Source organism: Crocodylus siamensis, chromosome 10, assembly GCF_052110815.1.
Source record: "Crocodylus siamensis isolate JL-2025a chromosome 10, ASM5211081v1, whole genome shotgun sequence".
Taxonomy (NCBI): Eukaryota; Metazoa; Chordata; order Crocodylia; family Crocodylidae; genus Crocodylus; species Crocodylus siamensis.
This window is the reverse complement of record NC_143404.1, coordinates 38077113-38190800: the sequence shown is the minus strand read 5'-3', so window position 1 is coordinate 38190800 and position 113688 is coordinate 38077113. Positions and strand designations below refer to the sequence as shown.

The window sequence follows — 113688 nt, the reverse complement described above, 5'->3', positions numbered from 1 at the left end:
TCTTCCTCATGGGCAGATCTAGGATTTTCAAAAGCGGGGTGAAGATGGTGTAGCATATCATCACATACAACATAATACATTTTTCTCTAGTTAAAAATAAACTACAAGGTTTACTAGCAAGGGACCCAGAACTACATTATTTAGCTTAAGATCAAAGCAAAAACAAATATATCTTTATTAGAATGTGTAGTGATTTTCTATATTTTATATTAAGTTTAAAAACACAACCAACTATGCAAAAAGCAGTCAAAATATGTTGTTTTATTGGTCCTGTAGTCATTATCATTAAATGTATGGCTATTATTCAGATTCATAAAACAAAATCTAGATTTCTTGAGTGTCTGACAGTGCCTCCCATATTTCACTGTCACTCATTTTTACACCTGACTTAATATTGCCACACCTGAGTTCAGGTTTTTAGGTAGAGCTAAAAGGAGTCTTCAGGGCTGTGAAATAGAAGAAAGCCAGGGCCAAGAGAGCTCTGCCTGTTGCAGAGGGCAGCTGTCTCCCAGAAATAACTAAAAGAAAATTAAATTGCAGAAGAAAGGATAGCTTGATTAATGGAACATCAGGATGATTAAAAAGGAGGGAGGTAGTTAACACCTTTGGAGAAAGATTAGCAGGAATGAGGTGAACTCCCTGACTGCTGCCTGAATAGAAATGCCACTGTTCCTTCCAGGCAGTTGGTTTTAAAGTTTGGGTAGAGCAAGAATCAAAGGGCAGGATGGTACAACTGCACTGCTGTAACCCTCCTGCATCTCCCTCTGGCCTTCCTACAAGTTTTTATACCTTTTTTACTGAATCCAGTAGTAAGCACTTGATTTCAATAGTAACTTGAAACAGGTTTATTATTTCCTTTTTTATATCTTAGTGGTTGCTTTTTAAAATGTAACTGAATATTCCCCACTGTTACTTCTATTATAAGTAGAGCACTTGATTACCTTCTGGATTCTAGAGATGACAATATGTTTCCTTTGCTCAGAGGTTGCACTTTTTCAGTTAAATGGCTCTTGCAGTGACAGCATTTGCTTATCTGCTGGCTCTTGGGACTGGATCAAAGAAGGAAAGGGAGGCTTAGGCACCACTAACTTTCAAAAAACCCTGCCTCACTTTGTCCATGACCAAGTTTCTGCTGCTGAACATGTACACAGCCACTGTGTTTTGACAGCACAGAACAACTGATCACATAGTTCCACCTAAGACCTGCAGGGAATCACCAACAAGGAACACAATCTTATTTCACATTATGCTCCCATATGGCAGTTTCTTAGCTATGTAACGGCTTGTTTAGTCACTTTCTCACAGTTTACAATCCTGCTGCACAAGCAGTGTGAACATGCAAGTGCCCACATAGCTACTGAGCATGTGTGGTAGGCTACACTCTGGCCCAGCAGGTATGCAGCTCCATCTGCATGTACCTGACCAAGCATAAAGCCTGAGAATACAACTAAGCAAAAAACCATGACTGGTAACCCTTTCTGGCAAACAGAAGCAAAATTATTAATATGCATTAGGAGGAAGGCTTAAGCTAATTTTATGTATTAAGATATGCAAGCTATATGCTATATTAAAAAAGTGAAAACATGTATCCTTTGGAAACTATTCTTGAAAGATCCAGTCACTGATCCAAGATTCAGAACTCAGATGAAGGAGTCGGAAACCCCAAACAAAACTTCATGGTGTAATGAACCAGTGACATCATGTTCATTATATCTTGGGGTACTGAGCATATTGTATTGCTTTTAACTAACAACAGTAAACAAATTGTAACTGGTAAGAGCTTAATACATTTGTTATTAGTTCAGGAGTAACCATGTCTTAGTCTTGGAAGGAATACCCTGTACAGGGCCCAAATTAACATTACTAAATGTAACATAACTGTGTAAATGTCAAAAAATGACACTTACTTACCATGTCAAGTAAAGTTGGCTTCTGCCCTAGATATTTCCTCACCTGCAGTGCACATGCTGGTAGATAAGCTCTGAATGTGTCTAACCTCTCATAGTCATGGCTGAAGAAGATACTTCCCCTTTTAGTGGATAGTTCAGTGGTTAGACGAGGATGTGTGAGGTCAAGGTTCAAGTTCATTCTTTGTCTGAAGTGTTTAGCCCACACCTTTCAGATGAATGATTTAATCATTAACGGCCTTGAAGTATGGGACAATTAGCATGTGTTTTATTTAGATGCTAGCTAGCATGACCAAAAGATAGAGCAGCCACATGACAACCCTTAAGATCAAGGCCCGCCGCACCAAGGCCCCTGTCCCGCCGGAGCTTAGCAACGGGTTCGCACCTCTTGCAGCCCCAGCAGAGCCCACGCAGTTGCCAGCTCCCGCAGGCAACCCAGGCTCGACCGCAGCTACTGGCCCCGCTCTCCCCAAGACAAAGCGTAAGGTGTTTGTTGTGGGAGACTCCATCCTGCAGGGCACTGAGGGGGCAATCTGCCGCCCCGACCCCTTAGCCTGGGAAGTCTGCTGCTTCCCGGCGGCCCGCATCCGAGACATTGCGGAGAGGATCCCGCAGCTCCTCCGGCCCACAGACCACTACCCCATGCTCCTTATTCATGTGGGCACCAATGACACGGCTCGGAGCACCCCCAGCCGGGTCATGAGGCGCTACAGGGAGTTGGGAGTGGGGCTTAGGGGTCTGGGAGCTCAGGTGGTGTTTTCCTCAATCCTCCCAGTCTCGGGCTATGGGCTGAGGAGGGAGAGGAGGATCCATGTGGTGAACCAAAGACTGCGGCGCTGGTGTTATCGGGAAGGCTTTGGCTTCCATGAGCACAGCCCGCTCTTTGGAGAGAGAGGCAGCGAGCTGCTGGGAAGAGATGGCCTCCACCTCTCTCCCCTGGGGAGGAGGCTCTTCTCAGCCAGGCTGGCTGATGCTCCACCGGGCTTTAAACTAAGCCCGCTGGGGGATGGGGGGACTACTGCCCCTGCTGGCCCGCTGAACGGCCCTTGCAAAGCCAGCGGACCAAGGCACTTAAGGGGGCACTTAAGGGAGCCCACCCCTGCCCCAGCCCTGGCACAATCTGTGGGCAAGGCAAGAGCCCCCAAGGGCACACTTGCCTGCCTGTACACTAATGCCAGGAGCCTGGGCAACAAGCAGGACGAGCTCGTCCTCCTGCTCAGTGCAAAGAAATATGATGTCATTGGGATAACGGAGACCTGGTGGGACTCCACCCATGACTGGACCACGGGTATAGAGGGCTATACCCTGTACAGGAGGGATCGTGTTGACAAAAGGGGCGGGGGTGTAGCTCTTTATGTGAAGGAAAGCTACATGTCCCTGCAAGCTGATGTTGGCGACCGGCATGGCCAGCTAGAGACCCTCTGGGTAAAAATTCGTGGGGAATTCGGCACAGGGGACACAATGGTGGGAGTCTACTACAGACCTCCCACTCAAAGTCCCGAGCTTGACCAGGAGTTCGCCCGGGAACTGACTGAGGCCGCTTGCTCCAGGACCTTGGTTGTCATGGGTGACTTCAATTACCCGGACATCTCATGGGAAGATCACTCAGCTAAATCTGAGCGGGCGCAAAGCTTTCTCTCGTGTGTGCATGACCTCTACCTGACTCAAGAAGTCTGTGGGCCAATGAAAGGCAAAGCGCTGCTTGACCTGGTACTGGCTACGGGGGACGACCTAATCGGCGACCTAGTGATTGATGGGAAGTTGGGTGACAGCGACCACGAGCTGATCACCTTCACCATCCGCCGTAAAGCTGGCAAGTCAGTCAGCAACACAGAAGTCCTTGACTTCCGAAAAGCCGACTTTGATAAGCTCAAGAGGCTAGTCGGTCAGGCCCTCAGGGACCATGACCCCAGGGAGATGGGAGTTCAAGAAGAGTGGTTGCTTCTCAAGGAAGCGATCCTCAGTGCACAAGCTAAATCTATTGCAACACGGAGGAAAGGCAGCAAGAAGGCACAGCAGCCCCCCTGGCTCTCCAGAGACCTAGCGGACCTACTGTGGCTAAAAAGGAAAGCCTACAAAGGATGGAGGATGGGATTCACCTCCAAGGAGGATTACTCCGTGCTGGTCCGGTCCTCCAGGGACCAAACCAGGAAAGCCAAGGCTGCAACTGAACTCCAACTAGCTTCAGGCATCAAGGACAACAAAAAGTCCTTTTTCAGATATGTGGGGAGCTGGAGGAAAAGCAAGGGCAACGTTGGACGCCTGCTAAACCAGATGGGGCAACTGACAACTGACGCCCAGGAAAAAGCCAACCTATTAAATAGGTACTTTGCGTCAGTCTTTCATCAGTCCCATGGGACGCCCATGCCTGCTATGGGACAGGGAAATCTGGGTGAGGGGGATCCCCTACCCTCCATCAATGCTGACCTCGTGAAGGAACACCTTGAGAAGCTGGATACCTTCAAGTCAGCCAGCCCTGACAATCTGCACCCCAGGGTACTCGAGCTGGCGAGCATCATAGCCCAGCCCCTGGCACGGATCTTTGAAAACTCCTGGCGCTCTGGTGTAGTGCCCGAAGACTGGAAGAAGGCCAATGTGGTGCCGATCTTCAAGAAAGGGAGGAGAGTGGATCTGGCTAACTACAGGCCCATTAGCCTAACTTCTATCCTGGGGAAGATCTTAGAAAAGTTTATTAAGGAGGCCATCCTTGAGGGACTGGCCCAGGCTAACATTCTAAGGGACAGCCAGCAAGGGTTTGTTGCGGGTAGGTCTTGTTTGACCAATCTCATTTCCTTCTATGACCAGGTGACCTATCACCTGGACAAGGGAGAAGAGATTGATGTCATATATCTTGACTTCAAAAAAGCTTTTGATCTGGTATCCCATGATCACCTCTTGGCAAAACTGGCCAGTTGTGGCCTTGGCTCCACCACGATCCGCTGGCTGGGAAATTGGCGTCGTGGTCGGACCCAGAGGGTTGTGATTGATGGCAGTCACTCATCATGGTGCCCTGTGACCAGTGGGGTCCCTCAAGGCTCTGTCCTGGGACCCATCCTGTTCAACATCTTCATTAATGATGTGGACATTGGAGTCAGGAGTGGACTGGCCAAGTTCGCTGATGACACCAAACTTTGGGGCAAAGCATCCACGCCAGAAGATAGGCGGGTGATCCAGGCTGACCTAGACAAGCTCAGCAAATGGGCAGATGAGAACCTGATGGTGTTTAACACCGATAAATGCAAGGTTCTCCACCTTGGGAGGAAAAACCTGCAGCACCCTTATAGGCTCGGCAGTGCTACGTTGGTTAGCACTACAGAAGAAAGAGACTTGGGGGTCATCATTGACCACAAGATGAACAGGAGCCTGCAATGTGATGCTGCAGCTAGTAAAGCGACCAAAATGCTGGCGTGCATCCATAGATGCTTCTCGAGCAAATCCCGGGATGTCATTCTCCCCTTGTACTCGGCCTTGGTGAGGCTACAGCTGGAGTACTGCGTCCAGTTTTGGGCTCCACAATTCAAAAAGGATATGGAGAAGCTTGAGAGAGTCCAGAGGAGAGCCACGCGCATGATCAGAGGTCAGGAAAACAGATCTTACGATGACAGGCTGAGAGCCATGGGACTCTTTAGCCTGGAAAAGCGCAGGCTCAGGGGTGATCTGATGGCCATGTATAAGTTTATCAGGGGTGACCACCAGGATCTGGGGGAACGTCTGTTCACCAGAGCGCCCCAAGGGATGACGAGGTCGAACGGTCACAAACTCCTGCAAGACCGTTTCAGGCTGGACATAAGGAAGAATGTCTTTACTGTCCGAGCCCCCAAGGTCTGGAACAGTCTGCCAGCGGAGGTGGTTCAAGCACCTACATTGAACACCTTCAAGAGTAAATTGGATGCTTATCTTGCTGGGATCCTATGACCCCAGCTGACTTCCTGCCCTTTGGGCGGGGGGCTGGACTCGATGATCTCCCGAGGTCCCTTCCAGCCCTAATGTCTATGAAATCTATGAAATCTATGAAATCATTTCTCAAGATGGGTCTCTGCAGTGACAGCAGGTGGAAGCACAGGGAATCAAGCCACAAGAGGATAATTCCTTCCCCTGCTGCGCAGGACTGAAGCTAGTTGGAGCTTCAGGTGAGGCCCCAGGGCTGGGGTCAACAATCAACTGACAGGCAGTCCCAACCCCTCACCTAAGGAACTAGAACTGGTTCCAGTCTAGTGAGGAGGCTGGGACTGACCATCAGCTAATGGCACTGAAATCTCAAATGGGGTCCAGTGAGATCCCAACAATCAGCTGATCTCAGCCCTGGGACCAGAGCCGACCCCAGGGGGATGCGTTGCCTGGAGCAAATCAGCCTGTACAGCCCCCTGCCACTTAACACTGCATGGGGCTGTGGTACCCCTGCACAGGGGGTGGTGGTGGTCTCTGTGCTTTCTGTGGCATGGGGCTGAGTTGCCAGCTCCAGGCGGGCTCTGTGGGAGGAGCCACAGCTGCTTTGCCTGGCTCTGCGCAGCCTCCCTAAAGTGCGGGGCCCACGGTGGTTGCCCCAATTCACTGTACCCTAGGCACAGCTCTGCCTGGGACCCATAAAAGCCAGTTCCAGACTCCCTTGCAGTCCTGGGCCTGGGACCAACAATCAATGAATTGTGGACCTTAGGGCTGGGGCTGTAGTTCAACATTAGCTTAACATGGTCCATTACAGAACTATTGAAATGTTGACTCATAGTTAGCGTCCCATTGGCCAGCTGCCAGCAGGAAGATCTCAGGTACACACTGACTTTATAGAAACGGGAGACTCCTCCCTAGCTTGCTCCTGTGGCCATACGGCTGAGGGCAAGCAAAACTCAGGGGCATCTGAACCCAAGGCCCGGGCTTGGGCCTGTATGTAGGATGCCCACCAAAGGATTTGGAAACATTTGAAAGCCCCAGATCAGGGTAGAAGGTGTTTGCCTGTGGTAGGGCCACTTATGGTTCTGGACTGACTCATGGATTTGGAATTGATTTGGCTTGGAATATGGAAAATTTATATTAAAAAAATTCTGTTGAAACTAACACTTTCATGATTTAGGCTAGTGAGAGTGTGAGCGGGGCTCTATAATTGTGCTATGGGCACTGCCTCATTTCCAGTCACTGCTCAAGCCCTAACCCTGCTGTTGGCATTCCTATTGGCTTTCTGAGTAGCTTTGTGGTTATTGTGGATCCCACTCCTAGATACCTATCTCTGCTCACTCAGCATGGATGATAAATTCTGCTAAAGAGGTAACACCCAGAAGTTGTAATTGGGATACTGAGTCCTGTGCTGCCCAGCTTCCCCAGATAATCTGTCCCTTGGTGATGAGCTAGTGAAACACAGCGATGGCAGATGCTGGTGGGCCAGAGGGCAGAGGCAGTGCTCATACATCAGGAGTTGCCCCTGGGCCATCAAGTTCCCTTCCCCCTGCAGGTGACACCCTTTCCCATAACCTGAACATCCCTTCTTCCTACTAAAAACACACAGTAGCTGTAGTGCCCTGTCCCCCTGGCACAGGCCTGAGCTTCAGGCTACCAGTTTGCAGCTAGCTCTGCCACTGGCTGGAGAAGCTGCAAGTGGCCGGCGACACTTTCACTTGCCTGAGGGTGGGTGGGGAAGTGGGAGAGGTGCAGGGCTATTAGCTGGTGGGCCCCTTCCCGGCAGGGTGGAAGCGGCACGGGGTCGTCGCGACACAGAGGGCTAGGAGGGAGGGGGCGAGGGTCCACCCCAGCCCCCCTCGGGCTCGCTGCCAGCAGGCGGCAGGCAGGCCTCCCGAGGGGCGGCCGCGGCCAGGAGCCGGCTCCGTGCTCGCCGCTACCGGCGCTCTCGCGGTTTGCTGAAGCCTGACCCGCCCCTGCGGCAGGAGCCGGCGGCTTCCTAGCGCTGCCCCGCCGGACAGGCTCCTCCCCCCTTCCCGCAGCCCACGGCCCGCCGGACACCAACACGCACCTTCCCCCCGGCCCGGCCGCCTCCCCGCGCTGCGGCAGCCCGCGAGAGGCGGCAGCGGGGCAGTGCCGCTCCGGCCTCTCCCGGCGCCACTTCCACGTGTGCCGCCGGCAGCGGGAAGCCCGCGGGGCCGGCTGTAGCCGAACCGCTCCCGCGCCGCCCGCAAGACCCAGCCCAACGCGGACCAGCTCCTAGGCGCGGGCGGGGAGGAACCAACGGGAGGCAGGAAGCCCTGTGCCCAGGCCAGGAACGCGGAGGGGGGCGAGAAGGGGGGGTGTATTGCTGCCGGTCCCTGGAAGCTGTGGGGAGCCTGGATCCCGACACACAGCCCGTCCTCCTGGCAGCCGCCTCCACCTTCCCGGCCCCAACAGCAGGGATCCTTGAAGACGCCACGCTGCGTGACTATGGCGGGCACCGGCCCCCGCTCCCTCCCCGCCGGCCCCAGGGGCCCTAAGGGAGAAGAGGGGGGCAGGGAGCGGGACCTCCCGTGGCCAAAGCGGGGCAGGCAGGCCTGTCGGCAGCCCCGAGCCCCGGGGAAGGGTCACAGTCGCTGACCGCCGCCCCTGGCGAGGAGCGGGGACCCGGACGAGCTGCAGCCGCAGAGCCCACGCACTTCCCGGGGGCTCCCGCAGGGCCCACCGCCCGGCCCAGGCAAGGAGCCCTCCGGGCGCTTTGGTCTGCTTGAGTCTGCGCTTCTCGTTAGCAGCGGAGCAGTTTAATTGTTCTGTTGCCACGTGCGCAGCAGCGGTCGCCTGGAGTCCTTGCCAAGCGGAGCCAGACGGTTCTGTCCCTGCCAAGGGCCGAGAGGCCGGGGCGGGACCGGGCGGCCAAAGCAAACATGTGGGGCCCTTTGTCCGCAGGGACTGGCTGCGAAAGACGCTTCGTATCCCGGGCCCTTGAGGCACCGGCCCCCGCGCTCCCTGGGCCAGCGTGGAGCGATGAGCCTCGAGCCCTCGCAGCAAGTAACCTGAGTCCGGGCCCGGCCCCGGCCCCGCAGCTATCGGGCTGCTCCGCGCCTGCCCCTTCCTAGGCAGACAGCGGCCAGGCTGCTCCCGGGCTCCCCGCGCCGGGGGTTAACACAGCGCCGGAGGGGCGAGGCCGCGGGCGGGGAGGCTGGCGGCAAAGCCGGCGCGGGGCCGGACTCCTGGCGCTCGCCCCGCTGCTGCTGCTGCGTCCCGCTCATCTCCAGCCCAAGCCGGGCCTGCGGCTGCCTCCACGAGCTGCGACCCGGCCGGCCCCACGGGGCTGGTGCAAGGGGCAAAGGCCGCTCTGCCCCCTCCTCCTCTTCGGGTCCTGGAGGCCTAGTCCAACGCAGCTCGCGCCTCTCCCCCATTTCCCCGGTGGGAGGTGGGGACTGGCCGGGCCGTGAGAAGCCGGGAGCCCGACCCGGGCACCACATCAGGGGTAGCACCTACAGGCTGGCGAGCAGTCACTATCCCGGGGCACTGATTTGCCCTCCCTGCTTTTTCTCTCTTCGTGCCAGCAGGGAGGCCAGAGAGTCCTGCCTGAAACCCACCCTAGCCCAGCGGCTTTCCCTGGCCTTGTGCGTGAGGGATGGGGCTGGACAGTTCTTCAGGAGTCCCTGAGCGCAGTGTGAGGGCAGACAGTAGGGCTGTGCAAAATTTCACCAGCTATTTCATTTCAACACTGTTTCAACTTGTTTTGAGCTCGAAAAAGCCTTCCAACGAAAAGAGGCCAGTCAAAACAGCCAGGTGAGGGGAGAGCCACAGCTGTGCTCCCAGTGGTTGTGCAAGCCCATGTGGCTTAGCCCAGGGGGAAGTGCAGCCCTGGCTCTCCTGGCCTCCTCCCTGGGCTGTGCTCCCTGGCGCTGGCGAAGCCAGTCTGCCTGTCTCCCGACATCATGCTGAGCTCCAGCCGGCTCCACCAGCCCCATCCAGCTCAGCCGGGTAGCTGGAGGCAGGCAGAGCAGGGGCTGCACTTGGCCTCCTGCCACCAGGCTGAGGTTCGCTGGGCTGGGAGCCACTGGGTGCTGAGCCCAGTGGAGGGAGGCGGAGCGCTGCACCCAGCCTCCCTCCATCAGGCTGCAAGCCACTGGGACCCCAGCCTGGTGGAGGCGGGCTCAGTGCACCCCCAGGACAGCACCCTGCCTCCACCAGGCTGCAAGCCAGTGGGAACCCAGCCTGGTGCAGGTGGGCCCTTGCCCGCCTCCACCAGGCGGGTTCCCAGTGGCTTAAAGCCAGGTGCAGGCAGACAGGGCACATCCTGGGCTGCGCCGTGCCTGCCTGCACCGGGTTGGGTTCCCACTGGCTTGCAGCCTGCTGGAGGCGGGCAGGGCACAGCACCTTCCTCCACCTGGCTTGGTTCCCAGATGCTTGCAGCTCCATGGAACTAAGCCTGGTGGGGGGGAGCAGAGCGAAACACAACACTGGGGCTGCACTTGCCTCCCTTCACTGACTCAGGTCCCAGGGAGGCAGCAGCCTCCCGCCTGTACCCCTGGGAAGGCTGCGGGGCTCTGCCACACTCCTGCTCAGGGTGCCGGCCCTGATCTGTCTGTGAACAGAGGAGGCTACTCCTCCTCCAGTTTCATGCTTATTATTGCCTGGATGAAATGTCGAAACGTGCCCTTACCATAGCCCCTCAGGACTGGCCCTGCCTGTACTGACCACCTGCAGTCTTTGTCTGTAGAAATCCCCACTCCTGCCTCCATCATGCAGTGATTTCTTTAGGCCAGTGTTTCTCAAGCTGTGGGTCACAACCCAAAAGTGAGTCAAAAGAATATATGAAAGGGTCTTAAAAATGGATCAACAAACTTTAATAATTGATTTTCCTTTAAAGGAGAAAAACGTGGGATGCCATGGCTTTTCCCTTGCAGGCTGGTGGAGTTCCAACCTGCAAGGGGCTGCTTGGAGCTTCTTGCCCCCCCCCCCGCCTTTGCCCCACACACTGGGGGGCTGGGGCCTGGGGACAGCAGGTCCAGGGTGGGGGGCACTGGATTGGGACTAGCCATCCATGTTTACAAATGGGCCCTGGTACAAAACAGTGGAGAACCACTGCAGTTTAGGCAGAGTTGAGACAAGAAAGAAGGCTCAGATCCAGGTAGTTATTTCACTTAAGACTGGCTGGATTCTGCTAGGAATGAGGTCCCTTTGTGGACTGGACCCCAAGTGGTAGGACCCCAGTAGGACTGTGCAGAACAGCACTGTTCCGCTTTGACTTCCAGTTTGATGTTTCGATGGAAGAGTGTTTCATTTCGAGTTTTGTTTAGTTTTGAAAGCACTGTTGCATTTCATTTTCTCAAAACTGTTTTGCTGTTTCAGTGCTGTTTTGATATTTCGCCCACTCAGTGCCAGGAAGATCGGTGCTGCTGGCCCCTGCCAGCAACACCAGCTTCCTGTCATCCAGCAGGCAGATCAGGGAGCCCACACCCCCAGGAGGAGTCCAGCACAGCCCCCACAGCCTTCCTGGGGGTGCTGGCGAGCCCCTGATCTGCCTGATGGATGACAGAAGGCTGGTGCTACCAGCTGAGGCCAGCGGCAGCACTGATCTTCCTGGCATCTGGCAGGCAGACTGGGGATGCCTGCACCCCCGGAAGGGCTGCAGGGGCTGTGTCAGACTGCTCCCGGGGATGCAGGCCCCACATCTGCCTCCTGGATCACAAAAGGCTGGTGCTGCTCCCTGGGGCCAGTGGCAGGCAGGCCTGGGGCAAATCAGTTTGTGCGGGTGCAAGGGTGGGTCCCTGCATGAGCTGATTTGCCCCGGGCCCGCACCCTCCTTGGGCTGGCTCCAGTACAGGCTCAGAGCATATCAGCTCATGCTGGGACCCGCTGCCCCAGTCCCACAGCATGAGCCTCCTGTGATCTGGAAGGCAGATCAGGGGCCCACTACCCCCAGAAGGAGTCCAGCACAGCCCCCGCAGCACTCCTGGAGGTGCAGGCGAGCCCCCAATCTGCCTGCCAAATGGCAGGGGGCTGGTGCGGCCAGCTGGGGCCAGTGGCAGCATCGATCTTCCTGACATTGGGTGCGGGCTGTGCCCAGTGCTGTCCTGGGCAGCAGAAGCATCCTCCTGTGATCCGGCAGGCTGACTGGGGGCCCCCACACCCCCAGGAGGGCTGCAGGTCTCTTCCAACTCCTGCCAGGGGTGCAGGGGGCCCCAATTTGCCTACCAGATGACAGGAGGCTGGTGCTGTGGCCTGGGTGCAGCCCGTGCCTGGACGATTGGTGCTGCTGCTGGCCCTAGCTGGCGGCAGCAGCCTCCTGTCATCCAGCAGGCAGATCGGGGGGCTGCACCCCGGAGGAGTCTGGCACAGACCTGCAGCCTTCCTGGGGGCGCGGGCCCTTAGATCTGCCTGCTGTATGACAGGAGGCTGCTGCTGCTGGCTGGGACTGGCACTGAAGACAGGAAGCCTGGCTTCGAAACTGGAAATGTTTGTTTCAAGTGCCCTTGTTTTGTTTCAAAGCTGTGTTGAAGGCTTTTGTTTTATTTCGATTTCGCTGTTTCAAGCTCAAAATGTATCAAAACAGCTTCGAAACCAAACACTGGGTGAAATTTCACACAACACTAGTGCCCAGTGCTGTAGTCTCTGGTTCAGTCTCCACTCCTCACACAAGGCAGGGAAGGCTTTTTCCTGTCACCCGGTTCTGTTAGGAAGAGTTGGGGAGAACAGAGTCAGCCTCACAAACCGGGACTCTTGTCGTCCTTGGGGAAAAGCTGGAGCAGGAGGTGATGGAGCAAAAGGAGGGGGCAGCCTGGATCCTTCCACAAGTAGAGTCCAGGCCCCTCCTGCTGCAGCTGGGACAGACCCCTTGCCCCCTCCCAGGAGGGCTGCAGGTGGTGAGCCCGCATCCCAATCTTTCCTGGGCGGGAAAGGGTGACTGACGCAACCAAGGGCTATCTCCCTCTGCCTTCCTCTGTGACAGCTGGATGTTGGGGGAGCTGGAAAACAACTGCAGCTTTGATCCCAAATGACACTGGCCGGCCGGAGACGGCCCGTGTAGAGCGGGTGTCTGCTGGCGGACTGGGTCGAGTGCAGCCGTCACGAGGCTGCTGCCCCCTCTCCCCCCCGCGGGATGATCCCATCAGGAAACTATGGGCTGGCGGCGCTGCCGGCCACACGAGCGCACGCCCCGGCGCGCGAGCTGCTCTGCGGCAGCCCCTCCCCCTCCCCCTCCCGCGCCGCAGCCTCCTCCGCCAGGCTGGAGGAGAGCCGGGCAGGCTGGAGGAGCTGCTTCTGCCCATCCCCCTTCTGGCATGCACACGGGCTGCTGCTGCCTGCGGGGATTTCTACAGCTCCGAGGTTAATGCCTGGCAGCCGCGCTCGCAGCCCCCACGTGAGCGGCCCCGCGGCTCTGGATCTGGAGCCTGCTCTGTCTCAAAGACAACAGGCAGAACTGGAGCAACCCTGACGTTTCCTTCCCCCACCCCTCTTATTTTTTTCTGGGCAGCCGAAACCTGTTGTTTGCATCTTGCTTTTCTGCAGCACGCCCACGGAGCCGGGCTCCTGGGGTATTTCTGTAACCAGCTGCTGACATTCCGTCTCTTAGCAGGATAAATCCAGAAATCCCCAAATGAAGCTCACCTCCTGGAGCAAGTGCCCACATGTCCTGATTACCAAATCGGGTTCTGCTCCCTGAAACCTGCTCCCCTGCATACACCCACATTGTAATACGCCCCCGCACAGCAGATACAGATGCTTGATTTCATTAGGCTGGTAGCGAGGTCCGGTACGTTGCACTGCAGAGCTGCCCCCTGCTTTGCTTTAGGAGTGTGGGTTTTTAATTCCCACCATTGTCCATTTTTACCCAGCAAGGTTGGGGTCTGTCTGTCACTGGAAGTTTCCATCTTCGCCTATGGATGAGCTGGGGTGACGCTGCCTGAGATGGGGGCTGGATTAGCTGACCCCCGAGGTCCCTTACAGACCGGTTTTCCTATGATCCTGCGGGGGGGGGAGGGGATTCAGCTATGCCCACATTTTTTGCAGGCAGTTATTGTCCCGAGGGAACGGAAGGTTCTGTTGCTATGACAACGAGGGTTTAAATACAAGAGAGAAGTGAAAAAGATTTTCACCATAAATAGCCTCTCTTCAAGGAGATAGTGCGGGCTCTTAACAAAGACTCCAGAAATACCCACTGGAGGGTTTCCGTCTCCCCTCCCAGTCACAAATAGCCTGTCTTCCAGGGCACACGCCCTGGTGGCAGCCTCATGGCAGCAGCAGGCCATGAGGCTGAAATAAGAGCCCTTTGAAGGGGCTGCGGGTTCTCCTCCCTGGTGGGAACACCCCAAGGCAAGCTCCAGAGTGCCAGTGCCTGGCTGAGCTCTACCTCCAAGGGCAGTTGTGGCACTGCGGGGTGTGTGCAGCTGCCTTCCCCACAGGCCTGGCTCAGTGCACGCTTGGGACAGCCCTGTGGGGAGCAGCACTGCCAGTCCTCAGGTCGCCCTTGTGAGCTCAGTGCTTAGGCAAGGGGACAGATATGCCAGGGGTTCACTGCACTCCCTTTGCTGCTTCTGCAGAGCCTGATTAGACCAGAAGCAAGAAGGAGTGATCTGCTTTCTTATAGCAGCCAGGTCCCCCAGGCACAGAACATACCCTTCCCAGTCCCTGAAGGAAGCAGAGCAGGGGACTGGGGAGTGGAGTCCATCAGGCTCCTGAGGGAGGAGCATAGTGTGGACTAGAGCAAGAAAACACAAATCAGGCCTTAGAATGGGGGCAGGCAACCCCCAGCACAGGTGCCAGAGACTGGCACAAGAAGGCATTTTGCTTGACACCTGGGGTTGCTGGCAGGGAGGGGATGGGGCTGTGCTGACAAAAAAAGAATCAGGCTGCTGGCAGCTTCCCTGCTGGCAGCCCCGGCTCCCCAACGTCTCATAACTTGAGGTTGCAGTTGTCTTTGGCACTCTGCCCAAAAACCTTGCTGACTCCTGCCTTAGAAAGTCATTGAGATGGCTGCTTTGCAGCAGCAGTAGGCAGGAGGGGGAAGGGCTTAGAGAACTCTGCTCCTCGGACTACAGATCCCCTTGGCTACTCCCCAGCCAGCATACATACATACACGCTTGTGGTTCTGGGCAGGTGCCTGGGTCTCTCTCACAGGTCGGCTGGGTCACATGAGGTCTGTGGGTTTTCTTGGGCCTTGGGCACCAGCTGCCCTCCAGGGATGTTGCAGCATGCACGGGGGGGAGGGGAGACGCTGGAAGGATGAAGGTCTGATGGTTATTTCTGTAATAGGAGGCATCTACCCTGCGGACAGCCCACCCCTTCGCGGAGATGTGACAGGCTTTCTGCCTGGGTCTGCTTGGAGGCTGATCTCCTGCACTAAAAGAAGATGTCACTAGTCAGCATAGCGCTATGGTAATCAATAGGAAACCATTCAGATTAAATGGTAGGAGGTTTTAAACGGCACTTGAAGGGAATCGAGCAGAGCACCGCATTCAAGCTGGGTCAGAGGAGTGAATACCTATTGACATTCCATTTAATGCCCAGGCCCTGAGGAGCCGGGCTGGCTTCAGCAGGCAGACCAAACATGCTTCAGAAAGCTGCATGCTAGCCTGCAAGGGGAAGGGGCATTAAGCTCTGGGGCTGCGCTCCAGGGAGAGCAGCTGGACACCACAGGACCTGCTAGAACACAGCCACTAGCTGGGAGACCAAAACTTCTGCTTCAGGCTGCCAGAAGCCAGAGACTGCTCCCTACCCCTGCCCCATGGCCCCCTGCTACATGGCAGAAGGCTCTGGGAAGTCTAATAAAGGGGCATCAGCAAGTCTCTGATTGCACTCAAGGAGATGTGGGAGTGAGTGGAGGGTGGGGGTGATGACACTGAGGGCCCCTGTCATGCCTGGTAGGGTAGGGACCAAGAGAATTGCTCCCAGCTTATGCACTTGCTTCTCCTGCCCTTGAGGAACAGAAAGGCTCCCAGCTTTTAGCTGAAGAGGAAGCCCTCTTGCTCCAGTGTGAAGTTGCCACAGGTCTGCTGTCAGAATTGGGCGCAAGTGCAGGGCCGGGGAGAAACAGAGGAGTGGTGCAGGGAACTCATACAGCCAGTGAGGCTGTGGGGGAAGGGCTTCACAGGGAGTGAAGGGAAGCAGCTGGAGAGATCAACAGAGACTGAAAGGAGCCTGCTGCCTTTGCCAGCCCTGGCACTCAGCATTTCTCACAACTAAGGGATGACTACATAGAGAAGCATCCACCTCAGGACTGGTGGGCCCTCCGCAGGCTACTGGTTGTGATCCTTGGCATTTCAGGAGCCTCCCTGCCCCCCCAGCCCTGGAAACCATGCAGGCAAAATGCTCCAAGTCTGCATGCCCACACCAGCCACCCAACCCAAGCTGTCCCTCAGGAGCTGTCTCCAGAACTTAGTAAGAGCAGGAGGCTGTGGAGAGGAGAGCAGAGAATCAAGCTAGAATGAAAGGGCTCACCATGTACTGCCAAATGGAGGGTGCCCTGCACTGGGCATTGGGATTGGCAGGTTTGTCCCTAGTGTGACTGCGGATCATCCCAGGGGCTCAGTATCCCTGGCAGTAGGCCGGGGTGGGCTGCTCCTGTTTAAAGTGGAGGGCACCTCCTCATGGCAGGGCTGCCTGGCCAGAGACAGTGACACTGAGGATTCTGCAGCAATCTGGGGGCAGGTGCCAAAGGCAGCTCTGAGATTCCACAAAGGAAAAACATGACTCCTAGCAAGACCTTTCCAGTCTTCTCCTGGCTTGCAGGGCTTCGACCCCTGGCCTCTATCACTGACTGTGGTGTGGGGCTCCCTGAGTCAAGTAAGTCTGATGCTCTGTGGGTTTGCAGACATACCCAGAGGTCCTGGGCAGGGCTGTCCCGGGGCTTAGGAAATGCCCATGGCCAGAGCTGGTTTTTCGCAGTGTCAGTCCCCTGGGGTACAGGCTGTGGGGCGCAGAGCCCATGCACTTTGAGGATGGTTCCAGGCCCATGTGCAGCCCCACCCTGTGGGCACCCTGTGCAGCCGTGGTCCCTGCTGCTGCCAACCTCAGGGGATGGAGATGGGAGGGTCCTGATCATTGGGGTCAGTAGGTACGGGGGTCACCCACAACCCCTCCCCAAAGCTGCCAGTGCCAGCCCAGCTCAGGACAATTCATCCCACAGCAAATTGAATCTAGGCATCGTGAGGTTCCTTCTGAGTGGCAGGGCACCACAGCTGCCAGCGGAGGGAAAGGCTGGATGGAGCCTGTACTGACAGGCAGGGGTATCAGGACCTGGGTGCAAGGAGTCCTGGCAGTGTTGGTGGAGGGGAGCATGGGCCCTTGGCAGTGAAAACTGCTCATGGACTGGCAAGTCATGGAGCAGGGCAAGGACTCTCAGTTCACAGGGTGTGCTTTCCCACCTGTGGGCTGTTTGCCCTTCACCACTGTTCTATAGTATGTGCCTTCTTCCCTATGGTCTGCAGAAGAATCTGCATGTGCTGGGCTAAGCAACTCCAACCTTCAGGTCAAACAGGAGCAAACTTGTGTAGACAGACTCTGTGGTGACCAGGGTGATGGAACCCCTGTGCACAGGAGATCCCCCTTGGCATTCCCAGGACTGAGGGAGTACCAGAGAGCTCCCTCAGACTGGAGCCACCAGGCTGCATGGGTAATTTTTAGTTTCCATATTCCTTGTTATTGCTTTCCATGGGGTGAATGCACTCACTGAATACCAGACAATTCTGTTCTCTCTGCAGCTACTGGATGCACACAGCAGGTACAAGGAAATAGCGGCACACAAACTCTCTCTCTCAAGAACAAAATATGATCAGTTCAGAAGAAACCATTTTATTATTTTTTCCCAAAGAAAAAAAGCAATATAAATATTAGAGTATAAAACTTGCATGTAACACATTGACATTGGTCTATATGGGTATAAGAAGGATATAAGCATATATATAATATATAAGTATAATTCAATATTAGACACATTGAAAGGACAAGTGTGTTTCATTTCACATACACTTAGAGCACAGACCACAAGGAAAGAAGATACAGAGAAATTGAAAATACTGATGCCCACAAGTTAGTTACTGAGTTAAAAATAACACACCACTAATTACAACACTCTCTATACTACCTTGGATTGCTGATTAAAAGAAATATAAACACTACAATTCATCTACAGTACTTCTAGAAGGGTCACATAATAACTACATTAGTTTGTATAAGCCTTTCTATCTATGTAAACTCTTTCTAGTGCAGCCACCACAGGGGGTGCCTGGGATCAGTACAAAAAATCGTATGTAGACAAGGTCTTCCCATAGATGCGGCTTGCTTCTCTAGACATAGGGAGACAGAAATTGGCTAGTGAGGCATTAGTTAGTGCACAATGCTCTGCTGAATACTGCCAGGGCTGGGTTACTGACAAGCCAGGTAAGCATGCCAGCTGTCTACAGTTAACCTGAGGTGATCATAGAAGGCTAGATCTGCTCAGGTGAGTTCTGCATTAGAAGTTACAAAAAATTCATCGTGCTTATCTCTACATGTTTCTTCTTCATGCTACAGACACACCACGCCATTCTGCCTTCCTGGGTCAGTCACAGTTACTTCGATACGAAAAGATGGCCCAGTGCAAAGGGCACACACAACCTTTCTGGATTAAGTAGGGCCTAAGGGCATAATATAGCCTTCCTGGATGACTAAGTGTTTACAAGGACTTAATACCAAGCTGGCTATGTAGCAAGGGCACAATGCACTCTCTCTTCACTTTGTTTGGATCAGCAGTGAAAAGGGAGCACAGCTACAGGGGCACACAGTGAAGAGGCCCTGATAATTCTAGTCCATTAAATGTGGTTTAAAATCCCAATGCCAGGGGTATCAACAACAAAAGAAAGTTTGTTTGTTTCTTATTAAATCTAGCATATTTTGAGTCTCGGATGATCTCCTGGGTACAGTCAGAATCTGGGCTAGAGTGAATGAATGGTCCTGTAACAGCCTGAAAAGTATCAGAATCCTTCCTCATAGTCTCCTGACTGACAGCTTGTGAGCATCCCCAGGCTCACTGGCTTTGTAATCAGTGGCAAGGGCTAAGCTCCAGTTCTTGGATCCTTTATCTATGAGTCTGGTCCCCTGGCTCCAGCAAACCAACTGTCACTTACTTGGTATCCAGTTCTGAAGGCCAGTGAACTAAGCCTGTTCTTTGGCAACTCTGCACAGACATGAAATGTGTGGATTTCATCACTGCTGTAGGAGAAAGCAGTGACTCTTATTATTCAACCCTACTCCTAGATAGACATTGCTCAGTTTGCACTGAGTCTTGTTTATCTGATTGTGCATTTATATCATGCTGTATACACATGCAATGGCTTCTTTGGGTGTGGTGGAGTTAGTTACCTTACTGTAGACATGAAGTGAGTATTTTGCATGCAATGCAATGTACAGAAATGTGAAGCATTCTGTCTCTGTTCCCTATGAGTAGATCAGAGATTGCTCTCCAAATGCATCCATCTTTGATAAAGACATAGACTATTTCATTGCTTTGAGCCATAGCTCTCTGTGCTTACAGCAGGGGACTTTCTTAACTTTTAATTCCAAGAAAACATTTCCTGTACATATAAATATTTACTGCAATGAATTGTTGAGATGTATTTGTAGAGGCCTGTATAATCAATAGGACAGTATGTAGTGTGTACATCTCATAATTCGAATGGTGTGTTCTGCACTGTGGCCATTTCCACTGCAGTTCAATTGCATTTCCTGTCTCTCACATACCACGATTTTTGTTCCATATTTTAGGCCATCATTGGTCACATTTTTTAAAAAAATGAATGTTTAAAATGCACTTTAAGCTTGTTACTTTAAACTAGTGCAGTGTAAACACCTATTTTTTGAGAATAACAGGTAAACAGGAATTGAAGCACTCCCTACCAATTTCTTAACTAGGAACTTCAGGGGTAATCAAGGTGAAGTTTGCTAGAAGAAAGTTAAATATCAAAATATGGAGCATGAGCTATAATCTGGGAATGTTTTTTCCTCAGAAAAATGATCAGTGGTTTGTAAATAAAAAAAACTCCATGTTAAACTTATTTACACTGGACAATGCCAAGTACAAGCCTTGTAGTTTTCTCAGACCATTCTGGAGTGAACCAAATCCAAAGACATCTTTTAAAGACTTTACAGCCTTGCATATTAAATAACCCGAGTGATAGTACAAAATATGAGTTTGTATTAACAGGGCACTTGCTTTTTTGTTTCCAGATTGATTTATATCATGAGGGCTAACAGTAAGATCCCTACTCCTAGCTCTGACAATGACATGCATTCATAATAGTCCCTACTTTTCCAATGCAAAATTCACATTCACCCTCCATCCTAGGTTGTGATTTGGGGGAGTGCCGGAGGGGTCTGCCCTGTAGGTCTAACCTGCTGATCGTCTCCTGTCAATTTTACTTTTTTTCCTTCTTCCCTGACTTCTTCTTGTTTCCTCCTGAAGATCCCGAGCTCTTTGCATCTCGTTTACCTGAGGAGTTGGAGAGAGTGGCAGTGCTGCCAGGGATGTACACATTCTGTCTGTAGTCTGGGACATGCTGCAGTGTGAACTGGGGGCCATACCTTGCACTGAGGCCCATAGTGCCAGTTCCCCCACCAAGAGTGGAGTTCCCATCAGCAGCTTCTACATGGGACACAGAAGAGAAGAAGACAACAGGAAAATAATTATAACATTAATATCATCAACAGTAGAATTTTAACTAAGTAAGTATTCTTGAGGACCCAGTACAAATCTAAGGTCTTATACAACAGGTGCTGTGCAAATAGCATTTGTCCCAAAGAGTTTGCAGTCTATGTAGATAAGAAAGACAATGTCACCAAGGGTATTAGAACCAGAGTAAGGCATTTAACCCAGAGCTCCTGAGTGCCAGTCCTATCAAAGGTTTAATCACAAGATTATCTATAAATTATGGAAAATTGAAATATGTTATAAGACAATGAAGGGGAGTTTAATACATAAAGGGCACATCTACACAAGATTCTTTACTGTGGTAATCTAATGCACAGTAAAGCATCAGCATCTACACATGCACAGGATTTACTGCACAGTAAATTAGGCAAATGTACCATTTGCTAGTACCAACAAATACAGGTATTAGATTAACGGCACATTAGCTACTGCTCATTAGCACGCATGTAGACAGAGTGAGAGCAATTTGCTCCCAGTCAGTCTAGGCAGCAGGGGGACACAGAAAAGGCAGTGGGAAAGGGAGTGAGGAGGGGGAACTGTTCCTGCTCCATTGTGGAGCTTGGGATTGCAGCCTGGCCTGGCGACACTGCCTTGGGGCAATGCTCCATAGCCAAGTGGCAGCAGCATCCTGAGTTCTCCCTTCGTTTTTCTTGCTGAGGGGATGGGGGGAGCTCTCTGTTCCTGCAGTGTTGGGCTGGGGACACAGAGCTTCCCCATTCTCTTAGCCCTACCAATGCCTGCACAAGCACACACTCCAGTCAGTTCCTGCTCTCTGCCCATGCCTGGGGGGAGCTGGGAGCTGAGCAGCACTAGGATGGGGTAGAGGGAGTTGCAGAGGGGCAGGGGGAGGAGGAGGGCAGGAGAGTAAGCAGCACCGGAATTGGGGAGAGATGCATCTCCCCCTGGTCCCAGCACTGCTTATCTCCCATGTCTCACCCCACCCCAGTCCCCGTGCTGCTCAGCTTCCACCTGCCCCAAGGCATGGGTTTGGGAGCAGAAGCCAACTGGAGCATGTGCTGTGCAGGCAGTGGCAGGGCTGAGGTGATGAGGAAGCTCTCTGTCCCCAACCCAGTACTGAAGAGATAGAGAGCTCCTCTTCCTGTCCCCTCAGCAAGCAAAGTGAGGGGAGAGCTCAGGGCACTGCTGCTGCTCAGCCATGGGGCATTGCCCCAAGCCAGTGCCATCAAACCAAGCTGTCCCCTTCTCCAGGACAGCTCCCCACAACTTCCAAAAGCTCAGGCCTGACCCCTGTACCCGCTGCCAGCCAGAGGCTGGCATCAGGGGAGCCTGGAGGTTCCCCTAGCTGCTGCAGGGGGGCAGAGTAGGGCAGGGGCACAGGAGCAGCTCTGGACTCAACTTCACCCATTGGGCACATCCACACATGCAAGCAGATGCACTTGCAGCAGCTCAAATAGAAGCACTGCAAATTTGAGCAGGGGCTTTTTGCCCAGACATACACTTTGGTATGGGACAAACTGTGTCACTTGGGGCAAAATAACCCTGCCTGGCTCCTCTCAGATCTGCAGCCAGGGGGAGCTACATGCTGTCCCCAGCAGTATATAAAGCTGTCCTGTCCTGGCCCCATCAGTACAAAAACCTGCCCTGTCAAGTAGGTCAGGGCTACTCACTCTCAGGAGCTTCTGGGGCCCAGCTAATTGGTACCTGGGGACACTACCCCTTGTGCCAGCTGGATTGATGAAGCATCCCTGAGAGGTCCCTGCACCTTTTATCCACTGCAGCAGTCTGCCAGTGGGGGCTGCTGCCTGGCTGTGACCTGCTGTGTGCCTGCCAGACCAGATGGGGACTACACAGCCAGTAGAAGCATCTGCCCCTCTGGGCCAACTGCCAGTGGGCTGTGACTGCAAAATTGGCCTTTGTGTGGCACTGCTGCCATGTGTGCCCCCTGCCTGGCCATCTGGGTAGCTATTGCCCAGAAGATGGTCCCAGTGTGGTGACCTGCTTTGAACTGTCAAAGCATGTCAGCCACCTCCAGCTGGGTCCAAGGTGCCAGATCTGAGCAGGCTCCTCTGCCTGGGTCCTGCAACTTGCCTCCCTAGCAGGAATTCTGGTGTTCCCTATTTGGAAACCGAAAAATCCCTGATAAAAACATCCCAAAGTCACTGTGTAAAATACCCTGAAACACATGTTCCTCCAGAATTAAAACAAAGAGAGTGAGAGACAGCAATCAGTTGGGCAATGTTTTATTGATATATCTACAATGTTAAAGCAATTTGGAAGCCTACTAGTGTCTCTATCATCATAATAAGATTAATTCTAAATACCTATATATTTTGCTGTTTGCCTTGGGTTTTCTAACCATAGAGCAGTTACAGCTCCCTGTGACCCTTTCACTAACCAGGATGTAGGGACAGCTGCCCCTGTAGCCACAGCTCCTGGCAGCAGGTCTTATCCTGTCTGGCAGCTGCGCATGCAGGGTGTGTCCTGAGGGCATGTGGGGTTTGCAGGAGGAGGGTGGGAAGGGGGGTGGGGGGACATTGGTGGTTGTGGGGGGCTGTGGGGTGTGTGGGTAAGCATGGGTAGATTGTGGGGGGGACTGTGTGGAGGGGCTGCTCAGGAGGGGTGGGTCCCCTGCCCCCTGCAGGGCACAGCCCCTCCTGCACAGCTCACAGACTGCTCCTTGTAGGGCTACAGCCCCCCCACAGGGACTACAGTGCCTGAACAGGGGTTACAGCCCCCCCCAAGAGGGGCCACATGGCCCCCACAGTGGCTACCACCCCCCGTTGCTGCCCTGCCTGGCCCACATCACCCACTGGCTCGTGAAGCCTCTCCCTGATGGCTGCCCCATCCAGCCCCACCCCCTGCTTGTACCCACAGCCCCCCTGATGGCTTCCCCACCCTCTGCCCACTCCCTTAGACACCCCAATGGCTGCCCTGCACAGCCCCATCTCCTGCTTGCACCCTCAGCCCCTGATGGCTGCCCCCGCCAGTCCCAGCCTCCTGGCACTTAAAAAAAAAAAAAGTCTCACCCTCATCGGCAATAGCAGGGGCTGTGGAGCCACATGGCAGAGCCGTCCCATGCCCAGCATGGGGCAGCAGGACAGCAGCAGGGCCAGGTCCTGGCCACCTGGCACCTGCACTGCCACTGCCCCATCGCTGGAGTCGGCAAGGTGCCATGCTGTGCAGGGTGGGGCGCTCTGCCATGAGGCCCCAGTGACCCAAATGACAGCTGCTACTGCTGGTGAGTGTGGGGCTTTTTTTTTTTTAATTGCTGGGATGCTGGGGCCAGGCAGGGCAGTGACTGGGGCGGGGGAAATCGGGGGAGCAGGTCGCAAATGGGGCCAGGCAGGGCAGGGATCAGGGGTGGGGCTCAGGGGACAGGCAGGGGATGGGGCCAGGTGAGGCAGTGACTGGCAGTGAGGCAGTGACTTGGAGGGTTTGGGGGGCAGGCAGAGGATGGGGCTAGGCAGGGCAGCCATTGCTGCAAGACACAAGTGAGTGCTCATGTGGATGTGCCCATTGAGGGCAAATTTGCTCCTGATATGGGCACATGTGTAGCTGTTTTCCCAGGCACAGTTTACTGTGCCTCATTTTAATGCACAGTAACATTAAGGTACATTAATTGCACATGTAGACATACCCAAAGAGGACCGGATCTGTCCCAAGACTCTTGGTAGAAAAGAGGTTATTCTAATTAGAGAACTTAATGGAAATATTTTGAGCCTCTACCCTGGGAGTAAAATTAATTTCTCTGGAAATAAAGTGACAACTTTCTAACTCAAATTATCAACGTTTTAAGTTACAGAGAGATAATGGAATCAGTCAGTTTAGTACAGGCCTGTTCTTATGTGAGTTAGAGGAACAGAGCTTAAAAGGTATGTAGGACAATAGTTTCAGCCTCTAACAGTTCAGATCCTTATTTCCTCTTCTTCCCCTCTAAATATTCCAGAAGAGAGAAGCAGCAGCAGTTAGTTGCTGGCATTAGATCAGTAATTTAGTGCACCTTGTCTTGTTTTCTTTAAAGAAACAAACAAAAAAAGAGCAAAATGTGCATATGACTAAGTAGGATAATGGGTTTGTTCTTCTGCTATAGAGATGTTGTTGGTGAGAGGACCTTATCAAACCAGTTCTCACTCAAGGAGGCTGGAACAAGTTCACCCATGGCAACTGGGCATGTTCAATCTGAGCCAAATGGGGACAAGTGTGTTGCACCCTAAACACTAGCTTTCCTAGCTGAGATTCAACAGCCAAATGAAACACATTGGCTGAAGCTGAGAGAAACACATACAAGAACTCAAGGATGGGTCAGAGGTTTCCTTTCACATATAAAAACTTGCATACAAGAACTCAAATAAGCAAGAATGGGTCAGTGGTTTCCTTTCTTTTTTTTTTCATATTGCCCTGATCTTTTATCTGTAGGGGATAGGATTCACCTATATAGTAAGATCTTTGTTAACCAGGTGAAGTACAGGCAGTCCTCGACTTACAGTATTTCGAGTTACAACATTTTACACTTACAACGTTTATAAATTGACACCCTGTTTCAACTTATGATGTCAGTTTCAACTTTACAATGCTTGATCGGATGCAACACCATGCCAGTGAACAAGTTCGTTGCATCACTCATCTCCCTGGAGAACATCTATCCAAACTTCCTTGGACACTTTCTTTAAGAAAGCAGACAAGACTCCAGAAAAACCTGCAGCCAAGTCTCCTCAGAAGACTCCAGTCAAGAACCCTTCACAAAGTCTAACCAAGAGCCTTTCAAAAAGCCCAGCAAAGTCACCTCAAAGAAATCTTTCCATATCAATATGATTGCTATTTACAATATAGCTACATTAACGTAGCTATATTACTCATCTATAATTGATGGAGTACAAAATTCTGGGGTATTTTTGGTGAAAAAATAGGGTATTGGGCCTTGGTTCAGGAACCAATTCCACATTTATAACATTGTTTCTTATGAGAAAATTGGTTCTGACTTAAGACACAGTTTTCAGGAACCAATTGTATCGTAAGTCCAAGGACTGCCTGTACTTCGATTTACATTCTTTTTAAAGGGTACCAAACCCTTCTGTAATTTAAAAAGCTGGCTTTTAGCATTCCAATTAAATTTACAGATCTTAAAGGGCCAACATTGGAATACCCAACTTAACTCTTAAAGCAGAGACTAAAGTCAATGCATTCAGTCATCTAGGTCTCAGAAAGACAATGAGAGTTGCATGACATACATACACAAAGGGTGCATCTACATGCGATGCTTTACTGTTTAGTAGAGATAATTACTGAGCAGTAAGCATCTGTGTCCATTTACTGTGCAGATGCTTACTGCACAGTAAATGGCTCTAATCATGAGTAAATTTGCTACCTGCAAATGCAAGTAGCAAATTTACTTGAGATTAGTAACTGCACAGTAGTGCATGTGTAGACCTCTGATTGGGAGAAACTGTGCTCCCAGAAAGCCTGATAGTAGGTAGCAGGGGGCAGGAAATTGCTCCCTGCCCCGGGGAGCTGCCGGCTGCCAGGGTGCAAGGACAATGTCCCCCTGCCTCGGTAGCAGGGAGCTCCAACACCTGCTCTGTAGTCATGGGGTCAGTGCTGGGAGGTCCTTATCTCCCAGCACGAGCCCCATAGTTGGGGGATCCAGGCTGGGAGATCCTTCTCTCTCAATGCCAGCTCTGTGGTCATGGAGCTGGTTCTGCGAGATAAGGATCTACTAGCCTGGGTCCTGTGACTGTGAGGCTTGAGCTGGGAGACAAGGATCACCCATCCCAGGCACCACAATATGCTCCTGGATCCCAGAGTGGGGGCTGGAAGGTCCCTGCTGGCAGGGGCTAGGGAGCCTGTTTCCTGCCCAGGTCCATGATCGCAGAGCAGGACGGTGAACAGGCTCTCCAGTATGTTCCCCATTTAGCTCCATGATTACAGAGCTGAGCTGGGAACAGGTTCTCCAGCACCCATCCCATGATCATGGAGGTGGGGCTAGGAATTATTCCAGTCAGGGACAGGTCTTAGCCCTGTGCCCTGACCTGGCAATCAAAATCCTGGGCTTGGAAAGAGCTGCAGGGGTGGGGCAGGTTCCAGGTCCCAGCCCTATCTGCCACTGGGGCAGCTAGCAGCAAGCCCCCTGCTGGGCAGGGAATCCCTGTCCAGTCAGGGCCTCTTGCTAGCTGCCCCACCAATAGATCAGGGCACGGGGCTGGGACCTGCCCTTCCCACACTGGCAATGTGTAGGGGGTGCTTGTGGGTGCACATGTATCCCCTGAATGTGGTGGTGCACCCCCTGCAAAAAGGCACCACCAACACTGTCCGTGGCGCCTGTGGGCAGTTGCCACTCAGCACCCCCCGTTGCTGCCGACACCACCAGTGGCATCTGCGGGCAGTCCGTGATTGCCGCTGGCCATTGCCAACACTGTCAGTGGCATCTGTGGATGGTTGCCGACTGCCGGTTGGTGCTCGCCACCTCCTCTCCCCTGCTGCTGACAGCACCACGGCCGCCTGTGAGAGCTCCCTGCTTGCTGCCGCCAAGCTCCCGGCACCAACAGCACTGCTGCCCCGTGCGGGACCTTGCTGTGACCCCACCATGACCCCCCGCCTCTGGGGGCACATGGGGTTCATGCCCTCCCCTGCAGCTATTTTCAACTCCTCTGCCCCTGACTGGGGACCTGGGACAGGAGCTCCCAGTTGCTGGAGCAGGGGGACATTGTCCCTGCCCCAGCAGCAGGCAGGGAGCAATGTCCCAGCCTCCACCAGGAGACAGCTGTCTCCTTGCCAGGTGCTCCCTGCCAGCCCCTGGGCTAGCACCCAGGGGGAACCTATAGCTGCTGGCTGGTGCAGGGGCCTGGTGCAGGGCCAGTGGGGGCAGAAGTAGATCACTGCCAGGAGCAGCAAATCTGCTCCCAAGACCTTCCATGTAATAGACACCTGCCCAGGAGTGTTTACTCACAAGCTGTTTATTTGCAAGTAAACTACTTCCAAATCAAATGAATGTGTAGACACCCCCAAAGTATACTACAGAGACTCTCTTGTGGTTTATGATTATTTTTGAATCCCAGAGGGAATTTATGACTAAACTCTCTTTCATTTTGTATGCTTAAGTGGTACATATGCAGCTACATAATTGCAATTGTTGGTATTTATGCACCATTTGGGATTCTATTTCATTCTGGGGTGAAATAAATTGTTCTGCATGTGTACCTGCCAGAAGTAAAATGGAGAAAGATGGCTCTCTTACCTCAATAGCCTAGTGGGTAGGACACTTGCCCAGGTGGTAAAAGATCCAGATTCTAGGCTTCCCCCAACCCAGAACAGGCTTGAACCTTTCATTTTTACCAAAAAACTAGTCACCAGGCCATCAGCTAGGTATTGCCCCAAGCCCTCTCTAGCTCTCTTGAAGCTTTGCCTACATGCATCCTGCATTTAAAAGTCTTCAGGTAAATGGATAAGGAGCAATGGGAAAGTTTCTGCCCCATTGGGAGCAGGAGTACCGGTCAGAACCTTTTTTTCGCTACCCTAAATCTGGGTTGTGACCCCCGGCCCCACCGTTGACTCACTCACTCATGCTCAGCAACACCAGCAGAGCCCAGGCCAGGCTGGGATCGCAGTTGGGGGCCAGCGGTGGCGAGAGCTGCACAGACTGTGTGCTGGGAGAGCCCCATAGGTGGGAGAGGCAGAGCAAGAGGTGGACCACCCGCAACCCTGATTTGGGTCACGACTTGAGGTTGGGAGCCACTGGTCTAAAACCTGGCTCTCCTGTGCCCTGGCTAAAAGGTGGAAAGCCTCTCTCTTCTTCCCTGCCATCATGGGTTTTGCCCAACTAATATTTTGGGAGTTGCCTGGTGTTATATGCACACCTGAGTGATTTGATTTCTTTGGGCAGCTGCCCAGGTGCTCAGCAGATGCTGAGTAGGCTCACATGGACAGTGTGGAATTGCAAATTGTGCATAAGTGCTGAAAGCTGCAGTTCCACAGTCACATACATGGCATTTAGGCACATAAAGTATGATAGGATTTATCCCTTAGCATTTTGGGATATTTGGTTACTGATTTATTCTATTATGGACTTTTGGCTACTGATCTATTCTCTTATGGACTTGTGTCTAGATAGATTAGATGATTAGCATTGCTTTTAGGAATTTACATAGGGGGCACATGCATTTTAATTTTATTTATTGCTAATTCTCCAAGCTTAGTTTTATTGTTCACTCCTTGGAGAGTGTTTAAACATCTTCCACCTTCTTATTTGAAATGTACTCAGAGTTCAGTTAATTGTTATTCTCAACAACAGTTAATGCACCAATTCATTTATACACCCTCAGGGTAAACTGAACACTTTACACATATTTATGTCCATACTTTACTGCAAACAAAAGAAGAGCCTGTAACTTTGGTTTTTATTTTGTCCAGCAGTGGGGGTGGAGATGCTATAATGTTGCTGAGAGAAAGTATTCCAGTGACTCACTGAAAATGTGAAGTGTAACAAGAAGAAGGAATAGCCTGTAATCAGCATGCAGAACAGCTCTGGTAAGGAAGGAGCCTGTGAAATTCACAGGTTGCCAGAGAAGCTAGTTTCCCCAAAGTAAGAATTATCAGAGAACTGAATGGACTGCCTCTAGTATCACCAGATTATGACTGAAGAGAAGGGAGACCAAGAAAACACAGGGGCATAATTCAGCATTGAGCTGCTGTTCTTCAGGCAAAGAATTTCAAATGCTGGTAATACATTTTAATTAAGATTCATGTTCAGAGAGGCATTACTTGCCAGGACTGCACCAAAAGCAGTTGTTTCTTTTCCTTCCCTTTATACTTTATGGCTCTGAGGCTTTGGCAGTAGCCGGCACACAGGAGCAGCAGCTAAAACTTACCGCTGTTGAGGGGAAATGTAACCTATTTTTTTGCTGTGGACATGTATCTGAGTGGGCAAAAAACCCTCCTGTTTTTGGTGTAAAAAATAGAGTGACATCTCCCCCCCAACGGCAGCAAATCTTGCTTCCACTCCATAGGACTACATTTCCCAGAATGCCATTCACTCACTAAGCAGACAAGGTTCTTTAGGTGAATCTGATCTCTTTCATTAGACCAAATTAAATAGTTGGAAAAAAAATATGTTTTCTCTTTTTTTAGCAAGCTATTGTGTTTTAAAATCCATTGTCAGGCTGAGGAAGAGAGGCTTCCTGATGAAGGGTTTTTAAACCCAAAAGCTTGCTAAAATTTTTTTTTTTAAATTCCCAACTATGTAAGTTGGTCTAATAAAAGATACCAGATTCACCTAAAGAACCTTGTCTGCCTATGTCCTTAGACCAACATGGCTACAACCTACACCCTTTCACTCACTAACACACTCCTGCTTGCTGCCAGGGCTGAAGGGAAAGTGCAAGGAAAAGTGGGAATAGGGTAATGGGAGGATGAAGCACCCCCATTCCACTCCTCCTCTACTCCATTCTTCCCACCCCTGCTTCCCCACTCCCTGATTATGCAGTGCTCAGGGTTGGTTCCCCACTCACCATAGCCACTGACTCCATGGGTGTTCTAAGGCTCAAGTATCCACTGAAAAAAATTAGCAGGTGCTCAGCACCCATGAGCCATGTTGGGTGAGCCAGGCTGAAGTAACGCACCGCCTCTTCCGGGCACGCGTGGGGATCGGTGCAGGAACACACGCACAAAAAAACACCCACTAGCAAAAAACAAAGTCGGCACTTATGCCACCCACCCATCCTTATGGTACTGTTCACATTCAGACTTTATCAATAACAACCTAAGTCAGCTGCAGGTTGTGATATCATTATAGGAAGGTACATGTCTAGCTTCACACTTCATGACACTCCTTCAAGGTAACCTTCCCGTACACAGTCAATTAATCTAAATGGTCTTAGGGTTCTTTTGGCAAAGTGAGATGAAGAAAACTATGCTATTTTAAATGAGACAACCAACTCCTGTCTCCGTTTTTCCTATAATCTGAGCTCAAACTGGCTAATACAACAAGCTTCAGCAGTTTATCCCCTGAACACTTCACACTGTGGCTCTAGGAGGGCTGTCAGCAAAACCAAATGTAGAGATTATTATTTAACCGGTTTCAATACATCTTAGAAAGCCAAGATGCTGCCTGCAGACAGTAGTGTCTGCCCCACTACTCTGGCCCCCCATGCATGGCGGTCTCTGACTTGGTTTCTACCATTAGAATTGAAGCACTTTTTCTTCCACTGCACATCTACCTGCATCAATTCAAATAGTTTAAAAGTCCAAATTATTTTTAAATGAGCATCCCTACCATTAGATACCATCAGACATCCAGCCTTTAGTGATGCTTTAAGACTCATCTTGTGTATTCCTCTGCCTCCGAAGATGGGTGTTTCTCTTCAGACTTTTCAATTATTTAAGACTTGTAAAAGCAATGTGTAAATGAAAGCATTTCAGTTGGCTAGCAAGCTTACTCCATATGGATGTCACAGCACCATGGGTGAGGGACTGGTTTCTGGAGCTGCCTGCCTCCCTTCCCCCCACACAAACTGGAGGTGCCATATGCTCAGGGAAGAGAAAATACCAAAAGAAAGCAGGACATTTCTGAAATGCTGTTACAGTCAGAAAAGAGGCTCTCTAAAAATGGCATTTGCTTATGCTGTACTGGTTTAGATTTGTTGCCTTCTCTGGAAGAGATTACTTTTTTATTGCTGCTCCCTCATGTTAGCCTTGCAAAGCCCACCCAGCTAGTGAGAAGGAGCAGGAGGCTATCCTACTTCACCGTCATCGATATATTTGATCAGTTTTAGTTGCTGAAACCTTAGACTGGATAACTGCCTGAACCATGAAGAAGCCTCCAAAGAGGAGCAAAAGAGCAGAACTCCAGGGCTGGACCCAGACATGTAGGCACATGCTAATTTGCAGCACTGGAGCAAAATTTGCTACTGGGATTTCCTGGTAACAAACAAACAAAAACTTGGAAGAAAAGTGGCACAATGCATTCCGAAGTGCCAGGTAGGGCTGCCTTGAGATGGGGGAAAACGCAGCCCTGGGCCCCCCTGTCTCTGCATGCCTCAGTACAGGGGCTCCACTGTGGAGCCCCCATGCTAAGGCATGTGGAGCCTCTATCTCAAGGCACACTGTACCCCAGCCAGCCGCTCAGGTGGCTGGGGCACAGCATGCCTTGAGAGGAGGGAGCAGCAATCCCTTATAGCTGGCTGTAGAGGCTGCTTGCCAGCTCTCTACACTAGGACACCATGTGACCCAGCCAGCACGCCCCCTGCAGCACATGGAACACCCTGACAGTGTGTCCCATTGAAAGTGCACGAGCAGGAATGTGCACTCCAGCACAAAGTAGCAGCACAAATTTGTGCCAGTACTGTTTGTGCTGCTCTAAATGTGTGCCCCTGCTCATGTATATGCAGCCCAGGAGGCTGACCCTGCAACTGTGGGGCAGCTTCCAGTCAACAGTAGAGACATTTTGGGAGCAGGGGAAGGGGCCTCAAAGCCAGACTACAGAGCTACAGACTACTTTTGCTAAATTCCACTAGATTAATTTAACTCTTGGCAGCAGTTAAGCTTCTTTTTTAGGCTGCCTATAGACATGTTCGTTTGCATTCTAATTAGAGTGCATCAGAGAAGATGTGATTAATCAAGTCTGCTCCATTTCCTGCTTAGAATGCTCCAGTGTCACCTCACTATCATGTATATGAAACCCCTCACATTTCAAAATGGTGGCATGGGTGCTTTAAATAAACTTCATCAAATGAGCTTTAGATAAGGTGCCCCTGCATCCATTTTGAAATACCTGGGGGGCTTAATACATGTGACGATGAGACATTTTAATTAGAGCAGCTGTCTGGGAACTGCTGTAATTAAAATGCCTCCCCCCGCACCTCCAAGCATGTGTATAGGCAGCTTTGGAGGGGCCGCATGAACAACAACAGTGCTGCTCCCAGCCCAGCTGCCACCACTGCCACTGCTGCTGTCCAGGGCTCAAGCCTTGGTGTAATGCCTCTGCCTGTGAGCATGAAATTCCTAGTGTACTGATACTTTTGTTTGTGTTGTCCTGCAGCTACTGACCGGCAGCCTTGAACAGGGCCCAGAGGGAGTCAGTGCAAATAAACTGTACAGACTCCCAAGCAGATTGAATCTACACAGCATGGCCAATTTACTGCTCTGTCACCTCCTGCATGGAAGAGGGGATTCTGTAGAAGCCTAAGCAAGAGGAGGGGCATACCCCTGTAGAGGTATCACCCTTCCCCTTCTGACCTAGAAGATGGCAGATTATGCACAGTACAAGAAGCCCTCTTTCCACACTGGCTTTCATCCAGCATAGCATCTACACATATGCTTAATGCTAAGCATGTGGATAGTGCTGCTAAAGTAAATGGGACTCTAGCATGTTTAAATGGCACACACCAGATGCATCTACACATTCATTAATGCACTTTTGCTACTGCACATTAAATTTAGTACCTCTAATGTGAGGTATTAACTAAAGGAGCATTAGGCTCCCCTAATGTGCAGTAGCAAAAACTATGTTTTGGAAGGTTAAGGAAAGATGGAAAGTTATTTTTGTTTCAAAATTTCTGTTAAATTTTATTTTAAAATACTTAAAAATAATCAAAATGTTCAAATGTGAACTAATATTTCTGACTTTTTGAATCCAAAGTGAATTAGAATAAACTGAAAATTAAAAAAACTCAAAACTGTGCTGGCCCCGAGCAATTCTCCCCAGTGCCAGAATTGCCAGTGAATTGAAAAATCCATTAATCGTGGACTTTACTCTGAATTCCACGTACTTTGGTGAGAACAGGAACTCCTACTCCTAGTCTCCAGCCAAATGCCAAATAAAGAGAGATGGAGGTAGGCGGTCCTGGCCCTTACCTGTTAACAAAGTAATACTCAGAGACAGCATTTTGCTTTGCACCAAAGGATGGAACAGATCTCAGAAGCTTGTGCTTGTTCAAGGGGTCTAAGCCATCACTGCAGGACATTATGACCAAGTCCAATGGCAAAAAAGACACAATCCAGTTTATCATGTGCAGCAGAGGAGATTTGCCAAAACAAGGTTGTTTGCTCTTAGGGGGCACATCTACACATTAATGTGTCTGAATAAATTCCAGTGCAGTTCACAAAGGACTTTATTGCTCCCATGTGCAGTGTTTACATGGACTGCTGGACACTAAGCCAGAGCAGTGCAACTGCAGCTAGCAAGGGGCCCTAGGGATCAGCCTGCCAGCCTGGGGCTACTCCAACCCAGCCCAATGTGCTACAGAGGGGTTTGCTGGGGCACAAGGGAAGCACCCTTGTGTTCATCCAGCCTGTCAGCAGAATATGCAATATGCATTGCAGCAGAGTAAATAACTCCACTGTAGGATAGTACTTGTGGCTGGCCCTACTATCCTACAGCAGAGTTAATTAGTTTACTCTATCCTAATAGCACTGCACGTGTAGACAGTGATGTTTTACTGCTGAGCTAATTACTCAACTCTGCAGTAAACATCTTGTGTAGATGTGTCCAGTTACATGTAAACTGATGCACAGTTTGGAAATACTTCACTTGGCTTTAAAATTGTAGGGACTGCATGGATGGCATTTAGGAAAATAATCATTTTATTTTTAAAGCAAGGAAATTTGATCCGGAGTCAGTGAGCTATGGTAACCATATGGTCCCCCTGCGGCAATCTTTACAGGGTCTTTTTTCAGAACAGAACCACATTTTTACATGGTTTCATTTCTTAAAAATATACAAAAGCAAACAAATCTAATGCCCAGAACCCTCATTTCTTTAACTGACTGCAGCAGCTGTTTGCTTGGGCTGCACTGTGTCTGCACAGAGGCTTTCAGAGTGACAAAGTTCAGACTAAGGCAGCTCTCCAAAGAAGCAAGGCCAATTTTAAACCACAGTCTCAGAATTGTTCTCTTAAGAATGTAAAAAAAATATACTAAGCATTTTAGTCTGCACATTATGGTTATGCTGAGTTTTTTTTCTCCCTATTTTAAAATGAATGGCAGTGTTTTATGGCTCTTCTTTTATTTCTAGTTTTACAATTTAGAGGGAGAAGACTTGATGATGTTTGTAAAAAAAGACATTATGTAAAATAGGTAGCCTCTATCTTCAATTGTATGTTTTAATGCCTTTTGTTTCCTCAATAAAAATGAAACCAGATTATACAGCAACAAAAGTACATCTGTAGTTTCTATCGCTCTCACAAAAAATAGCCACTAATGTAAAACAAAACAAAAAATAAAACCAAAACCAGAACCAAACAATCCTCCACAACAGAAATACTTGAAAGATGTTGTACACCCCTGAAACATGGAATACGCCAAATTTTGGCCAATTTTGGATTTTAAACTTTATTGGAGAACAAGGAAGTTTTTTTACATCTCTGCCTGCCATCTGACACCTCCAGGGAAGGAATTCTACCTGATCAACACATCAAAGAGCTACTCAACACAGCTGACAAAGACACTCTCATGGACGCAGAGGGACAGCCTTGCATTTTCAGCTCCCTCTGTGCAAAAATGAAATTTATTTCCTACCTATGGGGACTTTTTACCATCTTGTATCATCTACACTTTTCCCAGGGCCTGATGAAGAGACTTTGATCCTGAAAGCTTTCAGAAAAGGACAATTTTCTTGCCATTTTCCAGCTGGTCTAATAAAAGGTATCATTTTGGAACCAAGATTCTAGTTTTTTTATGAAAGATGTTGAGGCAGATTTTCAGTCATGCATCAGCCTTCCTTTGTCAGCAATATAAATGTGCCTGCACTTCAGTATTTGCAATGAATTAACAACTAGAATAATGCTGAGATATATGAGTAGGGACCAAGGATTAAGTCTATCCATGACAAATTAGATACAAAAGTAGGTACAAAAATACTCCCGTAAAAAAAGGAGGTTTTGTTTTGTAAATGTAGACCTTTATTGAAATATGTATGCATCTCTCTCTCCACTTCAGATAAAATGCACACATACACACACAAGTATATATGTGGGAATAGACTGCACACCAACCTTATATCTTCTTCTGAAGTACTCTGTGCTAGTTTGATTCCAGGAAAGACAGGTGAGAATGGCAATTCTTGTTTCCCTACTACTGTGATTTTGCCCTATTTCTAGCCACATCCACATCTACCAACCTTGCTTCTTCCATCAAAGTCCCAATGCAAATTTATCCTCTTGCATGTGCTCACTCCTACCCTGAGGGTCTTCAAAAGGAGGCTAGATAATCACCTAGCTGGGGTCGTTTCACCCCAGCATTCTTTCTTGCCCATGGCAGGGGTCGGACTTGACGATCGGCTCAGGTCCCTTCCGACCCTACAAACTATGAAACTATGGATGCATTGAATCAGGCACTGAATTTGTTCTTTTTGGGATCAAGCTTACTATCCAGCTATAAATACACATTTTTTAAAAGACAAAAGGCACCCCAAGCCCTGGGTCTTCTATTCAGTAGCACTATTTTATGAATCATACTCCCTTTTCTTTAGCGTGTAGTAGTTATAATTTGGTTGCTGAAGACACTCAGTTGTCAGGCTATTGCCCTACAACACAATGGAAGCATAATGATTATCTCATACCAGCTGTGTTAATCATGCCTGATTCACATCTCTTTTGCATGCTTATACAGTAGTGAATGGTATTCAAACAGTATCTTCTTAGAAGTACTTTAGAAATTATTGCAGTCTGCCCAGTCAGTGTAAACTATGGATAGTTCCAGTGCAAAAGTTCTGAACGCATTCACATTAAATGTCTGTATTATTAAAAATGTTGCAATTAGCTTATGATTAATAGATACTGACCATTTGCTGATGCCATGATCATGGCTTGAAGCATTTCAGTATCAAACTGGTTGTTTGGCCAAGCTCCACCTTCTTCTCCATTCTGTGAGCTAAGGAGAAACAAAACAAACACAGAATTACCACTGCACAAGGACAGAAACCGGAGCAGGGCCTGGGTTGGATGATAGGGATTTTATCAGCAAGTATAAAGCACAAAACAATGTTGATTCTTATAAGCACACCTATCAATAAAGCACAGTGGAGCTAAGGCATTTTCCAAGTTCTGTCTTTTTTGGGGTTTCTCAAGAAAAACAATCATTAAGCACCTGTTTTTTAAAGGTAGTTCACTGCCTCCAAATGTAGGTAAGATCCTAGGGTGGAATTCAATTTCCTTTTGTGCATCTAGCTTTCTAAATGTGTGAGTGGAATTTCTGGCACTTACATGGAGGTTGTGAACCTACTTGTAACTGTCTTATAGTTTTTAGCAAAGACTTTATATTATTTTCTCTTTTTGTGTAACTGCCGCGCGGCACTCTCACATTTATGTAACCTTGAAGTAGACTGTTAATCAAAATGAACGCTTTGTACTTCTCTCCACTGGCATTAAGCTACACATGCGCATTCTGTAAATTTCATTTCTTATCTAAAAGTGTCATTTTTGCAGAAATGAAACTTATGTAGAAAATCTGCCTAGCAATAATTATGTAAAAGAAAATTATCCTATCTGTATACTATAGTTAGTGTCATAGAGGCAGTCCAACAAACATTTATAAAAGAGGCAAAAAAGCAGGAAGCAGCAGAGACGACAACTGGAAAACTCTGTGGGCCTGATCACCCCGCAGACCGGTTCTCAGCCTCCCCGCCTGGGCGTATCCCAGCGAAGATAAAGGCCTCAGAAATCCGACAACTGACAACGATTCACTGTGTTACAGTATTGCTTTGTGTTTCCCAATTATGAGCCGTTGACCAGTTCTGGGACTTAAGGAGCCGGCAGCCGCACCTAGCTTTGGACTTGTTCCACTGTTGGAACGCAAGGGCTGGCTCTGGAACCTCGTGAACCAACGGACACCCTATAGAGTATCCCATTCATGAGCTGTTGACCAGTTCTGGGACTACGGAGCCGGCAGCTGCTGGCTCTGGAACCCCGTGAACCAACAGACCCCTTTAGTATCCGGCATACTGTAACTGAAGAAACATCGGAGACTCCGCTTCTCGACTGCCTCTCATCGTAGCTTAGACAGCATACCTACGCTCGCTATACTTGTATTTACTGCAACTTCGTTCCAACCGGCCTCCCCTCTTACTTGTAAGAGGGTGAAGCCAGGTGAGTGAATAAATCTTTTAATTTTACTCTATATCTACTCTGTAATAACTTTTATGACTAACATTCCATATCAATGAGCCGTTGACCAGTTCTGGGACTTAAGGAGTCGGCAGCCGCACCTAGCTTTGGACTTGTTCCACTGTTGGAACGCAAGGGCTGGCTCTGGAACCTCGTGAACCAACGGACACCCGATAGATTAAGAGACACTAACTACTTACTCTAAGTCGTCTACTTGTGCCAACTCGGCGAACCTCGAGGGCGGCTAAGAGCTACCTCAATCCCGCCCCACAAGCCGCGCGCTTGCACAACTCCGCAAAGCCCGCGGCTCCCCTAAGCGGTGCCGGAGCCGCTAGCCCGGCATTTCGCCACATGGCGTCACGAACAGGATCCCAAGTAGACGATCAGGCCATGCTAGTCTGCATGTGTCCCTGGCGACTGGGACACCGTTCACCCCCATTAACCTCTGATGATCTTTGGAATCATCTTGCTTATCATGCGGCAGGCGATAGTGACCCTAAGACTCAAATCTCTGGTCGCATTTGGGTGAACGAACCAGGAAGTAGAATCTGGACATGCTCACTAGCTGCTGCTGCTCTGGGGTGTGTAATGGCCGCCCCCAAAGTCATATTTTCCCCAACAAATGCAGGGGGAAACGGAGCCCTTGCAGGTATTCTCCCTTCTAAAGGAGATGCGTCACCGGCCAGTGAAGAACAAGCCTCTATTCTAGGGCTCCTTCATAATGTCATAGGAAAGCACCCCCCCGGCCAAATTAACCCCCAGCGAATACCTGAAACTGGGAAGGCCTATGATAGTTTAGTCCGCCGCCGCCACGAACTAGAAGCCGAGAGGGGAGCCAAGAAAAGACTCTTTAACAAAACAGAAATAATTCCCAGTAGCGTGACAGAAGTTTTGTTGCGACACTTCATAAATGCTGTAGGAGCTATAGGAGACTTAGAGTCGCAGCTCCACACTGCATGCCGCAATGCCACAGAACTAGCAGCCGCAAAGGCATCAAGCATGCTGACCAACCCAGAAGAGAGCCCTGAGTGCTTAAAGGAAGCGAAGTTACTTCCATGCCTTCCCCCAACTACTCCAACTGCTCCAGAATATACACTAACTGAATATAAGGAACCACCTCCGTATTCAGAGCCTAACCCTCCAGTTAACACCGCCGCAAAGCTCCTCTACCCCCCAGTCGTTGCTATTGTTCCGCCAGCAGCAGCCGCCGTTCCGCCAGCCGTCATCCCGCCAGTCACCGCCACCGCTCCGCCAGCCGCCGTCCCGCCGCCAGTCGCCGCTCCGCCAGCCGCCGTCCCGCCGCCAGCCGCCGTTGCCGCTCCACCAGCCGCCGTCCCGCCACCAGCCGCCGTTGCCGCTCCACCAGCCGCCGTCCCGCCAGCCGCCGTTGCCGCTCCACCAGCCGTCGCCGCGCCGCCAGCCGCCACCGCACCACTAGCCACTGTCGTTACTACAGAACTTAACCCTCCTGCTACTACTACCACGCTAATATCGTCAATTTATCCACCATTGCCATCGACAACTCCGCCATTAGCCGTCTTACCAGTTGCCACCCGAAAAACTACCTTACCAGCTGTTACTCGAAGAGCTGCCTTGCCTGTTACCACCCAGACTCGAAAAGTTATTACTGAAGAAGATGAAGAGGAGGATGACACACTTCCATTTTCTAGAGACGAAGGGGAGCAAGAGGAGGGCGAAAGGGGAGAAGGAGAAGAAAGTATAAAAGAAGAAAACGAGGGTGAGAGCAACCAACGGCATACAGAAAATAACAAAACTAAGGGAAAGTCTCGCGACCCCATGAAAACAGAACGTACAACCATCGTCTTCAGAACGCGCAACCGAAGCGAGTTACGAGAACTCTATTTGGATACACGAATCGGCCCAGATGAAACCCCCGCCATCTGGTTAGGCCGTCTCGTAGTCGTACATGCTATGGAGACACTGGACAAGACAGAAGCGCGATATTTAATGCAACAATCCCAGTGGAGTGGAGAAATCTGCGTGAATACCGAAATTCTAGATGTAGAAGACTTACCAGTGTTATCACCGGCTGCCCTAGCTGTCGGGGCACTTCTCAACTGTCCCCATAGAATCCATGACGGACTCTCTACTCTAGTTGAACAACCAAGAGCTTTGTCACTTATTTATGCCATGATAGGCTGCTCTTTCCTGCGATGGGATCCTAGAGAAAACCAAATTGGCAGCGCAGATTTCAGGACCACTATAGACAAGTGGCCACATAAGTACCTACCAGATCCTAGTAAAGTCCCAATTACCCTAGAGGGAGTAGAAGAAGCATACCAAGTTTATGGAGCCGGGTTTGGGCAAGCAGCTCGCCTAGTAATGATTACTGCTGTTGGCAAGCCTAGCAGTACTGTTCTTCATTTACAACACCAACTAGACTCCCCTGCCAGTCAAACATTAAAACGATTTGCTCTACTCGCAGAACTGCAGTCTTTTTCACCCACCGGAGTTGTATCTCAGTCGTCTTCTCCATTTCCCCCAGCAGCCCTTACAACTCAACCAGTATGGACACAGCCCTCGATTCAACAGCCAAGTCATCCCTCCGCTCATAATTTGCCACAACAACCACCAGCCCAAGGACCACCTACTCGAACGCCATTAGAGCAAGCAAGATTCGGCTTCCTATTGGGGCGATCCGGGCTAGATAAAGCGACTCTCCGAAAGTTATCAGAGGGAGAGCAACTAACCCTCGCCATCAAACTAGGATGGGATCCTAACCGCCAGTCAAAGCCAAAAAATGAGTAGAAGCCGCCGAGGCAGTTAACCTCGGTGGCGAACCTCAACAACTGCATGATCAACGCCCCTATGCAACTATTTACATCAAAAGCAACTCATCCGATAAAGGCCCTCTAGGCCTCAAGATGGCAATAGCAATTAAGTTCCTCCTAGACACCGGAGCACAAATTTCAGTCATCCAACTATCTACCCCCCACACCCCGCTTAAAAAAAGAATCCACGTACAAGGCCTAAACTCCGTCGCCAGTGTCACGTTAGGCCGTTGTGTACAGCACCCAACAGGAAAGTCGTTCGTAGCAGCGATAGGAGATGTCAACCTACTCGGTGTCTCAGAGATCCTCAAATTTAATCTCAAGCCTACACTTTTACAAGCATTTCCAGTTGAACCCTGTAAAACATCGAGCATCGCACCCCATACGCCGAAAGTCATCAATCACCTGTCGTGGCGCTACACGCCCATCCCTACAAAGTCACATCTTCGAGAGTCACTCCAGAAGCTTCTCAATGAACTACAAGAAGCAGGCCGTATTTCCAAAATTTCACATGCTAAGTTTCTATCACCTGCCTGGGGCATTGCAAAACCCGGAAGCCCTAACGAAGCTCGACTCGTAGTTGACTATCGTCGTGCCAACAAGCAAGTAGAACCTTTATCGCAACCCAGCCTTAAGACGCTACCACAGACTTTAAGTGAAATGATAGCCTACCAGGCAACCCCCTGGTTTGGAAGTACCTTAGACCTCAAAAACATGTTCTTCTCTATCCCTATTATCGATGACGTCGGGATACTTAACATGTGTGTAAATGGACAAATGTTTAAATGGAACGTCTGTCCCCAAGGGTACTGCAATTCACCAGCAGTAGCCACGGCAGCCATCAACACTACCCTTGAAGCCTTCTCTACGTCTGAGGATGTTCGCATCTGGAGTTACGTTGACGACATTGCTATCATGGGCAGAACTCCAGAAGTAGTAACCCAGACTACAGCAAAGTTAATACATCATTTACAAGCCCATCAATGGACTGTAAACATGCAAAAATCTCAACTCACCGCAAAGCCACACATTTCCTTCCTTGGCGAAGTATTTGATCATAACACTCGCAAAGCAACAACGCATACAACTCCAACCATCCCCTGGATCAAAGGTACTACCCCAACGAAAAAAGAAATTCAACAATTTCTAGGCCAGCTGAACTGGCACAGAGCGCATGTACCAACAAGTCAACTAGAAGTCATCGCATGTCTACATCAGCAACTACGCGTTAAAACTGATACTTGAAGCATATGGGACCCCACTCACGACTATGATAAGTTACAAGAACTCTTAGAAGCCACCTCAACTACAGTTCTCCACAGCGTCAGCCCCAATGAGTCTATAACTGTCGCCCTCGGACATACAAGTCAAATACTTTGGGCAACCGGCACTACCAACGATAACAAGCTAGTATTTTCAACTTATAAAGCCATGCAACCGTCCCAACTTCGGTATGGAGTCACAGGAACCCTCTTACTAGCATCTCAGCTCGCTACAGTTGCCTATCCCAGCATCTCTATAACCACCGGAACCCTCATCGGATCAGGCGTCACACTACTTCCACTCCTAATTCCCGACCGACCAGACCCAACTTTTCATGGCTTAAGTACCACCTGGCAAGAATTAGTACAAGTCTTCCATTTTCACTTCCACCACTGGAAGACGAAAGACGCGCCAGCAAGTTCAACACCTTCCCTCCCTCACCAAAACCTCCTACTAATGTATGGCACCATCCTGCCTGCCTGGATAGCGTCAGATGGAAGTACAGCCCATGGTGGAGCACATGGATTCTTCTGTAGCCCATGCCAATACATTGAAGTAGAACCTGCAGCCCCACCTCCAAACGCACAACTGGAAGAACTCCTCGCATTCAAAGGAGCCCTCCAACACTGCCTAGATGCTCATAATGTCCGTGAACCTGTCCCTGTAATAGCTGTTGACTCCCAATATATCTACAAAATATTAACTGGACAAGCACAAGCCACAGAAAACCAACTCTTGTGGAATGATATCTTTGCCATATTGCCTCAATTTAAAACAATACCTCTGTTACAACACACCCGCTCACACCGACCAGACACTAACCCAGTCCACGCCCACATCGACACCGTGTTACAAGATGCAGAGAAGCGTGCAGAGGCCATCAAGAAAACAGCAAATAGACCACAACAAGTTGCAGCAGCCATCCTCACTAAGACAGATGTCAATAATCAACACTTAGTGCAATGGCTACATGAGTTCTGGGGCCATATCAGCCCCAACAAAGCTCATCTCAAATGGAAGCGAGTAACTGCTGAAACGCCACCATTTACCATCACACTTAAAGATTGGAAGGCACGAAGTCAAACCTGCTATATATGTAATAAAGTCAAGACTATGCCTACCGCATCGGCCAAACAAGCATATGACCCAAAGTACTTTTCCCCAGGAAAGACGTGGCAAGTTGATCTCATGGGACCACTCCCTGGAGTCAAACGTCAGGCTAAGGCATTAGTCCTAGTCGATCTAGGCACCAGACAATTGCAATGCATCCCGCTTACGAAGACCACCGCTAAAACCGTCTGTTCTGCACTACTTCAGGCCATGAGCCTCTGGCAAGTGCCAAATGAGATCCAATCTGATGGGGGACCACCCTTTACGTCAAAGGCCCTAGCAGTTTTTTGCAACACCTATAACATCGTCTGGCACACTCACATACCATACCACCCACAGTCAAATGGCGTCGTTGAACGTTTCATAGGCATCCTCAAAGAAAAACTCCGTCTAACAGGAAACGGCACATATTCAAATTGGACGAGCCGCCTACCACAAATTCTGATCCAACTAAATGAAGACAAGTCGTTATGGACTGACAGAAAGCAAGAAACACCAGAACCGTGGGAGCCTCGATTCCAGCCGGAGGAACTTGTCTGGGTAGCCATACCAGGGCCTAACGAAAAGAAACAGCTTCTATACCAAGGAACAATACAATCTGCAGGAACTTATCCAAACACTTATCACGTTAAAACTGACACGCCCAATAAGACATTATTAGCCCATCATAATTGGCTGAGTCGTCGTTCCGAGATAAAAGACTAGCTATTATTCTGTATATAGCTTTTATACCCTGCCTTAATCAGTTTATTTTCTCTACAGGCAAGTGTATCGTATGGGACAGCCGTTCGGGAAACCTTCGTCACCCATCTTGTATACGCGCCTTGACTCCGTAGAAACCACTCCTCCGAAGAAGTGGCTGTATTCCCTGCTAACGCGATACGTCGGCGAGCCTATTCATCGTTCCGTTAACACTACCCCTGCGCATCACTGTCGTAACCACTATACAACACCATCTGTCACGCCTAAAGATTCCCGTAAATGAACTATAGCTACAAGCTAATGCCCACCATGCTATGTCTATCATTAGTAACACACTCTGTTTACCTGTTCCTAGTTATTACACCTATCTAATGAGCTATGTTGCATTACAATTCCAAATGTTTCCATTCCACTTAACCAACAGGTTAATAGTATTCGCAAAATAGCTACCCGTGTCAACGGCATCGCTGGCGTTGGCAACAGTCTACTTTCTCAAGTCTTTAATGCACTAGGTTTTAATATTTCATCTTGGCTATCTAACCTACTTTCAGCACTCCTCTTAGTATTTGTACCTGTTATCATTTTCTTTTGTATTTGTTCTTGTGTTATGAAGTATATCCAAAATCGTATAAACTCTGTAAGTGCCTTTGTCTATACCAAACTTTCTAATGAACCTAACGAAGAAGAACTATTCACCATCAACCTGTTTTTAAATGAGACCACTACATAAATGTTTCACTGCCCCACGGCATGGGGGCATGTAACTGTCTTATAGTTTTTAGCAAAGACTTTATATTATTTTCTCTTTTTGTGTAACTGCCGCGCGGCACTCTCACATTTATGTAACCTTGAAGTAGACTGTTAATCAAAATGAACGCTTTGTACTTCTCTCCACTGGCATTAAGCTACACATGCGCATTCTGTAAATTTCATTTCTTATCTAAAAGTGTCATTTTTGCAGAAATGAAACTTATGTAGAAAATCTGCCTAGCAATAATTATGTAAAAGAAAATTATCCTATCTGTATACTATAGTTAGTGTCATAGAGGCAGTCCAACAAACATTTATAAAAGAGGCAAAAAAGCAGGAAGCAGCAGAGACGACAACTGGAAAACTCTGTGGGCCTGATCACCCCGCAGACCGGTTCTCAGCCTCCCCGCCTGGGCGTATCCCAGCGAAGATAAAGGCCTCAGAAATCCGACAACTGACAACGATTCACTGTGTTACAGTATTGCTTTGTGTTTCCCAATTATGAGCCGTTGACCAGTTCTGGGACTTAAGGAGCCGGCAGCCGCACCTAGCTTTGGACTTGTTCCACTGTTGGAACGCAAGGGCTGGCTCTGGAACCTCGTGAACCAACGGACACCCTATAGAATATCCCATTCATGAGCTGTTGACCAGTTCTGGGACTACGGAGTCGGCAGCTGCTGGCTCTGGAACCCCGTGAACCAACAGACCCCTTTAGTATCCGGCATACTGTAACTGAAGAAACATCGGAGACTCCGCTTCTCGACTGCCTCTCATCGTAGCTTAGACAACATATCTACGCTCGCTATACTTGTATTTACTGCAACTTCGTTCCAACCGGCCTCCCCTCTTACTTGTAAGAGGGTGAGGCCAGGTGAGTGAATAAATCTTTTTATTTTACTCTATATCTACTCCGTAATAACTTTTATAACTAACATTCCATATCAATGAGCCGTTGACCAGTTCTGGGACTTAAGGAGTCGGCAGCCGCACCTAGCTTTGGACTTGTTCCACTGTTGGAACGCAAGGGCTGGCTCTGGAACCTCGTGAACCAACGGACACCCGATAGATTAAGAGACACTAACTACTTACTCTAAGTCGTCTACTTGTGCCAACTCGGCGAACCTCGAGGGCGGCTAAGAGCTACCTCAATCCCGCCCCACAAGCCGCGCGCTCGCACAACTCCGCAAAGCCCGCGGCTCCCCTAAGCGGTGCCGGAGCCGCTAGCCCGGCATTTCGCCACACTACTCTCCCCTGGACTGTGAAAGTATAGGAAGTGTAAATGTGGACACTTAGACAGAATGGATAGATGTATATAGCATATATATAGCATGTATATAGCATTAGGTTATGCACACACATCCATTCTGGACACATACCTGTGACAAAGTAATGAAAATGTAGCTTTCCAAAAGCCCATAATTAGTGGATGCTAGACTCCAGAGGATGAAGAGCCCCCAGCCCCCCATTTTTACCCCAGTACTTAAGTGGTTTGGAAGCAGGAGATACAGGCTCTAAACCCTTCTCATGTATGGTGAGTTTGAACCTTCCCCTCTCTGACTTCCAAGCATGTTGCACTAGTCACTAAACCATGTGTTAGGCCAATGATTGCCAAAAGGTGTGCCACAACACACTAGAATGATGGCAATGTGCCATAAGATCCCCAATGTGAGGAGATAAATTAGGTGTAGTTAATTATTTTGGCTGGATTTTGGTGAGCTTTGAGGGCTGCACATATAAAACCAGTGGTTAAGTTATCATTTTAACAAATTTTCGATAAAAACAAACCATATGCAAAAAATCAAACATCTGCTATGACATATTTAATTTGATTAATTTTCCCCCCTGATTTATGTTTTCTTGAGTAGTGTATACAGAGAAGATTGCATAATAGCTCAAAATAAAGTCTTTCTCCCCAGGGAAAAAAGATCAGCCAGCAGGACAGTCAGCCAAGGGAGGACACCCCTACCCCAACCCCCAGCAGAGCCCTGCCACTGCCCAAATGCCCCCCAAATCATAAGGAAGCTCCGGCCTACACCCCAATATGCCCCTCAAGAGCCACCTGCACCCCAAATCCTCCTGCCTTCCACCCCTTTTTGCCTACACTTGCCCCCACAAAGCTTGAGGAAGCCCAGCAGCCCCCTCCAGCCTGTCCCAGCTCCCTGCCAGGGAAATGCAGGCTGCACTGACCTGTAGCCCAGGGGTCCATCTTCCCCCAGGAGGAGCCTCAGCCCCAACCCCAGGGCACGAGGGGTGGTCTCACCTGGGAGGACAGGATGGGAGCAGAGCTGGCTGCAGCTGGGAGGTGACAAGTGGCTGGGCTGGCTTGTGGTGCTACATGGGAGGACCTCCTACACTCACACGGCCAGCAGGAGGGGTTTTGGGTGGGCACTAGCATACAACCAGCAGCAAGGGCTGCTCTTGTCTCCTCAGGTATAGACCAGGGTTTGGGAGGGGACAGACAACAGAAAGAGCAGGGCACAGCAGGGTGAGGTCCTGCCCCTGTTGCCCTTAAGTGGCACCAGCTTAAGGCTCTCCTCCATATCTTTTCTGAATGTAGATCTATCTCAGTGCACATCTGCAGCTGGGGTACTTGGCTCTCTGGACAGCTAAAAAAAATTCAGAACCATGAGGAAGGGACCAGATTAGATGGTATGACTATCAGTGAGAAGGCCGCTGGCCCTAGAAGGAAGCAGGTCATAGATTTTAGCCTGGACTCTTGCTCTTACTGTGCCAGAAGCTTTCTTAGTTACTATTAAATGCAAGAGCAGTGGCTTAGCCTCAGGAGTGCAGGAGAGAGTCTTAGATATTGCTTGATAGTGATGAGAGTACTCTCCTTGGAAGTCTAAACTGGCAAGAGGGACACACAGAACCCAGGTCTTCTGCTTCCTGGGCAAGCATCTTAATCACTCTGCTATTGAGGCTAAAATGTGAGGAAATTCTCCTCCCCCGCAAGCATTTTTTTCTGGGCCTTATGCTCAGGTATGTGCATACTTACTTTTGTATATACTCAGCTAGTGCACAGCTCTACTGTGTATGCTGAGTTTCCATGTGTACACTTATGCAGGCACAGAATAAATTCAGTGCCAAAAATGGCCAGAGATGGCTGAAGCATTACCATTTCAGCACAAAAAATGAAAAAGGATTCTGTCTCTAGCAAAAAATGCCTGTTTTGTCTATCTATTAGGCATGTAAATGGACTTGGGTGCCTAAACGTGATTCTGTTCTACCTTGTTCAAATCCCTGAAAAAAAGTTAATACAAAAGTTGGGGGCAGGGGTTATCACTGCTTTTTTTTGTGAAGGGTATATTACAAAAGCAGTTACATTAATGTACGGATGTCAAACATACTGCCCATGGGTCAAAGCCCCACCATGTGGCTCCTGGTACTGCCTCTGGGTCTGATTCAACCCACATAGGACACAGCGTGTCTGTGGTGTTGGGTCAGTCTGCAGGCCAGATCTGGCCCATGGACCCCTTCTCCTTTCCCTACTTCCCCTCCCCCTCCCTCACCACACCTGATTCAGTAGCTGGTCCAGCGGGTCTGGGACCTGCATCTGCACAGTGGTCATTCTGGCCACACTGTGCCACATGTGGCATCTGCTCTGGGAAGTGTACCACACACAGCACATACTCCAACTAGTCTGGACATGCAGTGTGGGTCCTGGACTGGCTGGAGCAGGCACTGCATGTGGTGCAGTCCCAGAGTTGTTGGGGTGGGTGCATATATAGTGCAGCCCAGCCAGGGCAGTCACAGCTGCTGCTCCGGCTGGCTGGACTATGCCACACAGTGCCAAGTCCAGCCATTCTGGAATCTGTGCAGCGTGGGTCTCAGATCAGATGGAGCACCTGCTAGATCAGGTATGCTATGGAAGAAGAGGGGGACGGGGTCCATGCATGGGCAACTGGTGCCTCCCGGGTCTGGGGGGGTACCAGATTGCTGACTTTCCCCCAGTGGCTGATCGCCAACTGGGGGGCAGGGGATCCCCCAGTGATGGATTGCTGACCAGGGTGGGGGGATCCCCCAACAGCCAATCACCAACCAGGGTGGGGATTCCCCTAGCGGCTGATCACCGGCCAGGGTGAGGGGTCCCCCAGTGGCTGATTGCCGAGCACAGAACCACCAGAGAGGAAACCAGTGAAACCAGAAGTGCACCTCCACCAGCACTTCCAGTTTTGTGGCTGGCACTCCCAGGGGGTGCACAGCCCATCTCAGGGGGTGCACATGCACCTGTGTGCACACCCTATGTGTTGCCAATGGGTCCATGGGCTGGATCTGGCCTGCAGACTGGATAAGCTTGACACTCCTGCATTAACAGGTTTTCAGGAGCTTGAACAGGATGAAAAAGAATTGCATAAGGATGCCTAAATCTACTTAGATGCCCAAAAGGTGGAATAGGATCTGGCCCCAGCCGCCTAACTCCCATTAACTTCAATGGACATTGGGAGCCTAAATATTTTTTAAATCTTGCTTCATCCTTAGCTGAATTCTTAAACCACTAAACATTTTTTAAAGTCTCCCCTTAAGGGCCAAAATCTAATATAATAAAGGGCCGGCAGTGACTGGCTGCTGGGGCTCCGCCTCTTCAGGCAGGAGGAGGCGGAGGCGGAGGCCCCCGGGCGGGAAGCGCCGCCGCAGCATTGTCAGGCAGCGGGAAGACCCCCGGCTCCGCGGGCGAAGGCGGCGGGGAACCACGGCTGCCGCTTCCTCAGGCGGAGGGAAGCCCCGCTGCTCCACGGGCGGGGCGGGCAGGGGAAGGGAGCCGCCACCACTCCGTGGGAGGAAGCGGAGGCAGAAGCGAGTGTGGGGGAGAGGAAGCCACCACGCTGGAGGCTGGAGGAGGAGGTGGCAGCAGTGGAGGGACTGTTTACGTGGCCGGCCCTGAAGCGGGGGGCGGCATGTAAATACTGATCTATTTTCTGTTTCTGGCCCTGTGCTCCCTGCCTGGTTTTCTGCTCTATCTTTAGCCTCCTGTCTGCTGCTGTACTGCCTGTCCTCGTCCTGATCTGTTGTGTGCCACACAAGCTGCCCGGTCACTTGAAGTACTCATGCTGCAGGATGGCCACTCCTGCTCTAAATTATTTAGCTATCTAGATATTTTTGAGAATCTTGTATGAAGTGATTTGCTCAAGATCACAGGGAGAGTTGGAAATAAGAGTATTTGGGCTAGATCCAATAAAAGACTTAGGCCCCTAAAGCAGAATTTAGGAGTAATTGAGGCATCTAAGTCCAAAAACACAATCCAAAAAGCACACCCTCAGCTGCTGCCTAGACCTAGCCACCTTGCTTGATAGTAAACTTCCCCAGATGTCTGGAGTTCTGCCGCCTGATGCTCAGAACTGCTCTAGTTTGTATGACTGGTCATGCCTAAACCCAGTTAGAATTAAAAAACTAGACATCTTACCACCAAAATCCCCCTAAGGCAGGGATGGGCAAAGTCTGCCCCTGGGCAAGATTGTGCCTGGAGTGGACTCCATTTCCCAGCAGCCCCTTTCTGCATTGCTGTGGATGGGGCCATGACAGAGTGAGCCCAGGGATTCCACAGAGACTGGCTCAAGCAGTGCAGGCAGGGCATGCGGCTGGCTGGGGAGCTGCTCCGGACCTGGGATCTTATGGTGGTGACCGTGCAAGCTGGAGCTGAGGCAGAACAGCGATCTGCTGCCAGCACACCCTGGGCGGGGATGTGCAGGCAGTGGATCGCAGCTCTGTCCTGGCTCCAGACCACACGCACTGCTGCAAGATCCTGGCCCTAGCCCCAGCCCCAGAGCAGCTCCCTACCCACCTGTGCACCCTGCCAGCACTGCTCGGCCTGGTCTTCATGGACACCCGCTGGCCCCTTGCCACCATGGCCAACTGCTCCTGCATTCTTCATGGAAAGTGGCCACAGTGATGCAGGCAGGGGCTGCTGGGAAATGGGAGTCCAGCCACTGGCTGGATCTGCTATTTTGCCCACCCTGCCCTAGGGGTTTGTCTGTAACAGAATGCCAAAGGATCTCAGAAAAGGATCTCAGAACCAAGGGGCTCAAGCCTGCCCTGTTCATCTGTACCCAGTGATATACTTCAAATATAAACTTTTACCCTGTAGTGCACAAGCAACTATTCTGTACAAGTCACATATTTGACAGGAAAGCTATTTTAGAAATTGTTTGGATTTCAAAAGAGGTTGCTGTGTTATTTTTTTTGTGGTTGGAGATATGAAGTTCATACAGTTTAGAAAAGAGAGATCCTCAGGTTAATAGGAAGACACACAAGTCTTATTTACACCCAGGAAAGGTCTTTTAACTGTGTGATGCTTCAGGTCTGAAGACTTCTTTAAGCCATTTTAGATACATTATTTTTAATTTTATCCCTGCCTCTGATCCCTTCCCTGGGCACAAATAAGATTTGTGTATCTTTCTATTAATCGGAGGAGCTCTCTTTTCTAAACTGTATGAACTTCATATCTCCAACAACAAAATACAATGAACATGGGCTGCCAATGTGGGGAACGTGGTCAGGAAGGCTAACTGCACCTTACGCATCCACGTCGCCACACTGGCAGCCCATGTACTTGCCACTGCAAGTACAGGAATTAGTTCAAACTTGCATGCCACTGACTTCTCAGCACAGCACTCTAATGACCATACCACAGTCTTCCGTTTGGAGTTAACCCACTAATGAAGCTATAGGAAACAATGGATAGAGTCAGCACACAGAGGAACCTCTTGCCTTATCAGGATCAAGGCCCTGGACCTAAGGACCTCAGGTAGAACCCAGGGCCTGTTCTCTTCCAGCCCAGTAGTCACGCCACTGAGCCACACACTCTCTGACTTGCTTTCTCCATCCTTACTCCACATATCTCACATGTACCTTTCCCGCCTCCCTGCCCCCCCCCCCGGGCTGCTTAGGTAGCCAGCTTCAACAGGAACTGGATAATGGCTGTCGTGGGGGCTGTTCTGTTGTATGATTGTTAGAATGCCCTGCTGGGAAGTCCGATCCAAATGCAAACCCTTTCTGGAGTAGTGGGGGTCCAGAATCCAGGGTCTTTGGCTTTCCAGGTGAGTGCCCAATCACTCAGCTATTTTGGTGGAAAATGGATCCACTTTCTTGTTCTCTTTCTCTCTATAAATCATGCCCATGTCTTCTCTGCCTACCTCAACATTGGTTTTAGCATTTTTATAATAAAGGGCAAAAAAGTCTCTCCATCTCTGTCTCATTTTGTCCCTAGTCCATATGCCCCATCTGGGTGTGCGCACACACACACACACACACATATCTAACATATGTAGATATATATAGATATATAGATATACATACACACAGATGTCCACATGTGTAAGGTACATGTCCAGAAATAGAATGCCAACTTATGTGTAAGTGGAATTTTTGGCACTTAGACAACCATTTAGACAACTAAATCTCAGGACTTAGAGTACAAGGAAAGAACAGAATATCACTTTAGGGATCCAAACATAAAGGGATCAGAGGCAGATATAAAATTAAAAATAATGTATCGAAAATGACTTAAAGAAGTCTTCAGACCTGAAGCATCGCATGGTTAAAAGACCTTCCCTGAGCGTAAATAAGATTTGTGTATCTTCCTATTAATCTGAGGATCTCTCTTTTCTAAACTTTATGAACTTCATATCTCCAACCACAAAATACCAATTCTTAAAACTCACATCTGCAAGACACTGCCCACTCTGGGGTGGGAAAGATCAAAAACACTTAAAAAGGATGATACCATTAAGTTTCTGTAGCATTTATTCTTTTCCTGAATGCTCAGGCATCTAGCTTTGGTAATCTACATGACATTTTTATGTAGTCCCCCCAAAAAACACTTACATGCAAATGGCATTCTATCCCTGTGCATATAGCCCTATGCACTTGGCCAGCTATGTATAGCTATATAGTCATGCAGAGCAAATATGCACAGCGGGCACATCTACACGTGCAAATATGAGTAACCTAATTACATGTGCAAATCTCTAGAGTAAATCCACCCCAGGCAGGCATCTACATATGCCAGAAAACAGAAGAGTTGCTGCTCATGGTAGCAGTCTGCTTCCACTTCTTCCAGCCCTACACCAGCCCCCTGCACCAGCCAGGGGAGCTCTCCCTGGGTGCTAGCCCTGGAGGGCAGGAACATTGCTCCTCGCCCACGGGGAGCTGCCTGCTGCCAGGGCAGGCTCTGCCATTGGAGCCTGGATGGGGACAATCAAGGAACTCCCCACCCCCACTCTGTGATCAGGGAGTGGGGGCTGGAAGATTCTTATATCCCAGCTCTGGATCCCCAATTGCACTGCCAGGGCTGGAAGATAAGAATTGGCCCACCCCAGATCTGTTGTGATCACAGAGTGGGGGCTGGAAGTATCCCGCTGTCAGGGCAGAGGGACATGGTCCCTGTCTGGGCCCCACTGGTGGAGCCCACCTCAGCATCCGGCAACTCGGAGGGAGAAGGAAGCAATCTCCTGCCCCCTGCTGCCCAGCTGACCAGGAGCACGTTTGCTCTGGGTTGGCCACCTACATATGTTGTGTTGCACAGTAATTACTCCCAAGTAAATTTTCTACTTGTATTTACAGATAGCAAATTTACTCATGATTAGAGCAAACTGCTTTGCAGTAGGAGTCTGAACATATAGATGGTGATATTTGCTGCACAGTAATTTACTCTAATTTCAAGTAAAGCATCTTCTGTAGACACACCCAGGAGCAGCTAGGGTAAGAACAGGACATGTAGCAGCCTCAGCTAGCCAGAAATGTAGAAAGTCATGTATGTGCGTCTCTCCTTTGCCATTATAACTCAGTGGCTAGGGCACATACCTGGGATGCTGGAGGTCCTGCATTCTAAGTCCCCCTTACTCAGGGGGTGTGTGTGTGTATGGGGGGCAGGGGTGCTGAAGTAGGGCCCCTATGCTTTTCAGTTCAGTAGTCCAAGGTCAGGCTAGGACACCCCTTTGAAAGACAGAGGTCCTGTTCCAGTTCCCCTCCCTTCTCTGGTGCTACTTTTGAAGCTGAACAACTAACACAGTCATTGAAAAAACATGGATGAAGGACATTGCAGGGGGGAAGCACTGGCCCACTGGGGACAAGGTTAAAACCCCAACCTCCATTCCCACCCAACCAGCAGCCACCTCACTATGCTACACATCCTCTGACGTGTCCCCTTCCTTCTGGCCTCATACTCCCTAGTGGTATAGCTAGCGTGGGATGACAGGGAGAACTGCCCTGGGTGCCAACAGTTGTGGGGGGCAAAAAAACCCCAAAACAAAACCCAGGGGTGATGGGGTATCCCTCTCTCTCTCTTTCCCTCTCTCTCCTGTGTGTTCCTCTCTCTCTCTCTCTCTCTTTCTCATGTATGCTTAACACAGTAGCAGCAGCAGCCAGACACTGCTTGCTGCCCCTTTTGTGGAGCAGCCAGCCTGAGCACCCAGCCACATTTGTATGCTTCTGTATCTCCCACACAGCTCCCTCTCATGGCTGCCTGAAGGCCAGCTTCAAAAGGGACTATGATGGCTGACTTGTGCTGTGGTAGCTTTTCTGGGAAGTCAGAGATCCAGATTCCAAGCTGCTGTGGCTAAGGTGGACCCAAACCCCAAGTTCTCTAGTTTCCCAGCCAAGTGCCCTAGTCATTCAACTACATGGAAGAAAACATGGGAGGGTATTTCTCATTTTGTCACCCAAGCATCTGAACAGGTTGGGTGCACACATAGCAGCTATCCAGGTATACAGGGCTATGTGCACAGAACAGAATACCAATCTGTGCGTAAGTAGATTTTTTCAGACTTATGCAACCAAAAAACTGCCATGTAAACCTCCAAATCTGGATGCCCAGGTGCGCAGGAAAGGAGTACATGTAATAATGTAATAGTAGCATTACCATCAGTGACCTTGTTTAGATGGGACAAGGAAAGAAAGACAGAGGCATTTAATGCTAACATTCTTTTTAAGTGTTTTTGATCTTTCCCATCCCAGAGTGAACAGTATCCCACAAGTGTAACAATTTTAAGAACTAGTATTTTGTGGCTATAGGTAAAATTAGCCACCACTTGTCACTAGCTATTCAGTACTTTGTTTTACCCTCACTGGTCAGTGTGTTATCCTTGCTTTGTTTACTCATCTCTACATTACTCTAGATCATAGAATCATAGAAAATTAGGATTGGAAGGGGTCTCAGGAGGTCACCTAATTCAACTCCCTGCTCAAAGCAGGACCATCCTCAACTAAATCATTCCAGCCAGGGCTTTGTAGAGCTGGGCCTTAAAAACCTTCAAGGATGGAGATTCCACCACCTCTCCAGGTAATCCATTCCAATGCTTCACCACCCTTCTAGTGAGAAAGATTTTTCCTAATACCCAACCTAAATTTCCCTTGCTGCAACTTGAAACCATTGCTCCTTGTGCTGTCATCTGCCACCACTGTGAACAGTTTAGCTCAATCCTCTCTGGAACCACCTTTCAGGTAGTTAAAGGTTGCTATCAAATCCCCCCCTCAGTCTTCTCTTCTAAAGACTAAATAAGCCCAGTTCCCTCAGCCTTTTCTCAGAAGTCATGTGCTCTAGCCCCTTAACTATTTATATTGCCCTCCACTGGACCCTCTCCAATTTGTTCATATATTTTCTATAGTGGGGGGCCCAAACTGGACACAATACTCCAAATGTGGTCTCACCAGTGCTGAATAGAGGAGAATAATTACTTCCCTCGATCTGCTGGCAATGTTCCTACTAATGCAGCCCAGTATGCTGCTAGTCTTCTTGGCAACAAGAGCACACTGTTGACTTATACCCAGTTTATTGTCCACTGTAACCCCCAGGTCCTTTTCTGCAGAGCTGCTGCTTAGCCAGTTGTTCCCAAGCTGTAGCAGTACATGGGAATCTTCCATCCTAAGTGCAGGACTTTGCACCTGTCATTGTTAAACCTCATGAGATTTCTTTTGCTTCAATCCTTTGATTTATCTAGGTCCCTCTGAATTTTAGCTCGACTCTTCAGCATACCTACTACATCTTCCTGCTTTGGTGTCATCTGCAATATGGAATTACTACTTGCCTCTTGAGTTTTCCTATAGCCCCCGTCAACATACTGTCTGAGCACATTACAGGCATTAAGCAATTAATTTTCACCACGGCCCTGTGAGATGATGGCATATTTCACAGATGAGCAACTGAGGCATGGCAAATCAAGTACTTAACATGTTCAAAGTAGAGCTCCCATCAATTTCAAACGCAGATGTGAGCGCTAAGCACTTTTCCAAATCAGACCCCAGGGTCTCATGCTGGGTACCTGGAAATAAGGAATTTAGAATTTTTGTGTGATGGGCTGGCTGGTAGTGACCTGGCCCAGGGGTTTTGAAAGGGCGAAAGATGATTGGAGGACTTGGGATTCCCTTTCCGCACCAATCAGACCCCAGAGACTCACCCCTCCCCCATGTCCCAATTGGCCCCTTGTGTCACCTGGAGGGGAATAAAAGGGGCAGCGCGGGCTGGCTCAGGAGAGAGACTGTGAGGGACAACAAGGAAGGAGCTTCACAGAGCAGGCAAGAGCTGAGCCAGTGGGGCAGGAGCAGTACCCCAGAAGAGCCTGAAAGAGCAGGACCGGCAGGCACCAGTGGGACCCTCAGCAGCACGGTATGCAGCCAACAGGAGAGGTTCCCCACTGGGCTCCAGATCCCCTACGAGAGGCTGCAGCCAGCAGGAGAGGCTCCCCAGCTCCAGGAAGGAGCTGAACAGTGACTTGAGAGGTTCCCAGCTCTGCTTCCAGCTCCTCCAATCAGAGACCAGGCAGCACCATGTGAGGCCAGGGCTCCAGGAAGGTCAAGACCCCTGGCAAGCTGGAGCAAGGCTACCAGTGGTGGCTGTGTAGCAGTATTCCTGCTTACCACATGGGAAATCTGGGTTCAAGTCCCAGCTGAGAAAACTTCGGGTGAGTGAGATAACAAAAAGCAAGTCTTCTTGCAGTGGAAAGGGACCCCCCCACCCTTTCTCCCCTTCCAGGTACCAAGGCCCTATATTTCCTTGTCATTTTGCATTTTGTGCCTTTTTATATTTCTCCAACCCGTATTGTTTGTTCTGCTGTTTGTTTTTTTATATTTTGTTAACCCTGTTTTTTGTCAATGATTGTAAGTGTCTAACCTTTGTTGAATCCTGCCCCCTTGGGGCACTGTAGTGTCCACTATACCCTCTGATTTATGCCTGTTATGTTCCCAGTATTAAAAGGTATATGGTTACTTCCCCATTGGTGGTCTGGCTCTGGTCTATAGGAGGAGGAGAGTCCCTACACCTCCCACAGCACTTGTGCACCTGCTTTGATCCCTTCAGTTAGAGAGGGGGTACCTCTTGGAGTACCACCCAGGTTACACTTGCTTAGCATTACTATGAACTTTATAGCAGTTGCAGGGATAGAGGCCATGTATTCAGGGCACCTTTTATCTACCCAAACTGTAAAACCACTCTCCCTCGCTATAGTCTCCTGCCTCATTCACTTTGCAACTTTCAGCTTTTGCAATGTATGAACTAGAAGTCCCACAGACAGTAGACTCCTCCCCTGTGCAAACATGTTTTAACCACAAAGCACTCAGTTCCAGGAACTGTAAAGAAGAAATTGTGTGTTAGTGGTCACAGACCCTTCTGCCCCTTTCTCACAAAGCCTAAGTTCAGTCTTTTTACCAGCCTCCTTACCCAGCCAGTGTCAATTATCTTATCCAATCTCTTTTCCAAAACCCCATCCCATGGCTCCAGGTCAGGGGCGGGAAATTTATTTTGGGCAAAGGGCCGCTTTCTGAGTTTTGGCAAGCCATTGAGGGCCACATGACAGGCAGCCCAGGGCAGATTAATATTAGTTTTCTAAATTTTTTAGGGGCCCCGCAGTCCGTATAGAATGGCCTGGCAGGCCGCATCTGGCCCCCAGGCTGCATTTTACCCACCCCTGCTCCAGGTCATCTTTCTCTAGCTCCAAGTGGTCACCCTACAGTCCTGTTCTTCTCATTAGCTTCTACCCTTAGTCCCCTTTCCTCACATGGCCTTTCGAGTCTCACATTTCCTTGTATTTTTTTTTCACCTGGTCCTAGTCCTCAGCCCCATAGTTCCTTGCCCAATCTCTCTTCCCAGTCTATTCAACCCTGTTCCCATTTGTCTCTCACCTCTATTCCTCATCACCCTGCTTCCTCAGTCTTCCCCCTAGCTCTCAGTTTATCTCCTCTCCCAGACACAGTCCCATTCATCCTCCCCTAGTCCCAATCTACTCTCCCCTTTCCCAAGACCAGCTCCAGTTCCCTTGTATTTGAGTTAGACAACATCATCCTCCACACTGCTTGGACACGGAGAGAAAAAGGACCCAGGGGAAAGATCAGATCACTTTCCCCAGTTCCAGTGCCTGGCACCAGATGGATAGTTGCCAGGAACAACAATTTCAGGGAAAGATGTTTCAAGGGTTAAACCTTCACACCACATCTTCACAAGCGAGTGAGCCCAGCTTGTTCAAGCCAGCTCCTGGTACTGCAGTCAGCATGCCTGGGTCTGCATTTAAAGAACTGCCCTAACAAGCTGATCTCCACTGCAAAACATGATACACTCTCTCATTTTGTTTGAGAATCTCTCTGCCTCTGCATTTTCCAGCCCTAGAGCCCCTGCCATCCAGATTCTTGCTTTTGGGTGACCTTTGGACTCTGACCTCAGCCTAGCATGCTTGCTTCAGTCTCTGGCTGGACATCCTATCTAGTTTAGGTCTGACATCCTGGCTGCTGACCTTCAGCATTTGACCTTTACCTCAGATCTGCCTCTTGTCTTTCACCCTTTATTTGGTACTCTGACTCCTAACTTGTACCTGGTATCTTGTTCCCTGCCCTGTGACTTTGTTCCCTGATTACCATCCATGACCCAAAGCTCTAGCAAGTATTATTAGACTGAGCTACAGCAGTGGCCCTTGACAGTCATACTCAAACCACATCTGACCTGAGATTATGCATGCTCAGTGTAGACAAACTCTAAGGAATTCAGCTGCCAAACCAATCAGGCTCTACTGAGCCTGTCTGAACTGAGATCATTCAAAAGCTCGTAACTTGACTACATTTCTAGCCTCTAGTCTCTCTTCTGTGTCAAACTCCAGGTTTTTGAGGATCTGACTTTTGTATTTTTTTTTTACTAAAGATCCCCAGATTATTATAGGTGTTAGAGGATACTTTGCAAAATGAGCTGAAGTGGATCTTCTTGTGGACTACTGAAGAGACAATCATCTTTGACAAGTTTGTCTAATATCTCAGACCACCACACACCAGGTGATCCTATGTTGTGGGAATGGCAAAAGACATATCCCTGCTACCAAGTAACCCTTCTCCATATCAGACTTGAAAGATATGGAAGACTCCAAAGTATGGCGATACAAGATTTCCTTTTATTTATTTAAAACAAAGAAACCAACCAACCAAAACCACTTCTGTTTTTTCAGTATGGGAAAAATAACCATTTCTAAGATTATGGTAAGATCAGAGGAAACTATGAGCTAATTTTGCTGAAGCTTTTCACATAAATTTATCCTGAAACAGCTTCCAGGTAACGAAAATTCAAACATGAATAATTTACATGTGGTAAATTTATGAACAGTTAGAAACCAGGTTCTATTGTTAATTTTGCCCGACACTTTACTATGCACAGTGCTGCCTGTAACATATATTGATTATATTTGGGTGCATATATACATGCATTTACTCCAGCCAAGATGTACTGTGCAGTAATTTACACATCTATACTTTGTCCTACAGTGACCTACTGATGTGCTACATCACTGTACAGCACACTGTGGCAATGTAGCAATCACATGTGTCTACACATGATCATCAGCTATGTCACCATAGCGGCGCCCTCCCCTGTTACAGCATGCTGGTGTGATGACATAGTCGTGAAATCTGACCATGTGCCGCATGCATGGCACTATAACCATCCATACTATGCCATGCTTCAGTACTTCCAAGAGAAAGTACTAAAGCATGGTGCCGTAGCAATGTCACCATACAATGACATGTAGATGTGCCCAGTAAGGGTTTTTCGGTAGGTTTAAGGAGAAGATTTGCTCTCAGTTCCCTGCAACCCTGCAATGTGACAGCTGTTTCCTGGCCCTGAGGGGCTGCCTGCTGCTGGGCTGGGGACAATGTCTCCTTCCCCTGGCAGCAGGGAGCTACTGGCCCTGGCTCCCCAGTCTGCGTCACGGGCTTGGAAAAAGCTGCAGGGGAGCGGCAGGTCCCAGCCTCCTGCCCCACTAGTGAGGCAGCTAGCACCTAGCTAGCTTCTATCTGCTCTATTGCTGGATCAGAGCAGGGAGTTGAGACCCGTTCCAACCCCACGGCTCTTTCTATCCCTGTGCCTTGATCAACCAATTAGGACAGGGGTCTGGGACCTGCCCCTCAGCACGACAGTTCCTGGTTATCTCCGGGCCATGCAGGGAAGCCTGCATGTGCAGCCTGGCATTGGCTGAGGACTGCTCAAAACAGGTCAGTCCCCCAGCTACTTCCAGGCACGCATGCTTCCCCGTGTAGCCTGGGGCTAACTGGGAACTGTCTCAGTCAGAGGCAGGTCCCAGCCAACTCTAGGCTGGGCAGGGAACTGTCCCCATGCAGAGAGCTCCCAGCCCCTGCTCTGTGATCGCAGAGCTGGGTGTGAGGTGGGGGGAACAGGCTGGGGAGATTGTCCCCCACAGCTCTGCACTCATGGAGCTGGGCAGGGAACAAGCTCCCCAGCCCCTGCCTGCAGGGAGCTCCCAGTACTGGCTCCAGGATGGCAAAGCCACTGCTGGGAGATCCTTATCTCCCAGCCTGAGACCTGTGGCCCTCTGGCCGCAGAACCACTTCTGAGAGATAAGGGTCTCCCAAGTGCCCCTGCCCTTCATCACAGTGGTGGAGTAGGGGCTGGGAGATAAGGATCTCCTAGCCCCCCACTCTGCAATTGTGATCTGGGAGCAGGGGTCTTGGAGCTCCCTGTTGCCATGGCAGGGGGGACATAGTCCCTGCCGGGGCTCTTGTGGTGAAGCCCACCCTGGCAGCAGGCAGCTTCCAAGAGCAGGGACATACCTCCCACACTTTCATTGATGGCAGACTGGGACCAGGTTTGGTTCCTGGCCAGGCGTCTACACAAGCACTATGGCACCATTACTAATGCAAAGTAAATTTGCTACTTTCATTTGCAGCTATCAAATTTAGTTAGGATTAGGGAGATTTGGTGGGAGTGTTTACACATGCATTTAAGCTTGCCTAAATTTAATGTGCATTAGCTTAACAGTCATTAAGTGGGTTTAGACAGGCACCTACATATGCAGTCATTAAAGCTCATTAACGCTGTGTATGGACTGACTTGGGACTAAAGCGCTTTAACATATCTACTGTAAGTTAATGCGCTTTAACTATTTGTGCCTAAATTCACCATTTTAATGTGCATTAAAGGCACACACAGGTAGATACGAACCCTTAATGCATATTAACTTAAAGCGTCACGTGTAGACCCACCCACTGTGAAGTAAGCATGTGCACATGAAGATTCATTTGCCATTAAGTGTCTGGTATAGACGTGCCCTCTACATGATGCAGAACCACATGAGAATTGAAATGCATCCACTGATCCCATAATTTATCTTGTCTTTCTATTATTCTTCTTACTCCTCCATATGACCCTAGTTTCATCCTCTTCACATTCCAATCCTCAAGCAAGTTTCAATGGGTGACATTTCAAAAAAAAACCAAAAAATCAAATTAAGACAGTTCCTTCTTTTGCCCTAAATGAGGTTTCCCACTCTCCCAAAAGTTCCTTTTATAAAGAATTTACATTGGCCGGAGACGGGATGGATAATATGCAGTCCAGGAAATATCACAGATTGAAGGTCATGACCTTTTGGCATTTGAACCTTTATAATGCTGAGCATAGAAGATTCTCAGCTTCACAGTACACACACAGTACTTGCTGCTAGCCCTGAAAGACAATAAGATACTGGAATTCAAAAACAAAGCACGGTTAGTCCCTTAGCATTCCTCAGTCTCTGACCAATAATAGTAATGTGGAGTAATCTCTTGAATATCAACATTGAGCAAGCTGAGCAGGTCATCCCAAGTGGCACTGATAAAAGCCACATATTGTATAGGCTGCATGTGCCATGCACACTGCAGACAAACTATTTTAGGATGCTTTACAGCATCTTCCAAAATGTTATTCTGGCTGGTTTTTTTATTCCCTTGTCTGTAAAGCCAAGTGCATGAGTAACCATGAAGCCAGCTGTGCAGGAAACAGATGGAGAGAAAAAAAAACCCTTATAAATATATCACCTGAAAAACCTTCTTAAAATAGACTTTCTATACATAAATCTGTCAGAATGTAATGCCTGGTATCTTGGGGCCTTGACAGAAGAGAAGTGGGACCCACTGTGAAGGAAAGATTTTTATATTTTGAATGGTACTCCCTCCTCTTCTTCTCACTATTTTTAGCCCTGCAAGATTCTGATGTTTCAGACTTCAACTCCATAACAAGCCTATGTATTAGAAAGCTTTTGCTGACCTAAGACTAAGCATCAATTATGCTAGGACCCAACTCAGGGCGATTTGGGGGGCAGAAAGCATGCTTTATGTTGTGGAGAAGGAAGAAAATTTAGTGGGCAGGCTAATTTTTTTAAAACAGAATACAAATATTTTTGAAGCTTCTCTGAGGATTGGAATTTTAAAATACCACGCAGAGTCCTGAAAGGTTGATCAGTGAGCAGAAGTCAGCTGATGCCAGCAAGGATATCTAATTATGTGCATATTATTCCATGCCTGTATATTTATTTCTCAGAGCAGCTGTACATAGATGCAAACCAAAGCAAAAACAGAATCAAATCATGTGGTTTCAGTTTGATTTAATGAAAATATTGTCCCCTCTGATAAGCATGTTATCCAAAATGTCAGTGCTGACCTACTTAGTGGGGCAATGTCCAAGTGATTCACTGGTGGGGGTGGGGAGCAACCTTAAGTCAGTAAATGTATGTGTGTGTTTATCTACAATGCAAAGCAACTGTGCCAAGCAATGGCACCCCAAATACTGCACTGCTCTATGCAGGCTATTTCCTGAACTGGAACCTTTGTACCTCAGAGTCAAAGCATGGAAAAAATATGCCTGGCCAGCTGCCTCTCACCCTTAGGCAATGCCCAGGGCACATGCCCCATTTGCCCACCCCATGTTACACTACTCGTGTAACTGCTGAGTGACAGTGTCATTTCACACACCAGCAGGAAGCAAATGTGGCTACACTGCTCCAGGTTGGGAAGCAGTGTATGCAGAACCTCACTGTGTATTTGAGGGCAATGCTGTCTAGTGCTGCAAGTCTGAAGTGTGATAAAATAGCCATGGTCAACTGCACATCGGAAAGAACAGCAAATATTCAATTGCAAATATATTCATATGCAGAACTGTTCTTGCTCATGACTATGACTGCATATTCAGATGATCCTCACATAAACAGCATTTTTGCACCTAACTCTGATCTGAAAAGATTTATACTCAATTAAGCCAAAAAAGTAAACTCAGGCAATTCACAACCTGATTGCAGATGTTCCACAAAAAGAAAAAAAGCTAAATGTAACAAATTATTCACAGTGGATGCAGTTGGCAGCAAATACTAAATGACTGTGCAGTACCCGGCGGGCACATGGGTCCAGGGGGCACATGGGTCATTTCTGATTCTATTGCACAGTAGCAACAACTTACTGTGTAGTAACCTGTTGCTACTGCACATTAGTGGCAGTGTCTCTCCTTTATTATAAGTCCAATAACACATGGATCAGAGGGAGAAAACAAAATATAACTATTAAGTAGAAAAAAATGCCTCTAAAATATTCCCAATATTTTTTCTGTAGACAAGAATATCATTTATCTTAGCTGGGTCCAAGGTTTTTAAATAAATGGTGCCTCATTACAAAGTTTTTCCCCTCTCCAACCTGCTGCTATATGAGGTTGATGGCCCAGTGTAGAAGGCAATTTTAACACTGCTACATCTCTGACAGATTGAACAAAAGCATGATTTCTACAGCACCTATTTGGCTCAGTGCTAGTTTGAAAGTAGGGGACAAATTCATGTGATTAAATGCATCATTTTGCTGAATTGGGGCCTAAAATAGAAGCACAGTTCAAATCAAGTTTCCCTCTAAGTGGCCTCTTGGACATTCAAGAGGCAACTATGTAAATGTGCAGAGATACAGTGTGGGTATCTATGCTCCTTGGTGGCAATTTCAGGATCAGCAGAAACGTTCACTAGTACAAAACAATGTAGGTCTCTCTGTCTCCTCATCTATAAGGACTGAATGCTGATTCCCTGGCTTCACCTGCCTTGTTGACTCAGAAGGAAAGAACCTATTTAAATTCTCAAACTCACTTTCCCATATTGTCTATCATTATGCTGAGAATGAGGGTATAAATTAATTTTATTTTGACTATTTAAACATTATCATCTCCAGTTTAGTTTATCTGGGATGGGGAGATGAGGAATTTATTTGGTTTGTACTATGTTTGTTGCTAACTGGTGTTTTATATTCACTTACATGCATCTAGACATTATGATAGCTGCATTTGTTATAAATCAAAACATAACTAACGGTATTTTAAACTAAGTAAGATGGCTTCCTCTTTTTAACTAATCAGATTATTTAATAATTAAGAAGCTTTATAGGTGTGGCAGTGCTAACCTATTGGCTACATCCATACGAGCACACCTGTATTTTGTGGTATCTCAAAGTCTTTTGAGGCACTGCAAAATGCACCCAATGCACGATTTGGTTTTCCGCACTGCAAATATGCAGCATAGAGCCAAATTTAGATTCCAGCAAATCCTGGTATAAAAAAAAAATCATGGAAAAAAAGTGGGACAGTGCATGTGGTGGCAGAGTGCACCACCTAAAACAGGAGCCTGGCTGGCCAAAGCCATGCTCTGGCTACTGGCCAGGCTCCGCGCTCCCAGATTGCCACCACTGGAGCCTTGGGAGGCCCCCGGGATCTCAGGTAAGGCTGCTGGGGCCAGCCCAGATCCTGGCCCCAGCAACCCTTACCCCACCTGGAGCATTTTTTCCCCATGCTAACCCCACATGCAGGAGCGTATGCTGGCGCAAAAAGTAGCAGCACAAATTTGTGCCCCTGCTTTTTCCCCCACAGCATCCGTATCCCCCTTCTTATGCAGATGCAGCCATTGAGTGTTTTCACAGGACTGTATCATGAATTAATAAGCCTATTACTAGTTTCAGTAGAAATAATTTTGCTTCCCTATAACGTCACTCCTTATGCTTTTGAGTCAGGGGCAGGGACGGGGGGAGGGACACCAGTGTGCTTAGTCCCATTGTGATTGCTAATGTATGAACACAGAAAGGTAGGCCCTGTTTTATATATCTCACAATCTCAGGGGATGGGAAACAAATTAAGAAGAGTTACAATGGGAAGGGACATATCACAAAATGGCTGACATGAAATTACTCTATAATATGTAAAAGCTAAATACAAAAATCTTACCACTGAATAAAAATGGCTAACATGCCACTACTTAGCCTTCATCTACTGCAGGAAAACTGAGGACAACAGGGTAAATCCCACCTGTAACTCATTTCATTTGACTGAAAGTCTGTGCCCTAATTATAGAATGTGTGTGTTTTTGCTTATGGGCATGTCCATGTTGGAAAAATAATTAGGTCCTTAATGCAAGTTACTTAACTTTTGTTAAAAGTAGGGGTGCACCAATAAAGATTTTCTTGGCCGACACCAATAGCCAATGATTAACCAACCATATCAGCTGATACCGATCTGATAAGTCAGAGGTGGGCAAAATGTGGCCTAGGGGCCGGATGAGACCTGCCAGGCCATTCTATCCAGCCTGTGGGGCCCCTAAAAAATTTAGAAAATCAACATTAATCTGCCTGGAAGCAGGGGTAGAAGAAGCTTGCCCTGTTTCCCATGTTATATCTATTCTGTAGATAAACCAAGAAGCCCTATTCTAGAACTGCCAGTCTGACACCTTCTACCAGAATTGAAACCAGTGAGAAAAATAAGAAAAACCTGCATATGTATAGAGGGGGAAAAAAAATAATCACTTACCCACTAGTTCCAGGTCTCTGGGCCTGAGAGAAACGCCAGTCAGTATTAGGCTGTGCTTGCTGCAAGGGAAAAGAAAAGTGTTTTAATGTTTCTATTCTTGACTTTAGATATCAGAGCAACCTGGTCCAAGATTATTCCAAAGTGAAAATCGAGATATGCTGAAGAAGGGCTGTAAATAGATAAAAGAGCATAATTTTAAAATGAAATTGAGCAATACGAAAAGTTTTTTTTTTTCAAGGGAAACAAACCAACCAGGACAAACAAACAAAATAAACAATGAGACTCTGTCCCTTTCCCTGTCCCCTTCTTTCCATAATATTTCTGAAGCAAGATTTTTGCTAGGAAGCATAACAGAACAAGTCAATGAATAATTTTCCAAAAGCAGGTTGGGAAACCAATCTGTGAAAGAAATGAAGCATATGATAAAAACTGATGACATCAATTTAACTTGAAGAACTCTATAAATGTAATGAGCCTGGGAGGAAACAGAGCTAACTGACACTGAGAAGGGTATGTTTAAATAGCAAAAGCTAGAATAATATCAAAACTTCCTAATCCATCCTTTCTCTGTTTTTAAAAATGCCTGAACCCAATCCTGGCTACACAGTCTGTATTTTGATCAGTCTCTTCCTGGATGCTGTTGTCTTTGATGAACTGCAATATATTTTTCTGTCCATGGCAAAAACAAGTTGCCTTCCACAATAACATGCATTATTTGTTTAGGGGACACAAGAGACTACAGACATAACAGCACTCTAAAAACTTGGTTACTGGCCTTGAATTACTTTCCACCCACATTGTTTTATTATCAGACAATGGACAATTTGTAAATAAAGAAATACATGAAACAGCTTTGTCTATTTCTGGTTTGAATCAACTCTTTGTGAAGAAAGCTAAATGGCAGAACTGTTTTCTGTCTGAAATACAAGTAGTTCTAAGAATCATTCTAGCCATGTTCTTAATTAACTTGGGAGTAATAATGTGCTACCTGAAACACTACAAAGATTTCTCTTGAGCTATGCTGGGAATGAGCAGTCTAGGCTCTATAAAGCAGAACAGCAGCCATACAAGATAATACAGCCTGTACATGCAATTAGTAATGAAAATGGAAACAGCTGACCTAGTTTTTCATTTCACAGAAGATTTGATATCACTAATTTACCCAAGCATTGGTGATTATGATAAAGAAAAACAGAAGGATAACTGCTGACTTCCCCAAAACAGAGACATCATTGCTGTATAAGTTGGGTGTAGACTAAATAGCAGACAAATAAGAACTATACACTCAGTCACATACACAGGTACAAAAATATATGCATACTAGGCTACTAGTTTTTTAAATGTATATGCAATAATGTATATAAACAAATGCACAAAATCATTTTGTAAAAAAGGCCTCCTTTCTTATTTTCTAAAATGATGTTCTAATTGTCACTTTCTATTTTAGGACAGAGGGTTACAGACATCAATATGATTTTAAAGCTGAATCCCAAATTATCAAAACTAGGTGTCTAAATAATTGGGTATTTAAACAAAAGTAGCTTTTTTCAGAGGTGTTAAACATCCCCACATTGTACTGAAGTGAGAGGGAGATGCGAGTGCACAGCATATTTTACAATGGAAACATGTATTTAGGTACATTAGTATGGATTTCTGCACTTCACTTTAGGGCTCCCAGTTTAAAGAAGTCTGGTATGGTCAGCGGGTAATACAACACCCAACTCATCAACTGATAATTTCTATAGCACACCTGTAAAATATTGAAACAAAGAAGCCTGTTTCATAAACCACTCTGTTCCAAGTATAGCTTAAGGTCCATAAAGTGGCAAAAGTTAAACATGAAAAACTTTCACATACAATTAATAAGGCAATATATTATGCCAAAAACAACAACACACAAAAATGCCTTTAAATGTCATGGAAAAAAAATCAACCCAAATCCCCAGACCAGCTACTGCTAATGTAGGAGCTTTAATTCTAGTAGTAGATGCTATTTACACCTTCACCGCCCCTGCCTCTTGCTAGGGGGGTGATGGCAGTAGCTGTTCTCCAGAAGGCTGCTAAGTGTATTTAAAGGACTGGAAGAGAACAGCATGCTAACATGAGTATTTATGGGTAGCTGCACTAACAGACAGTACAACAAGGCACAAATTAATCTTACCCCATCACAAGGACTGGCTAAGGTGCTGCCCACCTGCTCAAAGGCAGCCATGCTTTCTCCAGTAGAAGAATGGCTGAAAGGTTTTATGAAGAGGAAGTCACCTTGATCAGACATTGGAGATAAACAAGATTTGTAGCATTGTGCCTGGGAAACCAGGCCAGTTCCTCCAAGGCCTGGTTTCAGCTGCCCACGAAAATATGTGGTGGGCTCATGGCCAGCCCTCCTGCAACAGAATATGCTAGGCCAGCCCACAGCTCCAGGGCTAGCTTTGAGGCACTTAGCACCCAAAATGGCTAGCATTGCACACACTACCAGAGAGATGGCTACCAAAGAAATTATGAGATAGAGGGTTAAACTGGAAGCTCTGGATGGTGATTTAGGAAGTTCCATGGACTTGGCAAAGTCTTGCAGGCTGTTCTCTTCCAAGGGAATGAGGAGAGTAACTGAAGCTGACAGAGAGGGAGTCCCATTATCTTGCACCAGGACCACCAGCCTGTGGGACAGGCCCAATTCCCTGAGGGACTGAGTTATTCGTATCTCCCCTGAGTGGTGCTCTACACTGAAAGGACATGGCTCACTGCTCTCCTGAAGCAAGTAAGACAGCCAAGCATTGTGACCACTGTCAGCATCAACAGCCACAATTTTGGTTACCAGGTAGCCAGGTTCTGCAGAGGCCGGGACAGCCTGCTGGAAGGCAGAGCCCTCCGGAACTGAGGGATAGATAATGGTGGGAGCATTGTCATTCTGATCCAAAACAAACAAGTGGACTATGGCCGTGCTGCTCAGAGGTGGAGACCCAGCATCCTTCACCTCCACAGGCACCTGGAACACTTTCTCCTGTTCATAGTCTAAAGCTTGCAAAGTATAGATGGTGCCATTTTCCTGGTTGATGTGAAAAAAGGTTGATAAAGGTAAATCCTGGCCTCTATGATCCACAATGGAGTATGACAGCTTGGAGCTGACACCTACATCAGGGTCAGAGGCTGATACAGAGAAGATGGATGTCCCAGGAAGTGTGTTTTCCTGCACATGAGCTGTATAGGAAGGGCTGGAAAACCTTGGTGCATTGTCATTCATATCAGCAATCTGAAGGAAGATGGTTTTCTGTGTGGAGCGCTGAGGGGACCCAGAGTCTGTGGCTCTCACTGTGATGTTGTAGCCAGCAGCTTTTTCCCGGTCCAAAGGCCCATCTGTAACCACGGAGTAATGCCCTTTGAAGGAAGTCACCAACTTAAATGGAAGGTCTTTAGTTATGTGCAGATGGACTTGTCCATTTTCCCCAGAGTCACTGTCCTTGGCAGCAATGAGTGCAATCACAGTGCCATGGGGTGCATTTTCTTGTACTGGGCTGGACACAGAGGTGAGCACAATCTCTGGGCTGTTGTCATTGACATCAACCAGCTCCACTCTCAGGTTGCAATGACCCTCCATTGCTGGGGATCCCTTATCTCTGGCTCGAACTGTGATCTCATAAGCACTGGATTCCTCAAAATCCAAAAGGGCTTTGGTTCTGATCTCCCCTGTGAGAGGGTCTAAGCTAAATTGCCTGGGAAGCTTATCTGGAGCGTTATTGCTGGCTTTGAAAGAATATTCAACCTCCCCATTGGGGCCTTCATCCAAATCTGTGACATTCACCTTTGTAACCAAGGTGCCCACTGGTAGATTTTCTTCCAGATAAATGGTGGAAATGGGAGGTTCACACACAGGAGAGTGGTCATTGGCATCCAGGACTTGAATCATGATCTGGGCAGTGCCTGACCTAACTGGATTCCCACCATCCAGAGCAGTGAGGGTCAGATGATGGGCAGCCACCTTCTCTCTATCCAGGGATCTCTCAAGCACTATCTCAGGCATTTTAACACCATCCCCCCTCACGCTTATGCTCAGGGCAAAGTAATCACTGGGACTGAGCTGGTAGGTGGAGATGGAGTTGGAGCCCATATCCGGGTCTTCTGCTACCTCGAGGGGCAGCCGAGTCCCAGGACTAGCGACTTCGCTGATCTCCAAGGAGACTTCCTGCTTCGGGAACTTGGGGGCGTTGTCGTTGACATCCAGGATGTCCACCTCCACGCGGTGCAGCTGCAGGGGGTTCTCCAGCACCAGCTGGAGGTGCAGGGAGCACGTGGCGCTCAGCCCGCACAGCGCCTCCCGGTCTAGTTTCTCATTCACAAGTAAGACTCCGCTGGCCAGGTTCACCTGGAAATACTCGCGCCCGCCTTCGCTGACCAGGCGCAGGTTGCGGGCAGCCAGGCTCCGCACGTCCACCCCCAGCTCCTTCGCCAAGTCCCCCACAAAAGAGCCCGGCTCGCGGTCCTCGGGCACGGAGTATCGAGTCTGTGCAGCGGCCGGATCCGCCAGGGAGAAGGCGGCGCCGAGGAGCAGGAGCTGCCATTGCAAACGCCGTCTCCAGTGCATGCCGAGCCGCGTCTGGCGGGCGTGTGAGCGCTGCAGTCCGGCGGCGCCGCCTGCCCCCGGCTCCGGACCGACCGCTGCGCCGCCGGTTCCGAGATCCCCGGAGCCCCGTTCTCAGCTGCACCCGGGTGACCCGAAAGGGCGACGCGGCTGCAGGAAGGCAGCTGGAGCTGGGGGTGGGGAGCCGATCACAAAGGCACCGTTCAGGAGCTCATTGGCAAACAGCGGCGCAAAGTCGGCAAGCACTGGAGACTGACAAGCGACACATCGCACCTCCCAGCAGCGTCGCCCCTTCCCCAAACCCCCTCCTCCCCCGCCGCCCAGCCTGCTCCCCTTGCCCCAGCCCCGTCGCTTCCACACCCGGCAGGGAGGAACTCCGCGAGTCGCTGACAAAGCGAAACCCGGAGCCCCGCGCGGACTGTCAGCTCCCGCCCGCCAACAAATCCGAAATTGCAGGTGCTGAGCACTGAGCAGGCAGAGCTGCCGGCGAGCCCTGGGGCTTGACACGACCCGCCAGGGCGCGTCGGGGGAGCAGGCGGGCAGAGCGCTCGCCCCCCTCCCCGGCCGGGCTGCCTGCACCGAGCGGTATCCCGCGTGCGCCTTCAAACCCTCAGGCTACTTGTGTCTCCTGCCTCTAGGACCCAGGCGTGAGCAGGCAGGCTGGGGCGCACGGGCCGGGGTCTCTGACCAGGCTGGGTCAGCTTGGGGGCGCCGGAGCCGCAGGGTCAGTACTTGATGCTCACCTCACTAGAGTAGCAGGGATCAGGTGCGTTGCTGCCCGAGGTGTTTCCCGAGGGTTTCATGAACATGAACTCGCTGATGTCCGAGACTGGGGAAAAGCAGGATCTGTATCCCCGGGCGGGGGGAGCCGTGGGGGTCACCTGGACACCGATCATGGTGTCCGCTGCGCTGGGCTGGTACTGCAAGTGTCCTAACAAGTGGTTCGGGGGAGGACCGAGTGTGTCCCCCTGGGCACAGCAGCCGAGGCCGGAGGACTCCGCGCGGGTCTCACGCCTGAGGCATCGGACACCCAGACCCACCAAGCCAGCCAAGGAGATCGCCGAGACGATTGCTAAAGAAGCGATCAAGTACAGAGTTATGTCGGGGATGTTGTCGCTTTCTGCAGTGTGAGCCCTGAGTCCCCGGAAGGCTTCCGGAACACCCTCCTCCAGGAGCACCAGCACAGTGACAGCCGTGGACAAGGGCGGCTCTCCCGCGTCCTTAATCACCACGAGGAGCTCCTGCGCCTCTGCGTCCTGCTCCTCCAGGGCTCTGGCCGTCCTGATCTCTCCAGAGCGCAAGGCCACGCTGAAGAGACCGGCATCCGTAGCCTGCTCCAAGTGGTAGGAGAGCCAGGCGTTCAGTCCGGAGTCCGAGTCCACCGCCCCGATCTTGGCTATTAAGGCCCCGGGGGGAACAGAACGAGGGATCTTGAGCTGAACCGTCGCGTCCCGCCCGGCCGGAGGAAACCGCACGCCGGGTGCATTGTCGTTTTGGTCCGTGACAAAGACGTGCACGACGGTTCTGTTGCTGAGAGGTGGGGAGCCGCCGTCTGAGACTTCCACCTGGACCTGGAAATAGGGGGTTTGCTCGTAATCAAAAGACAGCAGGGAGGAAATTTGCCCATTGCTTGGATGTATGGCGACGTACCGGGAAGGCTCGGCAGCAGGGCCTGGGCCTGCGCCGCTCACAATGGAGTAGGAAAGCCGCGAGTTTTGGTCCAGGTCGAGATCCACTGCAGACACAGTGAGCAGCACTCGCCCCGCCGGGTTGTTCTCCGGCACCATGACCTCGTAGGAAGCTCTCCCGAACCGCGGTGGGTTGTCATTGACGTCTGAAAGGGCAACGGCGAGAACGATGTGTCGGGAGAGAGGGGGATCCCCCAAGTCAGCAGCGACGATGGTGACGTTGTACTGGGGGATGGTCTCGCGGTCCAGCGGGGCACTGGTGAGCAGCGAGTACTGGTGCTCAAAGTCTTTCCGCAGAAGGAAGGGGAGGTCGCTGGGCACCTGGCACTGGACCCTCCCGTGCTCCCCTGAGTCTCTGTCCCTGACATGTAGCACAGCAACTACGGTGCCAGGAGGGGCATCCTCGCTCAGGGAGCTAGAGAAGGAGGTGACAGCTACCTCGGGGGCATTGTCGTTCACATCCGCGACCTCCACCACCACACTGCAGTGCTCCTCCATGGGAGGGGAGCCCATGTCCCTGGCCTCCACTTCAATCTCGTACAAAGCCGCCACTTCGAAATCGACCCTGCCTCGAACGCGGATTTCTCCCGTTTGATCCTCTATTGCAAATATCTCGCGCAAGGCTTCGGAGTTGTGGCTGCTCAGCGAGTAGCGCACGGCTCCGTTAGGCCCTTCGTCCACGTCCGTGGCGTTCAGCCTGGCCACGAGGGTTCCCAGGGGCGCGTTTTCCACGAGGCGGACGCGGTACGAGGGCCTGTCGAAGACCGGGTGGTTATCGTTGGCATCTAAGACCTGGATAGCAATTCGCGCTTTGCTGGACCTGGGCGGGGAGCCGCCGTCCTCAGCCGTCAGAACCAAGTAGTGGACGGCCCTGTGCTCCCGGTCCAGGGCCTTTTCCAGCACCAGCTCCGGGAATTTGCCTCCGTCTGTGCGCGCCTTCACGTTGAGGCTGAAGTTCTCGTTGGCGCTGAGGTGGTAGGTCTGCAAAGCGTTGGAGCCCACGTCCGGGTCCTGCGCCGGCTGGATCGGGAAGCGGGCACCCAGAGACGCCAACTCGTAGATCTGTAACGCGACCTCGCTACTCGGGAACGCCGGAGGGTTATCATTGATATCCACGATTTCCACCTCAATGCGATACAACTCCACCGGGTTTTCAATTGCGAGTTTCAGGTGCAGAGAGCACCGGTAGTTCTGCCCACAGAGATGTTCTCGGTCTATTCTGTCGTTGACCACTATAACCCCTGTGTTCACATTGACAGAGAAATACTGAGAATCAGAATCAGAAAGTACCTGGAGATTGGCAGCCGCCAATTTTGCCACGTCAGTCCCTAGATCCTTAGCAATGTTTCCCACAAAAGCACCCCGCGTCAGTTCCTCCGGGATAGAGTAACGGATCTGCGCGGAAGCACTCTGCAAAAACAAACAGAAAGGGAAGAAACGCGGGAATCCCAGAAACCAGGCAGACTTTCCTGATCTTCGCATCTCGCTAAAATCCACAGAGGGATGCGATGCACTGCAAAGAAAGCCTGTCTGCTTAAACTCCTGGAAGCTGATCTGTGGTTCTGTAACGCAAACGGGGGTGGGGGATGGGGGTCTGTGGTCACTGTTTACCTCTCCCATTCATTGTTTTGGGCTCAAATTGACAGAATCTTGTTCGCCTCCGGTGGAAAGGGGAGGGGTGAGTGCCGATCTCCAATATTAGCCTCTTATTCATTGGCCGAGAGTGTCTTTCCGTTCATCCAATCAGCAGGCACCTTCCCAGTACAGCAACGCAAGCACCAATCCATGTAGGGAAGTTGACACAGTGCAGCGAAGGCCCTTGCAACCTGCAAATTTTAACCTAGAGACACCAGGCAACAAACAGACAATAGAAAGCAAAGCTAACTCGCCGTGATCGCAGCGTGTGTGTCAGCCACGGCGCCTGCAGAACTGTTAGCTGGACTGATGATTTTTCAACAGAAAAGCGTTTTCTCTAAAAACCACTGGATGATCTTTTGAATAAATCAAAACGCTTTAAATTAGACGCAGAAACCCGCAGCCGCTGTCGTTTAAAGTTGAATGTTAGTTAAATGAAAATAAAGACTAATGTCTGTTCCTCTCTTCTTCCCTCCCTCCCCCATCAGATCTCCTAGATAAATATAATTTAAGTACTTGTTTTCACACTCCAGGAATTCATAATCATGTTATAAGGTTTTCATTGCTTAAAGGACAATCAAATGAGAACACACAGGATGAAAGGATCTGGGACTTTCTGACTCACACACTAATTAGCAGCCCGTTGCGTTAGAGTGCGTCTGAAAGATCTAATTTACAAGCGACATTTCTAGCGTTATTTCACACATGCCCAACAACCCAAAGAACCCGTTGGTGGCCCGGCGCACTCACGATGCTGACACATTTTTGTGGTTTGTACCCAGACACGATGCTGCTCTATCCTCGCTCACGCACAAAGTACGTTTTGAGACACAGGGGCACTTGTGAGGAATGAAAGGCAAAAGCACTCTCACCTGGCCGGGTTCGTTCAGTGTATTTTTACCAGGTAGGAAAGCATCAGTTTCCATCGGAAGGGTGCTGGCGGGGGGACAGCTCAGAGGTCTCAGAAACGTGAAATCACTCCTGTCTGACCCCGGAGAAAAGCAGGTCCGATAGCACTGGCTCTGAGTGTCTGCGGGCCTGAGGGTCACCTCCATGTACTTCAGCGTGCCATCCGAGTTCAGTTGAAGCTTTGGGCTGGAGTGTTTGAAAAAATCCCTGGAGGGCGACTCGCTCAGGCCGCAGCAGGGGGACTCTCTGTCTTTTTTCCTAAGGCATTTTGCAGACAGTACGATGAAAGTAACCAGAGAGACCATGCTAATGGCCACTAGCGCAATAATCAGATAGAGGGTCAGGTCAGGTTTAGCTTTGGGATCTGGAAGGAAATCGCGAGCTTTGAAGCTTTCCTCAGACATCTTTTCTTCCAAGGAAACCAGGATGGTGACCGTGCTGGACAAAGCAGGGTCCCCGTTGTCCTTGACGAGCACGAGGATTTTCTGCTCCGCGAGGTCTAAGTCTTGGAACCCGCGGGCAGTCCGGATTTCTCCCGTGTAAGGAGAAACCCGGAACAAGGTGGGATCTGTAGACTGCGGCAGCAGCGAATAGGAGAGCCAGGCGTTATGGCCAGAATCTGCGTCTACCGCTGTGACTTTGGTGACTAGGTACCCCGCTGGTGCAGACTGGGGGACCCTGTGGGGCTCTGCAGCCCCTCCGCCAGTCACCGGGTACAGAATGGCGGGGGAGTTGTCGTTCTGATCCAGAATAAAAATGTAGATGGTCGTATTGGAGCTGAGACGTGGAGACCCAGAGTCCTGCACAGCCACGGGAATCTGCAAGACACGAAACTGCTCAAAATCAAAAGTGCGCTGGGCATAAATATTTCCATCGTCCGGGTTAATATGGACAAAAGACGAGGCAGGGGCGCCCTGGATTTCGCTTTCAACTATAAAGTAAGTGAGACGGGAATTGTCTCCTTCGTCTGGGTCAGCAGCGGACACAGTGCAGAGCAAGGAGCCCGGGGCGTTGTTCTCCTGCAGGAAGGAGTTGTAGAAGGGCTGGGAGAAGCTAGGGGAGTTGTCATTGACGTCGGAGATGTTCAGCAGTATAGTGATCTTCGTGGTTAGAGCCGGGGACCCCGAGTCCCTGGCGGTCAGCTCAATCGTGTACTGGGCAATCTTTTCTCTGTCCAGGCTCTCGCGGGTGATCAGAGAATAGTGGTTGTCGAAGGATTTGATTCTGAATGGCAAACTTGGTGGGATTTCTAGGCTCACCTCCCCGTTGACCCCAGAGTCACGGTCTTGCACATTCAAGAGCCCCACCACGGTTTCCAACGGAGTGTTTTCAGGCACTGGATTCACCAGGGAGGTCATCAGGACCTCTGGGGAGTTATCGTTGGCGTCTTCCACTTCCACCTGAACGACGCAGTGGCCTTCCATTTCCGGCACCCCCTTGTCTTTGGCTTTTATGTGGATTTCATAGAAACCCGTTTCTTCGAAATCCAGAGCTCCCTGAACAGTGATCTCCCCGGTGTGGAGATCTAAGGCGAACAACTTCCGGATTGAGTCGGACGTGTGAACTCCAAAGGAGTACTGTACTTCTCCATTGGGGCCCTCGTCTGGGTCGGTAGCGTTGAGTTTAATGAACCGAGTCTCCAGCGGGGTATTTTCCAGAAGGCTGACCTTGTACACGGGCTGATCGAACAGCGGGGCATTGTCGTTGGCATCCAAAACAACCACGGTTATCTGTGCGGTTCCCGACCGGGCAGGCTTTCCTCCATCGAAGGCGGTCAGGACCAGCTGGTGTTCAGATTGCTCTTCCCGGTCCAGAGCTCGCTCCAGCACCAGCTCCGGGAAAAGTTTGCCATCCTTCAGGTTCTTTACGGTCAAAGAGAAGTGCGGGTTGAGACTAAGATGGTAGGAACTGACAGTGTTAGTCCCCACGTCTGGGTCCTGGGCATTGTCCAGAGGAAAGCGCGCAGCCAAGGTGGAGGATTCCGCTATCCTCACAGTGCGGTGGGTGGTGGGAAACCTGGGAGAATTGTCATTCAAGTCCAGAATCTCGACCTCCAGGCGGAAGAGCTCCAGGGGGGTTTCTATAACGACCTGCACGGGCAGCACGCAGCTCACACTGGCTCCACACAGGCTTTCTCGATCTATCTGCTCGTTCACCAGCAGATCGCCGCTGGCCAGGCTCACGACAAAGTACCGTCTGCTCTCCTCGGACCCCAGGCGCAGCCTGCGACCGGAAAGATCCGCCACTTTTAAGCCCAGGTCTTGAGCCACATTCCCCACCACTGTCCCCAGCTCCGATTCCTCCACCACTGAATAGCGAATCTGCCCAGAGACCCAGCCCCAGCCGCACAGCGAAAACAAACCCAGTACTTGCCATTTCCAAGGGGGCTGCCGGGGCCTTCGGGGCTCCATTTTTGAGTTCTCCTGTCTTAGGAGGAGTCTTTGTCCGGTCTCGGCACAAAGGACGAGCCGGGGTCTGGATATCAGCTGCTAAAATCCCTCGGTTTTCCTCTCCACAGCTATTACAACAGCTCTCAGATCTGCCTGGCTGCAGCAGCAATTGTTAGTCAGAGTGGAGGGGGTGGGATGGGGGAGGAGAGCTGAATCTCAGCCATGGCGCTGGAGGAGGGGAGTAGAACTAGGAAGAGCGGATCCCCGCATCTTAGATCAGCAGCTAATTGGATAACAGCTCCATCCGCTGTCGGCCAATGACAACCCCTCCTAAACCTTTTAAAGGTACATACACTAGCGCCTCTAGTCTGCGTCAGCAGGACCAACTCCCACAGAATTACGTTTCACAAGCTTTTAGTCATTCGCGTTGGCAGCTAAGTTTAGATGCTCACATTCTGGTTCTCAAGGAAACAGCATGTCTGGGAAGCACACAAGGTACAAACATCCTCACAGTGCCGCTTAAGCAACCACAATGGTGACTTCAGCTATCATCCATCTCCTCCGAACAAAGGACAAATCCCCGGCTGTGATGCATGCAGAGCTATGGTCTCTGTGATGAGTGGCTTTTTATGCTCTGTGAAAAGGGACTTAGTACAGCTTGGCCAGAAGAAGCCTCCACAGCACATTTTCACTCAGTTGGCAGAATGCCCTCAATATAATTTTCGAGCCTAGACATAACCAGATAAAAGGTCCTACTTGCTAAACACCCAGTAACTACCACCCTGCAACGCAAGACTCAGGAAATAATCAGTCACGGTGTCTCAGAGCCACAGGAATAATCCGGTACTCAAAAAGAGAGGAATGATCATTTTACCAGCACTGTGTGTGAGGATTTTGCTGTAGTTTTACAGAACAAGTGTGATTTTCAGAAATCTACAACTTGACTGTAAGGACTGCTGCAGGCAGACAACAGTACAATTGTTAACGCTATGTTATATTCTGCCTTCTTCACCAAGGACTTGGATGTTAAAGCCAACCCCTCACTCGGAACTGAAGGGTAAACGATGTTCTCAAAACACGAGTCACCAGAAATATAAGTAATCTGTCAACAAATTGACAGCGTCATAAAAATGTGCTAAATCACAGCCTATTTACAAAAATGCAATTCACATTTCACTTTGCAAGCTCCTCGAGATGGCTAACATGCTGGAGAGTGTCCGTGTTCCTGGTGTCCTGTGAGCTAACCACGCACTTGCTTTTCTCTGAAGGAGTCTAAAGGGCCTTTGGAGAAAGGCCCTTTAGAGGTTAAAGAGGATAAAGAGAAAAGAATCTCCCACAAAGACAACCGAGAACCTCAGCTTCTGATCCAGCCTGACATTCATTTGAAGATCTCCAAAAGGTCTCAGCTTCCCACGGAGCTTCTTCCTTCCCAGAGAAGTAGTGCAAGGTGTGTCGGAGCGGCTGTGCTTCTCTGGCACTCAAGGCCAGAAATATATGATAAGAACAGCGAAGAGACCTGAGACCACGGGCAGAGTAGCAATGGGGCACATCAGCAACTGGGAAAAGTGTTTCAAGTCTGGGATGGGTCCTCCTTCATATTCATCCTTACAGGCGTCCTGGTAAACGTGGGTGGCTCCTCACTGCCCCTGACCACGAGGACGGTCTCTGGTACGAGGCAGTTCTGTCCCAGGAGGGTTTGGGTGGCTCTGATCTCTCTCGTGCTGGCCGCCACCCGCTCCAGCTGGAAAGGGCCCGTGATCCTGGTACTGTAGATGTGATCTCAATCCCGTCCTCAGATGCTCTTCCCCCCCTCCCCACACACACACACGCAAAGTCCCATCTCCTAACCGCAGGCTCCTGGTAACCCCTTCACTCAGATTTTGTGAACTGCGCCCTCTTCAGAGCCCCCATTTCCTAGGATTCTTACCTCTCCAGTCTTCTTATGGACAATGATCAACTCGTGGGCTTTCCTATGAGTGAGATACTGAAAGAGTCGATCTCTCCATTTTCTCCTTATCTGGTCCCTCGTACTCTGTGTTACCCCGACTGACGCGTCTGGAGGATTTTCCAGCTTAGTACAGAACTAGTAGAAAACAGCTGAGACCAGGAGCAGGATTTCAGCAGCACCCGATTTAGCAGGAAACCCGCTGATCAGGGCCGTGATTTGCAGGCAGTGCAGAGCCTGCGAATCCGTGCCCAGAGCCGTCCCCAGCACCAGATGGAGGCTTTCCTTCCCCTCGGGCATTCCTCACATCAAGGTGAGGAAACCAGGCGGGCTCAGCCGGGAGAGCTGAGGGAGTGGGTCCCAGTGTGCAACTACCCCGCTCCCTCCACGCGCGCGGCGCGGGTGAAAAACGCGGGAGCCTTTCGACACCCTTTCTAGAGACCCTTGTGGAGGGCGGGGCCCGGCGGGAGCTCCGCGGGCAGCAGCAGGACGCCACTGCGCCCCGCCACAGCCCCGGCGCCGCTCGCAGCCCGAGCTCGGAGCTCCCTGCGGGCAGCCGGGAAGGAGCTGCAGCTGTCCAGAGGCCACCTGAGCAGCGTCAAGAGCCAGGCCAGGCTCCGGACGAAGGCCCGAGTAGCAGGACTGATGCTGTGTGCCCGCACCCGGGGGAGGACGACAGGAGAGCGACGCGCTACTTTTCCGAGTGTGGATGTGTCCCGGACCAGCACCCCTCCTTGCCTTCCCGCCGTGCTCCCGCTGTCACAGCAGCACCTGATCGGACAAATGGCTCCGGCTCTGCCTGCAGCCTGCCCAGGGGAGGCAGCTCGGCGGCCTCCAGAGCTTGAGCGCGCCGTGAGGTGCAATGCGAGGGCCCAGAGGCTTCCTCTGCACAGCAGCCCCTAGGAGGCTACGGGGCCGGGGGGTGGGGGGCGCGTGTTCAGTTCGCGTCGGAAAGGCTCAGTGAGCTGAGCCTGAGGTCGGAGAGCGGCGGGGCTTGGGCGTGGGACGCAGACACGGCCACGGCCCGAGCGCGACTGCAGCGAGCACGGAGAGCTGGAAGCGGAAGGCGGGTTTCGCCCTGGAGGGGCGGCAGGGACCGGAGGGCGCTGCAGTCTCTTCCCCACGCTCCTTCCTCCGCCGGCGCTGTCTCAGAGATGGCTCCAGCACCGGGGCTGGCGTCACTTCCAGGACGTCGTCATTCCCATCCAGGCGCCCGCTTTGACGCTGCAGCGCCCTTGCAGCCCCTGGCTCGTGGTGAAACACTCGCTCGCCATCCCCTGCTTCTGGGCGCATCGTGAACAGCGTGCTGTAATTACGGAGCGCCTACGTGATGCCCCCCTACGCCACCCCCAAAATGACGGCGAGCGACCTTTGACAGGCAGGATGGCACCACAAGCTAATCAAGGACAGGGGAATTGTCTTTAACATCTGTGGCCCTTTGCTAGTAGCTCTGGACTGGCAGAACCCCGCAGATGTTCTGCCTGTTTCTCCCTGTCCAAAGCTTTTCCCAGCACAAGGTCCTGAATGAGACGCCCATCACCGCGGTTCCTCGCTTCCAGACCACAGTGATCGCTGGCGATCACTTTACAGCCGATAGCAATCTCCTGATGGAGAAGGCGCGGGACCCCCCGTGTTAGGATCCTGCGCCTTCTCCAGCGGATCCGTTGTTCTGAGGACATCGACTCCCAGTTTTCCAAAAGCATCTCTCTTTTCAGGTATCAGGAAGGATTATCACTAACACCATCGCCTTGGGATCTTCGGTCACAAATTATAGTTACATCCTACATGCCAAAAGGCCCCTCCCATGTATCCGATCATTTAGAAGTAGAAGCCAGATCTATTCGGGAATGCTGCCGGTTAGCCACACCTGTCACCTGCAGCTCCCGAACTGGCAAGGAACTGATATCCGATACCTGAACTTTGGCATATTCTCCGAATTCCTCTGGACACAGCAACGGATCTATCCCGAAATGATGTCAAATGGCAAGAGAAAAAAAGAAGCTACCTGCCCCTACTGCTGCAGCTTAATTCCCACCGTTGCCGCAACAGGCAAGACCTTTCCGGGTCCAGGGCGCTGAATCTTAATAATGATGCCATGACAATCAAGCTGGCTGCTGCCGAAGACAGGCTTCTCTTCTGCTCTCGCTATTGCTGCCTGTGCTTCGCCAGCCCTCCCAGGGTTATGCTGCATTTTCCCGGCTTGCAGGCTCCATTCACGCTGATTTCAGCACCTCATTGGCAGACAGCGCCAGGGGATTCAGCCAATGAGCAAAGCAGAGGAAATATTAAACCAGTAAGATTAATTTGTCACTGCTTTCCCATACGTGTTACTCCTGCACGTCTACAAAATGCTGAATTTCTCTCCCCATCACTTTCAACACTCACGTGACTTTTTAGTAGCGTGTTGACAATTGTGTATATTCCTCACAAACCGCATACCACACCAGACTAAGAAACCCCGGGCTTCAGCCCTGGCAGAGAGGCATGTTTTCTAACTCAGATCAGTCAGATTAATTTAACTGGAAGCTCTTATGCAAGTCTAATTGCAGAAAATCAATTGGTAAAAAAACAGGCAAATATCCTACAACATTATTTTTTGACAAATAATATTTTTCAGGTGAAAATTCAATGCTATTTAAAATATAAAGAAACCAAGTGAAACCAAAGGACCCCCCCCCCTCCGAGTTTACATCCCTGGGTCCTACTCGAACCAAAGTCAGCACAACTACAACCCAACTCATTCAGTATATCTAGTGATGACCGTCAAAGTCAAATAATGTAGCCTAGTCTCATTCTCTTATCAATTATTTGACAACAAATATAATATGAAAAATATTAAGAACACTTATTACATACACAACTTACACATCTAGCAAGGTCATCAGAAAGGAATCCCTACTTATTTTAAGATCCAGTTTTCCCCCCATGTGAAACCACATACAAAATTATCGTATTCTAATTCATCCTAGACTTTACATAGAATTAATTCAGAAGCACTGAAGATACAAATCTACACCGTCCCCACGAGATATTACTTTGCACCGGAAAAACAGACTCTTTCTCCTCTCAGTCATCTCAGTTCACGCAGTCCACCATACTAATTCCATAACTATAAGGTCTGGATTTTCACCTCCACGCACTCCCAAGCATAGCGAAGGTCCTGGATATGCGGACAGAGACTGGGGAAAATCGCTAAAGCTAACACTAATTAGCTGATTTCCTTTCGAAAGCTTAAAGCTCCAAAACAAACATTTCCCTTCACGTTTTCATTATACAGAAAACTTAAAAACAGATGAAGATAGATTATTTGAGAAGAGATTACAGTAGGTCTCAAGTTAACGTTTATACCCAATGAACACCCACCTGACCAACCAAGGATCCTTCCAAATTTACCCGTGCGCTAATTTGAATAAATAAATGCCTACTACCCCGTTTGCAGTGCTGCAGTCTCAGCGTGTCCTGAACCAGAGGACATTTGCACTAATTCTGCAGCTATTCAATACGAGTAATGTAGTAGTGAGAGGGATCCCCGGACCTCATTAGTAAAGCAATAGTTGTAGAGCAAGTAAACCCTGGAAATCTATTTCCGGCTGGCACTAGACAAACCGCCAAAGCCTATTTACGCCTGACAAATGTGGGCATGGAAGGTTAGGGTCATTCAATATTTTTCTTGTTCAGTAAATCCCAGTCGAACAGAAAGCTGCGGTACAGTTGTATGCGGCCAGAGTCAGTGCTTTGATCTGTGATCACCTCTGCCCGAGAACTGCCTACATGTTAACAAGAAGTGTAAGAAGGCTACGTTACCTGGCAGGGTGCAGAAAGCCTGCCCTGTGCGCCTAACACCTGGTGGTACAGTCCCGGCTCGCAGCAGTTCAGTGTGTTCTGGCAGCTCCCAAGGGGGCTGGAGGTCAAGGGCTTTTTCCCCAGAAAGTCGCTGTGGTGGGAGTTCGTGGTGAGATACGTCTGCTGGTAAAAACTCGGGGGCGTGAACCCGCTCCGGACAGCATCCACGTGGTTGAAAGGCCCCGGTGTTCTGTACAGAGAGCTCCTGGAGCTGCCGCAAATGTCCCTGGATTGCCTCCATTTGTAAAACTTATAGATGCCCGCTGCTATCACGGTGACAAAGAAGGTCACGGAGACCAAGATCACAGCCAGGGTTAGATAGAAGGTCAAATGGTTCTTTTTGTCACGCGTCGTGGCCAGTTTGGTGGCGTCCCGCAGGGCCTCCTTTGCCCTTTCCATCACAGTCACGGTGACGGTCACGCTGGAAGACAGCGCGGGCTCCCCGTTGTCTTTTACTAAGATGACCAAGGTTTGCATAGGAGCGTCGTCCTCCCGCGGCTGGCGGGCAGTGCGGATCTCCCCGCTGCGCAGCTCCACCGAGAAGAGGCTGGCGTCGGTGGCCGAAAGGAGGATGTAAGACAGCCAAGCATTGTATCCCGCATCCGCATCCCAGGCTATGACCTTGGTGACCATGTGACCGGCGCTGACTGCAGGCGAGATCATCTCCGGGTAGGAAGACGCGCCGTTTAGACGCGGGTACAGGACCGTGGGCGCGTTGTCGTTCTGGTCGGTGACGAACACATGGATTGTGAGGTTGGTGGCAAGGGCCGGGGTGCCTCCATCTTGGACACGCACCGTCATTCTGAACTCGGGCAGGTCCTCGTGGTCCAGGGAAACAAGGAGGTAGATGGTGCCATTCTCTCGATTAATAGAAAAATACCTGCCCAGGGGGTGGCTCGAGGGGCCGTTCTCCAGGATAGAGTAGGAGAGACGGGAGTTCTGGTGTAGGTCCGGGTCTGAGGCACTGACGTTAAATACTGGAACACCAGGGGGGTTGTTTTCTGCCACATAAACATCGTACGAGAGTTGGGAAGAGCTGGGCGCGTTGTCATTGACATCTGATACTTCCACCAATATCTGTTTCTCCGCAGACAGGGAGGGCGAGCCCGAGTCCTTGGCTATGACGGTGATATTATACTCAGACTCCTGCTCCCGGTCCAAGGCTGCTTTGGTTTTCAACGTATAGTAATTTTTAAGGGAGGAACTGAGCGTGAAGGCGATTCCATGGGAGAGGAAGCAGTTTACCAGCCCGTTGTCTTCGGAGTCCGGGTCAGTTACGCTCAACAAAGCTATCACTGTCCCGGGAACTGCGTCTTCGGGCACAGGGCTGTACACGGAGGTCACTTGGATCTGCGGAGCATTGTCATTTACATCAATGACTTCCACCAACAGTTTGCAATGAGCTACTTCCGGATAAGGACCCTTATCTTTAGCTTGTATATAAATCTCATAGAATTTCACTTCCTCGTAATCCAGCTCCCCTTTGACTCTCACTTCTCCAGTAGCAGAGTCCAACGCAAAGAGTTCTCGCACCTTGGCAGGCGTGTGACTACTGAAAGAGAAAACGATGTCCCCATTGGGCCCCTCATCCAAGTCATAAGCGTTGGTTTGGACAACCAGAGCGTCCCTGGGGGTGTTTTCCCTTACACTCGCTTTGTAGGTGGACTGGTTAAAGACCGGAGCATTATCGTTGGCGTCCAGGACATCAATCTGTATGTTCACACTGGCGGATCTGGGCGGGCTGCCCCCATCCAGGGCTGTAAGGACCAGCTGCAGCTTCTTTTGCTCCTCCCTGTCTAACTCCTTCTCCAGCACCAGTTCTGCATATTTGCTACCATCCCCTCGTGTCTGCACGTTGAGCACAAAATGCTGGTTGGCGCTGAGCCAATAAGTCTGCAAAGAGTTAATCCCCACGTCAGGGTCCTGCGCGCTCTCTAGCGGGAAGCGCGCTCCAGGCGCCACCGACTCACTGATTTCCAGTCTCATCTGGCTGCTGGGGAAAGCTGGGTCGTTGTCATTGATGTCCTGGATCTCCACAGCGCCGCTGAACAACTCCAGCGGGTTCTCCACCACAACCTCAAAGCTCAAGGTGCATGGAGAGAGAGCCCCGCAGAGCTCCTCTCGGTCTATCCGCTCCTTCACAAACAGCAGCCCGGTCTCCAGATCTGCCCCAAAGTACTTCCTGCTGCTTCCAGACACCACCCGGAGCCTGCGATCCGACAGCCGCTTGATATCCAGCCCTAGGTCCGCTACCACATTCCCCACTGCGGAGCCTTTCTGCGTTTCCTCTGGTATCGCATAGCGAATTGCGGCGGAAGCCCAGTCGGAAACGCCAAACACAAACAAAAGACTAAGTACTTGCCGTTTAGAGACCCGGCGGCTCCTTCCAGCAGCGCCGTTCATGTCCCAGAAGGGCAGCTCTGACGCAGGCGTGTACAAGGTTTGTTTCCTTTAGAAACCCTCAGCTCGTCGCTTCATGGAGCGACCCGGCCAGTCCCGGGACGTGGCTGTGCGGCGCAGAGTCGGCATTGCTTTCCTGCACTGACTCACTCCCTGGCTCTCGCTTCCTCAGCCTCATCCCAGCGCGGCCGGGACCGGCAGCCAGATCCCCGGCTACATCATTGGCCAACAGCGGCACACAGAGTCCCAGCCAATAACTGCACGGAGAGCGCCGTGGCCGGCTTCCCACGGGCGGAGCAAGCGCAGTGCCGGGAGCTGCGTCCTACGCGCTATCAAGCCGCCCGGGAGCCCGAGACTCAGCCCCAGCGGCGCGACACTGCTACGATGTAACGCTAAATCAAGATCCTGCCCTCGAAGATCACGCACATACCCAGGCACGCAGGCATGTAGTATTTAAGCTGTTTCTTGCCTCTCAGTGTTAAGTGATGTTGCAGTCGGGATGTTCCAAGAAATATGCCAGAAGCAAGGATTTCTGTGGGCGAGACCTTTGATTGGATCGACTGAACGGTTGGGATAAACTTAGATAAGCTTTTAAATGCAGCCCCATTCTTCCTTAGGTACACTTGAAGGTTGTCTTCATCTATCCCAGCCATGCAGTTTTTTGAAAGCTCGCCTAATTATTCCAGGTCCAACGAAACAGTTAGTCCAATAAAAACTGTCACCCACAGAAATCTGTGTTTCTTACTTCTAAGTATTTCCTGGGAAGAAAAGTCTCTCAGAACCGGAATACTTGCATCACACTCCTGAAAGCAAATGCTCTCCTCGTCTGACATGCTGATCGCCTCCCGACCTTACGGGGATTTCCTTTGTCGACTGAAAGAAAAACGTAACCCAGCAGAGAGCCGCTGGCACATTTTATTCGATCTCGTTAGAGGGTCTACGGTTCAAAGCTATCCAAAGCGAAACTTTCGGAAGAACATCGTTTCAATCCAGGCATACGGGGCTTATCTCTGGTGGAAAAGACAAGAACTCCACAGCAATATACCACGCTCAGGCACCGGAAGCAGGGCCATGAAGTGCAACATTTCGGCCGTGGAGCTCGGAAGACAAGGGAAGAGCAGAGCCAGTAAGGACTACCACGGTGGAAGCAGTGAGCAAGCGTCACAGCAAAAGGCAGCGGCTCTCTAGCAGCTGTACTGGCAATGAAAGGCTGAAAGCGAGTAGCTTGGGAGGGGGAAGGGACAAGGAGACTCCCATCAGCAAAGCGAGGGGGAAATGGAGAGATAGCTATAGTCCCCCGGAGCACAGTAGAGGAGAGGAGAAAGGCTCAATAAATGCAACACCTACAACCATCGAGACATGTAATACAGGCGCTCCTGCCAAGACCCTGATCTTTGCCCACCTTAGATGGAAATGGAAATGGATCCGAGTTGGCCCAGTATCAACCCACGTGTCAGTTCAACATCTTTTCTAAGAGGTTTCAAAGCAGCACGATGAGAAATATCCCTTCAGATGACCAAGTCCTCCTGACTTCTTCTGGAGGTCTGGGCAGATTTTTTTAGTCTACTCTGTCATCAGGATTGCATTGCTGAACAGGATTTGACTGTTCAGCAGCTAAGCCAATGACTGGGACAGTAAGGTCAAGGATAGGGCATACTCTGCCCTGAGCTTTGCACGGGAGCCAACCATCATGCCTAGATAAGGACATCAGCTGGTCCAGCTGTCATTAGACCGTTATCTCTTCCCACCCACTGCTCTGTTCACACATAGCTATTTCCGAACTACAGGAGACCAGCTATAGAAGACAAACTATAAGCCCCTTTCGTGGCAATAATTTGATGACACACCTTTTTTTCCAAGCACTGTGATAATCACCCAGCAAGAACAAATGGAAATGATGGCTAACATGTTAAGCTACAAAACCAAACCTGTGCCTGTTGAATAATACCCAGATGAAAATAGAACTGAGGAGGAAAGAAGGAAGGTGTTGAATTCTTTGGGGTAATTTGTTGACTTCTGTGAGGAAGTGAGTGACCTGGAGGAAGCACAAGCTAATATGGGCAACAGGGTATTCTTCCTGAGAAATCGCAGTTAGCTACTTACCTCCAGTAATGTCATGGTGGAGGGTCTGCTATAGACCTCTAAACCAAGAGGAAGTGCTGGATGAGGCTTTTTTCAAACAGCTAGCAGAAGTTTCTGGATTCCAGGCCTTAGTTCTCATGGGGAACTTCAATCACACTGACATCTGCTGGGAGAACAATACAGCAGTGTGCAAGCAATCCAGGAAGTTTTTGGAGTGCCGGGGACACCTTCCTTCTGCAAGTGCTGGAGTGGCCAACTAGGTGCCATGTGCTTCTTGACCTGCTGCTCCCAAACAGGGGAGAACTGGTGGGAAATGTACTAGTTGATGGCAACTTGGGCACCAGCGACCTTGAAATGACTGAGCTCAGGATCCTGAGGAAAAGAAGGATGGAGAGCAGCAGACTAAGGACCCTGGACTTCAGAAGAGCAGACTCAACTCATTCAGAGAACTCAGCAACAGGACCCCCTGGGAAGCCAGTCTGAGGGGGACAGAAGCCCAGGAGAGCTGGCTGTATTTTAAAGAAACCTTACTAAGAGTCAGAAACAAACCATCCCTCTTTGCAGGAAGACTAGCAAGTATGGCAGAAAACCAGTTTGGTTTAGCAGAGAACTCTTCAGTAAGCTAAATCACAAAAAGGAAGCTTATAAGAAGTGGAAGCTTAGACAGACAACTAGGGATAAGTATAAGAGCATTGCTCGGGCATACAGGAATGAAGTCAGGAAGACCAAAGTGCAATTGGAGTTGCAACTAGCAAGGGATGTGAAGGGTAACAAGAAGGGTTTACACAAGTATGTCAGCACCAAAAGGAACGTCAGGGAAAGTAGGGGAGCCTTACTGAATATGGGGGGCAACCTAGTGACAGATGATGAGGAAAAGACTGAAGTATTCAATGCCTTTTTCACCTCAGTCTTCACAGGCAAGGTCAGCACCCAGACTACAGCACCTGGAAGCACAGTTCAGGGAGGAGGTAAACAGCCAACAGTGGCAAAAGAACAGGTTAGAGACTATTTAATAAAGTGGGACATATACAAGGGACTTGGGGGTCATGGTTGACCACAAAATGAACATGAGCCTTCAGTGTGATGCTGCGGCTAGTAAAGTGAGCAAAACGCTGGCTTGCATCCATAGATGCTTCTCAAGCAGATCCTGGGATGTCATTCTCCCGTTGTACTCGGCCTTGGTGAGGCCGCAGCTGGTGTACTGCATCCAGTTTTGGGCTCCATAATTCAAAAAGGATGTGGAGAGGCTTGAAAGGGTGCAGAGGAGAGCCACACACATGATCAGAGGTCAGGAAAACAGACCTTATGATGAGAGCCTGAGAGCAATGGGGCTATTCAGCCTGGAAAAGCACAGGCTCAGGAGTGATCTGGTGGCCACCTGTAAGTTTATCAGGGGTGCTCATCAGGATCTGGGGGAATGTCTGTTCACCAGAGCCTCCAAGGGATGACAAGATCGAATGGTCACAAACTCCACTGTAACCGATTCAGGTTGGACATAAGAAAGAACTTCTTCACTGTCCAAGCCCCCAAGGTTTGGAACAGACTTCCACCTGAAGTGGTTCAAGCGCCCACTTTGAACACCTTCAAGACACATTTGAATGCTTATCTTGCTGGGATCCTATGATCCCTGCTGACTTCCTGCCCCTGGGGCAGGGGGCTGGACTCGATCTTCCGGCGTCCCTTCCAGCCCAAATGTCTTATGAAATCTATTAAGTCCATGGGGATGGACAGAATACATTGTAGGGTGCTGAGGGAGTTGGCAGATGTGACTGCAGAGCCACTGGCCATCATCTTTGAAAACTCATTGTAATCAAGAGAGGTCCTGGATGTTTGGAAAAGGGCTAATATGGTGTCTATATTTAAGAAGGGGAAAAAGGAGGATCCAGGGAACTACAGACTGGTGAGCTTCATCTAAGTCACTGGAGAAATCATGGAGTAGGTCCTTCAGGAATCCATTTTTAAGCACTTGGAGGAGAAGAAGGTGATTATGTGCAGTCAGCATGGATTCACCAAGGGCAAATCTTGCCTAACCAACCTGATTGCCTTCTATGATGAAATGACTGGCTCTGTTGATGCAGGGAGACCAGTGGTTGTGGTATACCTTGATTTTAATAATGCTTTTGATATGGTCTCCCACAGCATTTCTACAGACAAGCAAAGGAAGTGAAGGTTTGATGAACAGACAGTAAGTTGGACAGAAAACTGGACTAAAATCTAATATTGGTTCAATAAGGGCAAGTGCAAAGTCTTGCACTTAGGACAGAACAATCCCATGTACTGGTATAGGAAGGGGGTTGACTGGTTAGGCAGCGGCTCTGCAGAAAAGGACTTGGAAGTTATAGTGGACAGTAAGCTGAATATGAGCCAAAAGTATGTCCTTGTTGCCAAGAAGGCTAATGGCATACTGGGCTGCATTGGCAGAAGTGCTATGAGCATATCATGGAAAGTGATTATTTCTCTCTATTGGGGACTGGTGAGGCCACATCTGAAGTATTGCATCCAGTTTTGGGCCCCCCACTACAGAAAGGATGTAGATAAATTGAACAAAAATTGTTATAGAGCTGGGGCACAGGACTTATCAGGAGAGGCTGAGGGAACTGTGTTTATGTAGTTTAAAGGAGAGAAGACTGAGGTGGGATTTACTACCAACCTTCAACTACCTGGTGGTTCCAAAGAGGATGGAGTTAGACTCTTCTTGATGGTGGTAGATGATAGAACAAGGAGCAATGGTCTCAAGTTGCAGCAAAGGAAGTTTAAGTTGGATATTAGGAAAAACTTTTTCACTGGGAGGGTAGTAAAATACTGGAACAGGTGACCCAGAGAGGTGGTAGAATCTCCAGCCTTGGATGTTTTTAAGACCCAGCTAGACAAAGATGGGGATGGTAGTGCTTTGAGTAGGGTGTTGGACTAGGTCACCTCCTGAGGTCCCTTCTAACCCTAATTTTCTCTGAATCTATGATTTAGCCTGAATTAAAGAGAGGAAGAGTGAGAACAACATCAGGAAAATTACCTCAAATGCACCCAAATGTACACAAGAATGGGACACCTATTACAGTTTATTGTCTGTCTCTTCTCCTTTCTCTCTTTCTACCCTACCTTTTCCATTAAATTCGAATACCCTAGTTTTCAAGACCTAAAATTATCTGCCATGATGGATGATAAAGAAGGAAGAAAGACACAGCCATGGAACATTGTATTTATGTTGTATGCACAATGCCCCTACAGGGTAATGAAGAACACTGACGTGATGTAAAAACACCCCCAGGCCTGGGAAGTAGCAACTGACTCCCTACAAATCAAGGCATTCATTTGGTATTCTAGAAAAGTAGATTGAGACCTGGAATGGGTATTGCAGAAGGGAAACAGGGGTGGAGCAGGTAGGAGGGAGGCTGTCAGTGCAGTCCAGAACTGCACAGCTATGGAAAAATGAAACGAAATCAGTTCAAGATCAAGAATGCAGGAGTTAACCAGTTGGGCACAGTAAAAGAGTAAAATGGGATATTGCATTGTCACTATCACTATGACACTATGATAGTGTCATATGTATGATATGATGCCTCTTAGGATGGCAGTTGCACAATTGCACACCTGTCATCAGTGGCATACATACAGCATTAGATGACAAGCCAGGAATATTAGGTGTGGATAGTCACATCCATTCTATGCTATATTATGGGGACTTTATTTCACACTGCTTATACTATATTTGAAGCCCTCACACCAAAGTAGGAGAGCAAAGTAGGAGGGCTGGTGGAAGCCTGTTATATGTCATCTGGCATTTGGCTACACTTCCCATGTGTTTCCTGGTGTCCATGCTTCTTTTCCTATCAATGTGTCCTCTGTGCTAACACCTGCCAAACTGAATGGGTCTCATAGAGCAATGTCACTCCATCTTTCTATCTCATGCTAAACTTTAATGTATAAAATATGGAAAGTGCTTATTGTATTCTTGTAACAAAGGTCTGCTGGAGCTCAGCAGCCCATGAGGCTGCATGCTTACAGCATGCCAATTTCTGTAACCAACATCACACAAGCTAGCATGATACCCTACAGTTTTTGTCTCACTTGCCCCATTGAGCAGGAATCCATTTCCAGTTGGGGGCAACCTTCTGCAAAAAGTGATTGGCTTTTTCATGTTTGTCATAAAATAAAGGCTTGATTCGTGTTTGTCATAGAAGGAAGTTTAACCCCTCCACTGCAATACCTAGACTTTTTCTTGTTTAGGTGCCATGAAACTGCGAGGATGATGGGTTTAAAGACATCTGAAATTATAACAATTCCATTAATATGTTGAAAGGCTTTTGCTGGAGGGGAAAGACATGTTTCGACTGAATGCTTGGAGTAAATAAACCAGTTGTGTTTTTTCAGAATGGAAATTAACCATGGTGATGTGCTACAAATAGAATGAGACATAAATTCTTGCAAGTCAAGGGCAATTTAACATGGAATCATTTACTAACAGCCAATTCATTGAAGCAGTCTAGGTGACATTCATGACTGCACATGAAGAGTGGCAGACACATAGTTTTCATACAATTTCAGTCAGAAGAACAATGGATAAGTGGACACATGTATTTTGAACCCTTTCAAAGGGGGACTGCTTCAGAAAGACAGTAGTTGGTACATTTTAATTGTTATGTAAGAAGGGGCTGAGAATGTTGTGGGACCCACGGGTGCCTCGTTTCCCAGTGCCGTCCTCACTCCCATCCTTTCCCATCTCCACTTTCAATTTCAATCCATTTATCTGAACTCTCAATTCCAATCCATTTCCCTTTCATCACCCGAAGTATTTGGTTTCCACATATCACTACAGTGTTTGAGAACCAGTGGTTGAGAGAGGATATAGGGGCTAAGATTAAATAATGTAATTCAGTGATTCTCAACTAGGGTGTCAGGCAGCCCTGGGATGCCTTGAGATCCTTTTAGGGGTGACATGGGGTGCTACACAATGTTAACACTATGACATGTGCAAACATGATTGACATGGTAAACCCAGAGATTTCAAATAGAAGTCCCTAACATTGAAACCTCCTGAGTTATTTGTAACAGAAGAATTGTTCTATTATTTTTCTGTAGTCAAATAACAGGTAAAAGCTAAGAGCTGAGTGCCTCATGTCCATCTGGGGTGCCTCAAGTATAAAAAGTTTGAGAACCACTGATATCATTCAACAGGTCTCCTGCTAACACATCTATGATTAACACCATCAAGATCACCGTGGCACCATCATTAAAACCAAATCAATCCCTGGTTCTCTTTATATTTATTTTCCAGTGTATTTTTGATGTATTACCTTGATCAATAACTTGTGGTTCTCTTTTTAACAGAATTAGTTTAACTATACAGAAGAACTGGTCCTGGATATGACTGAAGAGCCCCTGAATACTTCTATCAGTGGGGAGCAGGGAACAGCTCCAGTGGTTAGGTTCTCCATGTGCAGCACGGCGTCCAGACCCTGGGAGCTGCGTGAGGCAGTTCGGGTCTGCAACCTCTGGTGTGCGGCCAGAGACAGTGCACAGACCGGTGCATGGAACAGGATCTTTGGAGCCCCTGGGATGGCTCAGGTCCTCAACCCCTGGAACAAGGCTGGGAGCTCAATGCAGGAGGTGCTGCACCGAGGGTGAGAGACCCTGGAAGCCGCTTGAGGTGGCTCGGGTCTACAGCTGCTGACATGGGGCAGCACCTCAGTGCAGATGACGCAGCCCAGAGGGTCTGGTAAGAGACCAAGCCCCAGTGCTGCACAAGGCTGTCCAGGCCTCTAGTCCCTAGCACAAGGCGAAGTGTCCACTACACACAGAAGTGCCTGTGGCCCTATACCAGGACGGTAGCAGCAGAGTCAGGCAGCAGGAAAACCCAGTAGGGACAGAGCTTGACCTGGAGAACAAGAGGCTCTCTTGGGACTGTGGAGTAGTAGTAAGTTGCCCTGAAGAGAGGGTCCCCATTGGAGAGGGCCCCCACAAACTGGGTGTGGTATATCTGTGTGTGTGTGTGTGTGTATTTTATAGGGTTTATTGTTTTGTAAATGTGTACATATATATACAATCGATGTCCTTACCCTTTAATGGTTTTGTTGTGAAAATAAATCTGTATATAGTTAAGTAATTGATTGAGTGAACCTGACTCTATAGGGGACAAGGTGGCTGCTGGGCTGTTGTGTCCCTCCACAGCACACTGCCTTGCCAATAATTTCCTCAATTGGAAAGGGAAGTACAAACCTGAAGTGCCCAAAGATGGGAAGAAGGCCAATGTGGTGCCTATCTTCAAGAAAGGGAGGAAAGTGGATCCGGCAAACTACAGGCCCATCAGCCTGACCTCTGTCCCGGGAAAGGTCTTAGAAAAGATTATTAAAGAGGCTGTTCTTAACAGACTGGCTGACGCCAACATCCTGAGGGATAGCCAGCATGGGTTTGTTGCGGGTAGGTCTTGCTTGACCAATCTCATTTCCTTTTATGACCAGGTCACCTATCACCTGGACAAGGGAGAGGAGATTGATGTCATATATCTTGACTTCAAAAAAGCCTTCTATATGGTATCCCATGATCACCTCTTGGTAAAACTGGCCAACTGTGGCCTTGGGTCCATCACAATCTGCTGGCTGGGGAATTGGCTCCATGGTCGGACCCAGAGGGTGGTAGCTGATGGAAGTCAATCGTTACGGTGCTCTGTGACCAGTGGGGTCCCCCAAGGCTCTGTCCTTGGATTTATTTTGTCCAATATCTTCATTAATGATGTGGACATTGGAGTCAGAAGCGGACTGGCCAAGTTTGCCGATGACACCAAACTCTGGGGTGAAGCAGCCACACCTGAGGACAGGAGGGTGATCCAGGCTGACCTGGATGGGGTCAGGAAATGGGCGGACATGAGAACACTGAAAAATGCAAGGTTCTCCACCATGGGAGAAAAAACCTGTAGCATCCTTATTGGCTCAGCAGTGCTACGCTGGCTAGCACTATGGACGAAAGGGACTTGGGGGTCATGATTGACCACAAGATGAACATGAGCCTGCAATGCGATGCTGTGGCTTGTAAAGTGAGCAGAACACTGGTTTACATCCACAGATGCTTCTCAAGCAAATCCCAGGACGTCATTCTCCCGTTGTACTTGGGCTTGGTGAGGCAGCAGCTGAAGTACTGCATCCAGTTTTGGGCTCCACAATTCAAAATGGATGTGGAGAAGCTTGAGAGAGTCCAGAGAGGAGCCACATGCATGATCAGAGGTCAGGAAAACAGACATAACAACAACAGGCTGAAAGCTATGTGGCTCTTTAGCTTGGAAAAGTGCAGGCTCAGGGGTGATCTGATGGCCACCTATAAGTTTATCGGGGTGACCACCAGTATCTGGGGGAACAGTTCTTCACCAGAGCGCCCCAAGGGATGACGAGGTTGAACCATTTTAAACTACTGCAAGACTGTTTTAGGCTGGACATAAGGAAGAATTTTTTACTGTCCAAGCCCCCAAGGTCTGGAATAGTCTGCCATCAGAGGTGGTTCAAACACCTACATTGAACCTTCAAGAGAAATGTGGATGTTTATCTTGCTGAGATCCGATAACCTCAGCTGACTTCCTGCCTCTTGAGCAGGGGGCTGGACTCGATCCTCCGGGGTCCCTTCCAGCCCTAATGTCTATGAAATCTGACTGGAGGGCCTGGTGGCAATGTGGCATGACTACCTGTGGCAGGATAGGTCCTAAAAATTATCACAATGTTGCAACCTCCAGAGTAAGGCAAGTATGGGAACCTTAAAACCCTAGACCCCACTGTCTTCACTGGAGAAAAGCTAAAGGACATCACCCTGACAGAAATGTGCCCTCACTAAGGCATTAGGCAGTCAACAGTAGTTCTTATCTGTTACTCTGCAGCAGCTACAAGCACTGAGGCACTGAATGTTTGGACTTGGTCTGGCCTTTGCATTCTATCTCAATGGTATAAAGTGGTGGGGGTAATAAGTCTTGGGCAGCCTCTACTCCTCCAAACCCTTACCTAGGCACACTTGGTGAAGGTTTTGGTGGAATGGTCATAGACCTTTTTATGTGTACACCATAATCCAGAGGAGCAGCGGTCACCTACATAATAGAAGAACAGACTCTCTCAAAGAAAAGGCAATCAGGACTCATAGTAGAGATGATATATTTCACCAAACCAACAATAATTTCAGGTGTTGGTGCCCAAAAGCTTGCAATTAAAGAATTTTTTTTTGCAAAAATCTTGTTGGTCTAGTAAAAGATATCAGCGCCACTATGAGTCCTGAATACCTTTTCCTCTAAACAAATACAGCTACAACCTGGATACCCTTCTCCAAAGAAAGACAGTAATACAAGGAATTTACACAATTTCAGCATTCAAATTTATCATCATGCTACCACTTCCCTACAATGAAACTTGATCATAAATTGTGTAGTTCATAGGGTATGATTAACACAAACATTTCAGTTATTTCAAAGACATGTTTAAATCAAGTTTAAATTGCACAGCTAATTAATAACAGACCTTATTAGATTCAGAAAGAATGCTAATTCAGTATTATATCCAGATAGTCACCTGTTTTCCTGAAGCTCATTTAAACTCTTTTGAACCTCTTTCTGCTGCAGAACATGGTTGGAAATGTTGACCAGACCTGTCTGTTGTCCTGCACCTTGTGTTTTTATTTGCACAAGCAAAGGAGGTGTAAAATGCTGCCAAAGTTACCATTGGTATAAAAGAGCATGGAAGGTGCTGAGCTACAGAAAAGCAGGCCCTTTATGTTCACATCGTTCTGGTATGATTTTCATCACTTTGCTTTCAGATCTGAAAAGAACAGAGAAGCAAGAGACACTACATATTTCATAATTTTAAAATCAGATTCAACATTAATCTTATTTTATATATGACTGATGGGTCAAGATATTCTTTTTCTCAGTTATTTCCTTTCGTGAATACCTAATGATATGTGTTGAAAGTTAAATCACATCAAAAGTATGTGAAGCCACACTTCAGAAATTCTGAAGACTAATATATTGCTTTTCTTATTAAAATGAATAAATAAATATTACAAACTGTGAAAAAGAAAATTATATATTCAATTTGCTTCATATGAAAGTTAAATCTGTAATAAATATTTACAACTAAGCCTGTAAACCCCTGCAAACAGGTTTATAATGGAGATGTTGCATCCTTCATTCTGGAAGAGGTGACCTGCCAGAAGTAATTTATGTTCCTAGTACAAAAGATTCCAACAGTTTGCCCACTAGCACCTCCTGTTTAACTTGATCCATGCCAAAAGATCTATTTAACTGAAATATTGATTTCACTTACTGTAGTTTATCTCTGGCTCTTCTAATTATACCAATGTCCCATATCACAGGCCTCTATGTAAACAACTTGATGTTATTCTCTTTCCTACAGGTAGCTTAAGCAAGAAATAATCACAGTTCAGGACACAGACAATAGCATCACACTCTTCAAATTAGACATGAACCTTGACACAAGTGCTGGAGTCTTTTATTTTTTGGCATAAAAGATCTGGATCTTGGTTCAGATAAAATCAGTGCTGAAAATTAGAAAATATCCTGACTTTTTGGAAATACCTTTAATCGTTTTTCTCCTACCTTTAATTGTTTTTCTCCTACCACATTTATCAGGCTTTATTAACTGTTATTTACTGAATAATAACTTTCCTTCCTAGTCCAAATATTGCAATTATTAAAAATATAACTAACCATCTAGATACACCAAAAGCAGAAATATTCAGTAGGCTTTATAGGACAATTCTGCTGCAGTATATGATCATAAAGCATCTTGATATTTCACACAATTATTTCTCTACTTTTTAAAAATAGAAACAAAACAATATAACATGTTTTAAGTTAATTTGTCATGGAATGTGGCCTCTTTCTACTGGAAACCATTTTACTCAATGCTATTTAACTGTATTTCTTATTTGGTCTCTAAAATCCTGGCAACAGAAAGAATCAGATCACCAGATAAATAACCTTGTCTCTCATTAGCAGGAATCCTGGTTTTCTCTGATAAAAAATCATTATATTAGCTCCCCCAATCTTCCCTGTGGGCCTCACCATCATGCTGCTTGTTACTCAGCCCTGTAAGTATTGCTATTATCAACCTGGACCTCTCTTGAGAGTTTTATTTATATAGATATAGATATAGATATAGATATAGATAGAGTGGTGTTTCATTTTTAACTATGGAAAAATGTGGATTTTAGGTTACTTTTTGTCAACTGAAAATTGGGGATTATTTTTTATAAGAGAAAACCAGGATCCCTACTCATCAGTTAATCTCCTCAACAACCTACTGGGACAGTTTGCTCCACCCAGCATTTATCTCATTGTGAACAGGTTTTCAGACATAAGTATTTTTAATTTATTAACTGCATAAGGACAAAGAGGATACGTTTATACTATCTTCCACAAAAAACAGCTAACACAGAGTTAATAAATATTTATTACCAGCCAGGACTAAAATCTTATTTTCAGAATGAATCACAGTGCAATTCTATATGAAGTCTCTATTTTGTTTAACACAGGAAAGCCACCACCACACTTGACAAATTTGTTGGCAGAATCAAGAACCAAGGGAACTCCTGACAGAGGTATAATGACAATACTACTGTTCTAATTCCATATGCCAAACTACCCTTTTGCCCCATATTTTATAGCTAACGCACGCTGTTGGAGACAACGTAAGAGCGCATATCTTCTTCTGTTATGTGGGTTCAAGGATGAAAAGATTTTGGCCTCAAAAATCTTCTACAGACACTGTATTAAAAACTGCATTTGGATAAAACAACATGCTTGTAACGGAAAGAGAGAGGCCTTGAGTAACCTCAAAGCGGAGTAGATGATACACCAAAAATAAACTATATGTTACCAAAAAGGGAAGTGATGTCACTAGTTATTATAGAAGTGCAGCATGCGGGAGCAAAGATGAAAAATTGCCAAGAGGACTCTCCAGTTAGATATTAGAAAAATGCTAGGAGTTAAAAGGATATTTAAAGAAAGGGAGTAACTTGACAGGGTAAATTGTGGAAATACCTCATCAGGAGACGTTAAGCCCTCATATGATGTGCCTCAATTTGGAAACATATCAGAATATTAGGAAGAATTGTATAATTATTTTTAAATTCCTCTTATGTCCAATGAGTTTATGACTTCAGCACTTCCAACATGGAAAGGAAGACACTGGGAGGCCTAATCTTGACTGACCTATAAGGTGCCCAAATGTATTTAGGTACTAGACTGTGATCCTGTTCTACTCTGCTAATGTCCATAAAAAAAAAGTCTTAAGAAACTTATTTTACTGGACCCAGTATACACTTAGTCATAAATAAGACAAGTCACAAACAGTAGCCAACAGGAGAGCCAATAATCTTCACGTTTTTTTCGAGGACCTGGGCAAGATGGAAAAGGATCCCAGGTAAGTGCTCAGTAGATGGAATAGGATCTGGAACTGGACTTTTCCAGACCAAAAATTTCCCCAATAAAATACAAAGAAGCAGATTATTAACCGAAAAGTACTCAGACTATAAAGACATGTTTTGCACACGGGAAGCAGAGACTCCTACATGTGGACAGGGCACTTTTCTAGTATTTTAATACAAATTATATTGTTCAGATTGGGATTTAAGAGATTAATGGGATTTTCCCTATTAACCTGTGCAGCATATCTGCTAAAGCGAAGGCATATTAAAAGCCACTTCAGGTGTGGCAGGGCTGCGGGGAAGCTAAACTACTATTCTGCACTATAGGGTGAGCTGTAGTAAAGCAAGACGACTTACCTGGGCCTGGCTGTCAGGACTAGGGTTTCCCCTGCCAGACTCGCTCCCGATGCCGGAGTCCTCAGCAGAGAGGAGACTCTCGGTCAAAGCCGCTTGACCCGGTCGGAGAAAGACGAAGTCTTTCTGGCCCGACTCCTCAGCGACGGACACCTCGTAGGAATATGGTACCGGCAGGGTCCCGTTGCTGTAGTTGCACGAAAACGTAGGGCCGAGACTGGAATAAAACTCCTTACTGCAGGACTCCAGAGCCGGGGAGCTCCCAGCTCTCTGGTGTTTCAAACTTAAAACAAGAATCGCTGTAACAAGGAAGAGAAATGACACCAAAGCGAGAGCGATCACCAAAATCATGTTCAAGCCAGACCAATAGTCCGAGGCCCCGGCCGCCTCGGCCTCGGCCAGCTCGGGCAGCGCCTCGCGCGCGCTCTCGGCCAGCACCACCTGCAGCGTGGCCGTGGCCGACAGCGGCGGCTGCCCGTTGTCCTTCACCACGGCGAGCAGGCGGTGCCGGGCGCCGTCGCCGTCCGCCGGGGCGCGCGCCGTCCGCACCTCGCCGCTGCGCAGCCCCACCGTGAAGAGCGCCGGCTCGGCCGCCGCCACCAGCTCGTACGACAGCCAGGCGTTGTGGCCCGAGTCCGCGTCCACCGCCACCACCTTGCTCACCAGGCAGCCCGCCGCGCCCGAGCGCGACACCACCTCCAGGGCGCCCGGCGCGGGGTACAGGATCTCGGGCGCGTTGTCGTTGCGGTCCAGGACGAAGAGGCGCACCGTCACCCTGCTGCTCAGCGCCGGCGCCCCGCCGTCTCGCGCCTCCACCTCCACCTGCAGCTCGCGCAGCTGCTCGTAGTCGAAGGAGCGCTGCGCCACCACGGCCCCGCTCTGCGCCTGCACCGACACGTGGGCCCAGGCCGGCGCCCCCGCCGCGCTCCTGTCCCCGCCGCCGCCGGGGCTCACCAGCGAGTAGGTGACTCGGCCGTTGCGGCCCAGGTCGGGGTCCGAGGCTCGCACGCGGAGAAGCGACGCCCCCGCCGGGTTGTTCTCCGCCACGTAGGCGCTGTACGACGCTTCCTCGAAGAGCGGCGCGTTGTCGTTGACGTCCGAGACCTGCAGCCGGACGGTCTGCGTCGTGGCGAGCGGCGGCGCGCCCTTGTCCGTGGCCGTCACCGTGACGTTGTAGTCGGGGCTGCGCTCTCTGTCCAGGGCGCCGGCGGTCACCAGCTTGTAGTAGTTCTTGGACGACGACACCAGCTTGAAGGGCAAATTCCCCGGGAGGCGGCAGGCCACCTCTCCGTTTGGTCCGGAATCCGGATCGCTGACATGGATCAGCGCGATCACGGTGCCGGGCTGGGAGTCCTCGGGCACGGGGCTGGACACGGAGGTGAAGCTCACCTCGGGCGCGTTGTCGTTCTCGTCCACAACCTCGATCTCCACTTTGCAGTGGCTCACCAGGCCGCCGCCGTCCTTTGCCTCCACTGCCAAGGTGTAGGCTGCTGTCTCCTCGAAGTCCAGCGGCTCCCTCACCGTGATCCTCCCCGTTTCCGCCTCCAGGCTGAATTTCTGGCCCGCCGTTTCCAGGGTGTTGCTGAACGCGTAGGTGACGTGCGCATTGGCGCCCTCGTCGCTGTCCGAGGCGTTGAGCTGGAGCACGAGGGAGCCCGCGGGGGCGCCCTCCCGCACGCGCGCCTTGTGGACGTCCCGGGAGAAAACGGGCGCGTTGTCGTTGGCGTCGGTGACCATGACCCAGACCCGAGCCGTGCCGGTTCTGGCGGGCTGCCCCCCGTCCGCCGCCGTGACCACCAAGTGCAGCCCGGGCTGCCTTTCCCGATCCAGCGCCTGCTGCAGCACCAGCTCCGCGTACTTGCTGCCGTCCTGGCTCTCCCTGACCTCCAGCACGAAGTTGGCGTTGGAGCTGAGCTGGTAACTCTGCAGGGAGTTCGAGCCCACGTCCGGGTCTTCTGCATTTCCGAGGAGAAAACGGGCTCCTGGGAGCGTCAATTCATTGATCTCCAGTGTGTTGTTATCCTGGAGGAAGCGCGGCGCGTTGTCGTTGATGTCCTGGATGTCGACGGTGATGTGGAAAACGTTCAGGGGATTTTCCACCACGGCTTCGAAAGCGAGAGCGCAGAGCGGGGCCTTCCCGCACATTTCCTCCCGGTCTATCCGGTCACTCACATGCAGGTTCCCGTTTTCGCCCTTCACCGAGAAGTATTGTCTTCTGGCGGCAGAGACAACCCGGAGCCTGCGATGGGGCAGTTCTCGTACACTCAGCCCCAGATCCGTGGCGAGATTGCCCACGAGGGACCCTTTGGGCATTTCCTCGGGGGTCGAGTAGCGAATCTGTGCCGAGACCGCCCCGCAGAGCAGGGACAGCAATAAAATAACGGAGAGTATTTGCCGCTTGGGATCCCGGTCCGGCTCTCTGTGTCTGATTTCCATCCCGGTCTCTGTCGACTTTTTTTTCTCTTTGTGTTTTTTCTTTCTGGTCGCAAAATATCTTCAGCCCGAAAGGGTACTCAGAGCGTGGCTTGTCTGCTGATTATCCGTACCGAGCACTCTGCTGTGATGTCCTTTTCCGAAAGCAATTGTAGAGATTCTAAATCAGCCTTTTCTGCTGCATCGTCCCTGCTCCGCGCTGTCTGAGCAAGCGCAGTGCAGGAGGCTCCAATGGATCCCAGGCGGCAGCGCCGCTCCGTATTGGCCAACAGCGGCACTCGGAGTCGCAGCCGGAGAAGTGCAGTAGCAGCGATCTGACCAGGGCGCCGCTGCGGCTCTGCTGAAGCTCGTCTGATCTAAAACACGCCACGGAACTGTTTGGCGGGTAAAAACTGTAGTCTGAAAGTATAAGCGTGCCTAAGTAATTGATGGATTGATGACTGATCACATGTAGCGAGCAGCTGCAGCAAGGTGCGTCTAGATCTGCAGCTGTGTTCATGAGATCCAAGAAACGGTAGTTTTTAAATATTTGATAGAAAGCAATATATTGTGGAGACAGGGAGAAAAGCCCAACCTGCCTTATGAGCAAACCCTTTTCCGACGTTACTTTTAGGGCTTATTTTATGTTTATATCTTTTTCTTCTTGAAGATGTGTCTTTGATGGACAATGCGTTTTTTACTTCAGAACTGAGAGAGAGTTCTGTTTCCTTAGGTGACAATGTAATTAAGGAATGCAGTCTGAAGCAAACCTTTATTGTTCCGTATGTGAAGCCTCGGGAACAAGTGTCTGATACTACAACACTTTACCAAGATGTAACAATAAATTAGGACAACAGAATGTGGCAATACAAACATAAAGCTATTAAAAAACCCCGTAATTAATAATAAAAATGAACAAAATAATTAATTTATAATTAAATAAAATACTTTAGATCTTTATAGGTCTATTACACCAAGGATCGTGTAATGAACCATTCATATATTTTTTATGATAAGCACCCCTGATGTAGATATGAGTCTGTAATAAATAAAGAGGTAGATGAGCCTCTCTTCTCTTGTGTATAAACCGTATCAAATGCCTAATACCTAACCCCTACTCTCAACTTTTCAACCGCAGAAAATAAGACAAAATTCCTGAAGGAGAAATTAAAAGGAAGATAAAATATCTCGCAAAAAGGCTGGAAAAGCAAGGTTAGTTGTGGTGTGCTTCTCCAAGGTATGTCTGTGAGACAGTAAGAGGCGCAGGACAGACTAGAGGACGTTTGTTTCTCAGGTTAGTAAATGTCAGCATTTCAAATAAACTTGACCCTCTTAAATTAACGCTCGCTCTTTTGGTAGGCTAATATACTGCAGTCTTCAAGTAAGGGAGCAAGTGAGTAAAACTGCACACAGCTGAAAAGAAAAAGATTCTTTCATGAATCAAGGTAATCAAAATATCTTTTTGCAAAGTAAATTTCCCAAAGGAGGGGCTTTCTACAAGTTTACATACTTCCTCACAATGAAGTATGGGTACGGCAGTTGTCCGAAACAGCAGAAGCAAGAAGGACCTGCCTAACCTACAGAGGGTTCAAAGAGGTAAACAAACAGCCATTCTCAACTTCTCAGCCCTCGTAATTAATCATGTACCAATACGTTTAAACAAAGTACCATATGCAATAAAGGCCTCGGCTCACCTGCAGCGCGGCCTGGTCCGCCTCACTCGCCTCCGCATGCTCAGCCACCGCGGGAGGCTCCTTGGCCTGGGCGGCCGGCGGCCGGGGCAGGGTGCCGGCAGAGCTGGGCGGGCCGAAGCTCCACTGGCTCTTCCTGGAGCCCGCCGTGAGACACACGTCCTGGGAGTAGGAGTGCAGGAAAGCGCGGACGCCGTCGATGCCCGCGAAGTGCGAGACGGGCACCCCGGCCAGGGCGCCGCCGGCCGAGCCCAGCAGCTGCGCCCGCCGCCAGCGGCGCAGGCGCAGGCCCAGCAGCGCGATGAGGAAGGCGAGGAAGAGGCACGACACGGCGGCCACGGCCACCACCAGGTACAAGGTGAGGCTGGCCTGCGCCTCGGCCGCCGGCGCCGCCAGGCTGCCCAGCTCGGCCAGCAGCTCGGGGATGCTGTCGGCCACGGCCACCGTGAGCGTGACGCTGGCCGACAGCGGCGGCTGCCCGTTGTCGCGCACGCCCACCACCAGGCGGTGCTGCAGCGCGTCCCTGTCGCCCAGGGCGCGCGCCGTGCGGAGCTCGCCCGTGTGCGCGCCCAGCGCGAAGAGCCCCGGCTCGCTGGCGCGGAGCAGCTCGTACGACAGCCAGGCGTTCTGCCCCGCGTCCGCGTCCACCGCCACCACCTTGGTCACCAGGTAGCCCGGCTCGGCCGCGCGCGGCGCCAGCTCCACGCCCGTCGAGCCGTCGCGGGGCGCCGCCGGGTACAGGATCTCGGGCCGGTTGTCGTTCTGGTCCAGCACCAGCAGCGTGACCGAGGCGCTGCTGCGCAGCGGCGGCGACCCGCCGTCCCGCGCCTCCACGGCGAAGCGGATCTCGCGCACCTGCTCGTAGTCCAGGGCGCGCAGCGCATGCACCGCGCCGCTCTCCGCCTGCACCGACAGCCACGACGACAGCGGCGCGCCCTGCAGCTCGCCCTCCGCCAGCCAGTACGTCACCCGCGCGTTGTCGCCCCAGTCCGCGTCGGCCGCGCGCGCGCAGAACACCGAGGCGCCGCGGGCGTTGTTCTCGCTCACCCACACGCTGTACGACGCCTGGCTGAAGGCCGGCGCGTTGTCGTTCACGTCCGACACCTGCACCGCCAGCGTCGTGGCGGCCCACAGCGGCGGCGCCCCGCCGTCCCGGGCCGTCACCGTCACGTTGTAGTGCGCCGCCTCCTCCCGGTCCAGCTCTCTGGCCGTCACCAACGTGTAATATTTGTCCGCGGATTTCTGCAGCCGGAAGGGGACGTGGTCCGGGATGGAGCACGACACCGCGCCGTTCTCTCCGGCGTCCTGGTCCTGCACGATCAAGAGGGCGATCACGGTCCCCGGCGGGGAGTCCTCGGGGACGGAGCGGAGCAGGGAGGTGATCCTGATCTCGGGGACGTTGTCGTTCACGTCGCTGACGGAGATTACGACCTTCGACCTGTCCAAGAGGCCTCCGGCGTCGTGCGCCCTCACCTCCATTTCATATAACGTGGATTGCTCGTAGTCCAGGTTCCTGAAGACCGTTATATCTCCTGTCCTAGAGTCCAGCTGGAATATTTGGGAAGCCTGGTCTGTGATATGCAAGGAGTATATCACGTCTCCGTTAACGCCTTCGTCCAGATCCGTGGCTTTCACTGTAGCCACCGTGGTGCCCACGGGCACGTTCTCCCGCACGCTCACGCGGTAGAGCGGCTGGCTGAACACGGGCGCGTTGTCATTGGCATCGAGCACCACCACGTGGATCCGCGCCGTGCCCGAGCGGACCGGATCTCCGCCGTCAGTGGCGGTGAGGACGAGGTCGTGGGCAGCCTGCTCTTCCCGGTCCAGGGGCTTCTCCAGCACTAACTCGGGGGGGTTAACACTCTCAGATGCAGTTTGCACTTCCAAGGAGAAATGTTCGTTACCGCTCAGTTTGTAGCTCTGGAGAGAATTAGTACCCAAATCAGGATCCTGCGCATTATGCAAGGGGAACCGGGATCCTGGGGCTGTCGTTTCACTGACTTTTATTTCCATTTCCCCTGCTGGGAAGCTGGGAGCGTTGTCGTTTATATCTGTGATATCAACTTCCACTCCATACATCTTCATGTCATGCTCCACTAAAACCTCGCAGCTCAGCAGACACTTCTCGGCACGGCCGCACAGCTGCTCCCTGTCTAGCAGCTCCGCCGTGATTAAATGGCCGCTCTTTACATTCAAAGCGAAATACTGCGTCCTACCTCTGGAAATCACCCGCACGCCGCGCTCCGGCAGCGCCTTGGGCTCCAGCCCCAGGTCCTGCGCGATGTTGCCCACGAAAGAGCCTTTCTGCGTTTCCTCGGGGATCGAGTAGCGAATCTGCGCGGCCGCAGCGGCCCCGCACACGCCCAGCACCACGCAGCACAGCACGGCTCGCCCTGCGCCGCGCCGCAGCCCTTGTGCCCCGCAACTGGCCATGGCGGTACGGGGGATCCACTGCCCCGCCGCCGCCGAGCGCTGCTGCTTGGAGGTGTTCTCGGCCCGATCGTCTCTGACAACAAACAGCTGTTAACCCATCGGCCGGTTTCCGCGAATAGCCTGCACACACAGTCAGTCCTGAGCCAGGGGCTGTCTGAGCTCTCGGTGCTCCGAGCCGTGCGGGGCGGCGCCGGGCTGGCTGGATCTCTCGGCGCGTTTCTCTCCCTGATTGGTGAACAGCGGCGCTCACAGTCGCAACCAATTATTGCAGACTCTCTTTAGTAGAAAGTTTGGGAGGTGATTTCCTTTGATACTTAAAGTGCCAGAGGTGCTTCTTTTTCCCATTCTGAACGAGGAATTAAAGACTGAAGTGTTCCCGACGGATTAGCAGTGGAGTTAATCTTATGCCTTACTGTTTTTGCTTTCAGTATTTTCACTATAATTGTAGATGGCTTCCCGGACATAATACCTCTGTGTCTATGTCTCTGTGCTGACTTGTCCACTTGTTTGTCCTTTTATGTCAACTTTCCTTATGTACTACAAGGCTGGAATAAACTGATGTACACCTTTGGTGAGGTTGTTACTGAGTGGTAGAATGTTGTCACTGCCTGAGAAAACTGAATTTTAGCCCCGGATTTTGACTTGTAGATTTCCATTGTATTTCAGTGTTCGTATCTGTTTTTCATTTGCAGTATTCATTGTCATCTCAATGGAAGCAATATAAATGGCAGGCAAAGGCGTGTTTTCTATGGCTGAAAATTGGAGCTGAGTCTCTCTGAATGTTGGTAACGGGAGGAGTTCGGCACTGCATAGAGAGCTCTGCCTCCCAGTTAGTGGTGGAAGGAGAGAGGTGTTTCTTGTATCTGACTTAAGGTAGCAGGTGACCTGATTATGGACTTATCCCAGTCAGCACCATTAGTCCCTGGGAAATAGTAATTACCTTTTAGTGAACTGTATGTATAAGGGATGCAATGTAATGTTATCCTGTATATTTTACACTTCAGCAGTATTTCCATTTCCTTCTATCCAGTAAAATGTAAGGCTAGCGATATCCTTGAGAACTGTAGCAACCAAGTATAACACTTACTAGTCACCAACAGGAAATATGCAATCTCACATATTTGTACACCACACACCCACACAGGCACTTACAAATACCAGCTGTGAGGTACCAGTATCAACTCGGTGCAGAGCAGCAGACTCGAGCTGTTGAAGTCCCTTGCAGTCCCTCAAGGCTGTCATTTTGATAAAATGCAACTCTTCCCTTTACAAGCACTAGAAGCATTTCCTCTACTACCTCTTCACAAGGCCACATCTTTTAGGGAAAGAAATATTTCCTAGCAGTGACAAATGTCTGCCACCATTCAAACATCAGCCAGCCAGCGAAAATATCCTCATTCTGCCTCCTGCCTCTGGAACAGGCTTCGTACCACTATTTCCAAAATCATATTATCGCAGCGCCGATGTAATCGTAAGTAAGTTACACACGGGTGACTTTTCTCAAGGTGAAAAACTTGCTGTCTTAGAGGGCTAGTCAGAGAACATTTCTGATACTGAAAGGAAAACTTTTAGCGTTTTCCAGAATAAGCCAGCCTTACTTCTAGTTGTGGATATGCCAAGTGCTCTGCAAGGCTATAAATTATTACCAGTTCCTATATACTAGGGCAAATAAGGGCAGTCTAAGAAACTGTGTGGCTTCTTATACATACATAGCATTTGAACCAATGGTAACTAAAGAAGAGACCTTGACAGGAAGATGTAAGAGAAAAAAAACAAATTTCGTGAGGTAAATATCTTTCTCCGGGAGCACAGAATACCTGAGAGCCTGATAAATGGTATCGATGATCACGTTTTTGGGAGGAGTTTCAGGAGTCACTCACGGGGATGAGAGCGTCAGAAACTCCTCTAACTACACATCGCACCTGAATATCTGTCAGTATAACAGTGACGTGAATAAAGGGCACCCGGGGCAAAATGAAGAGCATATATGTGAGGCAAATTTGTGATCATTACTGTATTCAAGACCTGAAGGAAAATTAAACAAGCAAGGTTGCTTAACAGGAAACCGGTTTTCAAACATAAAATAGAAATTCCTTTCACCAAAAACTCATCTATTTTCCATAGCGGATCAGTATTCTGGTACAAGTGTTAAAATAAAACTATTATTATAATAAAGTAAAAACACTAACCTTGTTAGTAGCGGCTGTCGCCGCTTTTAAGTTGCTACACCCATGGTGCCCGTGGATGACACTCCAAAATTATCACGACACAGAATACTTAGCAAACCATCACCAAGTCCCTCTCCGCTAACAGGCCTCATCTCCTCCCCGACACAGAGGACGCATTACTTCTGTATGATGCCTATTACACAAATCCTAAATGAGGTTTACACCCAACACAGCGTTACAGAAGAAGGAAGAGCGGAAAAAAAGGGACGTTGTAGTATAAAAGAATCGCCTGCATTCGTTCACGAGCCAGATTTTTAAATCTCATTGCTGCACAGAAGGAGGAGTCTGAAACCACACGCTCACCTCCTGCGCAGGCTCCATCTCGGCTTGGAAGGCGCCACCGCCGTTCTCCGCAGGCAACACCCCAGGGCTGGCGCCGCACAGGATGCTCCCGGCTGCCGGCACCCGCGGCTTCAGGTGGCCGAGGTCCTCTTTTCCGGCGTCCGAGGACAAACACAGCTGGTAGGAGTAGGGCAACGTGCCGTCCTCGTAGGTCGGGGGGAACCAGGGGCCGCGCTCGGAAGCTGGGGCCGGGGCCAGGCACGCGAGTAGGCGGGGAGGCCTTGGCCCCCGCAGCCTGTCCAGGACGGCCAGGGCGACGGCCAGGAGGAGCAGGAAGGACACGAGAGCCAGCGCCAGCACCAAGTAGAACTGCAGGGCGGCCGCCTCGGCCTCGGCCCCGGCCGCCTCGGCCTCGGCCAGCTCGGGCAGCGCCTCGCGCGCGCTCTCGGCCAGCACCACCTGCAGCGTGGCCGTGGCCGACAGCGGCGGCTGCCCGTTGTCCTTCACCACGGCGAGCAGGCGGTGCCGGGCGCCGTCGCCGTCCGCCGGGGCGCGCGCCGTCCGCACCTCGCCGCTGCGCAGCCCCACCGTGAAGAGCGCCGGCTCGGCCGCCGCCACCAGCTCGTACGACAGCCAGGCGTTGTGGCCCGAGTCCGCGTCCACCGCCACCACCTTGCTCACCAGGCAGCCCGCCGCGCCCGAGCGCGACACCACCTCCAGGGCGCCCGGCGCGGGGTACAGGATCTCGGGCGCGTTGTCGTTGCGGTCCAGGACGAAGAGGCGCACCGTCACCCTGCTGCTCAGCGCCGGCGCCCCGCCGTCTCGCGCCTCCACCTCCACCTGCAGCTCGCGCAGCTGCTCGTAGTCGAAGGAGCGCTGCGCCACCACGGCCCCGCTCTGCGCCTGCACCGACACGTGGGCCCAGGCCGGCGCCCCCGCCGCGCTCCTGTCCCCGCCGCCGCCGGGGCTCACCAGCGAGTAGGTGACTCGGCCGTTGCGGCCCAGGTCGGGGTCCGAGGCTCGCACGCGGAGAAGCGACGCCCCCGCCGGGTTGTTCTCCGCCACGTAGGCGCTGTACGACGCTTCCTCGAAGAGCGGCGCGTTGTCGTTGACGTCCGAGACCTGCAGCCGGACGGTCTGCGTCGTGGCGAGCGGCGGCGCGCCCTTGTCCGTGGCCGTCACCGTGACGTTGTAGTCGGGGCTGCGCTCTCTGTCCAGGGCGCCGGCGGTCACCAGCTTGTAGTAGTTCTTGGACGACGACACCAGCTTGAAGGGCAAATTCCCCGGGAGGCGGCAGGCCACCTCTCCGTTTGGTCCGGAATCCGGATCGCTGACATGGATCAGCGCGATCACGGTGCCGGGCTGGGAGTCCTCGGGCACGGGGCTGGACACGGAGGTGAAGCTCACCTCGGGCGCGTTGTCGTTCTCGTCCACAACCTCGATCTCCACTTTGCAGTGGCTCACCAGGCCGCCGCCGTCCTTTGCCTCCACTTCCAAAGTGTAGGCTGCTGTCTCCTCGAAGTCCAGCGGCTCCCTCACCGTGATCCTCCCCGTTTCCGCCTCCAGGCTGAATTTCTGGCCCGCCGTTTCCAGGGTGTTGCTGAACGCGTAGGTGACGTGCGCATTGGCGCCCTCGTCGCTGTCCGAGGCGTTGAGCTGGAGCACGAGGGAGCCCGCGGGGGCGCCCTCCCGCACGCGCGCCTTGTAGACGTCCCGGGAGAAAACGGGCGCGTTGTCGTTGGCGTCGGTGACCATGACCCAGACCCGAGCCGTGCCGGTTCTGGCGGGCTGCCCCCCGTCCGCCGCCGTGACCACCAAGTGCAGCCCGGGCTGCCTTTCCCGATCCAGCGCCTGCTGCAGCACCAGCTCCGCGTACTTGCTGCCGTCCTGGCTCTCCCTGACCTCCAGCACGAAGTTGGCGTTGGAGCTGAGCTGGTAACTCTGCAGGGAGTTCGAGCCCACGTCCGGGTCCAGGGCATTTCCCAGCGAGAAGCGGGCTCCTGGGAGCGTCAATTCATTGATCTCCAGTGTGTTGCTGTCTCGTAGGAAGCGCGGCGCGTTGTCGTTGATGTCCTGGATGTCGACGGTGATGTGGAAAACGTTCAGGGGATTTTCCACCACGGCTTCGAAAGCGAGAGCGCAGAGCGGGGCCTTCCCGCACATTTCCTCCCGGTCTATCCGGTCACTCACATGCAGGTTCCCGTTTTCGCCCTTCACCGAGAAGTATTGTCTTCTGGCGGCAGAGACAACCCGGAGCCTGCGATGGGGCAGTTCTCGCACACTCAGCCCCAGATCCGTGGCGACATTGCCCACGAGGGACCCTTTGGGCATTTCCTCGGGGATCGAGTAGTGAATCTGCGCCGAGACCGCCCCGCAGAGCAGGGACAGCAAGACGTGAAAGGACAGTACTTGCCATTCGGCCCCCTTGCCGCTGTGTGTGTGCAGTGTTTTCATTGCCGTCCCCTGGAGAGTGTTGCCCAGCGTCTTGCTTTTCTCCGTGTCGATCGTGTTAGGCTGTAAGAAATCCCAGACAAACGGCAGCAGGCAGGGCACTGGCGAGGCACCGGGTCCGCGTTCCCTGCTCAGTCTCTGTCCCGAGTGCTTTGCTGAGGTTTCTTTGCTCTTCTCAGCTGACTCTGAAGGTCTCTGCTTTGCTTTCTTCCTGCTCCGCGCTGTCTGAGCAAGCGCACTGCAGGAGGCTCCAATGGATCCCAGGCGGCAGCGCCGCTCCGTATTGGCCAACAGCGGCACTCGGAGTCGCGGTCGGGGAACTGCAGGGATCTGAGCAGACGTCGCTGCGGCTCCACTGATGGATGCATAGGACTTTATCCTTTTTTAAAGGTACATGCAGCGTGTATTTAGTGATGCCGTTGTCGTGCAGCCCAGAAGTTCTGCAGTAGAACCTAACCTTCTCCTCGGGATGCTCTTTTTATATATAACTATCGGTTAAATATTACTGTGAAAATTACTCTCGCCTGCCTGTTGCTTTGGGGTTTTTACTGCAAAGATTTATCTGAATGTGTGGAGAATATCTGGATCTTCCTGCATCCATCCATCTATCTATCTATTAGAAAAGCCTAAGTCTTTCTGTCTGTCTGTCCAAAGGCTTTGTTTTCATTCTGATTTGCTGACTGTAACAGCTGTGCTCCAAACCTGCCAATGCCACCACCCTGAGGACTGGACAGAGGGTGGGGGAGTTCCGCACCCCACTCCCTGCAAGAGGAAGAACAGCGGCAGCATGGGGCATTAGGTGGGGGCACTTCCTCCCAGCACCCACCCCCTCACTCTTGAGGACAACAAGGCTAGTGTATGTGTGTGTGTATGTGTGTATATATATATATATATATGTATATATATATATGAATGCGACCTTTCTATGACTTTTAACCCTTTTTCGTCGGACACATCTACGCATGCCCAAAAGCACTTGAGATTCATCTAAAGACAATCAGAAATGCTTGACAAACCATTTTTAAACTGACAGTGACAGGAGGAAGTCTCAATTCTACAACTTTTTGCAGAACCATGCTCTAATTTCTCTCTCACGCCATTGTGATTTCTCTTTTTCTTTCAGAGTTGTCTTCCAAAGAAGGAGGGTCTAAAACTATTAGGAATCGTTTCTTTTGTTCCGGGCTATGCTATAAATACAGATACTAGAAATCTCCTTCATCCTCACCTGCATTACAAAAGACAGCGAATACACGGCGAATACATTGCTGTTCAAATGCTCCATATTGTAACTTTGTTTTGATGCACAGATGTCCAACTTTACAACCCTAACAAAATATAAATCAAAGTAAGTTTATATACCTAATCCAATCAAGCGTTGCCAGGCTGCCAGCTTTTCATATCCCGTTATTAAATAATTATTCGATTATCGTTCTTCCTTAATGTGTCCCATCTTCACAAAAGGAAGCAAACTAGAATGTCAGGATTACAGAGGTATCATCCTATTAACGACTATTTAGACAAGTATTTCCTAACATCTTGCTATGGTGCTTATTACCATATGCAGACATTTGGGGAGAATACCAGTGTGGATTTCACAAGAACCGATCAAGGACAGACCAAGTCTCTTCACTAAGACAAATACTTGAAACAAATGGGAATGTAATCAAAGGGTACACATTCTATTCATAGACTTGCAGAAACTGTATTGGGCCTATTAGCTGAATCAGGAATTCTCAACAAACTAATTGGATGAATTCAAGTTTGCATGCATGGATCAAGAAACAGAGGTAGCTCCTTTGCAGTAAGATCGGATCCTTCCCCAATCAGAACAGGCTTGAGACAGGGAGATCGTTTGTGTCTGATCCAATTCCACCTGGCACTGAGAAAAGTAATCAGAAGCAGAAATAGCATGAGGGGAGGAGTTCAGCTGCACAGAGACCCTTGCATATGCTGATGATATCAATCTCAAAAGTGAAAAGATGAATGATATAGTAGCTGTATGTACCTGATTAAAAAATAAAGCAAAGAAATTCAGATTAGAAGTGAAACTGATAAAATACAATATCTGCTCTAAATAGAACAGCAGTAAATCAGGGACCTCCCATAACAATAAACAACACAAATTTTCAGGCAAGTACAGTAACCCACTTCCAGTATTTAGACTATCATAGGACTAGATGGTAATACAAAGGAAAAAAATTAAAGGGAGAATAGAAATTAAAGCGAGAATGGAAACAGAGATGCTTTGCATTGCACAAGCTCCTGTCATCCAACCAAACTCATCCCAAGGTAAACTAAGCTTCAAGTCTACAAAAGCATAGTCAGTTCATGTCTAATTTAGGCAGTCAATCCTGGGTTCTTTTACAAGCAGATGAGATATTATTCGATCTCTTTGAAAGGAAGATTTTATGGAAATCATTTGTTGCACAGTATGATTGCATAACACAAGAATGGCTCACAAGTGCCGCTAATGAATTACAACAATTGTACAGAGACCCAGTCCTGACACAGCGATTACAGCTGCTGGGCCAGGTTGAAAGAATGGAAGTGATCTGGACACCAAAGAAAGTCCTCCTCAGAGCTACTGCAGTGAACAAGCCAAAGTTGGCTAAATGATACCGTGTCAGACCTACAGAAATTAAAGGTGGAGGACTGGAGGAAGAAGGCACATAACAGATGGGAATGAATGAAGATACTGGAGGCGGCCAAAGGCTTCTAGGGCTTATAGTGTTAGGTTATTATCATTATGATACTACTTATTCTTCCATGTGCTATAGAGAAATACAATCCCCTTTGGGACATTTTAGACTCTTAATTTAGTTATTAGCGCAACCATTGTAAAACACATTATCGTAAACTATCAAGATCCAAACATAGGAAAACAGAGACCCCTGTGACCCTCGTAGTTAAAAACTGTTGTCATCACTACCTCACTATAGACAGACCCATCTATGCCTTAAAGCCATAGGTATGAATTTCTGGTGTATGTGCAATTCAGGAATGACATTTGGTTATTTGTGTTTCAAATGAAATCCATCATATGTAAATACAGTCAGTACATATTCAAAGCCAGGTCCACTGAGGACAGTCTTCAGCATGTCACGCAGTGCCCCCAAGTAACAAGAGCCTTAACCACCCAGCCAACATAACCCTCATGTAAATAACAGGGTTTGGGGAATAGATTTCTTTAATAGATTGCTCTGCCCAAGTCAATAAAGGATTTTTTTTCTTTATAGACTGCTCTGTCTCAGACTCCTCGGGGGGATAAGAGGGGGAGAGACGCTTGCTTAGGACCTCTGCAGCCTCCTCTCATCTCTCCAAGTGCCCCTGCTCCCCTCCCCGAAGCCAGTCCAGGCTTCTAGTGTGGAGGTCTAACTCCTTCCATCCTTGAGATCCTACCCTTTCAATCCCTCAACCTCAGAAGGTTTCCATGATGTTGTCTCAAAAAGTTTCCTTCCACTTCTGCTCCTAAATAGGGACTTTTCCTCCTGTTAAGAGTACGCTGAACAACAATACAGAAAGCTCCTCTTCAATAAAGGCACTTCAGGCAAAGGCCTTCCAAACAGAAGTTCTCTGCCCACCTCATGAGGCTAAGATCCCCCTCTGTCCCTAAAGGTATTCAGAGAACCTCGTTTCAGTTTGATCAGCTATGACCCCAGAACTGTTCAGAGGCTCTTGCTTTTCAGACTCAGGTCACTATCCTACTTTCTTGCTGTTCCATTCGATGTCAGGCTTATCTCCCCCAACTTCCCAGAGAGCCTTCTGGGT

The 113688-nt window shown here is 49.8% G+C and overlaps 1 protein-coding gene and 1 long non-coding RNA gene across 2 annotated transcripts; one reads left to right on the top strand and one right to left on the bottom strand.

Moving 5' to 3' along the window:
* Positions 1-17563: 17563 nt before the first annotated feature.
* On the bottom strand, positions 17564-110145 carry LOC149856471 (uncharacterized). The gene is made up of 7 exons (XM_090064072.1): positions 107491-110145; positions 102530-105046; positions 100970-101212; positions 98427-100898; positions 65193-65251; positions 36203-36291; positions 17564-20406 (listed from the first exon to the last, which is right to left on the bottom strand). The coding sequence occupies exons 1-7, from the start codon at positions 109921-109923 to the stop codon at positions 20180-20182; spliced, it is 8040 nt and encodes a 2679-aa protein (XP_089920198.1). The 5' UTR covers positions 109924-110145; the 3' UTR covers positions 17564-20179.
* On the top strand, positions 36333-44372 carry LOC149856472 (uncharacterized). The gene is made up of 2 exons (XR_016438323.1): positions 36333-37505; positions 43451-44372. It is a non-coding gene; the product is annotated as an uncharacterized LOC149856472 (long non-coding RNA).
* Positions 110146-113688: the final 3543 nt, after the last annotated feature.

Bases quoted from the DNA above. Each gene is read 5' to 3' on its own strand.
- LOC149856471 (XM_090064072.1), bottom strand. From the start codon at position 109,923: ATGAAAACACTGCACACACACAGCGGCAAGGGGGCCGAATGGCAAGTA. The intron at 105,047-107,490 runs GTGAGCGTGTGG...ATGGGTTAACAG, and splicing joins AGATGGAGCCTGCGCAGGAG to CTGTTTGTTGTCAGAGACGA. The intron at 20,407-36,202 runs GTCAGTATCTAT...TGTCCCATGTAG, and splicing joins GATCATGGCATCAGCAAATG to AAGCTGCTGATGGGAACTCC.